This window comes from Anolis sagrei, chromosome 9, assembly GCF_037176765.1.
Source record: "Anolis sagrei isolate rAnoSag1 chromosome 9, rAnoSag1.mat, whole genome shotgun sequence".
Taxonomy (NCBI): Eukaryota; Metazoa; Chordata; class Lepidosauria; order Squamata; family Dactyloidae; genus Anolis; species Anolis sagrei.
In genome coordinates, this window is record NC_090029.1 from 32605973 (window position 1) to 32750151 (window position 144179).

Genomic DNA, 144179 nt, shown 5'->3' on the forward strand with positions numbered 1-144179 from the left:
AATATGCAAATGCAGTGTCCCAAAGCCATGATTTTACCAGCTTTCTGAAAGTCAGGAGGGAAGAGGCAGATCTAATCCCCATCGGGAGGGAGTTCCAGAGCCGAGGGGCCACCACCGAGAAGGCCCTGTCCCTCGTTCCCACCAAGCGCGATTGCGAAAGAGGTGGAACTGAGAGCAGGGCCCCTCCAGAAGATCTTAACAACCTTGATGGTTCATAGGAGAGAATCCGTTTGGACAGGTAAATTGGGCCGGAACTGTTTAGGGATTTATATGTCAACACCAGCACTTCGAATTGTGCTCGGAAACTGATTGGCAGCCAGCGGAGCTGACGCAACAGAGGAGTCGTATGCTCCCTGTACCCTGCTCCTGTTAGTAGTCTGGCTGCCGCTCGTTGGACTAGTTGTAGCTTCCGGGAAGTCTTCAGAGGCAACCTCACGTAGAGAGCGTTGCAGTAGTCTATACGGGATGTAACCAGAGTGTGGACCACCGCGGCCAAGTCAGACTTCCCAAGGTACGGGCGCAGCTGGCGCACAAGTTTTATTTATTTATTTATTTATTTACAGTTCTTATATTCCGCCCTTCTCACCCCGCAGGGGACTCAGGGCGGATTACAGTAAACACATATATGGCAAACATTCAATGCCAGTTTGACAGACAACAAATACAGACAAATATACCAAGGCTATTTAACTTTTTTCTGGCCGCCAGGGGAGCTGCTGCTTTTCATCGTCCATCAACGACACCGATGAAGTTCTTCCGCATTCCACATTCCCCGGAGTCTTTTTCTTTATGGCCTCATAAATTAGTTAAATTCAGCCTCCCACACAAGGTGGTGCCTTATTTTCCTACTTGACAGATGCAACTGTCTTTCGGGTTGCAAAGGTCGACAACGGGCTACACAATGGCTGGACACCCACTCCAGCCCGGGCTGGCCTCGAACTCATGACCTTTTGGTCAGAGTGATCTTAATGCAGCTGACACTCAGCCAGCTGAGCCACAATCCCGGTGCTTTTAATTTTAATTGTGCAAAAGCTCCCCTGACCACCGCCGAGACCTGGGGTTCCAGGTTTGGTGATGAGTCCAGGATCACTCCCAAGAATCCCACCAATACAGACAGTGGCCATGGCAACAACTGCTATTGCTGGCTGAAGAACTTGGTAGATTGTCTAAAAAAGGCTTTAAAAAATATTGTGAATTATTGAATACATAAAAAGTGGTGGAACAATTGGGTAGGGATAGGACTACACTAAAAAAGGGGGCTTTTCACCATAAAGATCTCCAGTGATGTTTTTGAGCAGCGAGATGAGATCTCAATCAGGAGACCCTTTACTCAAATATTTCTTCCTTCAATCTGAAAATAACCTTTATAAACCTTTTTACTGTTATATTGATCAGGATGTCAACCCCCAAAGACAGATGTCTCTTTGGGTGTACAGAAGGGATTATTAGATGCGTGCGTTCTCCAAATCGCTCTAATAGGATTTTCCATCCCACAAACTGTCTGTCCATATGTATAGAGGCCATGGGGTCTTAACCAGTATTATGACTTGCTTGCTTATTTATTGTATTTCCATCAACACTTGAGGGGAAAACATTCCAACAATATTCCACTTTGAGTCCCGTTCAGAAGAAATGTAGGATATATATCTGGCTAGCCATCCCCTGCCATGCCTTGCTGTGGCCCAGTCTGTGTATATGTGTACATATGTGCGTATATGTGTATTTGCATATATATATGTGTGTGTGTGTGTGTGTGTGTTTGGTTTTATTTATATTCCATCCCTTGAAAGGGACTCAGGGTGGAGCACAACATATATACGGCAGACATTCAATGCCGGGGCACGAATTCATATGCACGTGTTGTAATGTATTTTTTTTTAATTTTTGGCTTTTTAAGTTCCTTCCTCTGTGTTTTTCAGTGTTTTTATGAATGATGGTCACTCATTGGCCTGATAGTGTCCAAATTTTGTGTCAATTCATCCAGTCGTTTTTGAGTTATGCTAATCCCACAAACGAACATTATATTTTTATTTATATAGACTAGCTGTCCCCTGCCACACATTGCTGTGGCCCAGTCTGTGTGGTTTTTTGTGTGTATATGTGTTTATATGTGTGTTTGCATATATGTGTGTGTGTGTGTGTGGTTTTGCGCATGTGTTGTAATTTTTGTTTTTTGGCTTTTTAAGTCTCTTCCGCTGTGTTTTTCAGTTTTTATGATGGTCACTCATTGACCTGATAGGTGTCTTGTGTCCAAATTTGGTGTCAATTCGTCCAGTGGTTTTTGAGTTATTCTAATCCCACAAACGGACATTACATTTTTATTTATATAGACTAGCTGTCCCCTGCCACACATTGCTGTGGCCCAGTCTATGCATATGTGTTTTTGTGTGTATATGTGTGTGTTTTTGGAGCCCCCGGTGGCGCAGTGGGTTAAAGCACTGAGCTGCTGAGCTTGTTGATCGAAAGGTCGCAGGTTCGATTCCGGGGAGTGGCGTGAGCTTCCGCTGTCAGCCCTAGCTTCTGCCAACCTAGCAGTTCGAAAACATGCAAATGTGAGTAGATCAATAGGTACCGCTCTGATGGGAAGGTAAGGTAACGGCGCTCCATGCAGTCATGCCGGCCACATGACCTTGGAGGTGTCTACGGACAACGCTGGCTCTTCGGCTTAGAAATGGAGATGAGCACCACACCCCAGAGTCAGACATGACTGGACTTAATGTCAGGGGACAACCTTTACCTTTTTATATGTGTGTTTGCATTTGTGTGTGTGTGTGTGTGTGTGGTTTTGCGCATATGTTGTGATGTAATTTTTGTTTTGTGGCTTTTTAAGTCTCTTCTGCTGTGTTTTTCTGTGTTTTTATGGTCACTTGTTGGCCTGTTAGGTGTATTGTGTCCAAATTTGGTGTCAATTCATCCAGTGGTTTTTGAGTTATGCTAATCCCACAAACAATTTTTTATTTATATAGATAAACAGAGAGATAGAGAGATGATCTGCAGAACATTTCCAGTTTACCAAAAGGAAGCAATTAAGGTTCTTGCTTACTAAAATAGGGGGGGGGGGTTACACAAGCGATATATTTCCATTAATATCGTCACTGGCAATGGAATTCAAGGATAGCATTCTCTCCATCACAGATCCCCTCTTTCTTGTCCTGACACAAGTATTTCAGCTGTCAGGAGACGTTTAAATGTGCTCTGATCATGTACTTTGCGACAATCCCCTTGGTAGGACACAGACACAGTGACATCTCGCAAATGCTGTAAAATGACTTCCAATGAGGCAACCAGGATTGCAATGAGCTCAGAGAACTGAGAGCGGTGGAGAATTCTATAAAACCTAATTTAAACTCAGCAGGGTTTTCATGGCCTGTTTTTTTTTTTAAGGGTACGGATACATCCACGTCTCTTGCTGCTCTAAATATCTGTCTCTGTAGGGGACTCAAAACAGCTACCTTGCTCTTCTCATCAGGCTCAAGAAATACAAGCCCTGAAGGATATGTCCTACTTCCAGTGTGGCCTTGAATCTCTTAGCAGCATAGTAAAATAAAACAAAACTGCAGGCTAGTCGTTTTTGCAGGCTGATTTAGAAGGTTGCCTTAAACAGAGATGGGTCTCTGCACAGGCAAAAACACCACCACCTCAACATCCTCTTATGTTACATAAAGCAAGCCATTCTGACATTTGTCCTGTGGAGAAAGTGTTGTTTTCCCCACTGCTTACAAGCAATCCAAACGACACTGGCATTGAACACTGAAGACCCATTGTGTTCAAGAGCAATGCAGCAGAGCAGATGCTTTAATGAGGAAGCCACTATAAAGCTACTATAAGAAGCAGGAAAATACTGCAAATATCTTGGGAAGACAAGTGGACAAACGTCAGCGTGCTGGAAGAAGCAAAGACCACCAGCATTGAAGCGATGGTCCTCTGCCATCAACTCCGCTGGGCCGGCCACGTTGTCCGGATGCCTGACCACCGTCTCCCAAAGCAGTTGCTCTACTCTGAACTTAAGAACAGAAACTTAAGAACTTAAGAACACCAAGAACTTAAGAACACCAAAGTCAACATTGACGCCGAAATACAACACCGCCTGAGCTCTGCAAGTGCAGCATTTTCCAGAATGAAGCAGAGAGTGTTTGAGGACCGGGACATCCGTAGGGAGACCAAGGTGCTTGTCTATAAAGCTATTGTCCTCCCAACCCTGCTCTATGCCTGTGAGACGTAGACTGTCTACAGACGTCACATGCAACTCCTGGAACGATTCCATCAGCGCTGCCTCCGGAAAATCCTGCAAATCTCCTGGGAAGACAAGCGGACAAACGTCAGTGTGCTGGAAGAAGCAAAGACCACCAGCATTGAAGCGATGGTCCTCTGCCATCAACTCCGCTGGGCCGGCCACGTTGTCCGGATGCCTGACCACCGTCTCCCGAAGCAGTTGCTCTACTCTGAACTTAAGAACAGAAAACAGAATGTTGGTGGACAGGAAAAGAGATTTAAAGATGGCCTCAAAGCCAACCTTAAAAACTCTGGCATAGACACTGAAAACTGGGAAGCCCTGGCCCTTGAGTGCTCCAGCTGGAGGTCAGCTGTGACCAGCAGTGCTGCAGAATTCGAGGAGGCACAAGTGGAGGGTGAAAGAGAGAAACGTGCCAGGAGGAAGGCGCGTCAAGCCAACCCCGGCCGGGACCGCCTTCCACCTGGAAACCAATGCCTTCACTGTGGGAAAAGATGCGGGTCAAGCATAGGGCTCCACAGCCACCTACAAACCCACAAAAATAGTCATCAAGGAAGACCATCTTACTCGTCCAACGAGGGATCGCCTAAGTAAGTAAGTACAATAAGAAGCAGCCAGCAAATGAGCCTAGGGAAATTGCCCAAGACACAGGGGCGGCTCAACCCATTACGCAAAGTAAGCATTTGCAGTATAGTTGATTTTGCCCATGGGCGCTCTTGGGGAAAAATAGACCTTGACATATGCGAGTTGTAGTTACTGGGATGTATAGTTCACCTACAATCAAAGAGCATTCTGAACTCCACCAATGATGGAATTGAACCAAATATGGCACACAGAGCTCCCACGACGAACAGAAAATATATATCAGTGATTGGTTGGGGGGGGGGGGGCAAAATACTGTTTGCTTACCGTTGAAAATTACCTAGGGCTTAAAGTAAACCCAACAAAGTTCTTTATTGATGAAAACAAACAGGTACTTTCAAGCTTTCTTAACAGTCTATTGGCTCTTTCAATCTTGTTCACTGGGAACAGGCACTATCTTCTTAACTGTAATTAACTAATGGGGAAATCCTTAACTTCTAATCTGGGCAGTCTGTCTTTGCCTCTGTTGGCGTGGAGCCCCTGCACCAGGTACCAACTGCGTCTGGCTTCCGCAAGAGACCCTTACCAAGCAGAGCTTTGTAGACTTCCAGGGGGAAAGGAGTTCAGGTTTCTGTGATGGCTGGCTCAGCAAAGTCCCTCAGCAAAGGAGCGGTAAGGCTGTATAACTCCAGTCAGGCTGTATATCTCCCCGGCTAAGCCGTAGAAGACGAAGCTTTCTACAGGAGCTACTTTGTTTTATGTCCTGTGCGAAAGGCTTCTCTGTGGGAACTGACTCCAAAAGGCTCCTATTCCCTCCAAAACTCAAAAAGGGGCGGGACCAGGGAACCTAACGATAATTGACAGGTGGCTTGCCCTATGATTGCAAACTATAGCAGGAAGCCATCCTGCTGCAAAATCCCAAACCTGGGATTGCAAACAAACATTTAATGCAAAGCAAACAGAAATTGAGCTCTGTTAGCCATTTGGGATATAAAAGGGTGTCCTATTGAGGAAGAGGGGGAAAACGGACTTTCAGCTGCTCTAGTGACCGGGCCACAAGGGAGCAATGGTGTCAAATGGCAGGGATTCGACTGAAAAGATTAGGAAGAACTTCCTGAGAGGAAGAGCTGTTGGAGAGTGGCAAAGGCTGTCTCAGAGTGTGGTGGAGTCTCCTTCTCTGGAGGCTTTCCCGCAGAGGCTGTCTATTGGGAGTCCTTTCTTGCATGGCAATGGGTTGGACTGGATGGCCCTTGGGGGTCTCTTCCAACTCTAGGATTCTAGGATTATATATCAGGAGTAAGCAATATGGGGTCTCATGGATACACTTTTTTTCTCCCATCCATCATCTCATCCTGACCAAGGCCAACCCTTTTGGGAGCCAAAAGTTTCCCATCTTTCCTTCACTTTCTGCCCCTGAAAGAGAAGAGGAAGGGGAGTAAAGAGCAGTGAGGGGATTCAGGGACAACCCCCTCTCTCCCGGCCCACCCACCCCGCTCCGGCCTGCCATGTGGCCCCCAAGTTAGAAAGTTTGCCCATGCCTGGTCTAGACTTTTTTAAAGCACCCTTGAGCTTGAAATTAGCTTCACTGGGGTAGTAACCCAATTTGAGCAGCAAGATGATTTGGCCTAGAGTGGAGCATCCCAATTAAATGTAGAAACTAGCTGAATCAAATGGACTGAACAAGCCCCATGTGATGCACAACCGCTGATGCCTTTCACTGAGCAGCAGGCACAGTAATGGATTTCTAGAGGAAAATGAAAGAGTTGCAAGTTATCAAGGTCAGGATGATGCTGTTCTTGTGTGTGCATTAAGGACCATCAAGGAAAAGCCTTTGGGACAGAAAAGCCTTCTGGCAGCTTTGCTTACCATTCCCCTTGAGCAGTGGTTCTCAACCTTCCTACTGCCGTGACCCCTTAATACAGTTCCTCATGTGGTGGTGACCCCCAAACATCATATTATTTTTGTTGCTACTTCAGAACTGTAATTTTGCTATTTATGAATCTTAATGTAAATATTTAATATGCAGGATGTATTTTCATTCACCGGATCAAATTTGGCACAAATACACCCAAATGTGAATACTTGTGGGGCTGGATTGGGGGGTGTGGGGGTGTGACTGTGCTGGTACGGCTGTACCAGGAGCTCCAACTTTATTTTCTTTCTGTTATCTGTTTTGCAGTCATAGGACAGGCCTCCTGTTCATCATAATTAAGCTTTGGTTCCGCCTCTTGTTCTGGGCTCTGGGAGGGAAAGGAGCCATTTTTTGGGCAGTCTCTCATAAGCTAAACTATAGGACGTAGACCAGTTCGTCCCGTAGAAAAGCTTTGTTTCTCAAGAACATCCGGGGAGACAAAAACGGAAATTCCAGGAGAAAGGACCCAAAAGCTCTGGCTGAGAGTTCACAGCTTCTCAGCCTCACAGCAATCAGAGGGAAAACAGCCCTGAAGTTTCTAAGAATTCTCAAAGGGAGAACAGCACTACAGATCCACGGAACTCCAGCTGAAACATCTTCAAGCCTCGGCTGGTAGGTCTACTCAATACCCAGACGCATTTGGAATCTGTAACAGCACTCACACCGATGAGGCATAGATAATAGACAGCCTGGGGAAGGTTAAATAGGGTTTTTCCTACAGAGAAGGTTCAGTTAATCAAAGTCAGGTACCAGTCCATTGAGGACTAGACTAAGAAAGCCTTGAAGTGTTGTTTGAACCATTGAAGGTTTGTTGTTTGTTCCATAATAAAGACTTTGTTGTATCATTAAAGACTCTAAAGACCACCACTTCAGAAAAATCCCCGAGAACCTCTTTTTGAGGCGCCCTGGCTTCCCGCTGGGCTTAAAGTATACGTCCTATAGAAAAGACAGCTGTTATAGGCCCAGCACACGACAGAACAGTGACTTTGTCATTTAGGGGTTGTAGGTGCTGGGATTTACAGTTCACTTACAATCAAAGAGTATTCTAAACTCCACCAGAACTCTCATGATCAACAGAAAATACTGGAAGGGTTTGGTGGGCACTGAACTTGAATTTTGGAGTGTAGTTTACCTACATCCAGAGAGCACTGTGGACTCAAACAATGATGGATCTGGACCAAACTTGGCACAAATACTCAATATGCCCAAACGTGAACATTGGTGGATTTTGGGGAAAACATACCTTGACATTTGGGAGTTGTAGTTAATGGGATTTAAAGCTCACCTACAATTAAAGAGCATTCTGAACCCCACCAATGATAGAATTGGGCCAAACTTCCCACACAGATCCCCCATGACCAACAGAAAAAACGGTGTCTTCTGGTGACCCCTCTGACACCACCTCGTGACCTCTTCAGGCAGGCCCGTAGCCAGGATTTTGTTTCGGGGGGGGGGGGGGTGTCTGAGTCTGAGTGAAAGAGGGTCTACCCTAGCAAACCTTTTGTATCGTTACCCCAATACCCCCATGCATATGGGATATATTGAGCATGGTGATCAGATCATGATATGAATAAACATAACAGTTTCAATAATGTACCAGTAAGGCCTTCTCGTGGACCACCATGAGAATACATACCTGCCCTCAGGGGTCCCGACCCCCAGGTTGAGAAATGCTGCCCTTGAGCATCTTGTGCTGCTAAGACCTGGAATATACTTGGGACTCTGAGCTGTCAGAAGCATTCGAAGCAGCAAAAGTGCACTCTGTTAAAGGGCAAATGCTGCAAGGCATCATAACAGCCCATACCTGTTCTAAATAGCAAGACAAGTCGGGCTCCTGGTTATAAGAGATATGACAAAAGCCCTTGCAAAATATGCACAATGCTAGGAAATATGCACAATGCTGCAGTGAAAGAAAGGTTTTCATGGCTGGAATCACTGGGTTGTTGTAGGTTTTTCGGGCTATATGGCCATGTTCTAGAAGCATTCTCTCCTGCATCTAAGGCAAGCATCCTCTGAGGATGCTTACAGTAGATGTTCTGTCGCCGCTGGGCTTAAAATGAAGTGCTTTTAAGACAGGATGTGCAACTTGAGCCCAACGGGAAGCCAGGGGGCCTGAAGAGAAGCTTTTAGAGATTTCCCCCCATAAACAGTCTTTAGAGGGCTTTAGCTTAAATACAACAAAGTCTTTTATTGATGAACAATCAAACAGGAACTTCTTTTGTCTTCAAAGGTCAAACAAATGCTTCCAGGCTTCAAGCAACTGGTGGCTTCTGACTGTTTCTTTGCTTTACTTCAAAGGAAAATCCCTTTCTAGCTCCTCCCAGGCTGTGAACCTAAACCTAACTGATGTGGCTCCACTACCGGGCTGAACTGCGTCTCAAAACCGAGTGGACCTACCAGTAGGCCTGTAGTCACTTAGCTGGAGTTCTTGATGTTTAAAGCTGTTATTCCCTCTGAAATTCCTCAGGGCTGTAAGGCTGTTTCCCTGGAACCTTTGGGAATCTTTAGATGCTCTTAAGACTGTTCTCCCCCGGGAAGTCTTAACGGTTGAAGCTTTTGCACAGGGGAACCTGGACACATCCTGTACATTACCTATTATTGCAGAGACTGACTAAAAATGGCTCCCTTCCCTTCTCTAAACCCAAAAAGGGGGTGGGACTAGAGAACCTAATGATAATGAACAGGTAGCCTGCCCTATAACTGCAAACTTTAACAGGAAGCCACCCTGCTGCAGAATACCAAGCCTAGGATTGCAAGCAAACATTTAATACAAAGCAAATAAAGTGGAAGCTTCTGGTACAGCTGTACCAGCACAGTAGGTGCAGTCAAAACGTCAGGAGAGAATGCTTCTAGAACATGGCCATATAGCCCGAAAAACCTACAACAACCCACAAAGAAAGGTTGTTGGAATGGAGTTGTTAGGAAAAATACCGTATATGAAGCCATTTTTATTTCAATAGATAAAAGTAGCTTTTGAGTCCCAGTCTCTTGAAGATATTCTTAAATGTCATTATGGCATTTATACCTTGCTTTGCGATATGCCGGAATCCACATCTTTAGTGGTGCATAAAATCAATCTTTGCAGCTGTCTACAGAAATACAGGTTTTCTGCCATATTTTTTTCTGTATTCCTGTGTAACACCCTCATTTTTCTTTACTCCCGGTAAAAAGGTTTGCTAAGACTTTTCTCATTTATTTTGCTTCAACTTCTTTTCTCAGTTTCTGTAAAACTTCCTCGGGTGTCAACGATGCCAGAATCTTCACTATTTTTTCTCGAGATCTGCCACCCTGTATCAAGAGAGAAGAGGATTTTTACTATCAAGATGTCCTGATAATGGGTATTTCTGAAAACATATTATTTGTGACAGGACTGTAGTTGGATCAGACTTTATGTATATATTATTTATTTATTTACGCCATCTCTATGCCGCCATTCTCACCCCGAAGGGGACTCAGAGCGGCTTACAAGATATATATACATACAATATATTACATTATTAGCATAGTACAATATCAGTATTGTATATTATTATATTGTACTACACCATTATATTGTAATATTATTATGTAGTAGTGGTTAGAACATTGACACAAGGCAACCGAGACCTATGTTCATAAAAGGTGACCTTATGGCAGTCTCTGCTCTTCTGACTAACTGAGGCCCCATCTACACTGCCATATAAAATCCAGATTATCTGAATTGGATTATATTGCAGTGTAGACTCGTATAATCCAGTTCAAAGCTGATTTATCTATTTATTTATTTACTTGCTGTACTTATACCCCACCCATCTCATTCCCAAAGGGTGACTCAGGGCGGCTTACAAACGATGGCAATAATTCAATGCCAGATTCAGACAATAACAATATCAGTAAAACACAATATTATAAAACTGTAAAAAGAATATATACATATCAATTAAAATAGTATTTATTTATTTATTTATTTATTAATGCACTTGTATACCGCTAATATCTCAGCCTAAATTGGCGACTCATTGCGGTTTACAACATTTAAAAAACAATATTCAGTTAAAAGCATAAAACACATATACAGTACAAATTATTGGGCCACCAATAACAATCCTATGCATCTCATAACTGGAATCGTAATCCAAAATTCATCGTCCGTGTATAACCAATCCTTAGTCATCACAATTCGTTACAACGGATTAACCGAATGCTTGTTTAAACATCAATGTCTTCAATCTTTTCCGAAACACCATCAGCGAAGGGGCTGATCGTACTTCTATGGGGAGGGTGTTCCAAAGCCGGGGGGCCACCACAGAAAAGGCCCTATCTCTCGTCCCCGCCAGCCGAGCTTGAGAAGCAGGCGGGATCGAAAGCAGGGTCTCCCCGGAAGATCTCAAACTCCTCGTGGGTTCATAGGCAGAGATGCAGTCAGATAGGTAGCTTGGGCCGGAACCGTTTAGGGCTTTAAAGGCCAATGCCAGCACTTTGAATTCAGCCCGGTAGCAGATCGGTAGCCAGTGGAGTTGGCGCAACAGGGGGGTTGTATGCTCCCTGCGCTCCGCTCCTGTTAAAATCATGGCTGCCGAGCGTTGGACTAGTTGGAGCTTCCGAGCTGTCTTCAAAGGCAACCCCACGTAGAGAGCGTTGCAGTAGTCTAAACGGGATGTAACCAGAGCATGGACTACCGTGGCCAAGTCAGACTTCCCAAGGTATGGGCGCAGCTGGCGCACAAGCTTTAGCTGTGCAAATGCTCCCCTGGTCACCGCCGAAACCTGGGGTTCCAGGCTCAGCGATGAGTCCAGGATCACACCCAAGCTGCGAACCTGCATCTTCAGGGGGAGTGTGGCCCCATCCAACACAGGCTGTAACCCTATGCCCTGTTCGGCCTTGCGACTGACCAGGAGTACCTCTGTCTTGTCTGGATTCAATTTCAATTTGTTCGCCCTCATCCAGACCGACACAGCGGCCAGGCACCGGTTCAGGACCTGGACAGCCTCCTTAGTAGCAGGTGGAAAGGAGTGACAGAGTTGGACATCATCCACGTACAGATGACACCGTACCCCGAAACTCCGGATGATCTCCCCCAGCGGCTTCATGTAGATGTTAAACAACATGGGAGACAATATTGAGCCCTGAGGAACCCCACAAGACAATGGTTGTGGGGTTGAACAGGTGTCCCCCAACAACACCTTCTGAGATCGACCCTCCAGGAATGACCGGAGCCACTGCAAAACAGTACCTCCAAGACCCATCCCTGCGAGGCGTCCCAGAAGGATACCGTGGTCGACGGTATCGAAGGCCGCTGAGAGGTCGAGCAGCACCAACAGGGACACACTCCCCCTGTCGAGCTCCCGGCGCAGATCATCCACTAAGGCGACCAAGGCTGTCTCGGTACCATGTCCCGGCCTAAAGCCAGACTGTGCCGGGTCTAGATAATCCGTGTCTACCAAGAATACCTGGAGTTGTGAGGCCACCACACGTTCCAAGACTTTGCCCAAGAAGGGGAGATTGGAAACTGGCCGATAGTTGTTGAATTTAGTGGGGTCCAGTGATGGTTTCTTCAACAGCGGTTTTATTATAGCTTGTTTTAAGCTCGCTGGAAACTTGCCTTCCCGAAGGGAAGCATTAACCACCACCTTAACCCACTCAGCCAATCCCCTTCTGGCCTCCTTTAGAAGCCAGGATGGGCAGGGGTCCAGGATGCATGTGGTTGGCCTCATTCCTCCAAGTATCTTGTCCACATCCTCGGGTTTCACCAATTGAAATGAATCCATCAAAACTGGACAAGCAGGTGCTCGTGTTACATCCTCAGAGACTGCCATTAACATGGTATCCAGACCAGAATGGATCAAAGCGACTTTGTCTGTAAAGAACTGAGCAAAAGCTTCACAGCGAGAAGTCGAATCGTCAGGGTTCCCACCTTGAGTGGTGGGATTTAAAAGGCCTCTGACAATTCGGAACAGCTCAGCCGGACGGTTGTTTGCAGACGCAATAGTGGCCGCAAAGAAGGCCTTCTTTGCGGCTTTTATTGCCGCGGCATATGCCCTTAAAAAGGACACAAACCGTGTTCGATTTGGCTCACTCGGATCTGAACGCCACACACTCTCTAGTTCCCTCTTCCTTCGCTTCATCACTGCCAGCTCCTCGGTGAACCAGGGAGCTGGTTTAGCTCGGCTACTTGAGAGGGGACGTTCCGGAGCGATCGTGTCAATTGCCCTAGTCATCTCCCCATTCCAGAGAGTGACCAGGGCCTCGACAGGATCACCTACCGAGGCGGCGGGAAACTTCCCAAGAGCCATCAGGAATCCATCCGGATCCATAAGCCTCCTGGCTTATTGTTTGATATGTTTCAAACAATTAAAACATATCAAAAGTCTAGCACCAACTGAGCTTTGTAAACATTGGATCAATTTATTGTCGAAGGCTTTCATGGCCCGAATCACTGGGTTGTTGTAGGTTTTTCTGGGCTATATGGCCATGTTCTGGAGAAAATGCCTCCAGAACATGGCCATATAGCCCGGAAAAACCTACAACAACCCATTGGATCAATGGCTTTGCCATTCTTCTGTCAGATATTGTGGATTAACTGCTGTTATAATCTGGATTATATGGCAGTGTAGAAGGGGACTGAGATTAACTCTCTGACTGACACTCTCCTTCCATTCCCAACTTTAGACAGGAATTGGGGTCTCATATTGTGAGAAGAGGGAAAAAAATCAAGTCAAATCAATCAATCAAATTAAATATAAACTATCTGTAAGACAAATGAATAAGATTCTTCTAATTAAATGTTGTTGTTGTTCATTCGTTCAGTCGTCTCCGACTCTTCATGACCTCATGGACTAGCCCACGCCTGAGCTCCCTGTCAGCCGTCACCACCCCCAGCTCCTTCAAGGTCAGTCCAGTCACTTCAAGGATGCCATCCATCCATCTTGCCCTTGGTCGGCCCCTCTTCCTCTTGCCTTCCACTTTCCCCAGCATCATTGTCTTCTCTAGGCTTTGCTGTCTCCTCATGATGTGGCCAAAGGACTTCCACTTTGTCTCTAGTCTCCTTCCCTCCAATGAGCAGCCGGGCTTTATTTCCTGGAGGATGGACTGGTTGGATCTTCTCGTAGTCCAAGGCACTCTCAGCACTTTCCTCCAGCACCACAGCTCAAAAGCATCTCTCTTCCTTGGCTCAGCCTTCTCTAAGGTCCAGCTCTCACATCCGTAGGTGACTACAGGGAAGACCATGGCTTTGACTAGGCAATGGATCTTTGTTGCCAGTCTGATGTCTCTACTCTTTACTATTTTATCGAGACTGGACATTGCTCTCCTCCCAAGAAGGAAACGTCTTCTGATTTCCTGGCCACAGTCTGCATCTGCAGTCATCTTTGCACCTAGAAATACAAAGCCTGTCACGGCCTCCACGTTTTCTCCCTCTATTTTCCAGTTGTCAATCATTCTTGTTGCCATAATCTTGGTTTTTTTGATGTTTAGCTGCAACCCGGCTTTTGCGCTTTCTTCTTTCACCTTGATTAGAAGGCTCCTCAGCTCCTCCTTGCTTTCGGCCATCAGAGTGGTGTCATCTGCATATCTGAGGTTGTTAATGCTTCTTCCAGCAATCTTAATCCCAGTCTTGCTATATTGTACTATACCATTATATTGTAATACTATTAGTAATATTACATGTAATATAAAAAATATAATTAAAATATCATATTATTAGTATTATATTGTATTACATTATAATAGAATAATTATTATATGTATATACAATATATTACATTACATTATATGATATTATCTGCTTTGATAATCTGGCAGTGTAGAAGGGGACTGAGATTAACTCTCTGACTGACACTCTCCTTCCATTCCCAACTTTAGACAGGAATTGGGGTCTCATATTGTAGGAAGAGGGGAAAAAATCAAGTCAAATCAATCAATCAAATTAAATATAATTTAATTTGTCTGTAAGACAAATAATTGTCTGTAAGACAAATGAATAAGACTCTTCTAATTAAATACAGCTGGGTAAAATGTATATTGCTACCTGAGCTAGCGGGGGTGGTCTCGAGCCTGGCATTGGAGTCTCAACGGCTTCTTGTGCTGGGGGACTTCAATGTACATGCCGAGACTACCCTAGGAGGAGCGGCTCAGGACTTCATGTCATCCATGGCAACCATGGGGCTGTCCCAACGAGTATCTGGCCCACCCACTGTGCGGGACACACAATGGATCTGGTTTTCTGTCAGGGATGGGAGCAAGGTGGCGGTGTCGAGGAGTTATCCACCTCTCCGTTGCCATGGACCGACCACTATCTGGTCAGATTTAGACTCACCACACCTCCCAACCTCTGCAGAGGTGGGGGACCCATTAAGATGGTCCGCCCTAGGAGGCTTATGGATCCGAATGGATTCCTGACGGCTCTTGGGGATTTTCCTGCCACCTCGGTTGGTGATCCTGTTGAAGCCCTGGTATCTCTCTGGAACGGGGAGATGACTAGGGCCATAAACACGATTGCTCCGGAACGTCCCCTCTCAAGTAGCCGAGCTAAACCAGCACCTTGGTTCAACGAGGAGCTGGCAGCGATGAAGCGAAGGAAGAGGAGACTAGAGCGCGTGTGGCGTTCGGACCCGAGCGAGTTAAATCGAACACGGTTTGTTGCCCTACTAAGGGCATACGCCGTGGCAATAAAGGCGGCAAAGAAAGCCTTCTTTGCAGCCAATATTGCGTCCGCAAAGAACCGTCCGGCGGAGCTGTTCCGAGTTGTCAGAGGGCTATTGAACCCCACCATTCCGGATGGGAACCCTGACAACTCGACGGCCCGCTGTGAAGCATTTGCTCGGTTCTTTGCGGACAAAGTCGCTTTGATCCGCTCTGACCTGGATACCATGTTAACGGCAGTCTCTGAGGATGTAACACGAGCATCTGCTTGTCCGATTTTGATGGATTCATTTCAATTGGTGAAACCCGAGGATGTGGACAAGATACTTGGAGGAATGAGAGCTACCACATGCATCCTAGACCCCTGCCCATCGTGGCTTCTAAAGGAGGCCAGAGGGGGATTGGCCGAGTGGGTGGAAGTGGTGGTTAATGCCTCCCTTCGGGAAGGCAAAATTCCAGCCAGCTTAAAACAAGCTGTAATAAAACCGCTGTTGAAAAAACCATCACTGGACCCCACTCAATTCGTCAACTATCGGCCTGTTTCCAATCTCCCCTTCTTGGGCAAAATCCTGGAACGTGTGGTGGCCTCACAACTCCAGGTATTCTTGGTAGACACGGATTATCTGGATCCGGCACAGTCTGGCTTTAGGCCGGGACATGGTACCGAGACAGCCTTGGTCGCCTTAGTGGATGATCTGCGCAGGGAGCTAGACAGGGGGAGTGTGTCCCTGTTAGTTCTGCTGGACCTCTCAGCGGCCTTCGATACCGTCGACCACGGTATCCTTCTGGGACGCCTCGCGGGAATGGGCCTTGGTGGCACTGTTTTGCAGTGGCTCAGGTCCTTCCTAGAGGATCGTACCCAGAAGGTGTTGCTGGGGGACAACTGCTCGACCTCACAACCATTGTCTTGTGGGGTCCCGCAGGGTTCTATACTGTCCCCCATGTTGTTTAACATCTACATGAAGCCGTTGGGAGAGATCATCCGGAGTTTCGGGGTGCGGTGTTATCTGTACGCAGATGATGTCCAACTCTGTCACTCCTTCCCACCTGCTACTAAGGAGGCTGTTCAGGTCCTGAACCGGTGCTTGGCTGCTGTGTCGGACTGGATGAGGGTGAACAAATTGAAATTGAATCCAGACAAGACAGAGGCACTCCTGGTCAGTCGAAAGGCCGAACGGGGTATAGGGTTACAGCCTGTGTTGGACGGGGTTACACTCCCCCTGAAGACGCAGGTTCGCAGCTTGGGTGTGATCCTGGATTCACCGCTGAGCCTGGAGCCTCAGGTCTCGGCGGTGGCCAGGGGAGCATTTGCACAGCTCCGGCTCGTGCGCCAGCTGCACCCGTACCTCGGGAAGTCTGACTTGGCCACGGTAGTCCACACTCTGGTCACATCCCGTATAGATTACTGCAACGCGCTCTACGTGGGGCTGCCCTTGAAGACTGCCCGGAAGCTTCAGATGGTCCAGCGCTCGGCAGCCAGGTTGCTAACAGGAGCAGCTCTCAGGGAGCACACCACTCCTCTGTTGAGCCAGCTCCACTGGCTGCCAATTTGCTACCGGGCACAATTCAAGGTGCTGGCGCTAGCCTACAAAGCCCTAAACGGTTCCGGCCCCACTTACCTCTCCGAACACATCTCCACCTATGAACCGACACGGACATTAAGATCGTCCGGGGAGGCCCTGCTCTCGGTTCCGCCTGCATCACAGGCACGGTTGGCGGGAACGAGAGATAGGGCCTTCTCGGTGGTGGCCCCTCGGCTATGGAATGCCCTACCCATTGACATCAGACAGGCCCCTTCGCTACTGGCGTTCCGGAATAAGCTCAAAACCTGGCTCTTTGAGCAAGCGTTTGGCTAATCAGCGCAATCAAACATAGGATGACGGTAAACTGAACATAGGAATGGCACAAGGATTATGAGACTGGATTTCGTTTGTGATCGAGGCATTATGTATGATTGTTGTGTGTTTGCTACTGTGTATGATGTGTTTTAACTGTTATTGCTATGTTAATTAATATTGTGTAAACCGCATTGAGTCACCTAATTTAGGTTGAGAAACGCGGTATAGAAATAAAGCAAATAAATAAATAAATAATTCATACTGGTATTCTGGAAGGTGTCAAACTGACCCTCTCCATTGATCGGCAGGGGAAAAAATATCAAAAATGTATGACAGAGTTTACCAACAACAAACCATGCTATCAACACTGTACCTTCTCTAATACAACCTCACTCTTCTTCACTTCAAGGACCTTTGAGAGGTAGCGACACAGCTCTGCGTTGGCCTTTCCGTCAGAAGGAGGTGCAGCAATGGCTATGCCCACTGCCTCTGCACTCAGATCTGCAACAAATATACAATATCAGTATTAAATATTACTATATTGTACTATACTATTATATTGTAATATTATTAGTAATATTACATGTAATATAAATATATAATTATAGTATCATATTATTATTATTATTAGTATATTGCATTACATAACTTCAAGTGCATTATTTATTTATTTAGAGTATTTCTATACCGCTTTTCTCTCCCCTAGGGTGAGAAAAGCATGCTCCAGTAACATCTCTCTACAGCTTATGAAACGTAAAGTGACATTCTCAGCAAATGCTCTGCTCTGGGACCTTCTATCAGATACAGTTTTGATTTTTTTTCATGTAAGGAGTGACTTGAGAAACTGCAAGTCATTTCTGGTGTGAGAGAATTAGCTGTCTGCAAGGACATTGCCCAGGGGATGCCCGGATGTTTGAAGTTTTACCATCCTTGTGGGAGGCTTCTCTCATGTCCCCGCATGGGGAGCTGCAGCTGACAGAGGGAGCTCAACCCGCTCTCCTCACATTTGAACAGCTGACTTTTCGGTCAGCAGTCCTGCCGGCACAAGGGTTTAACCACCGGGGCTCCACAGTTCCAATTGAGAGTGTTAGGATCATTCTGGTCTGAAGCAAAGGTCTTCTCATTATGCTGAAACTATATTAAATTTTAATTCTAGTTCATGTTCTATAGCTTTATAATGATTTTAAGGACCAAATGTTTTAATATACATTTGTGATGTGGAAGTTATTGTACAAAAAGCAGTGCTTCTATCAGCAGCCCCCAGTGACGCAGTGGGTTAAATGCCCTGTGCCGGCAGGACTGAAGGCCGACAGTCAAAGGTTCAAATCCGGGGAGAGTGTGGGTGAGCTCCCTCTGTTAGCACTAGCTCTTCATGCAGGGACATAAGAGAAACCTCCCACAAGGATGGCAAAACATCAAAACATCCGGGCGCCCCCTGGGCAACGTCCTTGCAGATGGCCAATTATCACTCAAGGATAGAGATGGATGAGCTGAGTGTAACATATGGGCAGTACCTGCTGTAGTAGTACTAGTAGTAGTAGTAATCATCATCATCATCATCTTTATTTGTACCCTTTCACCATCTCCCCAAAGGAGACTCGGGGTGGCTAACATGAGGCCAAGGCCAAAGATACAATACAGCAAAATAAAATACAAAATGTAGGCAACAAAATTTCATCAGAAAACAAATACATAAAATACATAAAGTAGCAAAATAAAATAAACAAAGGAGATTTACACACACACACATATATATAGTATTACTAAATTAGCTCTGTAAATAAGCCCTAAAACATACTAGACTGCATTTTTACTAGCTTTACAAAAAAAATTGTGGTCTGCATGTCTAACATGATCACAGAGCAGAAGCCCCCTCTTCTGCAAGAAGCGTGGAAATGCACACTAGCCTCCCTCAGACACAGAACAAAGCTGAATGAAGGTCCTTCCTTTCCTCTGCAAGAAACAAAGAAAGCAAGAGGAATAGTGAATAGAAATGAAAAGATCCCTTTCTTCTCCTTGCTTGTCCACTCATTCTTGACTACTATCAAAACCAGTTAGTCAGCAGTGGTTTTCAACCTGTATGTCCCCAGATGTGTTGGCCTTGAACTTCCAGAAATTCTAACAGTTGGTAAACTGGCTGGGATTTCTGGGAGTTGTAGGCCAAAACACCCACAGGTTGAGATCCACTGAATTAATAGTTAAATAAAAGTGTGCAGGTACAGCTGTACCAGGAGCTACAATTTTGTTTGCTTTGCCTTGAATGTTTGTTGTAGTCCTAAGTTTCAGGGACTCTGCAGATAGGTGGCTTCTTTTGGCTGCAATCATAGGGCAAGCCACCTGTCAATTATCGTTAGGTTCCCTGGTCCCGCTCCTTTTTGGGTTTTTGGAGGGAATAGGAGCCAGTTTGTGTTCAGTCCACACAGAGAAGCTTTCCATGCAGGACATAATACCAAGAGCTCCTGTAGAAAGCTTTGTCTTCTATAGCTTGGCCGGGCTTATACAGCCCACAGCTTGGCCGAGGATCATACAGCCTTACAGCTCCTTTGCTGAGGGATTTCAGTCAGCCATCACTGAAACCTGAACTCCTTTTCCCCTGGAAGTCTACAAAGCTCAGCTTGGTAAGGGTCACTCGCGGAAGCCAGAAGCAGTTGGTACTGGGTGTAGGGGCTCCACGCCAACAGAGGCAAAGACAAACTGCCCAGATTAGAAGTTAAGGACTTCCCCATTAGTTACAGTTATGAAGATAGTGCCTGTTCCCTGTGGACAAGATTGAGAGAGAGCCAATAGACTGTTAAGAAAGCCTTCAAGTACTTGTTTGTTTTCATTAATAAAGAACATTGTTGAACTTTTAAGCATTCTAGAGACTGTGTTTTAAGGAAATCCAAGGGCCTTTAATCTGAGGCAGCCTTGGCGTCCCATTGGGCACACAGAATTTATGTCCTGTCTACAGTCTGATGCACAGGCCCAGCGTGCAACAGCACAAAAAGGCTGTTGTTGTTTTTTAACCACCTCAATTTAGGAAGAGGCAGCTAATTCTGAGAACCTAGTAATCAAACAAACACACTTCAGTATTTCAAAAATATCTCTCGGTGCAGCATATTTCCAACATACCTGTCACAGCATTTTGTTTAGATCCTGGTTTGGCATGGACAGCAATAGTAACAGAACCACTTTTATCGCTTGCCACGGGGCCTGAAGGAACAGAAGGGCTTGCAATGTCCTTATTCTGTGCCTTACCCTTAAAGGAAAAACAGAAATCAGTGTTATCACTCCAATAAGGAGAGGCAACTGAACAGAAGCTTTAAAAAGCCACACCACTGATTTCAGGCTCAAAATTTGTCTTGCCCACACTGTATTTGGTACTAGTGTATGTGGATGGCATCTATCATTGATTTACAACTTTGGGACTACATCAGCACAAAATTCCTGTGAAAGACTCAGTCTAATGATACTCAAAGTGTGGCAGACCTGAGGAGTCCGTTCCACCCACTATGCTCTGCTCCATGGGAAGAAGAGAGATAGTGAACCTATGGATAGTGGCAGATTTGCACGGGAGCAGTCTGGTCACTTCGGAGTTTTTTTCTCAAGGGAAGAGGAAGAAGAGCACATATGGAGTCTTGGATTTTGTGCAGGGAGTCAGGTTCTGCTGTATGGAAAACAGAAACCTGGTCCTTGGCATTGTGCTTAGGAAAGAAGTTTTGGCATTTCGGCGTTTTGAAGTTTTGACGGTTTGGAACTATACATTGGCAGTCTGCAGGGAAGCAGGGTCTGGCCTAACAGGTGCTTCTCCAAGGAGGGAGAAAATGATATGGTAATATTTGAATGCCTGAGGATGAATGCATATACATGTGGTGTGAATGTTGAGTGAAAATGTAATTCCCCTTTGTTTGTTTGTTAGTCATGTAATTGTAAATACAATGTAGTTGCATAGAATCTGTAGTTCCAATATCATTCTTTGTCTAAATGTTTTCTGTAATCTGTTGTACCCTTTCACACTGAAAATTGCAATAAAAAGAACTTATGATTGAAAGTTACTGAAAAGTCATTCATGACACATGGGCCAACCAAGCTAATCAACTCCCAACAAAGGATTCCCCCAAGAAGTAAGAAGTCACAGTAAAAAGTTGTTGTTGTTGTTGTTGTTGTTATTTGAAACACAACAAGATGAGTCCACAGCAGACACTCTGCTGGCTGTTGAATTGGATCACACGCTGGACACTTCTCAAGTAGAATCATAGAATCATAGAATCAAAGAGTTGGAAGAGACCTCATGGGCCATCCAGTCCAACCCCATTCTGACAAGAAGCAGGAATATTGCATTCAAATCACCCCTGACAGATGGCCATCCAGCCTCTGTTTAAAAGCTTCCAAAGAAGTAGCCTCCACCACACTCCGGGGCAGAGAGTTCCACTGCTGAACGGCTCTCACAGTCAGGAAGTTCTTCCTCATGTTCAGATGGAATCTCCTCTCTTGTAGTTTGAAGCCATTGTTCCGCGTCCTAGTCTCCAGGGAAGCAGAAAACAAGCTTGCACCCTCCTCCCTGTGGCTTCCTGTCACATATTTATACATGGCTATCCTATCTCCTCTCAGCCTTCTCTTCTTCAGGCTAAACATGCCCAGCTTCTTAAGCCGCTCCTCATAGGGCTTGTTCTCCAGACCTTTTATCATTTTAGTCGCCCTCCTCTGGACACATTCCAGCTTGTCAATATCTCTCTTGAATTGTGGTGCCCAGAATTGGACACAATATTCCAGGTGTGGTCTAACCAAAGCAGAAAAGAGCATGGGGAGCATTACTTCCCTAGATCTAGGACTGTGTGATGTATCGGTGAATAATGCGTTCAGATCCCAGTAAGGTGGCCTTTTGCAGCTGGCAGATGGTAATTTTGTCAACACCGACTGTGTTTAAGTGCAGGCCAAGATCTTTAGGCACTGCACCCAGTGTGCCGATCACCACTGGGACCACCTTGACAGGCTTGTGCCAGAGTCTTTGCAGTTCGGTCTTTAAATCCTCATATTGTGTCATCTTTTCCAGTTGTTTCTCTTCAATTCTGCCTTTTTATTATAATATATTTATTAAATTATTAATATTTAATAATTATTAAAATATTAAATAATTATATAATAACTAAATGATGATGATAATATGGCAGTGTAGATCTGGCCCATTTCTGTCGAAAAGGGACTTCACTCCCCGAGTGCATAAGAGGGGTGTCCTTTCCCTTGAGTTGCTTGAAAGAAAGAGGCCAACAAAAGTAGGACATTTGCCCTCCGGATAAGAGTTCTCCCCCTTCCCTGAAAATTTCAGTGTGTCCCCAATTTTGAACAGCGTGAGACTCTGAAAACAGCTCATATCAAGGACACTTCTATTTACTGGGTTCATATTTCCTCGGTCCTTTGCCTTCCTCCTTGACTTTGGATGTCTTGGCTCTATTTGTAAATTCTCTATCATTGCTACAACGCTGAAAAATATATTGTTTGGGAAGACAGAAGACAGATAACTGGCAAATAGAGGGAGAAAACGTGGAGGCAGTGAGAGACTTTGTATTTCTAGATGCAAAGATTACTGCAGATGCAGACTGTAGCCAGGAAATCAGAAGACGCTTCCTTCTTGGGAGGAGAGCAATGTCCCAATCTTGATAAAATAATGAAGAGGAGAGACGTCAGACTGGCAACGAAGATCCGTATAGTCAAAGCAATGGTATTCCCTGTAGTAACTTACGGATGTGAGAGCTGGACCATAAAGAAGGCTGAGCGAAGGAAGATAGACGCTTTTGAACTGTGGTGTTGGAGGAAAGTGCTGAGAGTGCCTTGGACTGCGAGAAGATCCCACCAGTCCATCCTCCAGGAAATAATGCCCGACTGCTCATTGGAGGAAAGGATATTAGAGGCAAAGATGAAGTACTTTGGCCACATCATGAGAAGACAGGAAAGCTTAGAGAAGACAAAGATGCTGGGGAAAATGGAAGTAAAAAGGAAGAGGGCCGACCAAGGGCAAGATGGATGGAGGGTATCCTTGAAGTGACTGGCTTGACCTTGAAGAAGCTGGGGGTGGTGACGGCCGACAGGGAGCTCTGGCGTGGGATGGTCCATGAGGTCACCTAGAGAAGACAATGATGCTCAGAAAAATGGAAGGAAAAATGAAGAGGGGCTGACCAAGGGCAAGATGGATGGATGGCATCCTTGAAGTGACTGGACTGACCTTGAAGGAGCTGGGGGTGGTGACGGCCGACAGGGAGCTCTGGCGTGGGCTGGTCCATGAGGTCACAAAGAGTCGGAAGCGACTGAACGAATAAACAAGGTGGTCCATGCCTTAGTCACCTCTAGATTGGATTACTGCAATGAACTCTACGTGGGGCTGCCCTTGAAAACGGCCCAGAAATTTCAGATGATTCAATGGGCGGCAGCCAGGTTGTTAACTGGGGCTCCTTACAGGCAACGGTCATCCCTCCTGTTCAAGGAGCTCCACTGGCTGCCATTCATCTACCGGACCCAATTCAAGGTGCAGGTTCTTACCTACAAAGCCCTGAATGGTTTGGGACCCAACTACCTGCATGATCACATCTCTGTATACGAACCCACATGATCCCTTCGATCATCCGGAAAGGCCCTGCTCTCGATCCCTCCAGTCTCGCAGGCGCGATTGCTGGGGACGAGAGAGGGCCTTTTCGGTGGTGGCCCCTCGACTCTGGAACTCACTTCCTAAAGACATCAGACAGGCCCCAACTCTGGCAGTCTTCAGGAGGAGCTTGAAGATGTGGCTGTTTCAGTGTGCCTTCCCGGAATAATGACCCCATAGCACTTTGTCCTCCAAAGCACATTTCTTTAGGTCTGCTCGTATGCCCTTCCACAAACACCAGTATCACCTTTCGTTCATGTCCCAGCATCACTTCCAATTTTAACTCTACATTTGGCCTTCCCACTGTTTTTAATTATGTGTTGTTTTAATGATAATGTTGTGTATTTATTGTCTATGTTTTTAATTGCTTGTATTGTGATTATTGCTTGTATTGTTGTGTTTGGGCTCGGCCTCAAGTATGCCGCACGGAGTCCCTTGGGGAGATGGTAGCGGGGGTACAAATAAAGTGTTATTACAACAACATGCTTGAAAGCTATTGAAAAGTCATTCATGACACATGGGCTAACCTGGGCCCTCCAGGTGTTTTGGACTCCAACTCCCACCATTCCTAAAAACCTCAGGCCTTCCTTTCCCCTCTAAGCCACTTAAGCAGTTCAGTATAACCAGATGTGAATGTAGACTCAGTAATCCTCAGACTGAAGCCTCTCTCACACTGAGGGCTCTCTCAAATTGAGTGAGGTATCACCCTGAGAGAGCCCTCAGTGGGAGAAATGCCTCAGTATGAAAAGGAAAGGGCCTGAAGCTGTTAAGAATGGTGGTTTGCCCATGCCTGATTGAGAGTCAATGTTGTTATAGTGATAACAATAATGGCACATTGACAGATTCCACTTCAAAATATGCAGAATGGCAAGCTGCTGCAGGGACCTCCCTTCCTGCCTCCCTCCCGCCCAGGACTGACCTTCCGGGGCATCACTACCGCCGAATGACAACAACGACGGAAAGCAGGAAGGGCCAAACTAAGCATCTAAACTCCTTCTCTCCTAGAGGGAGACAACTCCAGAGATCCCGCGAGGTTACAGGCCCCCGTTTCCCTTAGCCAGGCGCTATTTGCATTCGGCGCCGTCATTGGTCGGCTTCTTGGTGGGCGTGGCCAAACACAAAGCCAGGCTTATTGAGTGCAAAGTTATCTGGGCCCTTCTTAAAGCTATATTACCCAGAATATCAAGGCAGATGATGCACAATATCTGCTTTGAACTGGGTTATCTGAGTCCACACTGCCATATATATGAAATATATATGGTATTATAATTATATATTTATATAATATTACAATATTACAGTAGTATATTATGAAATATATATATTATAATTATATATTTATATTACATGTAATATTACTAACAATATTAAAATAGTTTATTATGAAATATATATATTACAATTATATATTTATATTACATATATTACTAATCATATTACAATATTACAATGGTATATTATGAAATATATATGATATAATTATATATTTATATTATGTGTAATATTACTAATCATATTACAATATTACAATAGTATATTATGAAATATATATGATATTATAATTATATATTTATATTACATGTAATATTACTAACAATATTACAATAATATATTATGAAATATATATATTACAATTATATATTTATATTACATGTAATTTTACTAATCATATTACAATATTACAATAGTATATTATGAAATATATATGATATTACAATTATATATTTATATTACATGTAATATTACAAATCATATTGCAATATTACAATATTATATAATGAAATATATATATTACAACTATATATTTATATTTCATGTAATATTACTAATCATATTGCAATATTACAATAGTATATTATGAAATATATATGATATTACAATTATATATTTATATTACATGTAATATTACTAATCATATTACAATATTATTATATTATGTAATATTATTAATAATATTACAATACTATGAGAAAGGTGGCATATAAATGTCGTAAATAAATAAATAAATAGTATAATATAGTAATATTTAATATTGATATTGTACTACGCTAATCTATATAAATAAAAATGCAATGTTCATTTGTGGGATTAACACCACTGGACAAATTGCCACCAAACTTGGCCACAAGACACCAAGGACTGACCATCACTCAAAAGAAAATTGATTTTGTCATTTGGGAGTTGTAGTTGCTGGGATTTATAGTTAACCTACAATCAAAGAGCATTCTGAACTCCACCAATGATGGAATCGAACCAAACGTGGCACACAGGACTCCCATGACCAACAGAAAACACTAGGAGGGTTTGGTGGGCATTGACCTTTAGTTTGGGAGTTGTAATTCATCTACATCCTGAGAGCACTGTGGACTCAAACAATGATAGACCGGGATCAAACTTGGAATGAATACTCAATATGCCCAAATATGAACACAGATGGAGTTTGGGGGGAATATACCTTGACATTTGAGAGTTGTAGTTACTGGGATTTATAGATTACCTACAATCAAAGAGCATTCTGAACCTCACAAATGACAGAATTGGGGGAAACTTCCCACATTCCCACATGACCAACAGAAAATACCCGAGGTCATCCAGTCCAACTCCCTTCACCAGGGCAAGAAAACGTAATCAAAGCCCTCCTGACAAAGAGCCATCCAGCCATAGATATAGATAAATATGATTCACTCAGACAGATATAGTATCATAGATTTGAAAGGGACCCCTAAAGAAGGACAATGCTATGTTGCATGTTCCAGAGTAGGCAAACCAAACAATTTCGACATGAGCACTGACAAGGAAACAGCAAGAAATACTGTTGACGCACAAGCATAAAGAAATTACATATATTAGAAATCAACACTTTGTAATTCCTTCATTTTCCAGATCACCAGACTGGGCCACAACAATGCGTGGTAGGGGACAGTTAGCATAACAGTAAAAATGTGTATAAAGGTTATCTGCAGATTGAAGGAAGGCGACAAGAAACATGTGAGTAAAGGGTTTCCTGATTTAGATGTCATTGGCTGCTCAAAAAATCACTGGAGATCTTTATGCTGAAAAGCCCCCTTTTTAAGACCACCTACCAAGTCCTTCGGCCAGCATAGCCATTGCTGCCATGGCCACTGGGGAAGGTCAGTAACAGTAATTGTATGTATATATATCTTGTAAGCCACTCTGAGTCCCCTTCAGGGTGAGAATGGTGGCATATAAATGTCGTACATATATATATATATATATATATATATATATATATATATATATATTCCAGTTCAAAGAAGATAACGTGGGATTTTATTCAGCTCTGTGGAAAGGGTCTTTGCCATTTGAAAGAGAAGACTCAAGACCATGATAACGATCACTTCCATGAATCCATAGCCTTGAGCCATGGCAGCTAAAGTGGAATCGTATTTCATTAATTCTAGTGTAGATGTGCCCTAAGTCCTGGGATTTGCAGTTTGATGAGGTACCTGCACTCGGGCAGAGAAGGCCACAGACCTTGTAAAACAACAACTTCCATGGTTCCATAGTATTGAGCCATAGTATTGGCCTTTTTTTGTTATGTCAGGAGCAACTTGAGAAACTGCAAGTCGCTTCTGGTGTGAGAGATTTAGCTGTCTGCAAGTATGTTGCCAGGGGACGCCCGGATGTTTTATCATCCTTGTGGGAGGCTTCTCTCATGTCGCCGCATGGGGAGCTGGAGCTAATAGAGGGAGCTCATCTGTGCTCTCCTCAGATTCGAATCTATGACCTGTCAGTCTTCAGTCCTGCCAGCACAGGGGTTGGACTGAAGCTGCATCAATTCCACAGTGTAGATGAACCATGATACGGCAATACTAGCTTGCTGTGGGTGAAGCCACATTTATTTTGGACCCATTATTCATTGAGACTTGATCAAAATCCCCAATTAGCAAAAAGGCTACTGTAAACATTAGTCCCAACGAGTGTTCTTCCATTCTCCTCATACTACAATGCAATCGTACGCCATGATAAATACAAATAAGGATGGGAATGGGTTGCTGTGAGTTTTCCTGGCCCAAAATGGAACTGTAGAGGAGAGTCTACTGAACAAGCCAGTACCTGCCGCATACCAGTACTCCCATTTGTTGAGGAGTTACGAAGGTGGAGGCATTACTTTGTATTCAACCCTCGTATATTAGGTTTTGAGTTGCTGTGAGTTTTCTGGGCTGTATGGCCATGTTCCAGAAGCATTTTTTTCTGACGTTTCACCCACATCTATGGCAGGCACCCTCAGAGGTTATGAGGTCTGTTGGAAACTAGGCAAGTGGTATTTATGTATTTGTGGAATGCCCAGGGTGGGAGATTCCACAGACAATCATCATCATCATCTTTATTTATACCCTGCCACCATCTCCCCAAAGGAGACTCGGGGTGGCTAACATGAGGCCAAGCGCAAAGGTACAACACAGCAAAATAAAATAAAGAATGCAAACAACAAAAATTACATCACGATACATACAGGAACAAAATAAAATAAATAAAGCAAATTAACACAGATATAAATGTGGACATTTAATGGATAGATACATAAACCCCACTTGCTTGGTTTCCAACAGACCTCACAACCTTTGAGGATGCCTGCCATAGATGCGGGTGAAACGTCAGGAGAGAATGCTTCTGGAACATGGCCATACAGCCCGGAAAACTCAGAGCAATCCAATGGTTCCGGCTAAGAAAGCCTTCAACAACAAAAGGATGGGAATGATGTGTCCTTTGGGCTTTTTGAATCTCTGCCCTCGAATCTTGACTCACACACCAAAATCTCTATAAACCTCGGCAGATCTTTTGACCCAGTTGAGTTATATATTGTTGAAGGCTTTTATGGCTGGAATCACTGGGTTGTTGTCAGCACGTCAACGACTTAAATCAAGACATAGTTTTCTAAGATCTACAGAGACACTCCCTGGAACACCTCAGCAAGCCAGAGTCCAAAAGTGGCAGGCTCAAACACAGAACCTCAACCAATGGCTGATACCAAAGGAGAGACTCCCCCCTGGGCACACAGAAGACTGGGCGACTTGGAAGGCGCTGTACAGACTGTGCTCTGGCACCACAAGATGCAGAGTCAATCTTAAGAAATGGGGCTACAAAGTAGAATCCACAACATGCGAGTGTGGAGAAGAGCCAACCACTGACCATCTCCTGCAATGCAACCTGAGCCCTGCCACATGCACAATAGAGAACCTTCTTATAGTAACACCAGAGGCATTCCAAGTGGCCAGATACTGGTCAAAGGACATTTAATCCACTACCAAGCTTGCAAACTTTGTGTTTTGTCTGTTTGTTTGTTTGTTTTGTTCTGTTAGAAATGTAATAGAATTGTCTGGTTGCCCCTAACACGATAAATAAAACTAAAATACTGGGTTGTTGTGATTTTTCCGGGCTGTATGGCCATGTTCCTGAAGGATTTTCTCCTGACGTTTCTCCTGCATCTACTGCAGGAATCCTCTCACAACCTCTGAGGATGCCTGCCATAGATGCAGGTGAAACGTCAGAAGAGAATGCTTCGGGAACATGGCCATAAGTACGGAAAACTCACAGCAACCCAGTTGAATTATAGTATTTCAGATCGGTTTTTTACTACAGCACCCAGAAGTCAGCAATAGTTCTTCCACTCTTCACTTTATATTTCAAGAATAGCTTCATACAGTTTCTTTCCAAGTAACATTTTTTCCAGTACACAACAAAACTGGTTAGGTTTATGTACACTGTATCAAGTACAATTACAGATGTAATTCGTATCCATCTTAAGTCTGCTTGTCTTCATAATTTCATTGTAAATTTAGTGTTTTGTTTAAAAAAAAGAAAAGGAAATGCATGTTTACCAGTACACAGTCATTCTAATCCACAGATGACATACCATCTGCAGCAAGGATATTTCAGGGAGGAAAAGACAAATGCTCCCTTCCATCTTCCAAGTCAAGGGTAGTACATTTAAAGTGATCAAGTAAATATCTATGTACAGATAAGAATAGTTTGGCTGCATCCTGCAACTGGAAAAGTGAATACTTTTTTTAGTACCATCCACATACAATACTTTAGTTTCGATAGCACATCTGAGATCATTGTATTTACAAGATTCACAGCATTCCGCTTCTCCCATTGGTCCTTTCTTATCAAAGTCAATTCATCTCTTTCTTTATTTCAGTTACTGAAAATTACGTATAAAATATTATTTCTGGTATCTGTCCATCTTCTATCGATGTACCGTTGTTGTTACCCGGCGAACTAAAAAAGAAAAAGCAGGTTTTGCTTGAAGCAGGAGATTCGTGGATTACTTTCTTTAGTCCTTTGGTGCCATAATGAGAATCTGGGCCCTAAACACAAACAGTAGAAATTAAGTTATTTGGAGTGAATGACAGTATTTGTTGCTGAAGTATAAAAACATCAGTAATACCGTTGCTGAAGTATAAAAATATCAATTAATCCTAGTCTGAGACAGTAATACAGTGGTTCTTAACCTGTGGATCCCCAGTGTTTTGGCCTACAACTCCTAAAAATCCCAGCCAATTTACCAACTCTTAGGATTTCTGGGAATTAAGGCCAAAACATCTGGGGACCCACAGGTTGAGAACCACTGCCGTACTAAAATTCATTCACATCCATTAACCCATGTTCTTTAAATAGTCTGTTAAAAAAACACATAAAAATAAAAACATAACAGCAACAGAATTAAACAGTACTAAAGCAGACTATAAAATCAAAATAAAAGTGGTAGATTAAATATTGAAAACTGCAGCACATACTTCCAATTACTTTGCATAAGAATGAGCAAACTTTGAGTGATCTCTAGCTGTAGCACAGTGTTTCTCAACCTGTGGGTCAAGACCCCTGTGGGGGTTGCGAGGGGGTGTCAGAGGGGTCGCCAAAGACCATCAGAAAAAACATGGTCATGGGAAGTGTGGAACGTTTGGCCCAATTCTGTTGTTGGTGGGGATCAGAATGCTCTTTGATAGATCCCAACACGTACAACTCCCAAATGTCAAGGTCTGTACCCCCAAACTACACATTTCACATTTGGGCATGTTGAGTATTCCATGCCAAGTTTGGTCCATATCCATCATTGCTTGATTCTACAGTGCTCTCTGAACGTAGGTGAACTACAACTCCAAAACTCAGGGTCAATGCCCACCAAACTCTTCCAATATTCTGTGTGCCAAGTTTGGTTCAAGTCCATTGTCGGTGGAGTTCAAAATGCTCTTTAATTGTAGGTTAACTACACATCCCAGCAACTACAACGCCCAAATGACAAAATCACCCTCCCCCAACCCTACCAGTATTCAAATTTGGCCGTATTTGTGCTAAATTTGGTCCAATGAATGAAAATACATCCTTCATATCAGATATTGACATTACAATTCATAACAATAGCAAAATTACAGTTATGAAGTAACAACAAAATAATTTTATGGTTAGGGCAGGGGTGACCACAACATGAGGAACCGTATTAAGGGGTCGTGGCATTAGGAAGGTTGAGAAACACTGCTGTAGCACATCTACAGCAACAACTTATCAGTTAGAAATATATACAGCAGACATATCTTGATATCAGTAATACCGTTGCTGAAGTATAAATATACTTTTACACAGAAATCAAATGAAAATGGCTCACTTTTAAAGTTGCACACGCAGTATAGCACACGGTGGGCAGAATCTCAATGGGTTCTTTGAACATAACCCTGAAAGTATTGGCTGTACCATCACAACTAAATCCAGTGTCATTTTGTCCTAGTGTTTGGTTTTTCTCGTATTCAATGATCTGCAGTGAAAGACAAAACATCACATGACACCTGCAATTTGTCTTTTAAGAAACTGTTTCCTAAGTATTTTATTAAGAGGCTCCTAGGTTTAATATTCCTGCTTCAGCTCTTTGAGTTCTTGACACATATTAAAACCCAATCCCAAGGCAACAAACAGCAAAACTTTCATAACTCAATTTTTAAATGTAAGAGCTTCGGAAGTGACTGAATGAATAAACAACAAAAGAGTTTGAACTCATCTCTTGTTAAGTGTTAAGACTGTCTTACCAGTTCTATTTTTTTTTTCAGAACACAATACAAAAATTCTCAAGGTTCTTCTCTACCGCCACATGTTAAGCAGATGAAAAGACTTTGCTGTGGCTGGCCAATTTTTTTGGAATACTTTTATACCTACATCACTGTCTCTATAACACTTGAACAATCAGGGTCTATATCCCAGGATATGTTCCCAGGTTTTCTGCTTTAAACTGGATTATATGAGTCCCCACTGCCAGATAATCTGGGATAAACAGAAAACCTGAGATCGGATCCTGGGATATAGGGCCTGTCTGGAAGAGCCCACAGAGACTAAAAAGTATTTCAGATACTAAATTTGACTGGAAAGGCCTGCTGGAAGAGATCGGTTTTGCAGCAGAGGAGAGAGAGAAATGATGTTCAGAATTGAGAAAAGTTTATAATATCCAGCACAGGAAATTGAGGGTATCTATGAGGGCGCCATAATTCATAGTCACACAGAAGGGTCTGGAGGAACTCCTTCCATTGTTGGACGAAGTGGGGATAAAAGAAAGCCCTCACTCTTGGTGTAAGTGAGCTTTGTAGAGGTCCTCAAGTTTAGAGACAGTGCACCTCACATCTGGGGGCCCTCTTGTGACACAGTGGGTTGAACCGCTGAGCTGCTGAACTTGAAGACCGAAAGGTCGGCGGTTTGAATCTGGGGAGTAGGGTGAGCTCCCACTGTTAGCCTCAGTTCGAAAACATGCAAATGTGAATAGATCAATAGGTACATCTTGTCTCCTGCATATGTCATCAGTTGGGGACCCCTCCCCCAGCACCAACTGCCACTCTGGACCAGAGTGAAGGGGGACAGGGGACAGTTCCATCTTGTTTTCTGCATATGTCATCAGTTGGGGACCCCTCCCCCCGGCACCAACTGCCACTCTGGGCCAGAGTGAAGGGGGGGGGGGACAGGGGACAGTTCCACCTTGTCTCCTGTTCTATGCTAATAATATAATATATTGTATATACATATAATATTTATATTATAATGTAATACAATATAATACTACTACTACTACTAATAATATGGTATTATAATTATATATTTTATATTACATATAATATTACTAATAATATTACAATATAGTAATATATATTATAGATATTGTACTATGCTAATAATATAATGTACTGTATGTATATATATCTTGCTGGTTTTCATCTACAAAACCCTATACGGTTCCAGTCCAGCGTATCTGTCTGAACGTATCTTCCTCTACGTCCCACCCCGGAGTTTGAGATCATCTGGGGGGGCCCTGCTCTCGACCCCACCGCTATCACAAGTGAGGCTGGTGGGGACGAGGAGCAGGGCCTTCTCAGTGGTGGCCCCTCACCTGTGGAACTCACTCCTGGGGGAAATTAGGTCATCAACATCCCTCCTCTCCTTCAGGAGGAAATTAAAGACGTGGTTGTGGGACCAGGCCTTTGGGCAATCTGACAACTAGATAAGGACAATCAGACGACTAGGACTGACAGGACTGACAAAGTGGAATTGGAAATTGGACCATGAGATGGCGAACGCTGACCGTTAATTAGGTGTAAGTGGTTTTTATTGGTTTTATTGTTGTAATGCAGAAACTGTTGCTAACTCTTAATTGCTGCTATGTTGTTTTATACTACTGTTATGTGATGCCGGCATCGAATTGTGCCTTTGTAAGCCGCCCTGAGTCCCCTTTGGGATGAGAAGGGCGGGGTAGAAGTAACTGAAATAAAAAAAAAAATTGTAAGCCACTCTGAGTCCCGTTCAGGATGAGAAGGGCGGCATATAAATGTCGTAAATAAATAATACTGCTTCTGTGGTCATGCCGGTCACATGACCACGGAAGTGTCTACAGACGTCGGCTCTTCGGTTTAGGCATGGAGATGAGCACCACCGCTCAGTCAGACATGATTGGACTTAATGTCAGGGGACGCCTTTACCTTTACCTACCTCACATCTGGTAGAAAAGTAGTGAAATAAAGGTGGAAAGGCCCCACCCAGCTTAATATGTTACAGAATCTGAGGACTGGCAATCCTGACTGAAACACCTGTTCCACAGAACGATGACAGAAGAAGACCAGCCTCAGCATCCATTTCTAAATTATGGACACTGAGCAGAATATCCTTGGACAAGTCAGTTAAATGAAATGTGCCACTCATTAAATCCTTAGAAAGCAGTGTTACCTGGATATTAACTTGGTAATCGGTGGGTCCATGAATAGACCCATATAATCCAAATCCCACAATTGAAATTCTTCTATTGACTGTGAACCTTGAAAGAAGGAAGAGAACAGAACTGAGTACATTCTTTTGAAAAGAAAACGGTGAACAATTTTCTTAAAAGAAACCTATCCTTCTTTAATCTATAATTTGTTTCTTTACATTCTTATGAGAATATATACCAAAATGTTGTCAAGTGGAATTTATCCAGGGGAATATCTTCTCACCAGCTTCAAACAATACAAGATTTCCAGAAGAAGGCTGTGCCCTAACTTATCTTTATTTGAGGGACAAACACAATAATAATGTTTTGTTATTTTGGTTTTATTTTGTTGTAATGTACTGTTGCACTTCGCCTCATGTAAGCTGCCCTGAGTCCCCTTTGGGGAGATGGTGGCAGGCTATAAATAAAGTTTATTATTATTATTGTTGTTGTTGTTATTATTATTAAAGATCTATAATTTTTAGATTATAGTGGCACGTCTCCTAATGTTAGCCCAGCTCCTGCCAACCTAGCAGTTCGGAAACATGCAAATGTGAGTAGATCAATAGGTACCACTTCTGCGTGAAGGTAATGGTGCTTCATGCAGTCATGGTGGCCACCTGACCTTGGAGGTGTCTATGGACAATGCCGGCTCTTTGGCTTAGAATGGAAGATGAGCACCACTGCCCAGAATCGGACTGGACTAGACTTAATGTCAAGGGGAAACCTTTTATCTTTACTTTATAATCTTTAAATTTTGTTTCACACTTGGTCCTATGTAAGACAAAAAAAAAAAATCCGTACGAGATAGGATGCTCGGGATGCCAACCTTAACATTATTATCAAGATTGAGCCAATGCTGTTCACAAAAATGCATTTTAGAGGAAAGCAAAACAAAACACAGCACCCCAAGTTGTTGAGAGGTTCAGGCTAAAATGTATTGCACTCTTTTTTGTGTGTATGGGTCACACTAGAAATCACACCAAATTTTATGACTGTGATAAAGCAGATGGAGTTATATAGAAAAAAGACATACCAATCCTTTAAATGACAAGATGATCTTGTCTTTAGCATGGGCACTGTCTTTATCGTGACTACTTTAAATGTATGCACATTTTAATAAGTTTATGGTGGAACATAAACTTACCTGATCCGGTCACTCGTTCCACTGTAACCCCAGCGACTCTCCACTTGTTGGAATCTATTGATGCTGCATTCCTTTCCGCGAAGACAGCATCTTGGTCGGTCAATATAGTCAACTCTAGGCTTAGGGTTGACTGTAAAATGCAGAAAGAGATTTACTACTTCCCGATCTGACAAAATTCCAGACTGAGCAGGACCTGGAAAGAAAGGCAACGCAACTGAGCTGAGCGTATTCTGTACTATGCAGCCAACTGAGAAATGTTTCTGAAGTAACTGTTAGTTACAGGCCTACTCACGTCCATTCACACCACTGCTAGACTGCAGTTGTTCAATTAATTACCCTGGATAGTAAAAAAGGACAAAACCCTACAACCTTCAAGAGAAAACCATTAAGAAATCATGTTTTAAATGGTTATAAATTTCAATGCTCCAAGACAAGTAGTTTGAAGATTACATTTACTGTTAATTTATGTTAACAAGCAGTATTTTTTAAAGCACTGAATCAAATAAGTTTCATGTCAAGGCTGGGCTATTTACAGGTTTGCTTAGCAAATTTATAACAGACCACATAGATTAGATCTGAGAACTACTAACACTACTGGCAACTAGGATTTTATCTTTTCGGATGATGTGTTTTTCATACTATATCATCCATAAATGATGATATAGTAGTTTATCCTTGGAAAAGGATTGAACAAGATGAAAAAACAACAATTGTACTGGTTTAACAAGATTGCATAATGCGCCCATAGACATACAATGCCATTTAACAAATTGAACTATCAAATACATTAAACCAGTTCAGTTTTACAGATTTTTATATGTGGTTCTCAACTAGAATACGGCACATTAAATGTGGAATGTCAAGACACAACATATAGAATGAAATGAATATAAACTAACATACAATAAAATATAAACTTTATTTTAAAAACCCATATACTTAAACAGCTAAGCCTTGTTATTAAACATAAACAGCGTAAGTGAGAATCACAGTAAACTTGAAGTCAGTTGCTTTTTGTTGTTGAAGGCTTTCATGGCCGGAATCACTGGGTTGCTGTGAGTTTTCCAGGCCTGTATGGCCATGTTCCAGAAGCATTCTCTCCTAATGTTTCACCCACATCTATGGCAGATACCCTCAGAGGTTGAAGTGTCTGTTGGGATCTAGGTAAGTGTGATTTATATATCCTTGGAATGTCCAGGGTGGGAGAAATAACTCTTGTTTGCTTGGGGCATGTGTGAATGTTGCAAATGGCCACCTTGATTAGCATTTAATGGCCTTGCGTCTTCAAAGCCAGGTTGATTGGTGCCTGTGGGATCCTTTGTTGGGAGTATTGTTCTTTATTTCTGTTTCTAGAGGTTTTTTTTAATACTGGTTGATTCTTGTCTGTAATTCCCCTGCTTTTTGGGTGTTGCTCTTTATTTACTCTCCTGATTTAATACTGGTAGCCAGATTTTGTTCATTTTCATGGTGTCCTCCTTTTTGTTGAAATTGTCTACATGCTTGTGGATGTCAATGGCTTCTCTGTGTAGTCTGACAAGGTAGTGGTTAGAGTGGTCCAGCGTTTCTATACAGGAAACCATGAAAATGAACAAAATCTGGCTACCAGTATTAAAAAACTCTAAAGAGCAACACTCAAAAAAGTAGGGGAATTCCAGACAAGAATCAATCAGAGCCAGGTAATGCCTCCCAACAAAGGATTCCCCAAAGCAGCAACCAGCCAAAAGTCCTTTCTTCCACCCTGGACATTCCACGAATATATAAACCTCACTTGCCTAGTTTACAACAGATCTCACAACCTGAGGATGCCTGCCATAGAAGTGGGCAAACATCAGGAGAGAATGCTTCTGGAACATGGCCAGACAGCCCGGAAAATTCACAGAAACCTCAGCTGCTTTACTTCTCCAGTTTTTAATCCATGACATGACTAAATTCTTCAGTGCAATCCACTCAGAACCAAGCCAGATTTAAATGGTACTTTAGTGTATGATAGTAATCATATTGAATTAAACAACCCACTCCCTAGATTTTTTTATTTATCGTGTCAGGAGCAACCAGACAGTTGTATTACATGGTGTTTTGTGTATTACTTCATTTTTTTCTGTTTGTTTGTTTTGTTAAAAATGTAATACTCCCTAGATAATGCCTTAGATCTTCTCTGGTAAGTTATCTGACATGTCAATACTTACTGTAGGAGAAAATCTTTTATTGTAAGCAATCATACAAGAAGCCATATCTTCTCATTTTCGATGGCAAACAAGGTATGAGTTAAAAAAGACAAGTGTTTGTAAAAGTATGGGGATGCTTCTCATTATTGATAAATGGATAAATGTGCTATAGTAATATTCCCAACCTGGTGCCTTCCTGATGTTTAAGGCTATGAATGGGAATTGTAGCTCCATAAATCCCAATGGTACCTGACTGGGGAAGAGTACTGTGGTGAATTTTAAAAACCACAGAGCTAAATCCACTATTTTATTTGCCATCAACGTAACACACAGCAATGGTGAATCTTACACAAACATGCTAGAACCAGTGAACTCTATTTCCAACTAAACATGCACAAATAAGATCAGGCTGCAAGAACACTGTAGTACTGAAGAAAGGCCAGGCTCTTTTAGAAAGACTCAAAAGTGCTGCCATTATATTGTGTCTTCTTAAACGCCATCAATGAACTTAATGCTAAACAAATACATTGGTTACATCTAATAAACAGCTTTCTTTTCCACACTCTGGCCATTGTGTCTGAGAGTGATGCGCAAACTTTCAATTTTTTAACACCAATAATGCAAATCTTCTGCTCACCTGCTGCAAATTCTTCAATTGTCATCAGCGGAAAACGGATTAAGGACAGGGCTTTGCCAAGAACTTTCTGCTTATTTGTAGATGTGACTGCTAACTGCTGTCTTTGGCATTCGGCTTCAGCCCAGCGAACAACTGCTCCAAAAAGTCTGCTCTCGCGTATACTGAGTGTGTCTCTTTCTAATACTGCACACAAAGTATCTGAAAGGGGAAAAACCCAATGCAGTAACTTGCAATTTAAAGGATTTTTAAAATTTCTCCATAAGTTTACTATGTGTCTGACCCAAAGATTCCAGTTGAACCAGGTTTAACTTCTTTTCCTTTCACTACACAGGCAGATTCTGCACTATTTATCAGTAAAATAATATTTGCTGTTGTTACATGTGAAGCAGTAACTAAGAACTGCTGTTTTAGTTATTACTCTCTTATTCAGAACTACTTTTGTACTAATTACCCTTTGTTAACTGAGTTTGAAATTCGCTGGAGACTTATACACAGATTTACCTAGTGTTCAGTTCAATGAAAACAATTCCCACTGACTGAATAATATATGCATTTGCATATTATGCATAATAACCTATGAATAATTACTTACTTAGCTAACTTGTTAATTGAAACGTGTTAGAGCAATTCCTACAAATGGGCTTTACATGTGAAAATGTGTACCATTTTTGCCAATAGGCTGAGAAAGGCAGTATACAAATACAGTAAACAAACAAACAAACAAATAAATAAAATCTACAAGGACAACTGAAAGAAGTAATATTAGTCAAACATTCAGTTAAATCCAGGATGGTAAATCCATTGTTATCTAGATGTTATCCGATTCCCAACTTCCTTCCATCCCAACCAGCATGTCCAATGGTGAAGAAAGGACATATAGACCAGCAATATAGACTCATAGAGTCGTAGAGTTCGACGAGACCACATGGGCCATCTGACCCAACCCCCTTCTGACCTGCAGGCAAAGCATAACCAAAGTACCCCCAACAAATACCTATCCACTGTTTATTTCATTTTCTGTACTGTATTGCACTTATTGTGTTATTTATGTTGTAAGCTGCCCTGAGTCCCATTGGGAGAGGGGGCGGGATATAAATAAACTTTATCATCATCATCACCCACCCTCTGTTTATAAGTCTCCAAGGTAGGAGCTTCCACTAGACTTCGAGGCAAAGAGTTCCATTGTTGAATAGCTTTCATGGTAAGGAAGTTCTTCCAAATATTCAGGTGGAATCTCCTTTCCTGTAATTTGAACTCATGGCTCCATTAAGTCCTAGTCCCAGGGCAGCAGAAAACAACCCTGCTCCTCCCTTTCCTATGACAGCCTTTCAAATATTTAAACATGATGATCATGCCTCCTCTCAACATCTGGAAGGCCACAGCTTCCCAATCCCTGCATTTGCCCCTCAAAAGGAATAGTAATATGGGCTACTTACCTATATCTATATCTGTGAAACCTTCTGCACTTATTGCATCTATTGTACTTTTGTCTATTGTGTCAAGACAGAGACTAGCCAGCTGTGGTTCATCAAATAAACGAGCCTATAAAAATATATTAAAAATTGATGGGATAATTCAGTATTGTACAGTGTAGGCCTGACAGCTAATAAAAGCCTATTTCAACAACCATAATGAATAATGAACATTGGTTTCACTGATATAAGATCAAGTTCATGCCAGTTATTTTAACATGAAGAAATTCTGCACATAAAAAATTCCTCCACGAATGCTCTTTAACCGTTATTCATGTTGGCAGCATTGCTATTCAAGGTTCCCATTTAACCCAAAGTTTGAATATGAATTTACAAGCTTTTTTTCAGAAATGTGACACGTGGTTATTTTAGATAGGCTTAGCTCCAGTTAATACTGATCCTTCTGAGGATACCTGGCCATTCTTAAGGCAGAAAAAAAATATGTTACTGGGCAAGGAAAGATCACCAAATCCAACAGCATGCTACCTAACTCTTCACGAAAATAAATGGTACATCTTTATAATCACTGGACTGTAAGAACACTTGCTAAGAAGAAATCCCCACAAAGTCTAATGGAGCTTATTGACTTGTGCAACTTGACTTTCCAGGCCCTCCCACACAGCCACATAACCCAGAATATTAAGGCAAATAATCCCACAATAACTGCTTTGAACTGGGTTAGGAGTCCACACTGTTATATACAGCATTCCCTCCCTTATGTCGGGTGTTACATTCCAGGACCACCAGTGAAAAGTGAAAATCCGTGAAGTAGGGACGCTATATTAATTTTATTATTTATATATTATTTTAGTAGTTATACACTATTTTAAGTCTTTATAAACTTTATAGGAGCCGCCGATGGTGCAGTGGGTTAAAGCACTGAGCTTGTTGACCGAAAGGTCACAGGTTTGAATCCGGGGAGCGGTGTGAGCTTCCGCTGTCAGCCTCAGCTTCTGCCAACCTAGCAGTTTGAAAACATGCAAACGTGAGTAGAACAATAGGTGGGATGGGCACGCCATGCAGTCATGCAGGCCATGTGACTTTGGAGTTGTCTATGGACAACGCCGGCTCTTCAGCTTAGAAATGGAGATGAGCACCACACCCCAGAGTCGGACACGACTGGACTTCAAGTGAGGGGAAAACCTTTACCTTAAACTCTCCCCACACACTTATACACTACATAACCCCCCTTGAACGTGTTGTTCATGTAATCCTCGGCTCCGGCTTTATCCGCAGAGGAAGCCTCTCCATACAGATAAATGCTCTTAAGTTCACAGCGCTTCTGAAATTTATCAAACCAGCCCTTGCTGGCAGTGAATTTGCCTGATTAGATGGAAGAACCAATCAATGTTGATAGTCGTGCTTCATAATGAAAAACCGCGAAACAGTGAGTCCGCAAAAAGCTAACTGCGAAGTAGCGAGGGACCACTATATTCCAGTTCAAAGCAGATAATATGGGATTTTATTCAGCTAAGTAGAAGGGACCTCAGTTAATCATCTCAAAAACATCCAATATTAGGATCATATAAATTTCTAAACAAGTTTACTGATACAAATACAAAGTTTACTATACAGTATGGCAGTGGTTCTCAACCTGGGGTTCCCAGATGTTTTTGGCCTACAACTCCCAGAAATCCCAGCCAGTTTACCAGCTGTTAGGATCTCTGGGAGTTGAAGGCCAAAAACATCTGGGGACCCCAAGTTGAGAACCAATGCTCTAGGTGTTTTGGGCCCTCCAGTGTTTTGGACTGTGATATTTTCAATTTTCCTGGCATTATCTACAATTTCTCTGTTATATTTTTGTATTAAACTTCTGCCGGCTGTACTCTAAATTAGTTGGCCAAGGACACCTCTGTATCTGTAACAAGTCAGCACAAAGGCAATTACCTGAGTAAGTAGCATAAAAGCATTATCTGCCCGGAGGTGCTTAGTGAGAAATTCTACACAGTGGGCTTCTAGAGCTGGGACAGCATACTTCTTAGCGGTATACAGAGTGGTCATCACTGTTTCAGGACCAATCTGAACTTCGTCTGAGTACAAAAACCTAGAAATCAAAGAAGGCCAAGTTAGGAAGGTTATCAGATCGTGACAACACTGTTTTCACTTAAATAGCAAAACTGGATGGGCTGAGCACTTCCCTCCCACAAAGAGCATTCCTCTTCATTTAAGTCAACAATCCACTAATAGTTTCAGGTTCCTTTTGGTAAATACCTCTCATTCATGAAACTTCTGTAGAAGAAGCAAATCAACCCTGAGAACAAGCTCTGCTAAACCTCCTTCTGATTCAACACAAATAGCACTCACTTTCAAGACTCCCGGTATCTTTTGTTCTTGAGAAATGCCAATTCTCAAGATGCGCGACAAGCCTACTGCAGATGTTAAGCGATTTTGAGGATGCACAAAAAGCCTGCTCTTTTTGAACATGAAAAGGTCAGGTCCTGTATTTAAGTGAAGAAGCAAACAGGAAATGCTACATTTCCACAAATCTTGTTCAGAGCAACTTCACTAGCACAGATGCAAATTTCAGAACAGTTAACAAAACAGATATGTTCCTAAGGAAAAATCAAAGGCAACAACCAACATGGAAACAATATGGATCGGTTCCTACACCACACACAAACACACACACACACAGCACTTTTAAAATCAAAAACTATCAATATGAAATATTTGGGTAACAGGTGGAATATAATTATATTAACGTATGTACTGTTGTACAAGTTGCTTATATGAATCAATTAACAGCTTTGGCTACATCTACGCTATAAAATTAATGCAGATTGATACACTTTAACTACCATGGGCTCAATGCTATGGAATCATGAGCGTTGTAGTTTTATAAGGTCTTTTGCCTTCTCTTGCCAAAGAGTGCTGATGCTTAACCAAATCACAAATCCCAGCATTCCATACCAGTCTCCACTGAAGCTTTATCGTCAATCCTTGTTTCCACAAGAAGCCACATTTTTCAAAACCCAATTCTCAGTGGGACAGAAAGTGAGGAGAAATGTTCTGAACAGGGGCACAGACAGCAAAATGAACTCCATAAGGGTATTAACCCTTCCCTATGGCATCCAAAGATAGAGAGATAGATAAATATGGCTGGAGTTACACTTAAAAATATACCTGTTCCAATTTACATACAAATTCAACTGAAGATCAAACCTACAAAACCAATCTTGTTCATAATTTGGGGACTGTCTCTGTGTGTATCTATATAAATAAAAATGTAATGTTCATATGTGGGATTAACATAACTCAAAAACCACTGGGCAAATTGACACCAAATTTGGACACAATAAACCTATCAGGCCAATGAGTGACCACCACTCATAAAAACACTGAAAAGCACAGCAGAAGAGACTTAAAAATGCCAAAACCCAACAAAATACATTACAACACATGCGCAAAACCTCATATATATACATATATACAAATATATACATACACAAAAAACATATTCACAGACTGGGGCAAAGCAATGCATGGCAGGAGACATCTAGTGTATATACATGTGTGTGTGTGTGTTATATACACATATACATACAGATATATAGGATATATATTAATAGATATGGATAGATGTAGATAGATATTGATAGATGTAACTGGGGTCCTCCAGGTGTTTTGGACTTCAACTCCCACAATCTATATATCTATACCAGAGCGACTTGAGAAACTGCAGGTTGCTTCTGGTGTGAGATAATTGGCCGTCTGCAAGGACGCTGCCCAGGGGATGCCAGGATGTTTTGATGTTTTACCATTCTTGTGGGAGACTTCTCTCATGTCCCTGCATGGGGAGCTGGAGCTGACAAGAGGGAGCTCATCTGCGCTCTCCCCAGATTTGAACCTGTGACCTGTAAGTCTTCAGTCCTGCTGGCACAAGGGTTTAACCCACTGTGCCACTGGGGGCTTCTATAGATACATTGATGGTGATATATTGATTGATAAATATATCAATAGACATATATATTAGGGATGGGCGGTTTCGTTTCGTAATTCGTTAAAAATTTGTTATTTTTTTTGATAACGAAGCAATAACGAACCATCCAGGAGCAACTAAAAAACGAAACGAATTTTTAAATTAGTTTCGTAATTGTTTCGAATTCGGTTTGTATTCGTTTTGTTATCGTTTTGAAATCGTTTCGTTATTATTTCTGCATGTCTGGGGCAAGTTTTATAGTTGTTGTTTGTTTAATCAGTGAAAAAAATTATAAATATCACACCAACAGTCAACAACAGAGGGAGAGGGAAGCTTCAGAAGTTCCCCCTGTCCCATTTGGAGGTTTTTTAGCGTATTGCGCGGTCGCGTCCGCCATTAACGAATCAATTCGTTATTGTTTCGTATTTGTTTCGTATTGTTTTGTAATTTACGAAGTTTTGTAAATATCGAACTTTTTAAAAGAAAAATTTCGGAATTCTTTTAAAAATCGAAACACAAAACCCCCCAAAAAACGAATCGATTTTAGAAACAAATTTTTCCGTGGTTGCCCAGCCCTAATATATGTGTGTGTGTGTATAGAGAGAGAGACAGGTATAGATATTGACAAAAATATAGATATATAGATATATTGATTTAGATATAAACAGGTAGATATTGATATATTGATACATACCGCTATCAATATATAAAGGACCAAAGAATAAGAGTTGGAAGAGACCACATGGGCCATCTAGTCCAACCTCCTGCAATGCAGGAAAAGCACAATCAAAGTATCCCTGACAGATGGTCACACACACGTAGGGTGGCCCTTTGATCGATATACTAGTGTGTGTACACACACACACACACACACACAAGCTGTTCCCTTCCACAACTTGCTGTGGCCCAGTCTGTGAATATGTGTTTTGTGTGTGTATATATATTTGTATGTGTGTGTATGTATGTATGTATGTGTGTGTGTATATATATACATATACATACACACACACCTACCTCTGTGTGTGTGTGTGTGTGAGAGAGAGAGAGAGAGAGAGAGAGGGAAAGAGAGAGGGGGGGGAGAGAGATTTAGCCTCTGAACTGGGAATAGTGGTCTCCTTTCCCAAACCACTGATTCTTGTAGCAGGCCTGGGCAAACTTTGGCCCTCCAGGGATTTGGGACTTCAACTCCCACAATTCCTAGCAGCCTATCGGCTGCTAGGAATTGTGGGAGTTGAAGTCCCAAACCCCTGGAGGGAGGGAGGGAGCGAGGGAGGGCGGTCCCTGCCTGACCTGAGGAGGGCGAGGAAGGCGGCGGGCTCGACGTCGGGCAGCTCGATCTCGGCGGAGGTGGTGGCCATCCCCCCGTTGAACATGGCGTCGAAGACGGCGCTGCCGGCGGCCAGGACGAAGCGGTGTGCGGGGATGCGCTGCTGGGCCGGGCCGGGCGCCCCCCCTGCCCCTCCTCCGCGCGGCCCGGCCTTGCCCACCACGAAGCGCACGTCGCTCAGCAGCTCGTTGGCGAAGAGGAAGGCGAAGCGCTCCCGCAGAGACCGCTTCGTGGCCTGCCAGTTGTACACCGGCTCCCGCTGCACCACCACCGGCGGAGACGACGAGGACGACGAAGCAGCTCCCGCTTCAGGCTCCGCCGCTGTGGTTTTCGCCCCCGCCGACGAAGACGACGCCTCAGGGCCGCCCGCGGCCGCCATTTTGGTTCCCCCTCCCCTTCAACACTGGCGCATGCGCACTAGGCGGCCACTGGCTCGCAAGGGGCGGGCGCTTCCCGCAGGACGCATCTGCGCACGCGCCACCAGCTCTGTTGGAGTTGAGCGTGAACAAAGATCTAAAAATGGATAGAGGAGCCCGCCCACCCACTCAGGCTCTTTTTTGGAGTTCAGCGTGACCAAAGATCTAAAAATGTATAGAGGAGCCCACCCACCCACCCAGGCACTAACAAGCCACACCAAACAACAGCCAGGCCATCACATGCTAATCAAAGTGGTCAGTTGAAACATTCGCACCTAGCTCCAGCAGACAAGAGTCCTTTGTCCCACCCTGGTCTTTCCACAGATAGATAAACCTTTTTGCCTAGTTCCAACAGACCTCACTACCTCTGAGGATGCTTGCCATAGATGCAGGCAAAATGTCAGGAGAAATGCCTCTAGAACATGGCCATATAGCCCGGAAAAACTTACAAGAACCTATAGAGGAGCCTACCCACCCACACTCTTTTTGTGAGTTCAGCGTGACCAAAGATCTAAAAATGTATAGAGGAGCCCACCCACCCAGGCACTAACAAGCCACACCAAACAACAGCTAGGCCATCACATGCTAATCAAGGTGGTCAGTTGAAACATTCCCACCTAGCTCCAGCAGACAAGAGTCCTTTGTCCCACCCACCCAGGCACTAACAAGCCACACCAAACAACAGCTAGGCCATCACATGCTAATCAAGGTGGTCAGTTGAAACATTCGCACCTAGCTCCAGCAGACAAGAGTCCTTTGTCCCACCCTGGTCTTTCCACAGATAGATAAACCCTTTTGCCTAGTTCCGACAGACCTCACTACCTCTGAGGATGCTTGCCATAGATCAGTGGTTCTCAACCTTCCTAATGCCGCAACCCCTTAGTACAGGTCCTCATGTTGTGGTGACCCCCAACCATAATATTATTTTCGTCGCTACTTCACAACTGTAATTTTGCTCCTATTATGAATGGTAATCTAAATATCTGATATGCAGGATGTATTTTCAGTCACTGGACCAAATTTGGCACAAATACCCAATACTTCCAAATTTGAATACTGTAGACGTTGGGGGTGATTGATTTTGTCATTTGGTAATGCTGGAGTTGCTGGGATTTATAGTTCACCTAAAATCAAAGAGCCTTCTGAACTCCGCCAATGATGGAATTGAATCAAACTGGGCACACAGAATTCCCATGACCAAGAGAAAATACTGGGAAGGTCTGGTGGACATCGACCTTGAGTGTTTTGGAGTTGTAGTTCACCTACATCCAGAGAACACTGTGGACTCAAGCAATGATGGATCTGGATCAAACTTGGCACAAATACTCAATATGCCCAAATGTGAACACTGGCAGAGTTTGGAGAAAATAGGCCTTGCCATTTGGGAGTTGTAATTGTTGGGATTTATAGTTCACCTGCAATAAAATAGCATTCTGAACCCCATCGACAGAACTGGACCACACTTTCCACACAGAATCCCCATGACCAATGTTTTCTGATGGTCTTTGGCGACCCCTCTGACACCCCCGTGGAGGCTGTGACAGACTTTGTATTTCTAGGTGCAAAGATTACTGCAGATGCAGACTGTGGCCAGGAAATCAGAAGACGCTTCCTTCTTGGGAGGAGAGCAATGTCCAGTCTCGATAAAATAGTGAAGAGCAGAGACATCAGACTTGCAACAAAGACATGGTATTCCCTGTAGTAACCTACGGATGTGAGAGCTGGACCTTAGGGAAGGCTGAGCGAAGGAAGAGAGAGGCTTTTGAGCTGTGGTGTTGGAGGAAAGTGCTGAGAGTGCCTTGGACTGCGAGAAGATCCAACCAGTCCATCCTCCAGGAAATAAAGCCCGGCTGCTCATTGGAGGGAAGGAGACGAGAGACAAAGTTGAAGTCCTTTGAATGCCACATCATGAGGAGACAGCAAAGCCTAGAGAAGGGAATGATGCTGGGGAAAGTGGAAGGCAAAAGGAAGAGGGGCCGACCAAGGGCAAGATGGATGGATGGCATCCTTGAAGTGACTGGACTGACCTTGAAGGAGCTGGGGATGGTGACGGCCGACAGGGAGCTCTGGCGTGGGCTTGTCCATGAGGTCACGAAGAGTCGGAGATGACTGAACGAATGAACAACAACAACTGACACCCCCTCGCGACCCCCATGGGGGTCCCGACCCCCAGGTTGAGAAACACTGCTATAGATGCAGGCGAAACGTCAGGAGAGAATGCCTCCAGACCAGGGGTCCTCAAACTAAGGCCCGAGGGCCGGATGTGGCCCTCCAAGGTCATTTACCCGACCCTTGCTCAGGGTCAACCTAAGTCTGAAATGACTTGAAAGCGCACAACAATAACAACAACAACAACAATCCTATCTCATCAGCCAAAAGCAGGCCCACACTTCCCATTGAAATACCAGTAAGTGTATATTTGTTAAAATTGTTCTTCGTTTTAATTATTTTATTGTTTTTAAGTGTTTTTTGAATTCAGCGTGACCAAAGATCTAAAAATGTATAGAGGAGCCCACCCAGGCACTAACAAGCCACACCAAACAACACCCAGGCCATCAAATGCTAATCAAGGTGGTCAGTTGAAACATTCACACCTAGCTCCAGCAGACAATAGTCTTTTGCCCCACCCTGGTCATTCCACAGATATATAAACCCACTTCCCTAGCCCCAACAGACCTCACTACCTCTGAGGATGCTTGCCATAGATGCAGGCGAAATGTCAGGAGAGAATGCCTCTAGAACATGACCATATAGCCCAAAAAAAACCCTACAACAACCCAGCCCACCTATTGTTATTAAGCCACTAGTTCAGGCATGGGCCAACTTGGGCCCTCCAGGTCTTTTGGACTTCAACTTGATGCATGAAAACCACCTGGGCAAGATTATTATTTGTTCCCTTCGTGCCTGCAGCAGAGAGTTCCAAAGACTGCAGACACTTAAAGTGTACTTGAAGCCCACCTATTATTGTTATTAAGCCACTAGTCCAACTTGGACCCTCCAGGTGTTTTGGACTTCAACTTGATGCATGAAGCCCACCTTTGCAAAATTATTACTTCTTCCCTTCGTGCCTGCAGCAGAGAGTTCCAAAGGCTGCAGACACTTAAAGTGTAATTGGAGCCCACCCATTGTTATTAAGCCACTATTTCAGGCATTGGCCATCTTGGGCCCTCCAGGTGTTTTGGACTTCAGCTTGATGCATGAAGCCAACCTTTGCAAAATTATTATTTGTTCCCTTAGTTCCTGCAGTAGAGAGTTCCAAAGGCTCCAAGTGTACTTGGAGCCCAACCATTGTTATCAATGAGGAGCCCACCTATTGTTATTAAGCCACTAGTTCATGGGCCAACTTGGGCCCTCCAGGTGTTTTGGACTTCAAGTTGATGCATGAAACCCACCTGGGCAAAATTATTATTTGTTCCCTTTGTGCCTGCAGCAGAGAGTTCCAAAGGCTGCAGGCACTTAAAGTGTACTTGGAGCCCGCTCATTGTTATCAATGAGGAGCCCACCCATTGTTATTAAGCCACTAGTTCAGGCAAGGGCCAACTTTGGCCCTCCAGGTGTTTTGGACTTCAACTTGATGCATGAAGCCCACCTTTGCAAAATTATTATTTGTTCCTTTCGTGTCTGCAGCAGAGAGTTCCAAAGGCTGCAGACACTTAAAGTGCACTTGGAGCCCACCCATTGTTATCAATGAGGAGCCCACCCATTGTTATTAAGCCACTAGTTCAGGCATGGGCCAACTTTGGCCCTCCAGGTGTTTTGGATTTCAACTTATTCTGGCTGCTCTTGAGTTTGCTTCTTATTCAGATGTGAAAAGGAACCTTGTGTTTTCTGTCAACCTAGCAGTTTGAAAGCATGCAAATATGAGTAGATCAATAGGTACCACTCCAGTGGGAAGGTAACAGCGCTCCATGCAGTCATGCCGGCCACATGACCTTGGAAATTTCTATGGACAGCAGCGCCTCATAGAAATGGTGATGAGCACCAATCCCCAGAGGTACAGGTAAAGGGAAAACTTTGACCTTACCTGTACTAAATACATAAATAAAATGCCGGCCGCTTGACCTAGGAGGTGTCTACGGACAACGCCGGGTCTTTGGCTTAGAAATGGAGATGAGCACTAACCCCCAGAGTCGGACGCAACTGGACTTAATGTCAGGGGAAAACCTTGACCGTACCTTTAGTAAATACATAAATAAAATGCCAGCCACATGACCTAGGAGGCGTCTATGGACAACGCCGGCTCTTCAACTTAGAAATAGAGACGAGCACGACCCCTCAGAGTCGGACAATGCTGTGGAGTACAAGGCAACCTCTCAAAACCAATAGCAGTAAATAGGGGGGTGCGCCAGGGGTGCATCCTGGCCCCTATTCTGTTTAACTTATATCTGAATGACCTGGCCACCCATGTTTCACTACCAAATGGACATCCCCCTAAAATCTCATCCACCAATATACCCCTATTGTTGTATGCAGATGATGCTGCCCTCATATCCTACACCAAGGCAGGACTCAAGCGAGTGCTGAGTGCATTCTACCAATACTGTGAGAAAAACCAGCTAAAAATAAACTATAGTAAAACCAAAATCATGGTATTCTCAAAAAAGCAAGCCAGGCGTAACTGGTACATAGGAAATAACTTAATTGAACAAGTTTCCAGTTTTAAATATCTAGGGGTTACCTTCCAAGCCTCAGGTACCTGGGGATGCCACCAAAAAGTGGCAGTACAAAATGCCCTATCCAGTAGTAAAGCAATAATTCGCTTTTTTTACACCAAAGGCGGCCAGTATATACCAGCTGCAACAAAGGTCTTCCAAGCAAAGGTAACAGCCCAATTATTATACGCAATTCCAGTATGGATCACAGGCTTCACATCTAAAGTAGAACAAATTTAATCAGGGTTTCTCAGAAACTGTTTGCTGTAAATAAAATGCTGGCCACATGACCTTGGAGATGTCTATGGACAACGCTGGCTCTTAGAAATGGCCCCTATTGACCACCATCCCCCAAAGACGGACACGGCTGGACTTAATGTCAGGGGAATACCTTGACTGTACCTTTACTAAATATATAAATAAAATGCCGGCCACATGACCTAGGAGGCGTCTACAGACAGCGCCAGCTCTTAGAAATGGAGATGACCACTATCCCCCAGAGTCGGACACGACTAGACTTAATGTCAAAGGGAAACTTTTACCTTTACCTATGGCCATATTCAATCTGAAACATAGCTATACAGCCCGAAAACCTCACAGCAACCCAGTGATTCCGGCCATGAAAGCCTTGGACAACACATTAACTAAATTGACTTTCAACAGGAACTTTTTTATTTCGTATCAAAAGCATTGCATAAATTAGCATAAAACTGACCAAAAAAAAGGCAGCTAAATATCTTTCGACCAAAAACGGGCAACAGCATCGGCATTGTCTGTAGCCTCCAATAATTCCTCCACTTGGCAGACCATGCAAAAAGAATCTGCGAAGCCCACCTCCTCCAAGATGAACTGAACCACCTCAACTGGGCTCTCCAGGCCAATGGAGACTCCACCTCAGGCATCAGAAGAGCTGCAAGACAACCGAGAAGGAGCCACGAGAGTCAAGACAAAGACCCACCCAGAGGAAAAGGGTTCTTGCCATCCATCAAGGGAATCACTGACTGCATAGGGAAGCAGATGAGGAAACTCAACATACAAACTATCTCCAGACCCACCAAGAAAATCCAACAAATGCTACGTTCAGCAAAGGACAAGAGGGATCCTCTCACCTCTGCAGGAGTCTACCGTGTACCTTGCAGCTGTGGACAAGTCTACAGAGGGACCACCAAACGCAGCAGCATTGCCCAAACACGAATTAAGGAACGTGAAAGGCACTGCAGACTAATTCAACCAGAGAAATCAGCCATAGTAGAGCACCTGATGAACCAACCTGGACACAGCATTTTATTTGAGAACACAGAAATGATGGACCACTCTCACAACCACCATGTCAGACTACACAGAGAAGCCACTGAAATACACAAGCATGTGGACAATTTCAACAGAAAGGAGGAGACCATGAAAATGAACTAAATCTGGCTACCAGTATTAAAAAACTAAAATTGCAATATCACAACAACAGAGAGGAAACAAACAAGGACATCTAATCACCTCTCAACAAAAGTTTGCTCCAGGCACTGCCAGGCAATCAAATGCTAATCAAGGTGGTCAGTTGAAACATTCACACCTAGCTCCAGCAGACAAGAGTCCTTTGCCCCACCCTGGTCATTCCACAGATACATAAACCCTTTTTCCTAGTTCCAACAGACCTCACTACCTCTGAGGATGCTTGCCATAGATACAGGCGAAACGTCAGGAGAGAATGCCTCTAGAACATGGCCATATAGCCCGAAAAAACCCACAAGAACCTATTTTCCTTTAGGTTTTGACATGCAGTGTATTTCATTCTTCTCTTCCATGTCTTTTCCCACTGGGACATTTTTATCTCTTGGCCTATATTTTGGGCCCATCTAACCATAGAATCTTTTACTATTTCCTCTTCCGTGTGCCAGGTCAATAATTTTTTGTATATATATGATATAAGACCACATTAACTTTCAACAGGAACTTTTTATTTCGTATCAAAAGCATTGCATAAATTAGCATAAAACTGACAAAAAATAGAAGGGGTGCAGGCGGCGAAATATCTTTCGACCAAAAACGGGCAACAGCACCGGCATTGTCTGTAGCCTCCAGCAATTCCTCCTCTGTGTGGATCATAATAAATTGTGGCAAGTTCTTGGTGGGATGGGCATCCCAAGCCCCCTTCCCTCTCTCCTGAGGAATCTGTACAAGGACCAAGTAGCAACAGTCAGAACTGACCACGGAACAACAGACAGGTTCAAGATTGGGAAAGGCGTCCGGCAAGGCTGCATCCTCTCACCCAACCTTTTTAACTTGTATGCAGAACACATCATGCGATGTGCGGGGCTTGATGAATGCAAAGCTGGGGTGAAAATTTCTGGAAGGAACATTAACAACCTCAGATATGCAGATGACACCACTCTGATGGCCGAAAGCGAGGAGGAGCTGAGGAGCCTTCTAATCAAAGTGAAAGAAGAAAGCACAAAAGCCGGGTTGCAGCTAAACATCAAAAAAACCAAGATTATGGCAACAAGAATGATTGACAACTGGGAAATAGAGGGAGAAAATGTGGAGGCCGTGACAGACTTTGTATTTCTAGGCGCAAAGATGAGTGCAGATGCAGACTGTGGCCAGGAAATCAGAAGACGCTTACTTCTTGAGAGGAGAGCAATGTCCAGTCTCGATAAAATAGTGAAGAGTAGGGACATCAGACTGGCAACAAAGATCCATTGCCTAGTCAAAGCCATGGTCTTCCCTGTAGTAGTCACCTACGGATGTGAGAGCTGGACCTTAGGGAAGGCTAAGCGAAGGAAGAGAGATGCTTTTGAGCTGTGGTGTTGGAGGAAAGTGCTGAGAGTGCCTTGGACTGCGAGAAGATCCAACCAGTCCATCCTCCAGGAAATAAATCCCGGCTGCTCACTGGAGGGAAGGAGACTAGAGACAAAGTTGAAGTCCTTTGAATGCCACATCATGAGGAGACAGGAAAGCCTAGAGAAGGGAATGATGCTGGGGAAAGTGGAAGGCAAAAGGAAGAGGGGCCGACCAAGGGCAAGATGGATGGATGGCATTCTTGAAGTGACTGGACTGACCTTGAAGGAGCTGGGGGTGGTGACGGCCGACAGGGAGCTTTGGCGTGGTCTGGTCCATGAGGTCACGAAGAGCCGGAGACGACTGAACGAATGAACAACAACAACACATGAGACAGAGCACGATGGACAAGAATACAGATGCAGAGGTGTCTTGTTCTGCTCCACAGTCACACAAGGTGTGGGATTCTTTCAGGTTTGAATGCATGCAGGCTTTGAAACAGGAACTGACTGTGCTCCACTTGAACAGAAAGAGCAGGGGGGGGGGCAGCTCTCTCCCTCGCCCCTCCCTCCTAACTAGAGAGAGAGGGAGAGGGAGGAAAGGAGAGAAGGAGCCCGAGAGCTGCTAGGATGAGCGCCTCGGCGGCTACCGGGGTCTTCGTCTTGTCCCTCTCTGCCATCCCGGTCACTTACCTTTTCAACACCTTGGCAGCCAGCGGCAGGTAAGGAAGGATCCCCACTCAGTCCACAAAAGAAGAGAGGAAAGGGAGAAGAGAAGAAAGGGCTGGGTGGGAAGAGAGCTGCTGGGGGCACCATCACCATCCTCAGGATTGATGAGAAGCAGGCATGGGCAAACTGGAGCCCTCCAGGTGTTTTGAACTTCAACTCCCACAATTCCTAGCAGCCTACCGGCTGCTAGGAATTGTGGGAGTTGAAGTCCAAAACACCTGGAGGGCTCCAGTTTGCCCATACCTGGTTGAGACTCTATAAGACATTCTTTGAGCAAAATGTGTTGTAGGCTGTTCCTCCCTCAAAAACAAAGTTTTGGAAGTTTTATCAACTTTTTCCCCATGTGTTTATGATTTTATGAGCCAACTAGCTGACCCCCCCTGCTGTGGCCAATTTTCCCTCCCTCTTTCTCTTCTTTCTTTCTCTCCTTCCTTCTTTCTCTTCCTCTTCCCTTCCTTCCCCTCTTTTCTTTCCCTTCCTCTTTTCCCACTTTCATAGAATCACAGAGTTGGAAGAGACCTCATGGGTCATCCAGTCCAACCCCTTTCTGCCAAGAAGCAGGAAAATTGCATTCAAAGCACCCCTGACAGATGGCCATCCAGCCTCTGTTTAAAAGCTTCCAAAGAAGGAGTCTCTGCCACACTCCGAGGCAGAGAGTTCCACTGCTGAACGGCTCTCACAGTTAGGAAGTTCATCCTGGAGTTGGAAGAGACCTCATGGGCCATCCAGTCCAACCCCTTTCTGCCAAGAAGCAGGAAAATTGCACTCAAAGCACCCCCAACAGATGGCCATCCAGCCTCTTGTTTAAAAGCTTCCAAAGAAGGAGCCTCTGCCACACTCCGAGGCAGAGAGTTCCACTGCTGAACAGTTCTCACAGTCAGGAAGTTCATCCTGGAGTTGGAAGAGACCTCATAGGTCATCCAGTCCAACCCCATTCTGCCAAGAAGCAGGAAAATTGCGCTCAAAGCACCCCCGACAGATGGCCATCCAGCCTCTATTTAAAAGCTTTCAAAGAAGGAGCCTCTACCACACTCCCAGGGCAGAGAGTTCCACTGCTGAACAGCTCTCACAGTTAGGAAGTTCATCCTGGAGTTGGAAGAGACCTCATGGGCCATCCAGTCCAACCCCTTTCTGCCAAGACTCAGGAAAATTGCACTCAAAACACCTCCGACAGATGGCCATCCAGCCTCTGTTTAAAAGCTTCCAAAGAAGGAGCCTCTGCCACACTCTGGGGCAGAGAGTTCCACTGCTGAATAACTCTCACAGTCAGGAAGTTCGTCCTGGAGTTGGAAGAGACCTCATGAGCCATCCAGTCCAACTCCCTGCCAAGACGCAGGAAAATTGCACTCGAAGCACACCCGACAGATGGCCATCCAGCCTCTGTTTAAAAGCTTCCAAAGAAGGAGCCTCTACTACACTCCGGGGCAGAGAGTTCCACTGCTGAACGGCTATAAAATTGGCTACAATGTATAAGAATTTGGACAATAACTGTTGGAAGTGTAAATTCCATGAAGGTTCATTTTACCACATGTGGTGATCTTGCAGTAAAACAAAGGAATATTAGAAAATGATACATACAGAATGTGGGGAAAAAATGAATATAAAATTCCCCATGCACCCAGAACTTTATTTGCTAGAAATGTTTGATGCAGAGATATTTAGAATCATAGAATCAAAGAGTTGGAAGAGACCTCATGGGACATCCAGTCCAACCCCATTCTGCCAAGAAGCAGAAAAAATTGCATTCAAAGCACCCCTGACAGATGGCCATCCAGCCTCTGTTTAAAAGCTTCCAAAGAAGGAGCCTCCACCACACTCCGGGGCAGAGAGTTCCACTGCTGAACAGCTCTCACAGTCAGGAAGTTCATCCTGGAGTTGGAAGAGACCTCATGGGCCATCCAGTCCAACCCCCTGCCAAGACGCAGGAAAATTGCACTCAAAGCACTCCCGACAGATGGCCATCCAGCCTCTGTTTAAAAGCTTCCAAAGAAGGAGCCTCTACCACACTCCGGGGCAGAGAGTTCCACTGCTGAACAGCTCTCACAGTCAGGAAGTTCTTCCTAATGTTCAAATGGAATCTCCTCTCTTGTAGTTTGAAGCCATTGTTCCGCAACCTAGACTCCAGGGCAGCAGAAAACTAGTTCGCTCCCTCCTCCCTATGACTTCCTCTCACATACTTATACATGGCTATCATGTCTCTTCTCAGCCTTCTCTTCTTCAGGCAAAACATGCCCAGCTCTTTAAGCCGCTCCTCATAGGGCTTGTTCTCCAGACCGTTGATTTGCTCCCTCCTCCCTATGACTTCCTCTCATGTATTTATACATGGCTATCATGTCTCTTCTCAGCCTTCTCTTCTTCAGGCAAAACATGCCCGGCTCTTTAAGCCACTCCTCATAGGGCTTGTTCTCCAGACCCTTGATTTGCTCCCTCCTCCCTCTGACTTCCTCTCACGTATTTATACATAGCTATCATGTCTCTTCTCAGCCTTCTCTTCTTCAGGATAAACATGCCCAGCTCTTTAAGCTGCTCCTCATAGGGCTTGTTCTCCAGACCCTTGATCATTTTAGTCGCCCTCCTCTGGACACATTCCAGCTTGTCAGTATCTCTCATCAATTGTGGTGCCCAGAATATTCCAGGTGTTCTGGAATATTTTTCCATTCTCTATCTATTCTTGGACTGCAACTCCCAGCAGTCCTCCTGATTGATCTGCCTACCTACATATCTATCACTGTCTAATCTATCTATCTGGATGATTGCTGGGAGTTGCAGTCCAGGAATAGGAAATTGGAAATACACAGGGATTGGGATGCTGTCAAAGAAGTCCAAGGAGAAGAACGCTTGTAGCTTGGAAACAGTATTTTTATGAGTGATGGTCACTTGTTGGCCTTATAAGTGTCTTGTGTCCAAATTTGGTGTCAATTTGTCCAGTGGTTTTTGAGTTATGTTAATCGCACAAATGAACATTACATTTTTATTTATGTAGATTTTTTTGTCGTGTCAAGAGTGACCTGAGAAAGTGCAAGTTGCTTCTGGTGTGAGAGAATTGGCCGTCTGCAAGGACGTTGCCCAGGGGACGCCCGGATGATTTGATGTTTTATCATCCCTGTGGGAGGCTTCTCTTATGTCCCCGCATGAGGAGCTGGAGCTGATAGAGGGAGCTCATCCGCCTCTCCCCGGATTCGAACCTGCGACCTGTCGGTCTTCAGTCCTGCCGGCACAGGGGTTGAACCCACTGCACCACTCTGGGCTCCATATATAGATCATTTGTTGTTATTTGTTTATCATGTCAGAAGCGAATTGAGGATACAGTTATAATGTATTTAGAAACACAAACAAAGTTAAAAATTTGGTGTTATATTAGGTTTGCTTTTACTAGAAGCTGGTCACTTGGAGTGCCTCTGGTTTCACTGTAAGAAGGTCCTCCATGGTGCATGTGGCAGGGCTCAGGTCGCATTGCAGCAGGTGGTCAGTGGTGTGCTCCTCTCCACACTCGCATGTCGTGGACTCCACTTTGTGGCCCCATTTCTGAAGGTTGGCTCTGCATCTCGTGGTGCCAGAGCACAGTCTGTTCAGCGCCTTCCAAGTCTCCCAGTTTTCTGTGTGCCCAGGGGGGAGTCTCTCATTTGGTATCAGCCATTGGTTGAGGTTCTGGGTTTTAGCCTGCCACTTTTGGACTCTTGCTTGCTGAGGTGTTCCTGCGAGTATCTCTGTAGTCCTTAGGAAGATATTTCTTGATATAAGGCATTGGCTTGCTGGATGATATCCAAACAGAGGATGGGCTGGAAATGTCACTGCCTTGGTCCTTTCATTACTGGCTGCTACTTCCCAACAGATGTCGGGTGGTGCAACACCAGCTAAACAGTGTAATTTCTCCAGTGGTGTAGGGCGCAGAAAAGCCTCCCTGCAAGATTGCAACATATCTGGGCATCCCCTGAGCAACGTCTTTGTAGACGGCTGATTCACTCACACCAGAAGTGACTAAAAGCGACTTGCAGCAGAGCCAAGTATGAAGTGACATATAATCCAGGAACAAAAGTCAGGTCATGTACAAAAGTCAGGTCATGTACTCCCGCTTGCTGAGGTTATGTTATAATATTTAATTATATTATTATAATAATTATATTAATAATTATAATAATATAATTATATAATAATATTTATTTATTTATTTATTTATTTGCTTTATTTCTATACCGCATATTTCAGCCCAGACAGGCGACTCTATGCGGTTTACATGATACAAATTATTAACAGTGTCAGTGCAATTAAAACGCAACACGTGCGACAAACAGGATCAACAACATCAATCCACAACAGTTAACAAAACAGAACAGGACAGTCAACACACACAACATAACGCCTCAGTGAAATCAGATCCGTTCTCATAATCCTTGTGCCATTCCTATGTTCCATTTACCGTCTTCCTTGATTGATTGCACTGTTCAACCAAACGCCTGTTCATAAAGCCAGGTCTTAACCTTTTTCCTAAACGCCAGCAACGAAGGTGCCTGTCTGATGTCTGCCGGCAAGGCATTCCATAGCCGAGGGGCCACCACTGAGAAGGCCCTGTCTCTCGTCCCTGCCAAGCGCGCCTGTGATGCATCATCATCATCATCATCATCATCATCATCATCATCTTTATTTATACCCTGCCACCATCTCCCCGTAGGAGCCCCCGGTGGCGCACTGGGTTCAATCCCTGTGCCGGCAGGACTGAAGACCGACAGGTCGCAGGTTCAAATCCGGGGAGAGGCGGATGAGCTCCCTCCATCAGCTCCAGCTCCTCATGCGGGGACATGAGAGAAGCCTCCCACAAGGATGATAAAAACATCAAATCATCCAGGCGTCCCCTGGGCAGCGTCCTTGCAGATGGCCAATTCTCTCATACCAGAAGCAACTTGCAGTTTCTCAAGTTGCTCCTGACACGATAAAAAAAATAAATCTCCCCGTAGTGTTATTACAAATTAGTCTGGGCAAAATCCTGTGATCTGGAGCTGAATTATGTTCCTGGTGTGGCTCCAGCCTCGGTCATGCTGAAACTGACTGAGTTTAATGGGAAAAAGTATACAGATGGACAAGAATAACTAGGAATGAGTAGAACCCCAGGTTTGCCTTTTGTGTGTGTGTGTCAGGAGTGACTTGAGAAATTGCAAGTCGCTTCTGGTATGAGAGAATTGGCCATCTGCATGGATGTTGCCCAGGGGACACCTGGATGTTTTGATGTTTTACCATCCTTCTCTTATGTCCTCTCATGGGGACATGGAGCTGACAGAGCATTCATTCAAGTTATCATTGGGGACACTTTTGGATGCCTAAATTTTACAGGATTTCCAGTCCCATTATCCACACAGTGTAAGTGAAACCCACGAGTGGAGAAGACTATGGCATTGAAACAAAATCAATAATGAATGTTGTTGTTCATTTGTTCAGTCGTTTCTGACTCTTCGTGACCTCATGGAGCAGCCCATGCCAGAGCTCCCTGTCGACCGTCACCACCCCCAACTCCTTCAAGGTCAAACCAGTAACTTCAAGGACACCATCCATCCATCTTGCCCTTGGTTGGCCCCTCTCCCGTTTTCCTTAATAAAAATAATAATAATAAACTTTTATTTATACCCCGCTACCATCTCCCGCAGGACTTGGTGCAGCTTACAAGAGGCTGAGCCCAAAATACATCAGAACAAAAAACATAACCACAACATAACCTTCCCTTTTCCCCAACATAATTGTCTTCTCTAAGCTTTCCTTTCTTCTCATGATGTGGGCAAAGTACTTCATCTTGGCCTCTCAATAATGAATACATCTGGACAGATTAGAGAGATGGGCCAAAACTAACAAAATGAAGTTCAACAGTGACAAATGCAAGATACTCCACTTTGGCAGGAAAAACGAAATGCAAAGATACAGAATGGGGGACGATGCCTGGCTCGAGAGCAGTACGTGTGAAAAAGATCTTGGAGTCCTCATGGGGAGGAAGGTGAACATGAGCCAGGAATGTGATGCGGCGGCAAAAAAAGCCAATGGGATTTTGGCCTGCATCAATAGGAGCATAGTGTCTAGGTCCAGGGAAGTCATGCTCCCCGTGCTCTATTCCGCTTTGGTTAGACCACACCTGGAATATTATGTCCAATTCTGGGCACCACAATTCAAGAGAGATATTGACAAGCTGGAATGTGTCCAGAGGAGGGCGACTAAAATGATCAAGGGTCTGGAGAACAAGCCCTATGAGGAGCGGCTTAAGGAGCTAGGCATGTTTAGCCTGAAGAAGAGAAGGCTGAGAGGAGAGATGATGAGAGCCATGTATAAATATGTGAGAGGAAGCCACAGGGAGGAGGAGGGAGCAAGCTTGTTTTCTGCTTCCCTGGAGTCTAGGACGCAATGGGACAATGGCTTCAAACTACAAGAAAGGAGATTCCACCTGAACACGAGGAACATCTTCCTGACTGTGAGAGCCATTCAGCAGTGGAACTCTCTGCCCCGGAGTGTGGTGGAGGTTCCTTCTTTGGAAGCCTTTAAACAGAGGCTGGATGGCCATCTGTCAGGGGTGCTTTGAATGCAATATTCCTGCTTCTTGGCAGAATGGGGTTGGACTGGATGATTGCCCAGGAGGTCTCTTCCAACTCTTTGATTCTATGATTCTATGATTCTACATCTGTTTTTTCCTGCCTCTTGCTCCTGTATTTGGGACTTAAGTGTTGCATTTTAAGTTCTGTAGATGCGGGAAATGCCAGCCACCCTTTTTTCTGATGCCATGTGTGGACACCGCCTCTGGGGAAACTCTGAGCAAATAGTGGAGAGAGAGAAGGCACAGTTCTTTGGGCTGCTTGCATAAGTTGAGGTCGTATTTTTAGAAGCTGTTCTCTCCCTGCCTGCGAGGGACATTATGTGGAGAGAAGAACAACAATAGCTAACAGCTGCTTTCTACAGAGGAAGTGCCAGGGCATTCATCTATCAAAGACAAGTGCCAGGGGCCTGGCTGGTTTAGAAGAAGTCATATGCCTTCTGACCTGGAAACCGATATGCTTTAACACAAGCGGGTTGGCTGCCAGGTCCCTGTCAAGGGTGGGCATCACGGGGCTCCTTGCAGGACCTGTCCTCAATACTCTGTGGCTGATTTCAATGCATCTCTCCAAACCTGTTAGCAGTTCGAAAAAATGCAAATGTGACTAAGATCAATAGGTACCGCTCTGGCAGGAAGGTAACAGGGCTCCATGCAGCCATGCTGGCCACATGACCTTGGAGGTGTCTATGGACAACGTCGGCTCTTTACCTTTCTGTGTATTTCGTTATTTCAAGGCATTTAATGTTTGCCTTTGTGTTTGTGTATGCTGGAATCATCCCAGAGTCCCCTCGGGGAAATAGGGCGGAATACAATTATTATTATTATTATCATCATCATCATCATCATCATCACCATCATCATCATCATCATCATCATATCAGTTCAAAAACATGCAAATATGAGTAGATCAATAGGTACTGCTCTGGCAGGAAGGTAACAGGGCTCCATGCAGCCATGCCGGCCACATGACCTTGGAGGTGTCTATGGACAACGTCGGCTCTTTACCTTTCTGTGTATTTCGTTATTTCAAGGCATTTAATGTTTGCCTTTGTGTTTGTGTATGCTGGAATCATCCCAGAGTCCCCTCGGGGAAATAGGGCGGAATACAATTTTTATTATTATTATTATCATCATCATCATCATCATCATCATCATCATCATCACCATCATCATCATCATCATCATATCAGTTCAAAAACATGCAAATATGAGTAGATCAATAGGTACTGCTCTGGCAGGAAGGTAACAGGGCTCCATGCAGCCATGCCGGCCACATGATCTTGGAGGTGTCTATGGACAACGTCGGCTCTTTACCTTTCTGTGTATTTCGTTATTTCAAGGCATTTAATGTTTGCCTTTGTGTTTGTGTATGCTGGAATCATCCCAGAGTCCCCTCGGGGAAATAGGGCGGAATACAATTTTTATTATTATTATTATCATCATCATCATCATCACCATCATCATCATCATCATATCAGTTCAAAAACATGCAAATATGAGTAGATCAATAGTATTTCCCCTCGGGGAAATAGGGCGGAATACAAATGTATTATTATTATTATTATTATTATTATTATTATTATCATCATATCAGTTCAAAAACATGCAAATATGAGTAGATCAATAGGTACCGCTCTGGCAGGAAGGTAGCAGGGCTTCATGCAGCCATGCCAGCCACATGATCTTGGAGGTGTCTATGGACAATGTCGGCTCTTCGGTTTGGAAATGGAGATGAGCACCAACCTCCAGAGTCGGACACGACTGGGCTTAATGTTAGGGGAAAACCTTTACCTATTATTATTATTATTATTATTATTATTATTATTCTGACACAAAAACACAGTATGTCACAACAAATGAGATCGATATGCTGGATTTCGTATTATTATTATTATTATTATTATTATTATTATTATTATTATTATAAACACAACAAGATGAGTCCACAGTAGACACTCTTCTGGCTGTTGTATTGGATCACACGTCGGACCCTTCCCAAGTGTCTAGGACTGTGTGATGTATTGGCAAATAATGTGTGCAGATCCCAGTAAGGTGGCCTTCTGCAGCTGGCCGATGGTAATTTTGTCAGCACGGATTTTTGTGTTTAAGTGCAGGCCAAGGTCTTTAGGCACTACACCCAGTGTGCCGATCACCACTGGGACCACTTTTACAAGCTTGTGCCAGAGTCTTTGCAGTTCGATCTTTAAATCCTCATAATGTGTCAGCTTTTCCAGTTGTTTGTCTTCAATCCATGCAGTCATGCCGGCCACATGACCTTGGAGGTGTGTATGGACAACGCCGGCTCTTCGGCTTAGAATTGGAGATGAGCACCAGTCTCCAGAGTCAGACACGACTGGGCTTAATGTCAGGGAAAACCTATTATTATTATTATTATTATTATTAGAAACACCACAAGATGAGTCCACAGTAGGCACTCTTCTGGCTGTTGTATTGGATCACACGTCGGACACTTCTCAAGTGTCTAGGACTGTGTGATGTATCGGCAAAAAATGCGTGCAGATCCCAGTAAGGTGGCCTTTTGCAGCTGGCCGATGGTGATTTTGTCAGCACAGATTTTTGTGTTTAAGTGCAGGCCAAGGTCTTTAGGCACTGCACCCAGTGTGCCGATCACCACTGGGACCACCTTGACTGGCTTGTGCCAGAGTTTTTGCAGTTCGATCTTTAAATCCTCATATCGTGTCAGTTTTTCCAGTTGTTTGTCTTCAATCCATGCAGTCATGCCGGCCACATGACCTTGGAGGTGTCTATGGACAACGCTGGCTCTTCGGCTTAGAAATGGAGATGAGCACCAACCCCCAGAGTCAGACACGACTGGATTTAACATCAGGGAAAACCTTTACCTTAAACCTGTTCCTCTTCCTCTTTGTTGCTGCTGCCTGCTCGCACACTCTCTCCAGTCATATGAGCAGCAGCTGGAGCAGGAAAGAAGAAGGATATTGCATCAGTTTCCATTTCCCTTTCTTCCTTATTCTGGATTTGGACTGTGGTATTGCTTGGTATATAGAGGGAGAAGAGCTTGTAAAGAATGACATGCCAGATAGAATCGTCAAATTGGTATAGACTGCTGGAGCCACCCAGTTCAAACCCATTCTGCCATGCAAAGATGCATAGTGTACTTACTTATTACTTACTTACTCAAGCGATCCCTCATTGTCTGAGTTGGATTGTCTTCCAAGATTGGTGTCTTGGCGGTGGGTCTGTAGGCGACTGTGGAGCCCTATTCTTGACCTGCATGTTCTCCCGCAGTGAGGGCATCGGTTTCCAGGTGGAAGGTGGTCCCGGTTGGGGTTGGCTTGACGAGCCTTCCTCTTGGCACATTTCTCTCTTTCACCCTCCATTCGTGCCTCTTCAAATGCTACAGCATTGCTGGTCACAGCTGACCTCCAGCTGGAGCACTCAAGGGCCAGGGCTTCCCAGTTCTCAGTGTCTATGCCAGAGTTTTTAAGGTTGGCTTTGAGCCCATCTTTCAATCTCTTTTCCTGCCCACCAACATTCCGTTTTTCATTCTTAAGTTCGGAGAAGAGCAACTGCTTTGGGAGACGGTGGTCGGGCATCCGAACAATGTGGCCGGTCCAGCAGAGTTGATGGCGGAGGACCATCACATCAGTGCTGGTGGTCTTTGCTTCTTCCAGCACGATGACATTTGTCCGCTTGTCTTCCCAAGAGAGTTGTAGGATTTTTCAGAGGCAACGCTGATGGAGCCACCCAGTCCAAACCCCTTCTGCCGTGCAAAGATGCACAGTGTATGCCACTGCTGAACATCTCCTTGCACCAGGAAGTTTTCCCTGATGTTTATCTTTTTCCCCCTGCAGTTTGAATCCATTACTTCATGTGCTAGTATCTGGAGCAGCAGGAAGCAAGCTTGCTCCCTCTTCAAGGTGACATCCTTTCCAATACTTAAACGTGGCTATCGTGCCGCCTCTTAGGTCCCTTCCACATAATAATAATAATAATAATAATAATAATAATAATAATAATAATAATTCAGTTCTTGTGGGTTTTTTTGGGATATATGGCCATGTTCTAGAGGCATTTCTCCTGACGTTTCGCCTGCATCTATGGCAGGCTTCCTCAGACCTCTGAGGAAGCCTGCCATAGATGCAGGCGAAACGTCAGGAGAAATGCCTCTAGAACATGGCCATATATCCCAAAAAAACCCACAAGAACTGAGTGATTCCGGCCATGAAAGCCTTCGACAATACAATAATAATAATAATATTGTCGAAGACTTTCATGGCCGGGATCACTGGGTTGTTGTAGGTTTTTCCAGGCTATATGGCCAGGTTCTGGAGGCAATTTTTCTCCTGACGTTTCGCCTGCATCTGTGGCAAGCATCCTCAGAGTTAATGAGGTCTGTTGGAAGTAGGAAAAATGGGTTTATATATCTGTGGCGCTTCCAGACCATTGAATGCAAATCAAGGTGATCAGCTGAAACATTACCCTGGTCATTCCACAGATATATAAACCCATTTTTCCTACTTCCAACAGACCTCATTACCTCTGAGGATGCTTGCCACAGATGCAGGCGAAATGTCAGGAGAAAAATTGCCTCCAGAACATGGCCATATAGACCGGAAAAACCTACAACAACCCAATAATAATAATCTTTATTTATACCCCGCCACCATCTCCCCAAAGGGGAATTGGAAGTGGCTTACACGAGGCCAAGCCCAAGCTGGAATGTGTCCAGAGGAGGGCGACTAAAATGATCAAGGGTCTGGAGAACAAGCCCTATGAGGAGCGGCTTAGGGAACTGGGCATGTTTAGCCTGAAGAAGAGAAGGCTGAGAGGGGATATGATAGCCATGTATAAATATGTCAGAGGAAGCCACAGGGGAGGAGGAGGGAACAAGCTTGTTTTCTGCTTCCTCAGAGAGTAGGACACGGAACAATGGCTTCAAACTACAAGAGAGGAGATTCCATCTGAACATGAGGAAGAACTTCCTGACTGTGAGAGCCGTTCAGCCGTGGAACTCTCTGCCCCGGAGTGTGGTGGAGGCTCCTTCTTTGGAAGCTTTTAAGCAGAGGCTGGATGGCCATCTGTCAGGGGTGATTTGAATGCAATATTCCTGCTTCTTGGCAGAATGGGGCTGGACTGGATGGCCCAGGAGGTCTCTTCCAACTCTTTGATTCTAGGATTCTATGATACATTACAGCAAAATAAAATATAAATAACAAAAATAACATCACAATAACATAAATAAACCATTCAATTTAAATAAATAATGGAAAATAACATAATGGAAAATCAAACACAGTGCATGACACAAAATGATAAAATGATAAAATGATAAAACACAACTGAATAAAATCCCACATTATTTGCTTTGAACTGGAATATATGGCAGCCTGGACTCAGATAACTTAGGGGCCTTCCACACAGCCCTATATCCCAGAATATTGAGGCAGAAAATTCCACAATATCTGCTTTGAACTGGGGGCCCTTCCACACAGCTCTGTACCCTAGAATATCAAGGCAGGAAATCCCACATTATCTGAGTGTGGACAAAGTTGTAGTTGTTGTTCATTCGTTCAGTCGCCTCCGACTCTTCGTGACCTCATGGACCAGTCCACGCCAGAGCTCCCTGTCGGCTGTCACCACCCCCAGTTCCTTCAAGGTCAGTCCAGTCACTTCAAGGATGCCATCCATCCCTCTTGCCCTTGGTCGGCCCCTCTTCCTTTTGCCTTCCACTTTCCCCAGCATCATTGTCTTCTCTAGGCTTTGCTGTCTCCTCATGATGTGGCCAAAGGACTTCAACTTTGTCTCTAGTCTCCTTCCCTCCAGTGAGCAGTCGGGCTTTATTTCCTGGAGGATGGACTGGTTGGATCTTCTCGCAGTCCAAGGCACTCTCAGAACTTTCCTCCAACACCATAGTTCAAAAGCATCGATCTTCCTTCGCTCAGACTTCCCAAAGATAACCCAGTTCAAAGCAGATATTGTGGGATTTTCTGCCTTAATATTCTGAGATATAGGGCTGTGGGATATAGGGCATTGTGTAAGGGCCCAAACCTTCTCTTGTCACAGACTTTTGAGGCAAAGACCTAAAAACAACGCACAATCGCAAAACAATTCCCAAAACTTTGAGAAGCAAGCCGGTGCTTCATTTTCTGGTTTGTACAACTCAAAAAATCTTATTTTCCCCATCTTTTTTCCTCTGTTTTGTTTTTAATGCAGTTCCTGGCTGATTGTAACGTTCGGATCGTTGATTCTGCTCTTAGTAGGTGTAGCAGCTCGGTTTTTGGTGAAAAGAAAGCCACCACGAGACCCACTATTTTATGGTATGTATATGATACAAGTGAAAATAGGAGCAGCTTACAAAGAGCTATTGTATGAGAGTATTCTGTGACTCAGCTTACTGGAAAAACTTATGACTGAACTATATTGCTAGCTTTTACTAGACCAGGCATGGGCAAACTTGGGCCTTCCAGGTGTTTTGGACTTCAACTCCCACAATTCCTAACAGCCTCAGGCTGTTAGGAATTGTGGGAGTTGAAGTCCAAAACACCTGGAAGGCCCAAGTTTGCTCATGCCTTCTGTAGCTCATGGTTATGTTTGCTTTATTTCTGTCTAGTCTGTCAGAACTGTAAAAGAGGAAAGGAAGGAAAGTTAGAAAAGGAAGGAAGGAGAGAAGGAAAGAAAAAAGGGAAAGAAGGAAGGAAAGAGGGAGCGAAGGAAGGGGGGAGATGTAGAGAAAGAGGGAGGGAAAGAGGGAAAGCGAGAAGGAAGAAAAGAGAAACAGCAGAAGAGAAAGAAAAGGGGGAAAGAAGGAAAGAGATAGAGAAGGAAGAAAGAAGAGAAGGAAAGACAGGAAGGAAGGAAAGAGGGAGTGAAGGAAGGAGGGAAAGAAGGAGAGAAAGAGGGAAGGTTGGCCACAGCAACGCATGGCGGGTACAGCTAGTATATCTATATAAATAAAAATGTAATGTTCGTTAGTGGGATTAACAGAACTCAAAAACCGCTGGATGAATTGACACCAAATTTGGACACAAGTCACCTAACAACCCAATGTATGTCCTTCACTCAAAAAAATTGATCTTGTCATTTGGGAGTTGTAGTTGCTGGGATTTATAGTTCACCTACAATTAAAGTGCATTCTGAACACCACCAACTATGGAATTGAACCAAACTTGGCACACAGTTCTCCCATGACCAACAGAAGGGTTTGGTGGGCAGTGTCCTTTGGTTTTGGAGTTGTAGTTCACCTACATCCAGAGATTACTGTGGACTCAAACAATGATGGATCTGGATGAAACTCTACATGAATACTCAATATGGCCAAAATGTGAACTGGTGGAGTTTGGGGGAAATAGAATGTTGACATTTGGGAGTTGTAGTTGCTGGGATTTATAGTTCACCTACAATCAAAGTGCATTCTGAACACCACCAACTATGGAATGGAACCAAACTTGGCACACAGTTTTCCCATGACCAACAGAAGGGTTTGGTGGGCAGTTTCCTTTGGTTTTGGAGTTGTAGTTCACCTACATCCAGAGATTACTGTGGACTCGAACAATGATGGTTCTGGACTAAACTCTACAGGAATACTCAATATGCCCAAATGTGAACACTGGTGGAGTTTGGGGAAAATAGAATCTTGGCATTTGGGAGTTGTAGTTGCTGGGATTTATAGTTCACCTACAATCACAGAGCATTCTGAACCCCATCAATGATAGAATTGGGCCAAACCTCCCATACAGAATCCCCATGTGGGCCACAGCAATACGTGGCAGGGGATGGCTAGTAAAGACTTAAAATAGTGTATAGCTACTAAAATAATGTATAAATATTAAAATAAATATAGCATCCTTACTTTGCGGATTTTCATTTTTCGCCGGGTAGTCCTGGAACGTAACACCAGCGATATGGACTACTGACCCAAAGGTCATGAGTTCGAAGCCAGCCCGGGTCAGAGTGAGCTCCTGACCAAAATGTGTAGCTTGTTGTCGACCTTTGCAGCCTGAAAGACAGTTGCATCTGTCAAGTAGGAAATTTAGGTACCACTTATGTGGGGAGGCTAATTTAACTGATTTTCGAGGCCATAAAAATCTCCAGGAAGTATGCAAAGAATGAGGAAAGTATTTCATCAGTGTCACAAACGGAGGGTGAAGCAACAGATCCCATGATGGCCAGAAGCTGGAATGTTAAATAGCCTCTGAGTGTCTGTCTATATATGTTGTGTGTCTATGGCATTGAATGTTTGCCATATATATGTACATGTAATCCGCCCTGAGTCCCCTGCGGGGTGAGAAGGGTGGAATATAAATACTGTAAATAAATAAATAAGTGAGGGAACACTGTATATGGAATTCAACGTGTCAATAAAGTGTCCTAATACCTTTTTTTCTTTCCTTATTGCTGCAGTCTATGCCGTGTTTGCTTTCACCAGCATTGTGAACTTGATCATTGGCCTTGAACATGATGGAATAATAGATGGATTCATGACACATTACTTGAAAGAGGTATGTGGCCGTGCAACCTGACGATTATGGATCTCAGATAACAGGTCTTTTTGCAAACTGTAATGTGCCAAAAAAAAAAAAGAAAGAAAGAAAGAACTCTTCTTATATTTGTATCTTATGGATGTTGTTAGGTTTCTTCCTTCCTTCGAAGGTTGTTTTCATTCAGTCCTTCATCCCTGAAATAATCTCATTTGTTGCTTGGCATGTGCCGATTTTCCACAGGGCGAACCTTATCTGAACACTGCTTATGGCCACATGATCTGCTTTTGGGATGGCTCCGTTCATTATCTGATGTATCTCTTGATGGTGGCAGCGATTGCATGGGAGTAAGCCGGTTTTCTTTTCCTAGCCTTTTAGCTTTCGGGATATTTGTTTCTCTTCCATGCTTTACAATATCAACTCCAACTAAAGGAAAATAAAATAACCTTCCACTTTGGTTTTGCTTAGTTTTGTTTTTATTGGAGGGATAAAGCCTTGAAGGCGCAGGTTCGCAGCTTGGGTGTGACCCTGGACTCATCGTTGAGCCTGGATCCCCAGGTTTCAGCGGTGACCAGGGGAGCATTTGCACAGCTCAGGCTTGTGCGCCAGCTGCGCCCGTATCTCGGGAAGTCTGACTTGGCCACGGTGGTACACGCTCTGGTCACATCCTGCCTTGACTACTGCAACGCTCTCTACGTGGGGCTGCCCTTGAAGACGGCCCGGAAGCTTCAGCTGGTTCAGCGCGCGGCAGCCATGTTACTAACTGGAGCGGGATGCAGGGAGCACACAGCGCCCTTGTTGTCCCAGCTCCACTGGCTGCCGATTTGCTACCGGACCCAATTTAAGGTGCTGGTTTTGGCTTACAAAGCCCTAAACGGCTCCGGCCCAAAATACCTTTCGGACCGCATCTTGGCCTACGAGCCCACGAGGACCTTGAGATCGTCTGGGGAGGCCCTTCTCTCGATCCCGCCCGCCTCACAGGCACGTCTGGCGGGGACGAGGGAGAGGGCCTTCTCGGTGGTGGCCCCCCAGCTGTGGAACACTCTCCCTGCAGACATCAGACAGGCGCCCTCCCTCATGTCCTTCCGAAAAAGCCTTAAGACATGGCTGTTCGAGAAGGCATTTAATTAAGTGCTATAACAATGTGGTAAAGATGACTGGAATGGAACAAGGAATATGAGATTGGTTATGATTCCACTATGAGACGAAGCGGATTATTTAGTGTAACTTGTAATTGTTGTATAGTTAATATGTTGTTTGTAATTGCCTTTTTGTAAATTGCCTTTTATATGTGTTGTACACCGCCATGAGTCGCCCTAAAGGGCTGAGAATGGCAGTTAATAAATGCATCAAATAAATAAATAAATAATAAATAAATAAATAAATAAATAAAGGCTTGATGTATTTATCTGTCCCTTGTTTGAATTAAGGAGCTCCCAGTGGCGCAGTGGGTTAAACCGCTGAGCTGCTGAACTTGCTGATTTGAATCCGGGGAGTGGCATGAGCTCCTGCTGTTTATTTATTTATTTATTTATTTATCTATTTAGCAGTTTTGTATACCGGTCTTCTCACCTCCATCGAGGGACTCAGGCCGGTTTCCAACATCAATATTACAAACAATCATTAAAAACATCATTAAAAAGACATTAAAAGCAAAGTACAGTCATATAATTACAATCGTCAGTCGTCATCATAAATCATTGTTCGTCGACATCCACCCATATCACAGGAACTTGACTCATTCTTCAAATGCCAGTTTCCAGAGCCAATTTTTCACCTGTTTTCTGAACGTCAAGATAGAGGGGGCAGTTCTGATCTCCAGTGGAAGGGAGTTCCAGAGTCGAGGGGCCACCACCGAGAAGGCCCTGTCCCTCGTCCCCACCAGACGTGCTTGTGAGGCCGGTGGGACCGAGAGCAGGACCCCTCCAGACGATCTTAGCAGTCTTGATGGTTCATAGGGCCAGGTAAACTGGGCCGGAGTCGTTTAGGGCTTTATAGGTTAACACCAGCACTTTGAATTGTGCTCGGAAGCTAAATGGCAGCCAGTGGAGCTGGCGCAACAGAGGAGTAGTATGCTCCCTGTACCCCGCTCCTGTTAGCAATCTGGCTGCCGCACGTTGGACTAGTTGAAGCTTCCAGGCAGTCTTCAGAGGCAACCCCACGTAGAGAGCGTTGTAGTAGTCTATACGGGATGTAACCAGAGCGTGGACCACTGTGGCCAAGTCAGACTTCTCAAGGTACGGGCGCAGCTGTCACACAAGTTTTAATTGTGCAAAAGCTCCCCTGACCACTTCTGAAACCTGGGGCTCCAGGCTCAGCGATGAGACCAGGATCACTCCCAAGCTGAGAACCTGCACCTTCAGGGGAGTGTAACCCTGTCAAGCACAGGCTGTAACCCTATGCCCTGTTAGCTCCAGCTCTTGCCAACTTAGCAGTTTGAAAGCATGCAAATGTGGGAAGGTAACAGCGATCCATGCAGTCATCCCGGCCACATGACCTTGGAGGTGTCTATGGACAACGCCAGCTCTTTGGCTTAGAAATGGAGATGATCACCAACCTCCAGAGTCGGACACAACTGGGCTTAATGTTAGGGGAAAACCTTTAACTATTATTATTGTTGTTGTTGTTGTTGTTGTTATTATTATTATTATTAGAAATGGAGATGAGCACCAACCCCCAGAGTCGGCCGCGACTGGTCTTAATGTCAGGAGAAAACCTTCACCTTACCTGTTTGAATTAAAGCAATAATGTCCCATAAATTTTGACCAGTATCTTTGAATTTACATAGTATGCACCGCTTTTAGCAAAATGCTCAAATATTCATAATCTGATTGCCTGGGTTATATGTTTCTGTGCAATTACATTCTATTAGTGCAATTATGCTTTATTTAAGTAGCAGTATGTCATATCAACCTTAATTATTTTCTGGTAATGAGGTTACTACTGTTCATTTTGCATTTCTGATGTTGTGTGATTTTAAATTATGGCATTGAATGTTTACCTTTTTATATGTATGTAAACCACCCTGAGTTCCCTTTGAGGAGAGCGGGCAGTCTAGGAATAAATTATTATTAGTATTATTATTATATACACTAATGGTACATGACATTTGGATTCTTCCGTCGCAGGCAGAATTACCGGACGATTGGCCTCTATTGGCTGGGATCCATCATGATGAGTATCATGGTCTTTGTGCCAGGAAATGTTGTGGGTAAGGGAACATCACTTCATTGACTTTGCTTAGTGGTCTTATTTTCAGGATCTTTCCTTAGATCTGATTATGAGGATGGTCATTTGTGTAGATGTTGAACATGGATGGAGCAAGCACGCTCCCCTGAGGCAGGCCATTCTTCTGTTTCCGCCATCTGCTTCTCTGGCCCTGGAACTCAACAAAGAAGCTCCTGTTTTGTAGCAGGTTTCCTATGAGGCGGGTGAGGTGGTCGTCCTTTGTGATATTATACATTTTTCTCAGGAGGAGGCGGTGGTTCACAGTATCATAGGCTGCTGACAGGTCTATGAAGACAGCTCCTGTGATCTGCTGCCTTTCAAAGCCATCTTCTATGTGCTGAGTCAGGTTCAGCACTTGCGATGTGCAGCTTTTGCCTTTTCTGAAGCTAGCTTGCTGTGGGATCAGACAAGGGTCTATTTTTTCCGTAATTCTATGCAAAATAAGTCTCTCCAGAACTTTGTAGAGGTGGCACAACAGGGAGATTGGTCTGTAGCTTTTTGGGTCATTACGGTCTTTGCCTGGCTTCAAGATGGCGATAACTTTTGCTTTCCTCCAGATTTTGGGGATCTGACAGGATGCAGTGCAGTTGTTCATCAGCTCCAGCAGCCAGCGCCTTGCTTTTGGGCCAAAGTTCTTGATTTGTTCCATCCGTAGATCATCCAAGCCAGCTGCTTTGCCATTTTTACATTTATTGAGAGCCATGTCCAATTCAGTAGATGTAAAGAGTTCATGAAGGTTGTTGTTCTCAATCTCTGGTTGTCTGGCTATTGGTTTCTTTCCTACTTTGGTGGCAAAGTTGGGTTTCCCATTCTTCAAGAGTTGGTGTGCTATCTGGTCTGCCTTTATGTTGGCATGGGTATTAGTTTGTGAGGGGTCGTTATGAGGATGAGCACTATAATTCTTTAACTTTTTGATCAGGGCATGTCTATCCTATTGAATATAATAGGAGCTCAATTCCAAGAAAGTGTTTATAAGACTAAATCCTTGGACTTACTTTTTGCTGCCCATGGATTCAGGAAATTCAGGCATACTTCTGAGTAGACACGTGTCATTGTCACTGTGTGTTGCTTCATGCCGTAGTTCAAAACATATGACCTGCTGTTCATATGTTTTGTTGCCAAACAGGAAAATATGGGACAAGAGTTTGTGCTGCGTCTTTGTTAAGCATCCCGCACATTTGCCTCCCGATATGGGCTGGATTCAATATCTATAATCAACCTCCAGCAACGGGGGACTCATCGGCCAAGGTACTTTATTCCTTTTTATTTTAATTACATGTAAAGAAAATGTAGAGGGAAATTTAGAATGAAGTAAGAGCTGTGATAAGCTGCTGAACGGCTCTCACAGTCAGGAAGTTCTTCCTAATGTTCAGATGGAATCTCCTTCAAACTACAAGAGAGGAGATTCCATCTGAACATTAGGAAGAACTTCCTGACTGTGAGAGCCGTTCAGCAGTGGAACTCTCTGCCCCGGAGTGTGGTGGAGGCTCCTTCTTTGGAAGCTTTTAAGCAGAGGCTGGATGGCCATCTGTCAGGGGTGATTTGAATGCAATATTCCTGCTTCTTGGCAGGGGGTTGGACTGGATGGCCCATGAGGTCTCTTCCAACTCTTTGATTCTATGATTCTATGACTGAAAAAGTATTTGATGGAGAAAGTAATAAGTCATTCCCTCGGTTGTTGTAGGTTTTTCGGGCAATATGGCCATGTTCCAGAAGCATTCTCTCCTGACATTTTGCCTGCATCTATGGCAAGCATCCTCAGGGTTGTGAGGTTCCTCACAACCTCACAACCTCTGAGGATCCTTGCCATAGATGCAGACGAAATGTCAGGAGAGAAGTTAATGTCATAACAAAACAATGCAACAACAAATCTGTATTTTTTTTGGAAGGTGTCACAAAGCTGCTTGATGTTGTTTTTTTGGGGCAACACAATGTTTTTGTTCAGGATGTTACAAGCAACACAGTTCTGAAAACACTTAGGCCCCTTCTTCACTGACATATATACCCCTCTATTCTGCTTTGGTTAGACCACATCTGGAATATTGTTTCCAATTCTGGGCACCACAATTCAAGAGAGATATTAACAAGCTGGAATGTGTCCAGAGGAGGGCGACTAAAATGATCAAGGGTCTGGAGAACAAGCCCTATGAGGAGCGGCTTAGGGAACTGGGCATGTTTAGCCTGAAGAAGAGAAGGCTGAGAGGAGATATGATAGCCATGTATAAATATGTGAGAGGAAGCCACAGGGAGGAGGAGGGAGCAAGCTTGTTTTCTGCTTCCCTGGAGACTAGGACGCGATGGAACAATGGCTTCAAACTACAAGAGAGGAGATTCCATCTGAACATGAGGAAGAACTTCCTGACTGTGAGAGCCGTTCAGCAGTGGAACTCTCTTCCCCGGAGTGTGGTGGAGGCTCCTTCTTTGGAAGCTTTTAAGCAGAGGCTGGATGGCCATCTATCAGGGGTGATTTGAATGCAATATTCCTGCTTCTTGGCAGAATGGGGTTGGACTGGATGGCCCAGGAGGTCTCTTCCAACTCTTTGATTCTTTGATTCTATGATTCTATATAGCAGTGTGGAGTCATATAATCCAGTTCAAAGGAGATGTGGATTATCTGCTTTGATAATATGGAATATATGGCAGTGTAGAAAGGGCATTTGTTGCATTCTGCTGCCAATGTTATGAAGCACTTCTTAAAAGGGAGCATAATTTGATGTGAAAAGGTCTATGATGGGAGGAGGTACGTGTTTATAGTGACGGTGTTCCTTTGGCATGGTTTTTGCGTCCTGTTGTTGTTAGAGCTTTCCTATGCTGGCAGTGTGAAATATCCTGCCTTGGTTTGATTCCAGCCATTCTATTCAGCAGACCCAAACAGATAGCTATTTCCTGTTTATCAAGAGGCAAACATTTTTGGAAGTTATAAAGTGGAAAATTTCAACAGAAAGGAGGAAAGCATAAAAATGAACAAAATCTAACCACCAGAGTGTCGACTTCTTCCGTGATGGTTTCAGAAAACGTGTTCATCGTTGGCAGAAATGTATCCAATTGTCTGGTGGTTATGTGGAAAAGTGAATAGTGGTATTTAAAGAGCACATTCTAAGGATTATTTCTGCGTTTGATTTATTAAAAATATTCCCATCCAAACCCAAGTAACGAAGGTGGAGGCATTACTTTTCATTCAACCCTCGTAACATGCTATAAGACTCTTTCTCTAGTAGCGGACTAATCCAGCTACCACTCTGGAAATTGTATTTCAGGCAATTCAAAAAGCGCAGCAAAAGAGACTTTGGAGAAGACCTTTAGACCTACTGTTGGCGGTCTACTTTGTTTTGGCGACGGGTTTTTGCCTGTTCAGAGGCATGGTAAGTTTTGTTTTTAACAGACCTTAATGACATCAAATGTTTAGTTTCAAAGCAGCGGGAATGTATTGAAAAGGTGTGGTCTTCCTGTTGCTTTCGAATTGTAATACTCACCATCCCCAATTGCTTGCAAAGACAGATGGGAGTTGCTGTCATGAAAGATCTGGAGGTCAGCAAGTGACCAGAGAGTCAGGCTCGATTTACACCGCCATATAATCCAATTTCTGAATCCAGATGCTTTGAACTTGATTATATCAGTCTACACCAGTGTTTCTCAACCTGGGGGTCGGGACCCCTGGGGGGGTCGCAAGAGGGTGTCCAAGGGGTCGCCAAAGACCATCAGAAAACACAGTATTTTCTCTTGGTCATCTGGGTTACGTGTGGAAAGTTAGGTCCAATTCTTTGTTGGTTGGGTTCAGAATGCTCTTTGATTGTAGGTGAACTATAAATCCCAGCAATGACAACTCCCAAATGTTAAGGTCTATTTCCTCCAAACTCTACCAGTGTTCACATTTGGGCATATTGAGTATTCGTGCCAAGATTGGTCCTGATCCATCATTGTTTGAATCCACAGTGCTCTCTGGATGTAGGTGAACTACAACTCCAAAACTCAAGGTCAGTGCCCACCTAGCCCTTCCAGTATTTTCTGTTAGTCATGGGAGTTCTGTATGCCAAGTTTGGTTCAATCGTTGGTGGAGTTCTGAATGCTCTTTGATTGGAGGTGAACTATAAATCCCAGCAAGTACAACTCCCAAATGCCAAGGTCTATTTCCCCCAAACGCCACTACTTTTCACATTTGGGAATATTGAGTATTTGTGCCAAATTTGGTCCTGATCCATCATTGTTTGAGTCCACAGATGTAGGTGAACTACAACTCCCTTACTCAAGATCCATGCCCACCAAACCCTGCTAGTGTTTTCTGTTGGTCATGGGAGTTCTGTGTGCCAAGATTGGTTCAGTTCTATCATTGGTGGAGATCAGAATGCTCTCTGATTGTAGATGAACTATAAATCCCAGCAAGTACACATCTCAAATGATAAAACCAGTCCCTCTCCCCAACCCCACTAGTATTCAAATTTGGGCATATTGCGTATTTGTGCCAAATTTGGTCCAGTGAATGAAAATACATCCTGCATATTGGATATTTACATTACGATTCATAACAGTAGCAAAATTACATTTATTTATTTATTTATTTATTTGCTTTACTTGTATACCGCTGTTTCTCAGCCTAACAGGCGACTCAACGCGGTTTACAACAAGAATAAAAATCAACAACGATATACAATATAAAACCACAAGAGCATAATATACAATATTAACACAACAATAGATAACACAATTTATGAAGTAACAATGAAAATAATTTTATGTTTGGGGGTCACCACAACACGAGGAACTGTATTAAGGGGTCGCGGCATTAGGAAGGTTGAGAAACACTGGTCTACACTGTCATATGATCCATTTCAAAGCACATCATCTGGATTCAGAAACTGAATTATATGTCAGTGTGGATGGGGCCTCAGAGGCCGAACCCCACCTTTCTTCCTACAAGCTGAGATAATTGATTCATTTGCTTCCCTTTCAAATCCAGGAATCCCTTGGGCAGGGTTTCTCAACCTTCCTAATACAGTTCCTCATGGTATGGTGACCCCTCAACCATAAAATTATTTTCGTTGCGACTTCAGAACTGTCATTTTGCCCCTGTTATGAATTGTAATGTAAATATCTGATATGCAGGATGTATTTTCATTCACTGGACCACATTTGGCACATATACCCAATACGCCCAAGTTTGAATACTGGTGGGGTTGGGGTGGGGATTGATGTTGTCATTTGAGAGTCGCTAGGATTTATAGTTCCCCTACCATCAAAGAGCACTCTGAACTCCACCAACGATGGAAATGAACCAAACCTGGCACACAGAACTCCCATGACCAACAGAAAATACTGGAAGGGTTTGGTTGACCTTGAGTTTTGGAGTTGTGGTTCACCTACATTCAGAGAGCACTGTGGACTCTAAGAATGATGGATCTGGACCAAACTTGGCACAAATACTCAATATGCTCAAATGTGAACACTGTGTGGAGTTTGGGGAAAATAGACCTTGACATTTGGGAGTTGTAGTTACTGGGATTTATAGTTCACTTAAAATCAAAGAACATTCTGAACCCCACCAACAATAAAATTGGGCCAAACTTCCCACACAGAACCCCCATGACCAACAGAAAATACTGTGTTTTCTGATGGTCTTTGGCAACCCACCTGACACCTCCTCATGACCCCTGCAGGGGTCCCGACCCCCAGGTTGAGAAACACTGCCCTTGGGGGAAGAGTAGCGTACAAACAAGGCAAATGTCATACACTTCTACAGAAACTGTCACATTACTCTGCAGAGATAAACATAACACAGCACCATCCTGTACTTTAAAAACCTAATATATTGTCGAACGTTTTCACAGCCGGAATCACTGGGTTGCTGTGAGTTTTCTAGGCTTTATGGCCATGTTCCAGAAGCATTATCTCCTGATGTTTTGCCCACATCTATGGCAGGCATCCTCAGAGGTTGTGAGGTCTGTTGGAAACTCGGAAAGTGGGGTTTTAGCATATCTGTGCAATGTCCAAGGTAGGAGAAAAAAAACTTTTGTATGTTAGAGGCAAATGTGAATATTGCGACTGGTCAGCTTGATTAGCATTTAATGGCCTTGCAGCTGCAAATCCTGGCTGCTCCCAGCCTGGGGGAATCCTTTGTTGGGAGATGTTAGCTGGCCCTGGTTTTTTCATATCTGGAATTCCCCTGTTTTTTGAGTGTTGCTCTCTACTTACTGTCCTGATTTTAGAATTTTTTAATACTGGTAGCCAGATTTTGTTCATTTTCGTGGTTTCTTCCTTTCTGTTGAAATTGTCCACCTGCTTGTGGATTTTAATGGCTTCTCTGTGTAGCCTGACATGGTGGTTGTTAGAGTGGTCCAACACTTTTGTGTTGTCATATAATATGCTGTGTCCAAGTTGGTTCATTAGGTGTTCTGCTATGGCTGACTTCCCTGGTTGAATTAATTTGCAGTGCCTTTCATGTTCCTTGATTCGTGTCTGGGCAATGCTGCTGCATTTGGAGGTCCCTATGGAGACTTATCCACAGCTGCATGGTATACAGTAGACTCCTGCAGAGGTGAGAGGATCCCTCTTGTCCTTGTATTTGTTGGATTTTCTTAGTGGGTCTGTAGATAGTTTGTAGGTTGTGTTTCTTCATCAGCTTCCCTATGTGGTCAGTGATTCCCTTGATGTATGGTAAGAACACTTTTCCTCTGGGTGAGTCTTTGTCTTGACTCTCATGTCTTGCTCATGGACTTGCAGCTCTTTTGATGTCTGTGGTGGAGTCTCCATTGGCCTGGAGAGCCCCGTTTAGGTGGTTCCCTGGACATTCCACAGATATATAAACTCCACTTGCTTAGTTTCCAACAGACCTCACAACCTCTGAGAGTGCCATAGATGTGGGCAAAACATCAGGAGAGAATGCTTCTGGAACATGGCCGTACAGCCCAGAAAACCCAAAACCTAATATACAAGGGTTGAATAAAAAGTAATGCCTTCACCTTCATAACTCCTCAACAAATGGCAGTACTAGTATGTGGCAGGCACTGGCTTGTTCAGTAGACTCTCCTCTGCAGTTCCATTTTGGTGGAAGCCTTAGCATTGAATGGTTGTGTTGTTAAAGTGCGATGTATGGAACCCTGCACATACGGTCGGTCAATGTGACTTAAGCAACGTGCAGTCGTTGAATTCTTGACAGCAGAAGGTGTCACCTTAACATTTTTAAACTTACTTGCCCAACGACGCAGAGTACTCACATCAACACAATCACCATAAACAGCTTGCATTCTCTGATTAATCTCTTTTGGGGTGACACCTTCTACTGTCAAGAATTCAATGACTGCACGTTGCTTAAGTCGCATTGACTGACTGTCTGTGCAGGGTTCCATACTTCGCACTTTAACAACACAACCATTCAATGCTAAGGCTTCCCACCAAAATGGAACTGTAGAGGAGAGTCTACTGAACAAGCCAGTACCTGCCGCATACCATCTGTTGAAGAGTTACGAAGGTGGAGGCGTTACTTTTCATTCAACCCTCGTAGTTATCATGATATGAGATATAGCTATATCTAGTCCCATGTCTGGATTATGGTACTTGTTAAGTAAACAGATGCCACCTTTTCTCTTCTCTTTCACTGCTCTTTGTTTGCAAGGTTGTCTGAATCAACATTAGGGCTTCATGGCGATGACTCGAATCGGTGGCTTCTAGATGCTTGCGTTACATCAACTATCAGCCTAAATCCAACCTGATTTCCCTTTAGATTGCCTTGGACTGCCCTGCTGAGCTGTGCCGACTTTACAGCCAGCATCATGAGCCATATATCAGAGATCCTTCTGCTTATCCCAAACTTCAGGTAAGAAGAGCAAAAAGTTAAATATTGTGTCTTGGCACAAAAATTAGGAGAGGAAGCATGGGTACGTTCACACTTTTCCATGCTGTTGTTAGCTAAATTTTAAAGTCAGCCTTCTTGGGGATCATTCCAAATATACATGGAACTGGGAGGAAGATTTTTGGAGGTGCAAGGGAAATGGGCTGGGAAACAGTCTGGATCCCCTTTCCATCAATATCCCATGCATATAGAAAGCTATTCAGCACGGGATCTTCGCTAACGTCTTTTCTAATGTGTAGATGCTGATTTATATGTTCTATTCGGTACCATGCTACATGATCTCACTTTACGGCCTGCTTGTGCCCGGATGCTCCTGGATGCCTGACTTAAGCCTTATACATGCTGGAGCATTAGCCCAGGTATTGCCAAAGGCTTTTTCTTTATTACTAGCTTGAATACCCAGCGTTGCTTGAGTTATTTGAAAAAGTCATTTTTAAATCGTACAAAATGCATAAGATTGTGGGTGAACTACAACTGACATCATACCAGGTTAACCCTGAGAAACTCCATCAGTACTTAAAGTTTGTTATGTTGAGCAAGTTTGCTCTAGATCCATGATGGTGAACCTATGACACGCGTGTCAGCACTGACACGCATGGCTATTTTTGATGACACGCGGCCACATGCGGCTGCATACAGAGAAATACACCTTATAAGAACCAATCTAATTCCATCCTTAAATTTGTAAAAGACTCTACAAATTTAACATCTGCACATTTGAGCATTGTTCACTCCATATCTCAGCATGGATTATACATTTTTCTTATTTAAACTATAAATATTGTAAAATTATGGTTTTTTCTCTCGAAGTGACACCCCACCCAAGTTATGCTCAGGTTTTTGGCAAATTTTGACACACCAAACTCAAAAGGTTGCCCATCACTGCTCTAGATGCATCATTGGTGGGGTTCAGCATTGTAGTCTATCAACATCAGGCAAATCACACTATTCTCATCCCTGATCCTATTCATATCTATTCAAGTTCTGTTGTGTTCCATGGGACTTACTCTCAGGTTAATCTCAGTTTGCTGTGTTTATTTTATTTATAATGGTTGTGGGTGAACGACAACTCACACCATGTCAGTTTAACCCCGGAAACTCAATCAGCACTTAAAGTTTGTTATGTTGGGCAAGTTTGCTGTAGATGCATCATCGGTGGGGTTCAGTGTGCTCTCAGGCTGTACAACTCCCACTATGGTGAGTGGGTCCCCTCAAATCTCTCCAGTAAATTGAGTTAGTCAATGGGGGTTGTGTGCCAGGTGTGGTCCAGGTCCATCATCAGTGGAGGTCACAGATTCTTTGGTTATGGGTGAACTACAATTCCCAGAAAGGAAGGTCAGTTCCCTCCAAATCCCTCCAGTACTCAAATTTTGACATATTGAGTATATGTTCCAAGTTTGGTCCAGATCCATCGGTGTTTGGGTTCACAGTGCTGTCTGGATGTAGATGAACTCCAACTTCCCTAAATCAAGATGAATTTTCCCCAAATATGTCTGGTATTTTTTGCTGGTCATGGGAGCTCTGTGTGCCAAGTTTGGTCCAATTCCATCTTTGGTGGAGTTCTGAGTGCTCATTGATTGCAGGTGAACTATAAATCCCAGTACCTACAACTCCAAAATGTCCAAGCCAATTCTTCTCAAAACCCACCAGTATTCAAATTTGGGCATATCAGGTATGCATGCCAACTTTGGTCCAGATCCATCATTGTTTGGGTCCATAGTGCGCTATGGATGTAGGCGAACTACAACTCCTATAAATCCCTCCAAAGGCCTCCAGTATTTTTTGTTGGCCATGGGGGTTCTGTGTGCCGTTAGTTCCAGGTCCATCGTTGGTGGAGTTCACAGTGCTCTTAAACTGCAGCTGAACTATACATCCCAGTACCTACAACTCCTATAAATCAGGATGATTCTCCCCAAACCTCTCTAGTATGTTCAGTTGCTGATCAATACCTCTGATTGCTGTGTGCCATAGAAAATAATAGGAACGGGTTAAGGGATGTAGGCGAACTACAACTCCTATCAATCCCTTCAAAGACCTCCAGTATTTTTTTGTTGACCATGGGGGTTCTGTGTGCCGTTAGTTCCAGGTCCATCGTTGGTGGAGTTCACAGTGCTCTTAAATTGCAGGTGAACTATACATCCCAGTACCTACAACTCTTATAAATCAGGGTGAATTCTCCCCAAACCTCTGTAGTATGTTCAGTTGCTGATCAATACCTCTGATTGCTGTGTGCCATAGAAAATAATAGGAAAAGGTTAAGGGAAAGACAGTGAGTGGGGTCATGCAAATTCCATACTAATGGAGAGAGTAAGAAACACTGGGATGCCTGTGGTGGAGGAAACACATAAAATCTAGGATGGAATTGTCCCTGTATGAAAGAAAACCTTCACTTGGGTGGGAGGCAAGATGGTGTTTGTGGAGGACAGCCGATAGGCTGTTAGGGATTGTGGGAGTTGAAGTCCAAAACAACTGGTGGGCCAAAGTTTGCCCATGTCTGTATGCTAATTCTGTAAACAATTCTGTAAACAAGTTTGCCCATGCCTGAGACTGGGCACAAATTGGTTAAATACAAATGCAGTTGAAGCAGAGGATAACAGATGGAGACAAAAAGCCAAGGGACAATCCAGAGTGATCTGCTGTGGCTTCTATCTTTAAATGTTTGTATATGCTAAAAATATTCCTTGGCTCCAGAGTCTTCTCATTGTACATGTCCTTAGATGTCCCAGGGAATGATAATGAGTCCTCCTACCTGCCTTCTATGCAACGAGGGGCAAATATCTCCAACCTTCTCCTTTAGAGAATTAAATAAACACACAACTTCATGTCCATGTTGTAACAACCGTCGGCCAAATCCAAAATACCCTGGAGCCGCTATACAACAGTGTGCTGCCGCTGGATGCCCTAGTGATGATCTATCTTTGTTGTTAATTGTACAACGGCACTGAATGTTTGCCATATATGTATTCTGTAATCCAGTACGAGTCCCCTCAGGGACATAAGAGTGGAATATAAATAAAGTATATTAGTTCAAGGTGCATTATATGGCAGTGTAAATGAGGCCCAACTCTGATGGGCTTTATTATATAGGAGACAATTTGTAGCTAAACTATGGCCAACGTAGACCACATTATATAGTATGTAATATTATCATTATATATTATATTATCTATATAAATAAAAATGTAATGTTGGTTTGTGGGATTAACAGAACTCAAAAACCGCTGGACGAATTGACACCAAATTTGGACACAAGACACCTAACAACCCAATGTATGTCCTTCACTCATAAAAACACTGAATAAAACAGCAGAAGGGACTTAAAAGCTCCAAAAAGTTAAATGATGAAAAGCTAAATGACAATACAAAAAAAGGAAGAAAGGGGGAGGGAAGGGAAGAAAAAAGAAAGAAAAGAAAGAGGGAGGGAAAGAAAGAAAGAAAGAAAGAAAGAAGGAAAGAAAGAAGGAAAGGGAGGAGGAAGCATGGAAGCAAAGAGAGAAGGAAGGAAAGAGGTAGAGAAGGAAAAAAGGAGAAAAAGAGGGGGGGAAGGGGAAAGGAAGGAAGGAGAGAAGGAAAGAAAAAAGGGAAAGAAGGAAGGAAAGAGGGAGCGAAGGAAGGTGGGAAGATGTAGAGGAAGAGGGAGGGAAAGAAGGAAAAAGAGAAGGAAGAAAAGAGAAACAGCAGAAGAGAAAGAAAAGGGGGGAAAGAAGGAAAGAGATAAAGAAGGAAGGAAGAAAGGAAGGAAGAAGAGAAGGAAAAACAGGAAGGAAGGAAAGAGGGAGTGAAGGAAGGAGGGAAAGAAGGAGAGAAAGAGGGAAGGTTGGCCACAGCAACGCATGGCAGGTACAGCTAGTATATCTATATAAATAAAAATGTAATGTTCGTTTGTGGGATTAACAGAACTCAAAAACCACTGGATGAATTGTCACCAAATTTGGACACAATACATCTATCAGCCCAACGAGTGATCATCACTCATAAAAACACTGAGAAACACAGTGGAAGAGACTTAAAAAGCCAAAAAAAACAAAGATACATTACAAAGCATGCGCAAAACACACAAACACACATATATACAAACTGGACCACAGCAATGCGTGGCAGGAGACGGCTAGTAATCTATATAAATAAAAATGTAATGTTTATTTGTGGGAATAACAACACTCAAAAACCACTGGGCAAATTGACACGAAATTTGGACACAAGACACCTCTGAGGCCAATAAGTGACCATCACTCATAAAAACACTGAAAAACACACCGGAAGAGACTTAAAAAGCCAAAAAAAGCAAAATGACACTGCAGTGCATGCGCAAAATGACTCCCCCGGCAAACAAAATACACAATAGCATATCCACACTCTCTTCCAGACTACAGCTCCCAGCATCCCCTAGACCAGGCCCTTTAGGAGAGGAGGATGATCCAAATGCACTGCTTCCAAGCTGCAAGCTTTCTTCTCCTTGGATTTCTTTGAGAGCATCCCAATCCCGGCATATTTCCCATTTCCTATTCCTGGACTGCAACTCCCAGCAATCCTCCAGATAAGATAGACAGATTAGATAGCTATAGATAGGTAGATAGATAGATCAGGAGGACTGCTGGGAGTTGCAGTCCAAGAATAGGTAGAGAAGGACGAAAGGGGAGAAAGAGGAAGGGAAAGAAAGAGGAGGGAAGGAAAGAGGAAGGGAAGGAAGGAAGGAAGGAAGGAAGGAAGGAAGGAAGGAAGGAGAGAATTAAAGAAAAAAGGAAAGGAAGGAAGGAAGGAAGGAAGGAAGGAAGGAAGGAAGGAAAGAAAGAGGGAGGGAAAGTTGACCACAGCAATGCGTGGCGGGTATAGCTATCTATCTATCTATCTACCTACCTACCTACCTACCTACCTATCTATTTATCTACACACACACACACACACACACACACTAGCCGTCCCCTGCCACATGTGGCCCAGTCTGTGTATACGTGTTTTGTGTGGGTATATGTGTGTGTATATTTTTGTGTATATGTGTATATATGTGTGATTGTGTATATATATGTATGTGTGTATATATGGTTTTTTTTTGCTTATTAAGTTTCTTCTGCTGTGTTTTTCAGTGTTTTTATGAGTGATGGTCACTCGTTGGCCTGATACATATATTGTGTCCAAATTTGGTGTCAATCCGTCCAGTGGTTTTTGAGTTGTGTTAATCGCACAAACGAACACACACACACACACAAACTTATATTATATATTATTATATTATATACTAGCCATCCCATGTCATGCATCGCTGTGGCCCAGACTGTGTATATGTGCTTTGTGTGTATATATTTGTGTATATGTGTATTTACGTGTGTTTGCGTATGCATTGTAATGTATTTTATATTTTTTGGGCTTTTTAAGTTTGTTTTATGAGTGATGGTCACTCGTTGCCCTGATAGGTGTATTGTGTCCAAATTTGGTATCAGTTTGTCCAGTGGTTTTTGATGTATGTCAATCCCACAAACGGACATTACATTTTTTAATATAGATTATATATTATTATCATATATTATAGACCATGGCTTAACATTTTATGAAAATGTGGAATCTGTGAGCAAGAATGGAAGTGAGAGCTGGCAATTGGTGTGATATTTCAGAGCATTGTCTCACCTTTACACATCTTCTCCCCCCAAACAGGCCCAGTTTTCACACATCGGTGCTTCCTTACATGCTAGGACACCTTACATCTACAGAGTCCCCGAAGAAGGGAAAATGTGGTTTCTGGCACTCAACGTAACATATGGACTCCTTCCTCAGCTGTTGGCCTATAGGTGTGTTCAGAACCCAGAGTTTTTTGTGAAAGCGAAGCTCGAAGAGAAGGCAGAGTAGGAAGGCCAGATGTGTAAATGGGTGCAACTGGACTACCTGTAAAAAAAACTACCTGGAAGATGTTATTACAGAAGTGATAGTTTGATGTACCAGTGCTGAAAATAAAGACTCCCATCTTTCAGAGCACTTTACAAGACTTGCTTTTGTCACTCTGGAGTTGACCGTTAAGTACATACCTTTCATTGCTTGGACATGCTGCAAATCCCATACTCTGTGCAGATATCAGCCAGCAAGCCAATGCCTTAAATCAAGAAATTAGCTTCCTAAGATCTACAGAGATACTTGCAGGAACACCTCAGCAAGCGAGAGTCCAAAAGTGGCAGGTTAAAACCCAGAACCTCATTCAGTGGCTGAGACTGGATGAGAAACTCCTTCCTGGGCAAACAGAAGACTAGGCGATTTGGAAGGTGCTGAACAGACCACAAGATGCAGAGCCAATCTTCAGAAATGGGGCTACAAAGTGGAGTCCACGACGTGTGAGTGCGGAGAAGAGCAAACCACAGACCACTTACTACAATGCAGCCTGAGCCCTGCCACATGCACAATGGAGGACCTTCTCACAGCGACACCAGAGGCACCCCAAGTGGCCAGCTTCTGATCCAAGGAAATTTAGTATAATGCCAAGTTTTTAACTTTGTTTGTGGTTTTTCTATACATTATAACTGTATCCTCAATTCGCTTCTGACATGATAAATAAATATTGTTTGGACACTAAGTTACACACTCAAATCTTTGTCTTGTTCACCAGTGATGTTGCACATTCCAAAGGTGAGCCTGCTTGTATATAGGTTATCTTTTGAATCTCTTTAGTACAGAGCTGTTGTGCAGCAGTAGCGACATTTGGAAGCCAATTGCTAGGAAAACTATTCTATGGTCCAGTTTCAACAGTGCCTTTCTATCCCTTGGAATCATAGAATCAAAGAGTTGGAAGAGACCTCCTGGGCCATCCAGTCCACCCTCATTCTTCCAAGAAGCAGGAATATTGCATTCAAATCACCCCTGACAGATGGCCATCCAGCCTCTGTTTAAAAGCTTCCAAAGAAGGAGCCTCCACCACACTCCGGGGCAGAGAGTTCCACTGCTGAACATGAGGAAGTTCTTCCTCATGTTCAGATGGAATCTCATGTAGTTTGAAGCCATTGTTTCGTGTCCTAGTCTCCAAGGAAGCAGAAAACAAGCTTGTTCCCTCCTCCTCCCTGTGGCTTCCTCTCACATATGTATACATGGCTATCATATCTCCTCTCAGCCTTCTCTTCTTCAGGCTAAACATGCCCAGCTCCTTAAGCTGCTCCTCATAGGGCTTGTTCTCCAGTCCCTTGATCCTGGGATTTACAGTTTAGCTCTCAACCAGAGATCTAGTTCCTTACTAAAGTACACATCCCAGGATTCTATAGGATGCAGCCATGACAGTTAACGGAGAATCATAGTACTGTGTGAGCTGAGAAAGCCACAGGTTGTAGATATACACATTTCACTGATACAATTGGTTTTGTATCGCAATAAGTGAAGAGAGAGGGGGCCAGGGAACATTTCACCTTGTCTCCTGTGCTATGCTAATAATATAATATAATATAATAATATAATATATTGTATATACATATAATATTTGTATTATATACACACACACACACACACACTATATTATATTAATGCAATATAATAATAATATAATTATATATTTATACTATATGTAATATTACTAATAATATTACAATATAATGGTATAGTACAATATAGTAACATTTAATACTGATATTGTACTATGCTAATAATATAATGTATTTTGTGTGTGTGTGTGTGTGTGTAGCCATGTATAAATATGAGAGAGGAAGCCACAGGGAGGAGGGAGCAAGCTTGTTTTCTGCTTCCCTGGAGACTAGGACTCGGAACAATGGCTTCAAACTACAAGAGAGGCGATTCCATCTGAACACGAGGAAGAACTTCCTGACTGTGAAAGACGTTCAGCAGTGGAACTCTCTGCCCCGGAGTGTGGTGGAGGCTCCTTCTTTGGAAGCTTTTAAACAGAGGCTGGATGGTCATCTGCCAGGGATGATTTGAATGCAATATTCCTGCTTCTTGGCAGAATGGGGTTGGACTGGATGGCCCAGGAGGTCTCTTCCAACTCTTTGATTCTGTGATTCTGTGTGTGTGTGTGTGTGTGTGTAGTAAGTCACGCTGAGTCCCCTTCGGGGTAAAAAGGGCGGCATATAAATGTTGCAAATAAATAAATAAATAAATTTAAAAAACACTTTCTCTTCATTAAAAAGCAACAAAAACAGTCATTTCACTTATTATTGAAAACACATCAATGCTACAACATCACAGCTGCAAAAGGAGTGAAGCTATTACATTATAATACTTACTTACATACTTAGGCGATCCCTCGTTGGCTGAGTAGAATAGTCTTCCAGGATCATTATATGGTCATATAGATCAGGAATGGGCAAACTTTGACCCTCCCGGTGTTTTGGACTACAACTCCCATAATTCCTAACAGCCGGTAGGCTGTTAGGAATTATGGGAGTTGTAGTCCAAAACACCGGGAGGGCCAAAGTTTGCCCATGCCTGGTGTAGACTCATCTAATGCAATTCAATGCAGTTAAATTATTAGTGCCCTGGAATACAGCTATATTATTAAGTATAGTTATACTGAGAGGTGTGTGCGAGTGATTGAAAACAGTTTGGACATGCTCGGAAAAATCATATTCTGCTTCACGTTCTTCTCTTATGAGGGCTCCTAATGGTTTCCTCTCTTGACCACACACTTGCATAAAGTTCAAATTGAGAAAGAATGATCAACCAGGGCTCCTGGACTGTTACTCATTTTGAACAGTGCTTTTCAAGCTGCAGGAGAAGACCTGCAATGGGATGCCAGCAATGTGCCCAAGGTCACCAACCCTTCCCTCCAACTACAACTCCCGGAAAGGAAGGTCAGTCTCCCCGAAACCTCTCCAATAATCCAATTTCGGTATATCAGGTATGTGTGCCAAATTTGGTACAAATGTTCGGGTTCACACATACCTGATATACCGAAATTGGATTATTGGAGAGGTTTCGGGGAGACTGACCTTCCTTTCCGGGAGTTGTAGTTGGAGGGAAGGGTTGGTGACCTTGGGCACATTGCTGGATGTAGGTGAACTACAACTCCTCAAAATCAAGGTGAATTTTCCCCCAAATACCTCCAGTATTTTTTGCTTGTCATGAGGGCTCTGTGTGCCAAGTTTGGTCCAATTCCATTTTTGGTGGAATTCAGCATTCATTGATTGCAGATGAGCTATAAATCCCACTATCTACAACTCCCGAAATATCCAGGCCAATTCCCCTCATAACCCACCAGTATTCGAATTTGGGCATATCGGGTATGCATGCCAAGTTTGGTCCAGATCTATCATTGTTTGGGTTCATAATGCGCTCTGGATGTAGGTGAACTACAACTCCTATAAGTCCCTCCAAAGACCTCCAGTATGGACTGATTGGTCATGAGGGTTCTGAATGCCAAGTTAGTTCCAGGTCCATCATTGGTGGAACTGAGAGTGCTCCAAGATGGCAGGTGAACTATACATCCCAGTACTTACAACTCCAATAAATCATGGTGAATTCTCCCCAAACCTCCCCGGTTTGTGTTCAGTTGCTGATCAATAGAAAAGAATAGGAAAGGGTTAAGAGAGATGCAGTGGGCGGGGTCATGCAAATTCCACACCAATGGAGAGAGTAAGAAATGCTAGGATGCCAGTGGTGGAGGAAAAAAGGAAAAACTAGGATGGAATTGTCCTCGTATGAAAGCTTTCACTTGGGTGGTGGGCAGTATGGCATTTGTGGAAGACAGTGTCAAGGCTCTTGTACATGTTTGTGGTGCTCACTATATCCTGCAATGTCATTGGTGGTAGGCCTTTGTTGTCTCCTGAATAGTGGGAGCTACAGCTGTCTGTGGAGGCAGGAGCTTGTATGTGTTAGTAGACACCCCAGTCACACACGCACATCCATATTTTCACTTTTATTATGTGCATAGATAGATTGTATGAAACTTTTCTGAGAGGTTGGCTTAACCTTCAGATTGCTAGTAAAACTCAATGATCGTGTCACGAAAGGATGCAGGTCTAAAAAGTGTGTCACCAACAAGAAAAGTTTGGAAAACCCTGACCTAGAGATTCCTCAAAATAACGTTTTCATCCAATTGCTCAGCGTTTCTCAACCTGGGGGTCGGGACCCCTGGGGGTGTCACAAGGGGTTGTCAAAGGGGTCGTCAAGCACCATCAGAAAATGCATATTTCGGATAGCCTTAGGAACCTCTTTAGCAGAGGAGGCTGAAGATCTCTCTGCCTGTCCTTCTCTTCCTTTTTGGATGAATTTTCTGTTGGTCACAGGGGTTCTGTGTGGGATGTTTGGCCCAGTTCTATCATTGGAGGAGTTCAGAATACTAATTGGTTGTAGACAAACTATAAATCCCAGAAACTACAACACCCAAATGTCAAGGTCTATTTTCCCCAAGCTCCACCAGTGCTCACATTTGAGCATATTGAGTATTCGTGCCATGTTTGGTCCAGATCCATCATTGTTTGAGTCCACAGTGTTCTCTGGATGTAGGTGAACTACAACTCCAAAACTCAAAGTCAATGCCCACCAAATTCTGTTGGTCATGTGTGCCAAATTTGGTTCAATTCCATCGTTGGTAGAGTTCAGAATGCTCTGATTGTAGGTGAACTATAAATCCCAGCAACTACAATTCCCAAATGACAAAATCAATCCCTGCCCCAACTCCACCAGTATTCAAATTTGGGCGTATCGGATATTTGTGCCAAATTTAGTCCAGTGAATGAAGATACATCCTGTATATCGGATAGTTACATTACCATTCATAACAGTAGCACAATTGCAGTTATGATGTAGCAATGATAATAATGTTATGGTTGGGGGGTCACTACAACATGAAGACCTCTATTAAGGGGTTGCAGCAATAAGAAGGTTGAGAACCACTGCAATACGTGAATAATCAAATCCGTAAAGGTCAAAATTGCAAACATGTGGTGAAGACTGTATTTCTTTACAGAGGGAGCATATCACAAATGAGGAGGGTGGCAGCAACAGGAGCTAAATAGCTCCAATCATATTTTGAGTAGAGTCTTGCTTATCCGACATAAATGGGCTGGCAGAACGTCGGATAAACGGAAATGTTGGATAATATGGAGCCTCCTAGTATTACCTGTTCGACACAGCGCTAGACACCTAGAATACTAACAACAGGGACTCAAAGAGTTAAGGTAAGGCAATGCCTCGGGGCTAGAGGGGCTCAGCAGGAAGTGCCCGGATATGGAAGAGGAGCATGGAAATCACAAAGGGAAGGAGGGAGGATGCTTCCACTTCCAGTCCTGCCTCATTCCCCCCTTTCCTCCCTCATCCTTGTCTAACTTTTTATTTATTTATTTTTTAATTTCGAATATTTGTACCTCGCCCTTCTCAACCCCCTGGGGGGACGGGACACTTAAGGCAGTTTCCAATTGGCAGTAATTCGATGCCTCAATATTGTTATTGTTCATTCGTTTCCGGCTCTTCATAACCTCATGGACCAGCCCACGCCAGAGCTCCCTGTCAGCCATCACCACCCCCAGCTCCTTCAAGGTCAATCCAGTCACTTCAAGGATGCCATCTATCCATCTTGGCCTTGGTTGGCCCCTCTTCTTTTTTCCTTCCATTTTCCCCAGCATTATTGTCTTCTTTAAACTTTCCTGTCTCCTCATGATGTGGCCAAAGTACTTCATCTTGGCCTCTACTATCCTTCCCGCCAATGAGCAGTTGGGCTTTATTTCTTGAAGTATGGACTGGTTGGGTCTTCTCGCAGTCCAAGGCACTCTCGGAACTTTCCTCCAACACCACAGTTCAAAAACATCTCTCTTCCTTCGCTCAGGCTTTCCTATGGTCCAGTTCTCACATCCGTAGGTGACTACAGGGAATACCATTGCCTCAATATATACATAATATATATATACATCCTGCCTTGGAGTTTAAGGTCCTCTGGGGAGGCCCTGCTCTTGGCCCCGCCTCTATCACAAGTGAGATTGGTGGGGACGAGGAGCAGGGCCTTCTCGGTGATGGCCCCTCGCCTGTAGAATTCGCTTCCCAGGGAAATCAGATCATCAACAGCCCTCCTCTCTTTCAGAAGGAAACTAAAAACATGGATATGGGACCAGGCCTTTGGGTAATCTGGCAGATAGACAAAGGACAATGATGGCTAGAATTGATAGGATTTGACATTGTGGAATGAATTGATGGATTCTGAGCTGGCGAACGTTTTATTGATTGTGATATATAATTTGATTGTTTTAATTATTTTATAATTGCTTTTGATACATGTTTTATTTTATTGTTGTTGTTGGCATCGAATTGTGCCTTTTGTAAGCCGCCCTGAGTCCCCCCTCAGGGGTTGAGAAGGGCGGGGTAGAAATGTGCGAAATAAATAATAATGAATAAATATAAATAATAAAAAGAAACAGTCAATAAATATAAATAGTTAAAAACATTAAAACAATGCAATTAAAATCATCTAAGAATTGCCACTCTGGTGGCTATTATTAGCTGAAAACTGTGGTTGGATGCTCCATCAAACTTATCCATTTCCAAGCCATTATCAACATTGTTATTATCATTGTCCACTTAATTACCCAAAGGTCTGGTCCCACATCCAAGTTTTTAACTTTTTTTCTAAAGGTGAGGAAGGATGGAGATGACCTAATTTCCCTGGGGAGTGAGTTCCACAGGCGGGGAGCCACCACTGAGAAAGCCCTGTCCCTCATCCCTACCAAGCACCGGGATTGTGGCGCAGCTGGCTTAGTGTCAGCTGCATTAAGATCACTCTGACCAAAAGATCATGAGTTCAAAGCCAGCCCGGGTTGGAGTGGGTTTCCAACCAATTGTGTAGCCTGTTGTCGACCTTTGCAACCCGAAAGACAGATCTGTCAAGTAGGAAAATTAGGTACCACCTTAAAGTGTGGGGAGGCTAAATTAACTAATTTATGAGGCCATAAAAAAGACTCAAGCAAAAAAGCATACGGGGAATGCAGAAGTACTTCATCATTGTCGCAGATGGACAATGAAAGCGACAGCTCCCCTGGCGGCCAGAAAAAGTTAAATAACCTCTGTGTATGTCTGTATATGTTGTATGTCAAATTGGCATTGAATGTTTGCCATATATGTGTACACTGTAATCCGCCCTGAGTCCCCTGCGAGGTGAGAAGGGCGGAATCTAAAAGCTGTAAATGAATAATAAATAAAATAAGCATGTTTGAGACTAAGGCGAGGCCGAGAGCAAGGCCTTCCCAGAAGATCTTAAACTCCGAGGTGAGATGTGGAAGGAGATATGTTCATAGAATCATAGAATCAAAGAGTTGGAAGAGACCTCATGGGCCATCCAGTCCAACCCCATTCTGCCAAGAAGCAGGAATATTGCATTCAAATCACCCCTGACAAATGGCCATCCAGCCTCTGCTTAAAAGCCTCCAAAGAAGGAGCCTCCACCACACTCCGGGGCAGAGAGTTCCACTGCTGAACGGCTCTCACAGTCAGGAAGTTCTTCCTAATGTTCAGATGGAATCTCCTCTCTTGTAGTTTGAAGCCATTGGTCCGCGTCCTAGTTTCCAAGGAAGCAGAAAACAAGCTTGCTCCCTCCTCCCTGTGGCTTCCTCTCACATATTTATACATGGCTATCATATCTCCTCTCAGCCTTCTCTTCTTCAGGCTAAACATGCCCAGCTCCCCAAGCCGCTCCTCATAGGGCTTGTTCTCCAGACCCTTGATCATTTTAGTCGCCCTCCTCTGGACACATTCCAGCTTGTCAATATCTCTCTTGAATTGTGGTGCCCAGAATTGGACATAATATTCCAGATGTGGTCTAACCAAAGCAGAACAGAGGGGTAGCATTACTTCCTTAGATCTAGACACTATGCTCCTATTGATGCAGGCCAAAATCCCATTGGCTTTTTTTGCCGCCACATCACATTGTTGGCTCATGTTTAACTTGTTGTCCACGAGGACTCCAAGGTCTTTTTCACACGTTCGGACAGGTATGCTGGACCGGAGCTGTATTTTTTCACTTATTGGAAATGGAGAGAGAGTTGGGGAACGCTCCTTTAATTGAAGGGGAAATGGTGGAGGAAAATGAGGGTGTCGGATAAGATGGAATGTCGGATAAGCGAGACTCTACTGAACCTGCAAATATTCGACCCATCTGCTGTTTAGGTCATTTGGAATACTGGTGGTATTATGAGAGACACAACATTGAATGTAATGCGCCTGGCTTGGTTCGGAAGAGCTCTGGATGGAGACACAACATTGAATGTAATGCGCCTGGCTTGGTTCGGAAGAGCTCTGGATGGAACCAGAGAGTTGTGAGTCAGCAAAACAATGGGACGTCAACCACAAAGCTTGTTCCCTCCATCGGTGTTCTATTATAACCAACTCAGTGTTAACAGAATGCTTTGCTTTAATACTCGAGTTACATGAATACCTCACATTATTACACGTATGAAGCCAAATACGACGCTAACTTAGCTGCTTACAACCTCGAACCTTACTCCCAATACACATTCCAATAAATTTATTCTGTAAAAACAATAGTTTTTTTGAGTTTTTTTCCCCTGTTTTTTTTTTTTTGTACAGTAAACTTTTCAACTACAAACCTTGAGTACGCGAAAGATGGTCCAAGGACAAGCATAACAAGGATTGATCAAACCAGACGAAACCCATGTTTTCCACAATAAAAGCTGGCATTAAAAAATAAATAAAATCCTCTATTCTCACAATAGCAACAATAATGTACACAGAAGAAATGGGTTTTGGAATGCTTACTTACTAGTCTAGATCTAGTTTTGCCAGTAGGAAACAAACAAAAACAACAGAAAAAAGGCAGACAGGATCTTTTTCTTTCGTTCTAAGCTTTCCGGGTTCCTTTTTTTCCCTCTCAAATGAATGTTTTGGTATTGTTTCTCATAGGGCAGCATTTCTCAACCTGGGGGTCGGAACCCCGGGGGGGGGGGGTTGCAAAGGGAGTCACCAAAGACCATCAGAAAACACAGTATTTTCTATTAGTCATGGGGGTTCTTGTGTGCGAAGTTTGGCCCAATTCTATCATTGGTAGGGTTCAGAATGCCCTTTTTAGGTGAACTATAAATCCCAGCAACTATAACTCCCTAATGTCAAAGTCTATTTTCCCCAAACTCCACCAGTATTCACATTTGGGCATATTGAGTATCCGCGCCAACTTTGGTCCACGTCCATCATTGTTTGAGTCCATAGTGCTCTCTGGGTGTAGGTGAACTACAACTCCCAAACTCAATGCCCACTAGACCCTTCCAGTATTTACTGTTGGTCATGGGAGTTCTGTGTGCCAAGTTTGGTTCAATTGCATAATTGGTGGAGTTCAGAATGCTCTTTGATTGCAGGTGAAAGGTGTGCAGACATCTCCTACCTGTCCCACTAAACACAGAAGCTTCATCCAGCAGTAACAGGCTTTGTGTAAACAAGCGGAATTTGCAGAACACTGCTTATATCTCCCATTCATTCATCCATACATGTGGTATAGACTTTAGTAGGTTTGTTTATGCATAGGTTTGATTTAAAACTGCATTTCTCACCCTGGGGGTCGGGACCCCTTGGGGAGTTACAGGGGGTGTCAAAGGGGTTGCCAAAGACCATCAGAAAACAGTATTATCTGTTGGTCATAGGAATTCTGTGTGGGAAGTTTGCCCCAATTCTATAGTTGGTGGGGTTCAGAATGCTCTTTGATTGTAGGTGAACTATAAATCCCAGCAACTACAACTCCCAAATGTCAAAGTCTATTTTCCCCAAACTCCACCAGTGTTCACATTTGGGCATATTGAGTATCCGTGCCAATTTTGGTCCAGGTCCATCATTGTTTGAGTCCATAGTGCTCTCTGGATGTAGGTGAACTACAACTCCCAAACTCAATGCCCACTAGACCCTTCCAGTGTTTTCTGTTGGTCATGGGAGTTCTGTGTGCCAAGTTTGGTTCAATTGCATCGTTGGTGGAGTTCAGAATGCTCTTTGATTGTAGGTGAACTATAAATCCCAGCAACTACAGCTCCCAAATGTCAAAATCAACCCCCACAACCCCACCAATACTAAATTTTGGGCATATTGGGTATTTGTGCCAAATTTGGTCCAGTGAATGAAAACACATCCTGCAAATAAATAGATATTTACATTACAATTCATAACAGTAGCAAAATGACAGTTATGAAGTAGCAATGAAAATAATGTTATGGTTGGGCGTCACCACAACATGAAGAACGGAATTAGGAGTCGTGGCATTAGGAAGGTTGAGAAACACTGCCATAGGGCTTCTGTATCACAATTCAGCTTAAAAATGGAAGGCATCCCAAAAACACGTAAAGCTCAAATTCTGTATTGGCATTTGGGAAAAAAAGCTCCTTGTATTCATCTAAAGAAACACAAAAGACTTCCACTAACTCCACATATAGGAACTAAGTCAGAGAAATTTACATTACATCATGGTCTTGAGAAATATTAAAGAGTATAGCTAGCTAGGGACTTTCTAATAGGGAAAGGTTTCTTTTTCTTACAGTACTGGCATTTTGAGCAAGATGGCAACTCAAGTGCCATTGGTCAGTTTTTATAAACCAAGCATGGCCAACTTTCGTTAGTCCAGTGAGGAAATAATTTTAATATCCAGACAGTTATAAAGAGTGAATGGATGTAAGTGGACATCTCCCTATACAGCAGTGGTTTCCAACCTTTTTTGGACCAGGGACTACTTTGACCAGGGACTTTATGGCTTGTGGACCTTAATTTACAATGTTGTTCACTGAAAGGGTTAGAACAGGCAACACTGCATTAATGTGTACACCTTGGGTCTTGTTCCACTTTCAAGTAAGTCAATGGTTCCCAACCTTTTTTTGACCAGGGACCACTTTGACCAGGGACCACTCTCCAACATTAGTACCAAAAGACTGTGTTGTTGTCCATTTGTTCAGTTGCTTTCGACTCTTCGTGACCTCATGAACCAGCCCACACCAGAGCTCCCTGTCAGCCATCACCACTCCCAGCTCCTTCAAGGTCAAGCCGGTCACTTCAAGGATGCCATCCATCCATCTTGCCCTTGGTCGGCCCTTCTTCTTTTTTCCTTCCATTTTCCCCAGCATAATTGTCTTCTCTAAGCTTTCCTGTCTTCTCATGATGTGGCCAAAATACTTCATCTTTGCCTCTAATATCCTTCCCTCCAGCGAGCAAAAAACCAAAAGAGTTACGAATCAGTTTTTGGTCAACTTTAGATTTGGTTTGGTTATTTGGGGTGCCAATTCAGAAAATTGCATTGGATAGACCACATCAGCTCTAGTTTCTGATACAGAACACATGCCATCCAGTAGTCGCCACCTGCTCGCTCACATAAAACCATATTTAATAATCTAGAGCTGATGTGGTAGTAGTAATCTTTTGTCGATAGTCAACCTCTCCCCTCCTGACATCCCTATTGCCTCGGCACTATAAGAGGGTTTCACGAGATGAGTCGTTCTCGTTGCCATATCGTTTCAAGGCAACGGTGTGGTAATGGTGAAGACGCGGACCATATTTTCGTTCTTGTGAACCACTGGTGGTCCACAGACCACAGGTTGGGAACCACTGCTATACAGAAACCTGACCTGCTTAGGAATGGACAGCCTCCGTTACAAAGATGGTGCCAATTTGATTTGGGGGCTTTACAATTATGGAGTTCAGGCGTTGAGTTACATACAAATATGTACATTTATGAGTTGCGTACAAAATCTAAGAGAGAGATGGGGGATACCTTCTACTTCTCACATCTGGAAAATATTTTTTAATTCCCCTAAAATTAAAAGGGTGCGCACATCTTTTTTAATCACACTTACTTGCAATTGTAGGGGGAAAGAGCACGAGGGAACATACGACGTCATGTGGAGAACCAGAACAAAAATACACAAGGAAGAATGGAGCAAGAAGAATTGTCCAAGTCATGGTGTGTAAGTAGAATACAGATTCTTGTTTGTGACTTGTTTCTGAGCGTTGGATCTTTGTTCTTTGACAAAACAAAGGCAAACGTGAAGAAGAACTGGGATTTTTTTTGTCTTTTCTTCAAGGAAAAAAAAGATATCTAAACACGATGCGTTGGCAATGTTGTCGCATGTCGCACTTGCAAGTGAAAATAACATTTTTTTGTGTGTGATTCGACAAAATGACGTTCAGAGAAGGGAAACCTCTGGAGGCTGGCGGCAGGGAAACAATGAAGTTGAAAGTCATTACGGAGGACAGGATGGGTATGGATGTGACTAAATGTGCATACGAACAGATATGCTGATGATGAACACATGTGCTGACTTCTATCAAATCCAAGAATATTAGACAACCAAACATGTAACCTTCTTGTGTCTTCCCTTAACGTGCAGCAGTCAATATGTTGGTTAAGTCTGGGAAGAAACAGAGGGAAAAATTAAATGAGTTTTAGAAAAGGTTCAAGGGACTGAATCAATATTACATCATCAATGAAGTAAAGAAGGTGCCAAATAAAGGCTGGAACAGTATTGGTTAGGATCATCTTGAATAGATCCATTCAATGAGGAGCTGCATTTCCTACCCTCGGCTTATACTCGAGTCAATATGTTTTCCTATTTTTCTGTGGTAAAAATAGGTCCCTCGGCTTATACTCGAGTATATAGGGTAGTTCAATTTATTTATTTGTTTGTTTGTTTATTTGCACCATTTCTACTCCGCCCTTCTCACCCCCGAGGAGGGACTCAGGGGCGGCTAACACAGGCAACAATTCAATGCCAACAGTATCAATAACAACAATATAAACCAACAATATAAAATCCTACTACATAACAATTAAACAGTGATATTAATTAAAATTGCATAATCACATAGAACAAATTACATAATCACAAGTCACATAGCCATTTCCTATTTTCATAACAATCCTATTGTCCGAGTTCAGTGCCTAAAGTGCTGCTGTGCCTGGCTCCAAAATCACGACTTTAGTTTTTTCCTAAAAATAAGGAGGGAGGATGGAGATCTAATCTTGCTGCGAATTTCACAAGCAGGGGGTCACCACGGAGAAGGCCCTGTCCCTCGTCCCCACCAGACGCGTTTGAGACGCTGGTGGGACCGAGAGCAGGGCCTCCCCAGTAGATGTTAAATTACGAGATGGAACATAGAGAGAGATACGTTCGAATAAGAAAGCTGGGCCGGAGCCGTATAGGGTTTTATAGGCCAAGACCAGCACTTTGAATTGTGCTCAGAGGTAGACCGGCAGCCAGTGGAGCTGATGCAGCAGTGGGGTGGTGTGCTCCCTGTATGGCACTCCGGTGAGTAATCTGGCTGCTGCCCGTTGGACTAGTTGAAGTCTCCGAACAGTCTTCAAAGGCAACCCCATGTAGAGTGTGTTGCAGTAATCTATTCGGGATGTAACCAGAGTGTGGACCACCGTGGCCAGGTCAGGCTCCCCAAGGTACGGGCACAACTGGCGCACAAGCCTGGGGTTCCAGGCTCAGCGATGAATCCAGGATCATTCCCAAGCTTCGAACCCTGTCTTCAAGGGGAGTGTAACCCCATCCAACACAGGCTGTAACCCTATGCCCTGTTCGGCCTTTCGACTGACCAGGAGGACCTCTGTCTTGTCTGGATTCAATTTCAATTTGTTAGCCCCAGTCCGACACAGCAGCCAAACACCGGTTCAAGGTCTGAACAGCCTCCTTAGTAACAGGTGGGAAGGAGTGACAGATTTGGACGTACAGATAACACCTTAGTCCGAAACTCCGGATGATCTCCCTCAGCGGCTTCATGTAGATGTTAAATAACATTGGGGACAGTACTGAGCCCTGAGGGACTCCACAAAACAACGGTTGTGGAGCCGAACAGGTGTCACCCAATAACACCTTCTGGGACCGTCCCTCCAGGAAGGACCGGAGCCACTGCAAAGCAGTACCTCCAAGTCCCATTTCAGAAGGATACCGTGGTCAACGGTATCGAAGGCCACTGAGAGGTCCAGCAGAACTAACAGGGACACACTCCCCCTGTCTAGCTCCCTGTCTAGCTCCAAGGCAACCAAGGCAGATATGCAGCATAGACAATACTAAGAGGAATTGTGACTTGTAACTCAGGATCTCCACTTTTCAGCCAAGGTCTTGCAAGTGGCCCAGATCACAAGGGCTTCGTGTCTAGTGAAACTATCCGGAGCCTTACCCCTTCACTAGTTTTCTGCGAGTCTGAAGAGGTGTTTCTCGTGTCATTGCCGGCTTCCCCAGCATCAGAGCTGCTCTTGTTTTCTTCCTCTTTGCAGTCTTTGTCATCTTCATCTCCGGGAGATTTCCGCGACTGCTTAGAAGATTTCTGAGTATATCCCATCAAGGAGGAACAGGAGAGATGAAACAAAAAGCAAATGTTTTCAAAGGATTACAGGCTCCAGACTCCCATCTTTCCAGTCCCACAACAGAACCCCTTTTGCTTCATGGGAATATGGGATTTGAGCAACAAAATGTGCAACTACTTATCTTAAACTAGTAGCTGCGACAGGAGTCTCTTGGATACCCTTGGGTTCCTTCCACACAGCCATATAACCCAGAATATCAAGGCAGAAAATCCCACAATATCTGCTTTGAACTGGGCTATCTGAGTCCACACTGCCATATATTCCAGTTCAAAGCAGACAATGTGGGATTTTATTCAGCAGTATGGAAGGGGCCTCTGAGAGAACCTTTCCTATGATGTTGAAATACAATTTCTAACAGCTGAACAAATAGTTGAAGAAGGAGAATAAAATCTTGAGTATCATACGCATCCAGTCTTAGGGCCTTTAGTAAAGGTTTTCCCCTGATATTAGGTCTAGTTGTGTCCAACTCTGGGGGGTGATGCTCATCTCCATTTTTAAGCCAAAGAGCCAGCGTTGTCCATAGACCCCTCCAAGGTCATGTGGCTGGCATGATTCCATGGAGCGGCATTACCTTCCCGCCGGAGTGGGAAGGTAATGTAATGCATGTTTTCAAACTGCTCGGTTGGCAGAAGCTGGGGCTGACAGCAGAAGCTCATGCCGCTCCCTGGATTCAAACCTGCAACCTTTCGGTCAACAAGCTCAACAGCTCAGCGGTTTAACCCACTGTGCCATCAGAGGCTCCCACACAGCCCTATATACCAGAATATTAAGGTAGAAAATCCCACAATATTTGCTTTGAACCGAGATATCTGAGTCCACACTTCTATATATCCCAGTTCAAAGCAGATAATGTGGGTTTTTATTCAGCTGAGTGGAAAGGCCCTCAGTCTAATTTCCTTGCATTGTGTGTCCAGTGTGAATTGTTTACAAACTGCAACTGTCTCCACCCCAAATCAAAACATCTCCATGTATTATTCGCCGATACATCACACAGTCCTAGACACTTGGGAAGTGTCTGACATGTGATTCAATACAATAGCCAGCAGAGTGATGTTGTTTGCTGTGGACTCATCTTGTTGTGCTTCTAATAATAATAACAACAACAATAATAATACAAAATCCAGCATATCGATCTTATTTGCTGTGACATACTGTGGTTTTGTGTCATAATAATAATAATAATAATAATAATAATAATAATAATGCGACGCTTGGGAAGTGTTCGCCTTGTGATTTTGTGATATGAAATCCAACATAGAGATCTCATTTGCTGTGACATACTGTGGTTTTGTGTCAGTAAAATAATTATAATAATAATACGCTTGGGAAGTGTTCGTCTTGTGATTTTGTGATACGAAATCCAGCATAGAGATCCCATTTGTTGTGACATACTGTGGTTTTGTGTCAGTAAAATAATAATAATAATAATAATAATAATAATAATACGCTTGGGAAGTGTTCGACTTGTGATTTTGTGATATGAAATCCAGCACAGAGATCTCATTTGCTGTGACATACTGTGGTTTTGTGTCAGAATAATAATAATAACAATAATAATAATAATAATAATAATAATAATAATAATATGCTTGGGAAGTGTTCGACTTGTGATTTTGTGATACAAAATCCAGCATAGAGATCTCATTTGTTGTGACATACTGTCGCTTTATGTCAGTATAATAATAATATGCTTGGGAAGTGTTCGACTCGTGATTTTGTGATACAAAATCTAGCACAGAGATCTTGTTTGTTGTGACATACTGTGGTTTTGTGTCAGTAAAATAATAATAATAATAATAGTAATAATAATAATAATAATAATAATAATAAATCACACAGTCCTAGATGCTTGGGAAGTGTTCGACTTGTGATTTTGTGATACGAAATCTGGCATAGAGATCTCATTTGTTGTAACATACTGTGGTTTTGTGTCAGTAAAATAATAATAATAATAATAATAATAATAATAATAATAATAATACGCTTGGGAAGTGTTCGACTTGTGATTTTGTGATCCAAAATCCAGCATAGAGATCTCATTTGCTGTGACATAATGTGGTTTTGTGTCAGTAAAAAAAAAATAATACGCTTGGGAAGTGTTCAACTTGTGATTTTGTGATACGAAATCCAGCATAGAGATCTCGCTTGTTGTGACATACTGTGGTTTTGTGTCAGTAAAATAATAATAATAATAATAATAATAATAATAATACACATGGGAAGTGTTCGACTTGTGATTTTGTGATACAAAATCCAGCATAGAGATCTCATTTGTTGTGACATACTGTGGTTTAGTGTCAGAATAATAATAATAATAATACGCCTGGGAAGTGTTCGACTTGTGATTTTGTGATACGAAATCCAGCATAGAGATCTCATTTGTTGTGACATACTGTTGTTTTGTGTCAGAATAATAATAATAATAATAATAATAATAATACGCTTGGGAAGTGTTCGGCTTGTGATTTTGTGATACGAAATCCAGCATAGAGATCTCATTTGTTGTGACATACTGTGGTTTTGTGTCAGAATAATAATAATAATAATAATAATAATAATAATAATAATACGCCTGGGAAGTGTTCGACTTGTGATTTTGTGATACGAAATCCAGCATAGAGATCTCATTTGTTGTGACATACTGTGGTTTTGTGTCTGTAAAATAATAATAATAATAATAATAATAATAATAATAATAATAATAATACGCTTGGGAAGTGTCCGACGTGTGATTCAATACAATAGCCAGCACAGTGATCTTGTTTGCTGTGGACTCATCTTGTTGTGTTTCTAATAATAATAATAATAATAATAATAATAATAATAATATGAAATCCAGCATAGAGATCTCATTTGCTGTGACATACTGTGGTTTTGTGTCAGTAAAATAATAATAATCTTATTTAAATCCCGCCACCATCTCCCAAAAGGGACTCGGGGCGGCTTACAAAAGCACATGGTAGTGCAATAAAATATACAAATACAGTAAAACACATAATAGTTGTAAACAAAACAATGTTAATAACATAAAACAGATATACTTAAAAACAGTATATAAAACTCCTAATTAAAATACTCAATAAAATGCAGGAATAGCTGTGGGCAAAAAGGTAGTATCCATTTCAGTCATGTTAAGTGCCTGAATCAAACAAAGCGCTTGGTCCTCAGGTTTAACTAATGTTAACCCTGTTTGAAGGCTTGCTTAAAAAGCCGTGAAGTACCTTTGAAGTATAGGATTTTTTCCGTTTTGAGCCTCCCTTTTCATTCTTCCTTTTGCCTTTTCCATCCTCTTCTACTCGTTCGCCTTCCTCCTCGCTGCTGGCGTCTGCTGTATTGCCTCCTTCGCCTTCAGTTTCTGATGAACTCTGCTGCTGAATTGCCTTTGGAATAAAACAAACCATTATAACTTACTTCCGCAGGTTCTGACAAATCCTATATGTGCTGGTACGGCTGTACCAGGAGCTCCAACTTTATTGCTTTGTATTAAATGTTTGTTTGCAGTCCTAGGTTTCAGGGACTCTGCAGATAGGTGGCTTCTTTCGGTTGCAGTCATAGGGCAAGTCACCTGTCCATCATCGTTAAGTTTTGGTTCCGCCCCTTGCTCAGGGCAATTGGGAAGGGAAGGGAGCCATTTTTTAGTCAGTCTCAGCAAGGAAAGCTAATGTACAGGATGTGTGCAAGCTTCCCCTGTACAAAAGCTTCAACACCAAGACTTTTCGGGGGGAAACAGTCTTAAGAGCATCCAAGACTTTCCGGGGGAGAACAGTCTTAAGAGTCTCCAAAGATTTCCAGGAAAATAGCCCTAAAGACCAAAGAACTCCAGCTGGAGAATATCTAAGCCTTTACTGGTAGGTCCACTCAGAGCTTCGAGACGCAGTTCGACCCGGTAGCGGAGCCCACATCAGTAAGGGTTAGATTACAGTCAGCCTGGGAGAAGTTAAAAAGGGGGTTTTCCATTTAAAGTAAAGAAGAAGTTATTGAAGACAGTTGCCTGTCCTTCGTGGGCAAGTTTAGGAAGTTACCAGTTGCGTAAAAGCCTGGAATCATTTGTTTATCTTTACTGAAGACAAGAGAAGTTTCTGTTTGATTGTTCATTAATAAAGGACTTTGTTATACTTCACAAGCCATCTAAAGATCATTTGTGGTGGAAAACCTCTGAGAACTTCTCTTTGGGCTTCCCGCTGGGCAAAGGTTGAACGTCCTGTTCTAAAGGAAATTCTTTACAGGCCCAGCGCGCAACAGAACACTATATTTCAGAGTAAGAAGTGTGTTGTTGAAGGCTTTCATGGCCGGAATTACTGGGGGCCCTTGTACAATGCTATATAATGCAGAATACCAAGGCATATAATCCACATTATCTGCTTTGAACTGGATTATCTGAATCTACACTCCGCCTCCAGAGCCGGAAATGAAAGGGGAAACCTTTGCCTTTGTCTGTGTATTTTTATTTCATTGTGTTTCAAAGGCATTGAGTGTTTGCCTGTGTTCGTATATATGTTGGAATTTGCTCTGAGTCCTTTTGGGGAGACAGGGCAGAATACAAATAAAGTGTTATTGTTGTTGTTGTTATCTGGGTTTTATATAGCTGTGTAGAAGGAGTCTAGGCTGCTGGTTACCAGTATTAAAAAACCAGAATCAAGACAATAAATAAGGAACACCACTCAGAAATGGGACAATCAAGTGCCAGTTAACACCTCCCAAAGAAAGGATGCTTCCAGGTAACAGAGGCCAGGTTACCTTGTGTACAGTTTGCACGAACCAATTGTACATGTGTGGATGATTATGGAGGGAATTAATCTCAGGCCTCAATTGTGTATAAGAATATATGCTATAGTAACTGGAAATGACAACTGGAACGGAATGTAGACTACGAGATTGGTTATGATTCTATGTCAAGACGAAGCGGATTATTTTAGTGTAATTAGATGATAGTGAACTAGTGATAGGTTGTTTTGTTGTTGTAGTTTATTGTGAAATGTGTTTTTACATGTTGTACACCGCCGCGAGTCGCCCTAGGGCTGAGAGCGGCGGTTAACAAATGCAGCAAATAAATAAATAAATAAATAAATAAATAAATTATAGAGGAGGCCAATTATTACTTGTAAAGTAAGGTAACTGCCACCAACGTGAGGTATTTGGGGTACCACCGATGAGATCTGGCTTTACAGACACAGATTAATTGAGATGAGACGGTCTTCAACAAAAGATAACAAGTTTATTGTGTACAAAGCATATGGTTGCAGGCTGTTAAATAACTTATAGAACTTTGAATATCACTTGGTTTGCAATACAGTCCACTCTTCCAAATAACACAGCTCGTGGCTAACTTTTACTGAGGTGAAGCTCTTTAGTGAACAATGTTTCCTACTATGAATAGCCTTCCAATTTGATCTTTCCTTGATCAAATATCTGATCTCTAGTCCTTCCTTGACTAGGGATCTTAACAAGCTTCCTTCAGTCTTCCTTGACTAAAGAAACTGGCCAGGTTTCTCTCTTCAGCCCTTCTAGACTGAAAAACCTCCAGCTGCTCACACACACCTCTCTCCCAGGCTTTTCAAGCCTCCACACTCACACTGCCCCTTTTCCAAAGACGCACATAACTTTTTCTGCTTGGCTCTGCCCACTTCTCACTCTCCTGAGCTAGCCTGCCCGGTCTCCTTGGCAACGCTCACTGTGGATTCAAACCAGATAACTCTAGTTTTTGCTAATGTTACAAACACAAATATATACTCTAACAGTTAAACACATACATAGTATCAATGACTTCTGCACACTGTGTATTTTTATTTCATTCTGTTTCAAAGGCATTGAGTGTTTGCCTGTGTTTGTATATATGCTGGAATTTGCTCTAAGTCCCCTTGGGGAGACAGGGCAGAATACCAATAAAGTGTTATTGTTGTTGTTGTTGTTATCTGGATTTTATATACCTGTGTAGAAGGAGTCTGGGCTGCTGGTTACCAGTATTAAAAAACCAGCATCAAGACAATAAATAAGGAACACCACTCAGAAACAGGACAATCAAGTGCCAGTTAACACCTCCCAAAGAAAGGATGCTTCCAGGCAACAGAGGCCAGGTTACCTCTATGGAGATACCCTTACTGATTGACTTTGCAGCTTCATGGTTAGTCATGCTCTCCAACCTTGCTAACTGCAACATTCACACTTGCTTTAAACAGACAAGGGTCCTTTCTCTCACTCTGAATATTATTATTATTGGGTTGTTGTAGGTTTTTTCGGGCTGTATGGCCATGGTCTAGAGGCATTCTCTCCTGACGTTTCGCCTGCACTTTGGCAAGTATCCTCAGAGGTAGTGAGGCCTGTTGGATGCTTGCCAAAGTGCAGGCGAAACGTCAGGAGAGAATGCCTCTAGACCATGGCCATACAGCCCGAAAAAACCTACAACAACCCAGTGATTCCGGCCATGAAAGCCTTCGACAATTATTGTTGTTGTTGTTATTGTTGTTGTTGTTGTTGTTGTTATTTACCCCATTTATATCCCACCCTTCTTAACCCTGAAGGGGAGTCAGAGAGGCATTACAAAGACAACAATTCAATGCCATATATTAATACATTGGTAAATAAACAAAAACATTAAAACCAAGCTCATTAAAACATAGCATTAAAAACATCAATTAAAATCACATGATCCAAATAATATACATACATACACACACTCACTCACACACACACACTCCACTTGCTTCACTGCTAATGAACCTCTGAAGTTGTCGGCCACAGATGCAGGTGAAACGATAGGAGAGAATGCTACTGGAACATGGCCACACAGCCCGAAAACTCACAGCATCCCAGCTCGCTCCATCCATGTTCAACATCTACACAAATGACCAGCCACTGCTAGAAGGGACAGAGAGTTTCATCTATGCTGATGATCGTGCCATTACCGCTCAAGCAGGGAGCTTTGAGATGGTTGAACAGAACCTCTCCGAAGCTCTAGGTGCTCTAACTGCCTACTACAGGGAAAACCAGCTGGGAAGGAATTACAGGGAAGGAATCCCACTGGAGCATTGCAACACACCCAAATACCTGGGAGTCACTCTGGACCGTGCTCTGTCCTACAAGAAGCACTGCCTGAACATCAAGCAAAAAGTGGGTGCTAGAAACAATATCATACGAAAACTGACTGGCACAACCTGGGGATCACAACCAGATATAGAGGAGACATCTGCCCTTGCGCTATGCTACTCTGCTGCTGAGTACGCATGCCCAGTGTGGAACACATCTCACCACGCTAAAACAGTGGATGTGGCTCTTAATGAGACATGCCGCATTATCACGGTGTGTCTGCGCCCTACACCACTGGAGAAATTACACTGCTTAGCCGGTATTGCACCACCTGACATCCGCCGGGAAGTAGCAGCCAATAGTGAAAGGACCAAGGCAGAGACATCTCCAGTTCATCCCTTGATTGGGTATCAGCCAGCACGTCAATGACTTAAATCAAGAAATAGTTTTCTTAGATCTACAGAGACACTCGCTGGAACACCTCAGCAAGCGAGAGTTCAAAAGTGGCAGGCTCAAACCCAGCACCTCAATCTGTGGGTGATACCAGATGAGAGACTCCCCCCTAGGCACACAGAAGACTGGGCAACTTGGAAGGCGCTGAACAGACTGCGCTCGGGCACCACGAGATGCAGAGCCAACCTTCAGAAATGGGGCCACAAAGTGGAATCCACAACATGCGAGTGTGGAGAAGAGCACACCACTGACCACCTGCTGCAATGCACCCTGAGCTCAGCCACATGCACAAGGGAGGACCTTCTTGCGGCAACACCAGAGGCACTCCAAGTGGCCAGATACTGGTCAAAGGACATTTAATCAGCTACCTAGTTTGCAAAATTTGTGGTTTTTTTTAAATCTGTTTGTTTGTTTTGTTCTGTTAGAAATGTAATACAATGTTCTGGTTGCGGATGACACGATAAATAAATAAGTGAAAAGAAGTGCTAAGCACTCCCTTAATTCTTAACCGGATGGGTATCATCCTCATTGAACATTTTTGGAGAACAGCTGACTTAAGGCCCTTCCACACAACCCTATATCCCAGAATATCAAGGCAGAGAAAACGCACATTATGTAAGAAAAAAGAAAAAGAAAAAGAAAAGAAGAAGCCATTCTTACCTGATATCCAGTAAACTTAACACCAGGGTTGTTTTCTATTTCCCAAAGGCCTTCGTTAAATCCTTTTCGTTTGTTTGACTTCCCAAACTTGTCCTTGTATTCTTTGTAGGGGAAGAGGTCCTTCGGCCCCAAAAATGCACTGCGTTGGAACAGATGCAAAAAGTCAATTGGCAGTTCTAGTTAGGCTCCACTTATGTTCCTTATGGGTTATAACACAATGGGCAAACTTTGGCCCTCCAGGTGTTTTGGACTTCAACTCCCACAATTCCTAACAGCCGGTAGGCTGTTAGGAATTGTGGGAGTTGAAGTCCAAAACACCTGGAGGGCCAAAGTTTGCCTATGACTGGGTTTTGAAAAAATGCAACATTCATTGCTCTGGAGACTGTTATTCTGGATTCCAGGTAAGCTTCACAGAAAATATTCCGGTTCCTGTGCTACTCTATCCTATTTTTACCTCTATAGTTTGGGTGACTGACAGTAATTTTGTGAAATATTAGGGTGAATCTGCCCTCCTGTGGTGAAATCACAGATTTACAGGTGCTTAGTTGCACTTTGTGGCTCATCAGGGGAACATTCAGGATCCCATTGAAAAGGGAGAATAGTGTGTTTCTTGGCCAGGTTGGAATGGGGAATTCTGGGAGTTTTTGTCCCCCCCCCCCCCCCCAAAAGTAACTTTCCAAAACTGCTTCATTTCCTTTCTTTTCGACTTCTGAATATTAGGAATAACTTCCTGACTGTGAGAGCCATTCAGCAGTGGAACTCTCTGCCCCGGAGTGTGGTGGAGGTTCCTTCTTTGGAAGCTTTTAAACAGAGGCTGGATGGCCATCTGTCAGGAGTGCTTTGAATGCAATTTTCCTGCTTCTTGGCAGAATGGGGTTGGACTGGATGGCCCAGGAGGTCTCTTCCAACCCTTTTATTCTGTGATTCTATGATTCATCCTTTTTTTGTGAATGCCACACAAATAAACATGATTCAAAATGTATCTTGGCAAAACACATGCTTCAGGAAAAATACACTTTACGAAAAAGTTATAAATGTTAACAACAAAATGTGTCTAACGGTGTAAGAGTATTGTCGAAGGCTTTCATGGCTGGAATCACTGGGTTGTTGTAGGTTTTTCCGGGCTATATGGCTATGTTCTAGAGGCATGCTCTCCTGACGTTTCGCCTGCATCTAATGGCAAGCATCTTCAGAGGTTGTGAGGTCTGTTGGAACTAGGAAAATTGGGTTTATATATCTGTGGAATGACCAAGGTGGGACAAAGGACTCTTGTCTGCTAGAGCTAGGTGTGAATGTTTCAACTGACCACCTTGATTAGCATTTGATGGCCTGGCAGTTTTTTGGTGTGGCTTGTTAATGCCTGGGGGAATCTTTTGTTGAGAGTTGATTAGCTGTCCCTGATACTTTCCTCTCTGTTATAAACGCAGGGCAATGTATTCTTTGGGTGGAAACATTTCTAGACTCCAACAGAGGAGGGTCTTTGTGAACATAAGCACCTGATGTATCAACTCGAGTTTGAAACTGTTTTCAAGGAATTCAGCATCAAGCTCACTTACGTTTCATGAGTCCCAAAAAAGAAGATAGGGTACTTATTGGCTGGAGGCTTCACGGCTCCCTCGGGGAGTTCATCGATCTGTTGGACAGAAATAGACGTTGGCTCATCACCAAAGGTTGGGCAGGTTTGACAGTAAAATGGGAGTAGCTACAACATTCAAAGGGCACAATGTAGTAGACAATACAGTTGGTCAGCTCTCTTGTGCCTACACATCTATATAACTGTTATATATTACTGTAGTACATATGGTTGGTTACACTGTCATATAATCCAGTTCAAAGCAGATAATTTGGATTTTATATGGCAGTGTAGATCCAGCCTCTGAGTTCCATAATAATAATAATAATAATAATAATAATAATAATAATAATAGGTAAAGGTTTTCCCCTGACATTAAGCTCAATCATGTCTGACTCTGGGGGTTGGTGCTCATCTCCATTTCTAAGCCGAAGAGCCGACGTTGTCCACAGACACCTCCAAGGTCATGTGGCCAGCATGGCTGCATGGAGCACCGTTACTTTCCTGTCGGAGCGGTTTCTATTGATCTACTCACATTTACATGTTTTTGAACTGCTAGGATAATAATAATAATAAAGTTATATATGATCCTAATAATAATAATAATAATAATAACAATAAATGCAAGGAGATTGCACAGACAGACTACAAGCAGAGGCATAACACCATTGCTCTGATGATTCTTTGGAACTTGTGCCACAAATACCATCTGCCAGCAATAAGAAAAGGTGCAATCAAAAGCCTGAAAAAGTTACAGAAAATGAACACGTCAAACTCCTCTGGGACTTCTGAATTCAGACAGAGTTTTGAAGCACAAGACTCCTGCCCTCACAATCGTGTTAAAAACATAGTATGGATCGTCGATGTTGCAATCCCAGGTGATAGCAGGATTGAAGAGAAAACAACTGGAAAAGGTGACATAATATGAGGATTTAAAGATCGAACTGCAAAGATTCTGGCACAAACCAGTCAAGGTGGTCCCAGTGGTGATTGGCAAGCTGGGTGCAGTGTCTGAAGACCTTGGTCTGCACTTAAACACAATCGGCACTGACAAAATTACCATCTGCCAGCTGCAAAAGGCCACTACTGGGATCTGCATGCATTATTCGCCGATACATCACACAGTCCTAGACACTTGGGAAGTGTCTGACATATAATCCAATACAACAGCCAGCAGTGTGATCTTGTCTGCTGTGGACTCACCTTGTTGTTTTTCAAATAATAATAATAATAATAATAATAATAATAATAATAGGTAAAGGTTTTCCCCTGACTGTGATGATGATGATGATGATGATACATTTGTATTCCGCCCTATTTCCCCGAGGGGACTCAGGGATGATTCCAGCATACACAAACGCAAAGGCAAATGTGCTGGTACGGCTGTACCAAAAGCTCAAATTTCCTTTCTTTGCATGGTTAATTATTATTATTATTATTATTATTATTATTATTATTAAACTTTATTTGTACCCCGCTAGCATCTCCCGAAGGATTCGATGCGGCTTGTGTTTGATTTGGCCATGCCTTTTGCAGCTGGGAAGTTCCTTTTAGGCTGCAGTTATGGGGCCTGCCACCTGCCTATCATTATTATGTTCTTTAGTTCCGCCCCTTTCCCCAGGGTTCAGGAAGGAAAGGGTGCCATTTTAGCTCAGTCTTACAGTTGAAAGCTTAGCTACAGGACGTGAATCAGCTTCACCTGTAGAGAAGCTTTGTTTCTTACGAAATTCTGGGGGAAACAGTTCCAAAGGACTCCAGCTGGAGAATCTACAAAGCCTTGGCTGGTAGGTCTATTTGGGACCCATGAAGCAGTTTAGAGCCAGGAGTAGAGCCCACACCAGCAAAGTTTAGAAAGTAGATTTCCCAAGGAGGGGTTAAAAAGGGTTTTCCTTGTTAAAGAAAGAATTAGTTCGCCAAGCAAGGTGCCTGTCCTTTGTAGACAAGTTAAGAAGCATTGGTTTGATTTGTTGAAGATCTGAGAAGTATTTGTTTGTTTTGTTGAAGACCTAAGCAATAATAAAGGACCTTGTTAAATTTTTCAAGCTTCTAAAGACTTTTGTATAGGAAAATCCTTACAGCCTCTCAGCTGTGATATGCTCTGAGCCCCCTTCGGAGTAAGAAGGGCGGAATATAAATACTATAAATAGATAAATAACACCGAGAACTCACCCCATCCCATGGATTTGAACCGCCAACCTTTTGGTCAGCAAGTTCAGCAGCTTAACAGATTCCTAATTGGGGTTCACCGTAGCCCCAATTAGGAAGACAGAACGGATTAAACCAGGGGTCCCCAAACTACAGCCCGGGGGGCGGATACAGCCCTCCAAGGTCATTTACCCGGCCCTCGCTCAGGGTCAACCTAAGTCTGAAACGACTTGAAAACACACAACAACAACAACAACAACAATCCTATCTCATCAGCCAAAAGCAGGCCCACACTTCCCATTGAAATATTAATAAGTTTATATTTGGTAATGTTGTTCTCCATTTTAATTGTTGTATTGTTTTAAATGTTTTTTGCACTACAAATAAGATATGTACAGTGTGCATAGGAATTCATTCATTTTTTAAAAAAAATATAATCTGGCCCTCCAACAGTTTGAGGGACTGTGACCTGGCCCTCTGCTTAAAAGGTTTTGAGGACTCCTGGATTAAACCATCTCTGAGTGCTCCTTGCCGAAGAAAGTACTATGACATATGACTTGGAGGCACGTACACACATTCAAGGTTGCATCTGTTTGTTATTTATTTACCACATTTATAAGTCTAACAATAAGCAGTGAGTGGTTTACAACCGATGCTTTTGCAACACGCAGATATATTTACATTAGATACATTACAAAATGAAAATGTAGCAAAGGTGGAGGAACTGTCCCAATCCCATTGCTGATGTTCTGAAAACAGCCCCGTTTAGTTCTCACGCACCTCTCACATGACTCACAACTGAATAGAAAGTGGGAAAGGACTCTGGAGTGTGTCCTTATGTTTAGACTAGGCATGGGCAAACTTGGGCCCTCCAGGTGTTTTGGACTTCAACTCCCACCATTCCTAACAGCCTCAGGCTGTTAGGAATGGTGGGAGTTGAAGTCCAAAACACCTGGAGGGCCCAAGTTTGCCCATGCCTGGTCTAGAAGTAAAGTCTGCTTCAATTAGATCCTGACTGTGCAGATTTCCAAATCACAGCAAGAGAATTTATGTGCATAAGCTGAGACTATGGATGGTTGTGTGCATGTTGTAGAAAACATTGATCCCCAAAGAATTCAGTTTTCCCAAACGATATTTTTTCAGTCCTTAGTAGCACTGTAGTAATGATGGAGCATTTGCAAACAGAGCCAAGACATCCAAAGTTAAGGAGAGAGGCGAAGGACTGAGGAAATATGAACCCAGTAAATAGACGAGTCCTCGATATGAACCGTTTTCAGAGTCTCACGCTGTTCAAAATTGGGGACACACTGAAAATTTCAGGGAAGGGGGAGAAGTCTTCTCCGGAGGACAAATGTCCTACTTTTGTTGGCCTCCTTCTTTCAAGCAACTCAAGGGAAAGGACACCCCTCTTATGCACTCGGGGAGTGAAGTCCCTTTTCGAGAGAATTAAGCTGGATCTACACTGCTACACATAACAACAACAACAATAATAATGGCAGTCAAGAACCAACATTGAGGGAAGTCAATAGTAGTAAACTGCGTCAAGTGCAAAAGACAAAGAGTGAATAACATAAAAGTACAATCCAGAACAGAAGAGAAAACTGGCAAAAGAAGGCTCTCCATGGACAGTTCCTGGGAATAATTGAGAGCCAAAATGACAAGGAAAAAACATGGCTGTGGCTCACAAATGGGACTCTGAAAAGGGATACAAAGGAGAGCCTGATTCTGGCAGCCCAAGAACAAGCCATTCCAACCAAGGCCATCAAAGCTAGAATTGAAAAGTTGACAACAGATCCCAAGTGTAGACTTTGCAAGGAAGCAGATGAAACAATAGATCACATCCTCAGCTGCTGCAAGAAGATCGCACAGACAGACTACAAGCAGAGGCACAACACCGTTGCTCAGGTGATTCATTGGAACCTGTGCCACAAATACCAACTGCCTGTGACAAAGAACTGGTGGGATCACAAGCCCGAAAAAGTTACAGAGAATGAACACGTCAAGCTATTCTGGGACGTCCGAATTCAGACAGTTCAGCACAATACTCCTGATCTCACAATCGTGTTAAAAAACAAAGTATGGATTGTCAATGTCGCAATCCCAGGTGACAGCAGGATTGAAGAGAAACAACTGGAAAAGCTGACACGATACGAGGATTTAAAGATCGAACTGCAAAGACTCTGGCACAAGCCAGTCAAGGTGGTCCCAGTGGTGATCGGCACACTGGGTGCAGTGCCTAAAGACCTTGGCGTGCACTTAAACACAATCGGCACTGACAAAATTACCACCTGCCAGCTGCATTATTCTGTGTTCTCAAATAATGAACCAGCCTGGACATAGCATATTATTTGAGAACAAAGAAATGCTGGACCACACCAACAACCACCATGTCAGACTACACAGAGAAGCCATTGAAATCCACAAGCATGTGGACAATTTCAACAGAAAGGAAGAGACCATGAAAATGAACAAAATCTGGCTACCAGTATTAAAAAACTCTAAAATTACAACAGCAAAACAACAGAGAGGAAACAACCAGGCACATCTTAACACCTCTCAGCAAGAGATTTTCCCAGGCTCAGGCAGGCCTTCAAATGCTAATGAAGGTGGTCAGTTGAAACATTCACACCTAGCTCCAGCAGACAAGCGTTCTTTGTCCCACCCTGGTCTTTCCACAGATATATAAACCCATTTTCCTAATTCCAACAGACCTCACTACCTCTGAGGATGCTTGCCATAGATGCAGGTGAAACGTCAGGAGAAATGCCTCTAGAACATGGCTCTATAGCCCGAAAAAACCCACAAGAATCTTACTGTGACTTCTTACTGGGGGAATCCTTTGTTGGGAGTTGATTAGTTAGCCTTGATTGTTTCTTGTCTGGAATTCCCCTGTTTTTGAGTGTTGTTTTTTTATTTACTGCTATGATTTTAGAGGGTTTTTTTTAAAATACTGGTAATACTGGAGTAAAATATTATGCAGGAATCTAAATGATCAAAAGATACCCAAATCACTTTCCTTCAAGGTCTGGAAAATGACATTTCATCCTCAGCATGTTTTTCTCCCTGATTCATGTAAAATTTGTTCAGATGGCTTTGGTACCTTTTGGAAACAAAGCTCCAATGTGATGAATGTTGGGCTGTGAGCAAAGCTGAGGGAGACACAATGGCGGTTTCTCTCTCTCTCTCTCTGCTGCGACTGTTCAAATGCATGAGGGAGACTTACTGGTTGGGCCTGAGATGTGCGTGTGTGTTTGTGTGCATGCGCAGTCTGTCCTTTGTTGAGACAGTTGCAATGGGGAGGGGGTAAGACGGCAAAGAACGCACAGCACATGCTCTAAACAAATCCCGCCGGGCCCTGTCTTATCTGGGCACCAATGGCTCCTTATCTCACCAGCTGAATCACCTGACGACAGAGAGACCTGCTGTCATTTTCGCTCTGAACCAGCGAAAGGAGAGCAGCCATTATGGCACACACCCCATTTTCCCAACTGCTGCAAATCAGCATCAACTCCCCCTTCTTTGCTGGCTCCTAACTGAAGCTTTTGTTAAGAATTTCATTCCAAAGCCTGGATTGGCTATTTTGTGCACAGAAAGCCAAACGCACACACTCCACTGATGCTCTGATCCGAGAACAAAAGAGCGATGAGAGCAATCTCTTGTGCTGGTGTGATGACAGAAGACCACACTCCCCTGCCTTTTCTGTTCCTGACGCACTCCTTCCAGGCACGGCGCCCCACGCTGCTCTTCTGAGTTGCTGCTTTCGGAATGAAACGAAGCCATTTCCAAATACAAGACGACAATAATAGCCCACAATCAGCTTGGAGATTTTAGACTAAGTGCCACAACAGCCGTGGTCCCACCTCCGCTGCACTGTGCGCAAGTATAATATCGATGCTGAGAACACAGCAGACGGCCATTTCCATGATGGCTATCTAACCAGATGCAGAAACCAGGATTCGGTAGTTCAGGAGAAGGAAGAGAGGCAAATCTACACACAGAGAACTCAGTCCCACCATTCTGCTTGCTTCACAGCAAGGCGTTTCGATGCCTAAGGCAAATAATATACATGATGCCCTCTGATCTATATAAATAAAAATGTAACGTTCGTTTGTGGGATTAACATAAACCGAAAACCACTGGGCGAATTGATACCAAATTTGGACACAACACACCTATCAAGCCAATGAGTGACCATCTATATCAGTGGTTCTCAACTTTCCAAATGCCGTGACCCTTTAATACAGTTCCTTATGTTGTGGTGACCCCCAACCATAACATTATTTTCATTGCTATTTCAAAACTGTAATTTTTCTCCTGTTAATAATAATAATAATAATAATAATAATAACAACAACAACACTTTATTTGTACCCCGCTACCATCTCCCCAAGGGACTCGGTGCGGCTTACATGAGGCCGAGCCCAAATACAACAATACAAGCAATTAAAATAAAACATGAACATATAACATTATCAGTAAGACAGCATACAATTAAAACTATGGGAAGGCCAAAAGTAAAATTAAAATTGGAAATAGTGCTGAACATGGACGAAAAGGTGATAGTGGCGTTTGTGGAAAGACATATGGGCAGACCTAAAAAATATAAAGTGCTTTAGAGGGAAAAGTGCTATGGGATCGTTACGAATCATCTTGTAAATATCCGATATGCAGGATGTATTTTCATTCATTTGACACAAATACTCGATACACCCAAATTTGAATATTGGTGGGGTTGAGGGAAGAATTGATTTTGTAATTTGGGAGTTATGGTTGCTGGGATTTATAGTTCACCTACAATATCAAATATTTATCAAATCACGATAAAATAGTAAAGAGTAGAGACATCGCACTGGCAGCAAAGATCCATTGCCTAGTCAAAGCCATGGTATTCCCTGTAGTAACCTACGGATGTGAGAGCTGGACCTTAGGGAAGGCTGAGCGAAGGAAGAGAGATGCTTTTGAGCTGTGGTGTTGGAGGAAAGTGCTGAGAGTGCCTTGGACTGCGAGAAAATCCAACCAGTCCATCCTCCAGGAAATAAAGCCCGACTGCTCACTGGAGGGAAGGAGACTAGAGACAAAGTGGAAGTCCTTTGGCCACATCATGAGGAGACAGCAAAGCCTAGAGAAGACAATTATGCTGGGGAAAGTGGAAGGTAAAAGGAAGAGGGGCCGACCAAGGGCAAAATGGATGGATGGCATCCTTGAAGGGACTGGACTGACCGTGAAGGAGCTGGGGGTGGTGACGGCCGACAGGGAGCTCTGGGGTGGGCTGGTCCATGAGGTCACGAAGAGTCGGAGACGACTGAACGAATGAACAACAACACAACATCAAAGAGCATTCTGAACTCCACCAACAATAGAATTGAACCAAACTTGGCACACAGAGCTCCCATGACCAACAGAAAATACTAGAAGGGTTTGGTGGGCACTGACCTTGGGTTTTGGAGTTATAGTTCACCTCCATCCAGACAGCACTGTGGACTCAAAACAATGATGCATCTGGATCAAACTCAGCACAAATACTCAATATGCCCAAATATGGACATGTGGTTTGGGGAAGATAGCCCTTGACATTTGGGAGTTGTGGTTGCTGGGATTTATAGTTCACATACAATCAAAGAGCATTCTGAACTATGACCAACAGAAAATACTGTGTTTTCTAATTGTCTTTGGCGACCCCTCTGACACCCCCTCACGACCCCCCCAGGGATCCTGACCCTCAGGTTGAGAAACACTGATCTATATAAATAAAAATGTAATGTTCATTTGTGGGATTAACATAACTCAAAAACCACTGAATGAATTGACACCAAATTTGGACACAAGACACCTATCAGGCCAATGAGTGACCATCACTCATAAAAACACTGAAAAGCACAGTGGAAGGGATGTAAAAAGCAAAAAAAAAAAAGCCAAAAGACGATATAGCGCATGCGCAAAACGACTCCCCCTGGCAAACAAAACAAACAATAGCATATCCACACTCTCTTCCAGAGTATAGCTCCCAGCATCCCCTAGACCTGGCCCTTTAGGAGAGAAGGATGATCCAAATGCACTGCTTCCAAGATGCAAGCTTTTTTCTCTTTAGATTTCTTTGAGAGCATCCCAATCCCTGCATATTTCCAATTTCCTATTCCTGGATTGCAACTCCCAGAAATCCTCCAGACAGATAGATAAGATAGATAAAGGTCGGTAGATAGATCAGAGCTGCTGAGAGTTGCAGTGCAAGAATACATAGAGAAGGAAGAATGGGGAGAAAGAGGAAGGGAAAGAAAGGGGAGGAGAAGGAAGGAAGGCTAGGAGAGAAGGAAAGGAAAAAAAGGGAGGGAAGGAAGGAAGGAGAGAGAGAGAGAAAGAGGGAGGGAAGGTTGACTACAGCAACACATGGCAGGTACATCTAGTCACTCATAAAAACACTGAAAAACACAGCAGGGGAGATTTAAAAAGCCAAAAAACAAAAATTACATTATAACCCATGCACAAAACCACACACACACACACACATATGCAAACACACATATACACAAATATACACACACATATATACACACACAAAACGCATATACACAGACTGGGCCACAGCAACACGTGGCAGGGGATGGTTAGTATCTATATAAATAAAAATGTCATGTTCGTTTGTGGGATTAACAGAACTCAAAAACCACTGGACGAATTGACACCAAATTTGGACACAAGTTACTTACTAACCCAAGGAGTGATCATCACTAAAAAAAACCCTGATTTTGTCATTTGGGAGTTATAATTACTGGGATTTATAGTTTACTTACAATCAAAGAGCATTCTGAACTCCATCAGTGGTGAACCAAACGTGGCACACAGGACTCCCATGACCAAGAGAAAACACTAGAAGGGTTTGGTGGGCACTGACCTTGAGTTTGGGAGTTGCAGTTCACCTACATCCAGAGAGCACTGTGGACTCAAACAATGAAAGCTCTAGACATGAATACTCCATATTCCCAAATACGAACACAGAAGGAGTTTGGGGGGAATAGACCATGACATTTGGGAGTTATAGTTGCTGGGATTTATAGTTCACCTACAATCAAAAGGCATTCTGAACCCCACCAATGAAAGAATAGGGTCAAACTTCCCACACAGAACCCTCATGACCAACAGAAAATACTGTGTTTTCTGATTATCTTTGGCAACCCCTCACGCCCCCCAGGTTGGGAAATGCTGCCTTAAGGCCATCCAGTCCAACTCCCTTCACCAGGGCAAGAAAACATAATCAAAGCCCTCCTGACAAAGAGCCATCCAGCCATAGATAGAGATAGATAAATATGATTCACACACACACAGATATAGTATCATAGATGTGAAAGGGACCCCTAAAGAAGGACAATTCTATGTTGCATGTTCCAGAGTAGGCAAACCAATCTCTACATCAACAGTGGTAAAGAAACAACAAGAAATACTACTGTTTACCTACAAACATAAACAAATTAGATATATTAGAAACCATTGCTTTATTTTCCAGATCACCAGACTGGGCCACAGCAATGCGTGGCAGGGGACAGTTAGTATACGATATAATTAAATGGCAAATATTTGGTGACATTTACTGATGCTCAAGCTTTCGACTGGGAGTGCAATCCCAACCTCTCTCTACCCAATGACAAGGGAGTCCTTTCCTTTCTAAAGCTGATAGATCACTCTGTTACAAACAGCTCACTCTCGTTGAAAATAAAACCCACATAAAAACAGAAACAGCACGATAAAAACCATCTAAAGACCAGCACTCAGTCAAAAGCAGCAGAGGTGAAAAACAGACCCCTCAGAGACTGCTAAAAATGTCAGAGAAAATACTAATCGAAGGCACAGCCGATCCTGGTGGATCCATTATTAGTGCCAGGCCAAGGTCAGAACTTGCTGAGGTTTGTCAACATTCGAGTTGTACAAATATAATTCCACTTTAACTGTGATAGCTGCGTCTCATGGAATTCTACAGCAGGTATGGGCCAACTTGGGCCCTTCAGGTGTTTTGGACTCCAACTCCCACAATTCCTAACAGCCTACCTGTGCTGTCGCACGCTGCATAAGACTGTAGACAGGACATAAATTCTGTGTGCCCAACAGGACGCTGGGGCTGCCTCAGATTAAAGGCCCTTGGATTCCCCCAAACAGAGTCTTTAGATTGCTTAAAGGTTCAACAATGTTCTTTATTGATGAAAACAAACAGGTACTTTAAGGCTTTCTTAACAGTCTATTGGCTTTTGCAATCTTGTTCACTGGGAACAAGCACTATCTTCTTAACTGTAATTAACTAATGGGGAAATCCTTAACTTCTAATCTGGGCAGTCTGTACTTGACTCTGTTGGCGTGGAGCCCCTGCACCCGGTACCAACTGCGTCCGGCTTCCGCAAGCGCCCCTTACCAAGCAGAGATTTGTAGACTTCCAGGGGAAAAGAAGGAGTTCAGGTTTCCGTGATGGCTGGCTGAAGTCCTTCAGCAAAGGAGCTGTAAGGCTGTATGATCCTCGGCCAAGCTGTGGGGCTATATCTCCCCGGCCAAGCCGTAGAAGATGAAGCTTTCTACAGGAGCTCTTGGTATTATGTCCTGCATGGAAAGCTTCTCTGTGTGGACTGAACTCAAAAAGGCTCCTATTCCCACCAAAAACCCCAAAAGGGGGCGGGACCAGGGAACCTAACTATAATTGACAGGTGGCTTGCCCTATGATTGCAGCCAAAAGAAGCCACCTATCTGCAGAGTCTCTGAAACTTAGGACTGCAACAAACATTAAAAGCAAAGCAAACAAAATTGGAGCTCCTGGTGCAGTTGTACCAGCACACTACCAGCTGTTAGGAATTGTGGGAGTTGAAGTCCAAAATACCTGGAGGGCCAAAGTTTGCCATGCATGTCCCTACTTACTTACTTTTTTACTTACTTAGGCGATCCCTTGTTGTCTGAGTAGGATAGTCTTCCAGGATCTGTGTACTGGTGGATTAGTAGTTGACTGTGGAGCCCTATTCTTGATCTACATTTTCTCCCACAGTGAGGGCATTGGTTTCCAGGTGGAAGGCGGTCCCGGTTTGGGTTGGCTTGACACACCTTCCTCTTGGCCCGTTTCTCTCTTTCGCCCTCCATTCGTGCCTCTTCAAATTCTACAGCACTGCTGGTCACAGCTGATCTCCAGCCAGGGCTTCCCAGTTCTCAGTGCCTATGCCAGAGTTTTTAAGTTTGGCTTTGAGCCCATCTTTCAATCTCTTTTCCTGTCCTCCAACTTTCCGTTTTTCCATTCTTGACTTCGGAGTACAGCAACTGTTTTGGGAGATGGTGGTCGGGCATGTCCTAGACTCTGCCATTTAAGGAGGGCACTAGAATTCTCAGCCAGAGAGATCTAGTGCAATAATTCCCAAGTTCTAGTCTTCCAGGTGTTCTGGACTTCAACTCCCTCTGGGCTTCTAGGATTAGGACTGGATCTATACTGTCTCATGATGCAGTTCAGTGCAGTATATGACTCTACACCAGGCATGGGCTTATATATCCGAATGAATTCTGTTGCCTCTGGGAAATTGATGTTTCTGTTTAATGTTTGTTTTCATAGGATCATAGAGTTTTCATAGGATCATCCAGTCCAGCCCCATTCTGCCAAGAAGCAGGAAAATTGCATTCAAAGCACCCCCGATAGATGGCCATCCAGGCTCTGTTTAAAAGCCTCCAAAGAAGGAGCCTCCACCACACTCTGGGGCAGAGAGTTCCACTGCTGAACAACACTCACAGTCAGAAAGTTCCTCCTAATGTTCAGATGCAATCTCCTCTCTTGTAGTTTGAAGCCATTGTTCCGCGTCTTAGTCTCCAGGGCAGCAGAAAACAAGCTTGCTCCCTCCTCCCTATGACTTCCACTCACATATTTATACATAGTTATCATGTCTCCTCTCAGCCTTGTCTTCTTCAGGCTAAACATGTCCAGCTCTTTAAGCCGCTCCTCATAGGGCTTGTTCTCTGGATCCTTGATCATTTTAGTTGCCCTCCTTTATGTTGATATCATTTATGTGATAGATTATGCCTTATTTTAATTTTAGATGTTAAGTTATAATTTGTTCTTCCATGTGGGGTTATTATTTTTTGCTTCTATGTGTGCATTGGTTCTTGTATTTAGGCATTGAATATTTGCTTTTTTGTGACTGGAATCCACCCCGAGTCCCTTTGGGGAGATAGGGCAGAATGTAAATAAAGTTTTATTATTTTTATTATTATGTGCAAACTTCAGCCCTCCAGGTGTTTTGGACTTCAACTGCCACAATTCCTAACAGCGGATAGGCTGTTAGGAATTGTAGAAGTTGAAGTCCAAAACACCTGGAGGGCTGAAGTTTGCCTATGCCTGGTCTACACTGCATTGCCCCTGATGGCTCAATGGGTTAAACCCTTGTGCCAGCAGGACTGCTGACCAATGTCCATCTGAACATTAGGAAGAACTTCCTGACTGTGAGAGCTGTTCAGCAGTGGAACTCTCTGCCCCGGAGTGTGGTGGAGGCTCCTTCTTTGGAAGCTTTTAAGCAGAGGCTGGATGGCCATCTGCCAGGGCTGATTTGAATGCAATATTCCTGCTTCTTGGCAGGGGGTTGGACTGGATGGCCCATGAGGTCTCTTCCAACTCTTTGATTCTATGATTCTATGATATCTGGGACCGATATCTGGGTGCCAGCAGGACTGCGATTTGAATCTGGGGAGAGTAGGGTGAGCTCCCATCTGTCAGCTCCAGCTTCCCATGCGGGGACATGAGAGATGCCTCCCATAGGATGGTAAAACATCCAGGCATCCCCTGGGCAATGTCCTTGCAGACGGCCAATTCTCTCGCACCAGAAGCAACTTGCAGTTTCTCAAGTCACTCCTGATACACACACAAAAACTGCACTAAATGCCAGTGTTGATCCAGCCTAAGTGGAGGTAGCTCACCGCATATTTTCTATTCAATACCCAGGAGCACTTCTTTTGTGGCTTAGAATAAGGAGGAACAGCAAAACAATACGGCATACCTCCTTTAAGCATATGATGAGCCTGCGTTACTGCTTCAGAGAACACCAGGCCTGGAAGCACAATAGCCAGCAGAAACAGAGGATTAAAAGATCTATTCCTGGCAATGAAAGAATAACACAGGAGGTGCCAGGAGCAACTCTCTAGGGAGAATACTCCTTCAATTGAGGCTACTAGATTGCGTTTCTGGCCTCTGTTGTTCTCCAGATGGGATAAATCCCAGCCAGTTAAGAGACTGGATTATGTACATCTCACCTCCATTCTCAGACTCTTAGAGGTATACTGGAACAACGAAAGTTGTTCCAGTATACCTCTATGTTGTTTTGAAAATGGTGGTGGTGGCCAGAGATGCCAAGAGAAAAACAGTGAGATTATCTCCTCCAAACAATAAAAGTCTAGGAAGTGTTAAGACTTGACTGACATCCCTATAGAACAGTAGTTCTCAACCTTCCGAATGCCACGACCCCTTAATACGGTTCCTCATGTTGTGGTGACCCCCCAACCATAAAATTATTTTTGTTGCTATTTCATAACTGTAATTTTGATACTGTTATGAATCGTAATGTAAATATCTGATCTGTAAGGTGTAATTTCATTCACTGGACCAAATTTGGCACCAATATGCCCAAATTTAAATACTGGTGGGGTTGGGGGGTTGATTTTGTCATTTGGGAGCTGTAGTTGCTGGGATTTATAGTTCACCTACAATCAAAGAGCATTCCTAACTCCACCAATGATGGAATTGAACCAACCCTGGCAAACAAAACTCCCATGAACAACAGAAAATACTGGAAGGGTTTGGTGGACACTGACCTTGAATTTGGAGTTGTATTTCACCTACATCCAGAGAACACTGTGGACTCAAACAATGAAGGATCTGGACCAAACTTGGCACAAATATTTTGCATATACCCAGTTGTGAACACTGGTGGAGATTGGGGAAAATAGACCTTGACACTTGGGAGTTGTCATTGCTGGGATTTATAGTTCACCTACAATCAAAGAGCATTCTGAACCCCAGCAATGGTAGAATTGGGCCAAAATTCCCACACAGAATCCCCATGACTGACAGAAAACGCTGTGTTTTCTGATGGTCTTTGGCGACCCCTCTGAAACCCCCTCGCGACCCCTCTAGGGGTCCCGACCCCCAGGTTGAGAAACACTGCTATAGAAGACCTAAAACAGAAAGGGAGAAGCACTATGGATTCCTAAAGAACTGGAGCGATAAGGTATCAATGAGCCATAGGTTAACCCTAGATGTTTTCCATTCCACCAGACAGAAAAGATGGCAGTATCAGATTCTGCACGGGTTGCCAAAAGCTCAATCAGACCACGTTTAAAGATTGATATCCTTTGTCAAGGACTGCTAGTATGCTGTGAGGGTTGAATGAAAAGTAATGCCTCTACCTTTGTTACTTGGGTTTGGATGGGAATATTTTAATAAACCAATTGCAGAAATAGTCCTTAGAATGTGCTCTTTAACTACCACTATTCACTTTCCCACATAATCACCAGACAATTGGATACATTTCTGCCAACAATGAACAAGTTTTCTGAAGCCGTCACAGAAGAAGTCGACACTCTGTTTCCGCAACCCATCATGCACAGATCTTCCAATAGCCAAGCAAAACAATTTATTTATCGTGTCAGTGCAACCAGTCTATTATATTGCATTTCTAACATAACAAAGCAAAAAAAAAAAAAACCCAGAAAAATACAAAATTTGTGAGTTTGGTAATTGATTAAATGTCCTTTGACCAGTATCTGGCCACTTGGAGTGCTTTGGTGTTGCTGCAAGAAGGTCCTCCCTTGTGCATGTGGCTGGGCTCAGGTTGCATTGCAGCAGGTGGTCTGTGGTTTGCTCTTCTCCACACTCGCATGTCGTGGATTCCACTTTGTAGCCCCATTTCTGAAGGTTGGCTCTGCATCTCGTGGTGCCAGAGTGCAGTCTGTTCAGTGCCTTCCAAGTCACCCAGTCCTCTGTGTGCCCAGGGGGGAGTCCCTCATTTGGTATCAGCCATTGGTTGAGGTTCTGGGTTTGAGCCTGCCACTTTTGGACTCTCGCTTGCTGAGGTGTTCCAACGAGTGTCTCTGTAGATCATAGAAAACTATTTCTAGATTTAAGTCGTTGACGTGCTGGCTGATACCCAAACAGGGGATGAGCTGGAGATGTCACTGCCTTGGTCCTTTCTGTGTTGGCTGCTACTTCCCGGCGGATGTCAGGTGGTGCAATACCGGTTAAGCGGTGTAATTTCTCCAGTGGTGTAGGGCGCAGGCACCCCGTGATAATGCGGCATGTCTCAAAACAATAATGTGACCCACATGTTCTTGTGAAATGCTGATTATGCTTGAAATTTCTCTCTGAGTGATATGACGTTTATCCTGAATCAATCTGTCAACCTTTTGCTTGTGAAACTCAGTGGTTGCTGTCACAGGACGTCCAACTCTTTGTTTGTCACGCAGGTCAGATGTTCCCACCACAACATCTTTAAACTTACTCGCCCAAAGACGCACAGTACTCACATCAACACAATCACCATAAACAGATTGCATTCTCTGATGAATCTCCTTTGGGATGACATCTTCTGCTGTCAAGAATTCAATGACTGCACGTTGCTTAAGTCACATTGACCAACCATTTGCGTAGGGTTCCATACTTCACACTTTGACAAGACAACTGTTCAATGCTTAGGCTTCCTGCCAAAATGGCACTGTAGAGGAGAGTCTACTGAACAAGCCAGTACCTGCCGCATACCAGTACTGCCATCTCTTGAGGAGTTATGAAGGTGGAGGCATTACTTTTCATTCAACCCTTGTAGATAAATGCTGCGGCTAGCTTGGTCAGTTTGGGCTTTTCCATTGGCTACTGGGAGACAAAAATGGACATGATGGTCCAACTGGAAACTTGCAATCAGATTATTGAAATCCAGAAGGAAGAACTAGAGTTAGAAATTTCAAATATCACTGTGCAGTCTGCTCTTCCAAATACTTTTAAAGGGATGTCCCAGTCCAGAAGCTCACGCATCAGTTAAGGAAACTCAGTTTTTGTGTGTGTCAGGTACTACTTGAGAAACTGCAAGTTGCTTCTTGAGTGAGAGAATTGCTCATCTACAAGGATGTTGCCCAAGGGACACTCAGACGTTTGATGTTTTATCATCCTTGTGGGAGGCTTCTCTCATGTCCCTGCATGGGGAGCTGGAGTTGACAGAGGGAGCTCATCTGTGCTCTCCCTGGATTCGAACCTCCAACCTGTCGGTCTTCAGTCCTGCCAGCACAAGGGTTTAAGCCATTGCACCACTGAGGGCTCCTAGAAGACTCAGTATAAACATGCAATAATCACCAGTACCTCATCTCACAAGCTAGTGAAATGATTCCTTTAATTCTAAAATTATAGTTACATAGTTTACATGTCTGAACAATGCCCGTCTTTGCTACTATTGTTTAGTAACAACACAAACACTTTGAGAGTCCTAAAAGGATGATATTTTGTTAATACTTGGTCAGTTATAAAGAAATCATCATCTCAATAACTATTGTAATGGACTACCATAGCCATAAGGTCAACTCTCTTCCGTGCTAAAGCACCCTTGAGGGACGGGTTTAAATCGCCTCTAAATTCTTTGATAGGCTGCTCCACTAGCAAATAATTCATACTAATGGTCGGAGTGAACTCCCGACCATCAATAATCTAGCTTGCTGTCGACCTATGCAGCCCGAAAGACAGTTGCATCTGTCAAGTAGGAAATTTAAGTACTGCTTTAGCGGGAAGGCTAATGTAACTAATTTAAAGGTAAAGGTAGTCCCCTGACATTAAGTCCAGTCGTAACTGGCTCTGGGGTGTGGTGCTCATCTCCATTTCTAAGCCGAAGAGCCAGCGTTGTCCGTAGACACCTCCAAGGTCATGTGGCCGGCATGACTGCATGGAGCGCTGTTACCTTCCCTTCGGAGCGGTACCTATTGATCTACTCACATTTGCATGTTTTCGAACTGCTAGGTTGGCAGAAGCTAGGGCTGACAGCGGAAGCTCACGCCACTCCCAGGAATCGAACCTGTGACCTTTCGATCAACAAGCTGAGCAGCTCAGTGCTTTAACCCACTGCGCCACCGGGGGCTCCAATGTAACTAATTTATGATTCCATAAAACCTTCCAGCAGTGTGTAGAAGAATGAGGAAGTACTCCATGAAAGGATCCAGTGTCACGAGTGGACGGTGAAGCGGCAGCTCCCCCTGTGGCTGGAAATGAGCATACGCTCATGAAGCCAGAAAGCTGGAATGTTAAATTGCCTCTTTGTCTGTCTATATATGTTGTATGTCTAATGACATTGAATGTTTCCCATGTATATGTGCATTGTAATCAGCCCCGAGTCCCCTGCGGGGTGAGAAGGGTGGAATATAAGTACTGTAAAAAATAAATAAATAAATAAATAAATAAATAAATACTATCAGGAAGTTTATCCTAATGTTATGTTAGAATCTCTTTTCTTGTAATTTGAATCCATTGTTTCAGGTTCTACCCATCTTCTGTATAGTAACCATGTCCAGCAGTTGATGGTGGTTGGTAGTTAAACACCTAACGGTTGGTGGTGGTTAGTACACAGAAAGCTAGGCAGGGTCATGACCGGAAGGGGGGTGATGTTGCAAAAGGTATGGAAGGGGCTAATCTTCCTCCTAGTTCTAAAGGGCAGAGTAATCTGTAAGTAAGAGCTTATAGGTGGCAGCGATAAAGGTGAAGGCCTGCAGAGACAAGATGGAGTTGTCATCAGCTGCATAAATAGAACCTAGCAGAGACTGCTCTTTGGGAGGAAAGTATCTGCCATATTTGGCTGTTGGTGGGGTTTTCTCCAAGTTGTGTGGATGGTGATATCCTGACTTGTTTTGTGAACTCTTGGAACTTTGAAGGACCTTGAACCTTGGTGAGAATCCTGTTACTGCTGTATCTTGTGTGGAATCTTGATGTACCTTGAATCCCTGGACTGACTTTTGACTACGTATTTTGGGTCACCTTTCAACTCTCCGATCATCTGGAGAGGCCCTGCTCACGATCCCACCTGCGTCGCAAGCGCGGTTGGTGGGGACGAGGGACAGGGCCTTCTCTGTGGTAGCTCCCTCGATTCTGGAACTCTCTCCCCAAGGACATCAGACAAGCCCCAATGCTGGCAGTCTTCAGGAAGAGCTTGAAGACGTGGCTGTTCTGGTGTGCCTTTCCAGAATAGGAAGCTCCTAGCATCATGTCCCAAATGCACTTTACTAGAGATTTAAGATTGTCTGCACACCGCACCTACCTCTAAAAACCTATAAAAATGCTGGACCTGTCATGTCCAGCATTTTTAAATTTTATTCATTACATTTGGCCCGGCCTGAGTTTTAAATGCGTCCAGGTGGTACTGTTTTTAATGTTTATTGTTATTGCTTTAATTTTTTTTGTTTGCTTTATGAGTTTTATTGTTGTATTTGTTATGTTGTTGTTTTATTGGGGGCCTTGGCCTTTTGTAAGCCACACCGAGTCCTTCGGGAGATGTTAGCGGGGTATAAATAAAGATAATAATAATAACAACAACAACAACAACAACAACAACTCTGGACCTTTGGAGCAACAGCTTTGGTCTCTTGAACCTTGGACAAATCTTGGCATTTGACTCGTGGACTGCAACCTAGACAACGGTGTACTCTTTCTCCTGAACTGGTGTTTGTAGTACTCTCCTTGTTATAAGTCTTTGCTTTATCTATGGCTGTGTGCTATCTTTATGTTCTGAACTTGGACCTTGAAAACAGCCAAATGAGTAAGTGCTGCTTTAAGTAAAATAGTTTTTGGAGACATGTTGGGTGTTGTTTTTGGTTCACCTCTGCCTGCATACTGGCAGAGCCCCAGATCCTGACACTTTCCAGATATTCAACAATTATGTTCCTGTCTTTACGAAGGCTTTCATGGCCGGAATAACTGGGTTGTTGTAGGTTTTTTTTTGAGCTATATGGCCATGTGTTTTGGGCTATATGGCCTCTGAGGATGCTTGCCAGAGATGCAGGCGAAACGTCTGGAAATTATGCCTCTAGAACATGGCCATATAGCCCAAAAAAAAAAAAAAAACCTACAACAACCCAATGTTCCTGTCATCTCTCAAATGTTTTATTTTACAAGTTAAATATGCCCAGCTCCCTAAGACATTCCCCATAGGGAATAATATCCTGACTTTTTACCATCTTGGCTTACTACTTTTGGACACATTCCAGCTAGCTGATACTCTTCTTGACTATACAGAATATTTAATTTGAACTCTGACCAAAGCAAAACAGAACTGTATTATTACTTCCCTCCATCTGGACATACTCCAGTTGATATTGCCTAAAATTATATTAGTTTTTATAATTTATTTAGGGAGGGGGACAAAATCATGTTGAATAGAGTTAAGCTTCTGGTATTTCAAGATCACTATATCTTTTTGACATATGCTGTTATCAAGCCAGGTGTTATTCATTTTATCTTTGGGTTGTTGTAGGTTTTTTAGGTTGTATGGCCATGTTCTAGAAGCATTCTCTCCTGACGTTTCACCTGCATCTTTCGATGCTTGCCACAGATGCAGGTGAAACATCAGGAGGGAATACTTCTAGAACATGGCCATACAACCCGAAAAACCTACAACAAATCAGTGATTCCAGCTATGAAAGCCTTCGACAATACATTCTATCTTTTGATCATCTGATTTTTCTATGTAATTGGCCTGTCAACCAGCTACAAATAGTATTGCCTACCCACATTTTATGAGTTTCCCTGTAAAAATATCATCGGAGAATAATGTCAAAAGCATTATTCAAATGAAGTTATACTATACTGGCAGCATTTCCCTGATCTACTAAGCTTGCAACTCTGTCAAAAATAATACTATTGGTCTCATGTCACTTGTGTTTGAGAAACCCATTCTGGCTCTGTTGAAGCTGTGCCTCCAATATCTTGCTTTTCAGAAACTTCCATCCATTATGAAGTACTTTATCCCACCCTCCCCCCTTTCAGTTTTTTCCTAAGTTTACTGAAGTCAGTTTTGTTAAAGCCTACAGTGCATGTATGACTATGCTTTACATCCCCTTTCTGCTATATAACAAACTCTTCAAGAACATGATCACTCCCAGCTAAGGATCCCACTAAATCCACCCCACTTACTAGGTCAAACACTGTTGGTTGGGATCAGATATAATATAGCTCAGTATTTCTCAGCCTTCCTAATGCCCCAACCCCTTAATACAATTTCTGATGTTGTGGTGACCCCCAACCATAACATTATTTTTGTTGTGACTTCATAACTCTAATTCTGCTACTGTTATGAATCGTAATGTAAATATATAATATGCAGGATGTATTTTCATTAACTGGACCAAATTCGGCACAAATACCTGATATGTCCAAATTTGAATACTGGTGGGGTTGGCGGGGGATTGATTTTGTCATTTGGGAGTTGTAGTTGCTGGGATTTATAGTTCAGCTACTATCAAAGAGCATTCCGAACTCCACCAATGATGGAATTGAACCAAACTTGACACACAGAACTCCCATGACCAACAGAAAACACTGGAAGGGTTTGGTGGGCATTGACCTTGAGTTTTGGAGTTGTAGTTCACCTACATCCAGAGAGCATTGTGGACTCAAACAACGGTGGATCTGGACCAAACTTGGCACGAATACTCAATATGCCCAAATGTGAACACTGGTGGAATTTGGGGAAAATAGACTTTGGCATTTGAAAGTTGTAGTTGCTGGGATTTATAGTTCACTTACAATCAAAGAGCATTCTGAATCCCATCAATGATAGAACTGGGCCAAACATTCCATACAGAATCCTCTTGACCAACAGAAGATACTGTGTTTAATTATGGTCTTTGGCGACCCCTCTGACACCCCTTCACGACCCCCCACAGGGGTCCCAACCCCCAGGTTGAGAAACACTGATATAGCTGATCCCCTGGTTGCCTCTGCCACTTCTGCGCCATAGACAGCAAGAAAACTCAACCTAAACACTTGAAGTCATCATTGTACACTGAAGGATTCCAATGCTTTCACATCCAACAACCGTATGCAAGAGGTCAACAGAGATGCAACTGCTGCATACCCCGTCTCCACTCTCTCTACCCTTGGACAATGGAAACACTAATAGTATCTGGCAAGTGGGAGCAGGACACCAAATCTGGGTAATGGCCTACCCAATAACTGACATGTGTTGTTCACCTGGGCTTACAGTATCACCTTCCTCTAAGCTGAACAGTCGAATATTCCTCATTTTTATCCTGTAGCATGGACTAAAATATGGTGCATGCACCAAGGTTACCCAGTGAGCTGTATGGATTTGTAGACATATATGGACATTATATCACACCCACAGTTACCTATGGCTGAGAACAACATGGAATAAAAGTAAATGAAAGCCACTATAGCAGGCATGGGCAAACTTCAGCCCTCCAGGTGTTTTGGACTTCAACTTCCACAATTCCTAACAGTCTACCAGCGGTTAGGAATTGTGGGAGTTGGAGGCCAAAGCACCTGGAGGTCTGAAGTTTGCCCATGCCTGGACTATAGTAATTTTGGGATTGTCTACACTATCAGAACAATGCATTTTCAATTCATGTTATTCTGCCCTGGAGCTGCCCCAGATTCACCTATCTGTAATATACCTCATTAAAATGGTGTTGATGGCTATATTCCAAATTCCACAATATCTGCTTTGAACTGGGTTATCTGAGTCCCAGCCTGTCTTCTGGGATATAGGGCTATGTGGAAGGGTCCCTGGAGACTAGGGCGCGGAGCAATGGCTTCAAACTACAGGAAAGGAGATTCCGCCTGAACATTAGGAAGAACTTTCTCACTGTGAGAGCTGTTCAGCAGTGGAACTCTCTGCCCTGGAGTGTGGTGGAGGCGCCTTCTTTGGAGTTTTTTAAACAGAAACTGGATGGCCATCTGTCAAGGGTGCTTGGAATGTGATTTTCCTGCTTCTTGGAAGGGGGTTAGACTGGATGGCCCACAAAGTCTCTTCCAAATCTACAAGGGTTGAATGAAAAGTAACGCCTCCACCTTCATAACTCCTCAATAGATGGCAGTACTGGTATACGGCAGGTACTGGCTTGTTCAGTAAACTCTCCTCTACAGTTCCATTTTGGCGGGAAGCCTTAGAATTGAATAATTGTGTTGTTAAAGTGCAAAACATGGAACCCTGTGCAGATGGTCGGTCAATGCAGCTTAAGCAACGTGCAGTCATTGAAGTCTTGACAGCAGAAAGTGTCATCCCAAAGGGGATTCATCAGAGAATGCAAGCTGTTTATGCTGATTGTGTTGATGTGAGTACTATGCGTCATTGGGCAATTCAGTTTAAAGATGTTGAGGTGACACCTTCCGCTGTCAAGAATTCAATGACTGCACGTTGCTTAAGCCGCATTGACCGACCATCTGCACAGGGTTCCATACTTTGCACTTTAACAACACAACTGTTCAATGCTAAGCCTTCCCGCCAAAATGGAACTGTAGAGGAGAGTCTACTGAACAAGCCAGTACCTGCCGCATGCCAGTACTGCCATCTATTGAGGAGTTACGAAGGTGGAGGCATTACTTTTCATTCAACTCTCATAGGATTCTATGATTCCCCAAAGTAATTTGCCATGATTTTCTTTCTGCTTGGATCCATTTCTGCTGCTGCCTTTCCAGGAAAGTGTTTCCCGGCAGAGCCCTGTTAGTGAAATCGCTTGCTCCGATGTCAGAGTGAGGGGCCCAACTACAGGTAGTCCCCAAGTTAGGATTGTTCTGAAGTTGATCAAAGGTGAGGAAAGAGCCAAATCAAACACCTCATTGTTGATCTAATGGCTGAGGACCTTGGTTTATCTATCTATCTATCTATCTATCTATCTATCTATCTATCTATCTATCTATCTACCTACTATATTTGTATAGTAAGCCCTTCTCAGCCCTTAGGCGACTCAGGGTGGTTCAAAATTAAAACATTGTCCCATCTCATCGTCCAGTCGTTCCAATTCCTATGTCTTTTACCTATGCATTTTCAAAAGCTTGCTCAAGCAACCAAATCTTGACTCTCTTCTGAAATGTTAAGAGGGAGGGGGCCGATCTAATGTCCTCAGGAAGAGTGTTCCATAGCCAAGGGGCCACCACTGAGAAGGCCCTGTCTCTCGTCTCCACCAAACGTGTTTGTGACACAGGCGGGATCGAGAGCAGGGCCTCCCCGGACAATCCTAGGAGGTAAAGTCCTAACCCTAATCCTAACTCTTCCCTCACTCTACTATTTTCCACCACAATTATTTCACAATTATTCCGAACAGATGATCTATGCAGTTCTTTCAAAGCCTGTGGCATAAACAACTCACAGCGGAAACTTTTCCCCCTTCGAAACTGTGACTGGGATCAGCTCATGGAGACTCTGATATTCTTTATTTACAAACATGAAAAAGAATCTTAATGGATTAAGAAAACATGAAAAAGAATCTTAATGTGTACAAAATGCACATTACAGTAAGTATTACTGGAAAATTTTTAAAATTTGGATGTTTGCTACCTAACAATCTACCTCAGCTCACTCCCTTAAGGCCACTCAGATCTAGATGGACACATGCAACAAAGCACAGCAAAAGCCTTCAATTTTCCTAGTTATTGCACAAAAAAAGAGGTTTGGTAGGAACAGGAAATAATCCTGCCAAAAGCTTTCCAGACTCAACACCTGTCATTCATTCAAAGTTTTGAAAATGCTCAAGGAAATACATTGGAAAGGAGGACCAATAAAAGCTACTTAAAGTATTTGAAAAACTAGCGCACTATCAGGCATGACCACACAAGAGACAGTTCACACCGAATCTATATAGAACAGTGGTTCTCAATCTTCCTAATGCCGTGGCCCCTTAATACAGTTCCTCATGTCGTGGTGACCCCCAACCATAACATTATTTCCGTTGCTACTTCATAATTGTCATTTTCCTATTGTTGTGAATCATAATGTAAATATCTGAGATGCAGGATGTATTTTCATTCACTAGACCAATTTTGGCACAAATACTCAATACGCCCAAATTTAAATATTGGTGGAGTTGGGGGGAGAATGAGTTTGTCATTTGGGGGTTGTAGTTCCTGGGATTTGTAGTTCACCTATAATCAAAGAGCATTCTGAACTCCACCGAAGATGGAATTGAACCAAACTTGGCAAACAGAACTCCCACGATCAACAGAAAATACTGGAAGGGTTTGGTGGGCATTGACCTTGAGTTTTGGAGTTGTAGTTCACCTACATCCAGAAAGCACTGTGGACCCAAACAGTGATGGATCTGGACACAACTTGGCACAAATACTCAACATGTCAAAATGTGAATGTGACGGCACGTCAGGCCCCACTTATAAAATGTACAGTTGAATTGTTTGGTTATCTATAGCTGTCAATCAATGTTATTTTGCATTGGTTGAATTGCCTCCCCTGCTCAATTGTTTGACTCCACCCGTTCCTGGAGAAGAGGGCAGGGCTTTCTTTTCATTCTACCATCAAACATCTCAGCAGATGGATGTGAGAAAGGCTTAGCTCCAAAAGCCCCCAGTTAAGTCATCTCTCTTCACCAATTCTCAAGTTTGTACTCTTAAGATTCATTCTTCATATCCAGCTCACCTGGACGATGTTGCGGAATCTTAAGCGCCCTCAAACCAGTCCTCTGGCATCAAGAGGAAGACTTTGGCCTTCAATATAGGTCATTGGACTGGGGTTGCGAATGCTCAGGCTTTCGCAGCCATTGAGAAAGAGGGAACTTGGAAAGCTTCTCAGCTGCAAAACTCCTTGGACCCAAGACTCCAAAGACTGTAACGTATGTTTTCTTTACCCCTTTTGAATATCAAGTTTATTTATAGTTCACCTACAATCAAGGAGCATTCGGAACCCCACCAATGATAAAATTAGGCCAAACTTCCCACACAGAACCCCCACGTCTAACAGAAAACATTGTATATTCTGATGGTCTTTGGGGACCCCTCTGACACCCCCTCGCGACCCCCCCCCCGGGTTAAGAAACACTGACTTAGGCAGTGAATTCTTGGAAATAGAGTCCAAAAAGGGACTTTTCTGAAGTCTGATATTTATTGATAAGATTGTGGCTAGATGCAAAAATTTATAATCCTTGAGATAATGCTCCGGGAGAAGAGGCAGAAAGAATTCAAGATCCCTAGAGGTACTATATTGTGAAAATAGGGAGAAGAGTTTCTCAAATTCCCAATGATGGATTGTTTGGCCAGTTAATGCAAAATGCATTGCTTTTCTGGGCCTGAGTCCAGAAAACACTTTTCAAGATCACTCCCACTACTTCATTCTACTACTTTAAGCAGTTGCACTGAACTTCCGTACTATAATAAATTGGATAAGAATAAAATACGGGTTGAGTCTCCCTTTTCCCTGAAATCCAAAAGACTTCAACAACAAAAACTTTTTGCTGATGCCTCTATTTCCACCTTTGAGGAAAGGGGGCTAGTTACACATCCTACTCAAGGAGCTGTCAGTCAACCAGTGACAGAAATTGGAGAGGGAAAAGGGAACCTCTATATATATGGTTTTGCGCATGTGTTGTAATGTATTTTTGGGGGGGGGGGGGTGGTTGGCTTTTTAAGTCAGTGTTTTTATGAGTGATGGTCTCTTGTTGGCCTGATAGGTGTCTTGTGTCCAAATTTGGTGTCAATTCCCCCAGTGGTTTTTGAGTTCTGTTAATCCCACAAATGAACATTACATTTTTATTTAGATAGATTGCTTTACAATGTTATGATCAATATATGTACATACAATATATTTTAATTATTATTATAGTACTGTATTAGTATTATATATTACTATATTGTACTATACCACTATACTGCAATATTATTTATAATATTGATATATATATATATATATATATATATATATATAGTATTATTATTATTATTATTATTATTATTATATTGTATTACATTATAATATTATTATCAATATTATATGTATATACTATACAATATATTGTACAATGTCCTGCTCTCCTTTCCCTAGCCATGTCCTTGAACTGGGGAGATGAAATAACGACCTGTGCATCAAGGCCCTTTATCTTTCTACCCATAGCTTTGTCATCTTGTGTCTACCCATAGCTTTGTCATCTCCTGCAGGCTATGCCTTGCATTGTCCATAGTTCCCACATTGACCAAAAGCAAGGTGAAGTGGTCTGAGGGCTTGACAAGCCTTATCAGTCTGTTACATCACAAAGTTTTGCTCCATGTTGACAGCACACCTGTGAGGTCCACAAACCACTTCTTCCATACCTCTCATCAGAGAATCCTCTATCACCACCACAAGTCCAGGGCACCTGCACACTCCCTGAGGACTATCACTGTTGCACTTCGTGTTGTTCGACATCATCACCAATGCTGGAGAGAACATTTAATTGATTCACAGAACGATTCCTGGTCCTTCTATGTGTCACTTCCCTCCAAGTGTTTGTGAAGTGGTCTCCTCCTCAGAGACATTCCTTAAGTGTTTCTCCTCCAAGACAGTCTACTCTGCAGTGTTCAAGACAACCTCCTCCTCCTACGTTGGAGTCTGTCTACATGAGCCTCAAGCTGATTGACCTTCTCTTCCAAGAGGGTCACCAACTTGCACTTGGTGCAAGTATAGCTATTCTCCACCTTCAGGTGAAAATAAAAAAGCTACTGCAACTGTTGCAGGTAGTCACCTCACCATTTATTTTGACCAGCCTTAGGTAGGAAATGGACCAAAACTATGGGCCTCCGACAAGTACAGAATGATTCCTGGTCCTTCTACTTCTATGTGTGTCACTTCCCTCCAAGTGTTGGTAAAGTGGTCTCCTCCCTAGAGATGTTCCTTGTTTGTTTCTCCTCCAAGACAGTCTACTCTGCAGTGTTCAAGACAACCTCCTCCTCCTACGTTGGAGTCTGGCTACATGGGCCTCAAGCTGATGGACCTTCACTTCCAAGAGGGCCACCAAATTGCACTTGTTGAAAGTATGGATTAGCTAACCAAACACAGAATGATTCCTGGTCATTCTACCTCTATGTGTCACTTCCCGCCAAGTGTTGGCAAAGTGGTCTCCTCCCTAGAGATGTTCCTTGTTTGTTTCTCTTCCAAGACAGTCTACTCTGCAGTGTTCAAGACAACCTCCTCCTCCTACGTTGAAGTCTGGCTACATGGGCCTCAAGCTGATGGACCTTCTCTTCCAAGAGGGTCACTAACTTGCACTTGTTGCACTTGTTATCCTCCACCTTCAGGAGAAAATAAAGAGATACTGCAACTGCTGCAGGTAGTCACCTCACCAGTCTTAGGTAGGAAATGGTCCAAAACTATGGGCCTCCGACACAAACGCTCCTGCTAAACATGCATCAAAAACACCCATGTTGGTCTCGCCTGTCCACCACAACCAAAGTCAGAACTCATTTTGGGTGAAGTTGGAGTCAGTAGAAACATGCCAACTTGCATTCAAGTTTTGAAATCCATGAAAGTCGGAGGAATACTGAGTGGAGAAGGCACTACCCTCCAGATGTTCAGACCTCATAACTTCTGGGGATGCCTGCCATAGATGTGGATGAAATGTCAGGAGAGAATGCTTCTGGAACATGGCCATACAGCCCAGAAAAGTCACAGCAACCCATACCCTTTCCATACAGCTGAATAAAATCCTACATGATCTGTTTTGAAATGGGGATATATGGTAGTGTGGACTCAGGGCCCTTCCACACAGCCCTATATCCCAGAATATCAAAGCAGGAAATCCCACATTATCTGAATGTGGACTCAGATGACCCAGTTCAAAGCAGATATTGTGGGATTTCCTGCCTTAATTGATATAAGACTGTGTGAAAGGGTCCTCAGATAACCCAGGGCCCTTCCACACAGCCCGATATCCCAGAATATCAAGGCAGGAGATCCCACATTATCTCAGTGTGGACTCAGATAACCCTGTTCAAAACAGATATTGTGGGATTGGGTTGTTGTAGGTTTTTTCGGGTTATATGCAGTGATGGGCAACCTTTTGAGCTTGGTGTGTCAAAATTTGCCAAAAACCTGACCATAACTTGGGTGGGGTGTCAACTTCGAGAAAAAATAAACGTAATTTTGCAATATTTATAGTTTAAATAAGAAAAATGTATATTCCATGCTGAGTTATGGAGTGAACAATGCTCAAACGTGCAGGTGTTAAATTTGTAGAGCCTTTTACAAATTTAAGGATGGAATTAGATTGGCTCTTATAAGGTGTATTTCTCTGTGGCCGCGTGTCATCAAAAATAGCCATGTGTGTCAGTGCTGACACGCGTGTCATAGGTTCACCATCACGGTTCTAGAGGCATTCTCTCCTGACGTTTTGCCTGCATCTATGGCAAGCATCCTCTGGCGAAATGTCAGGAGAGAATGCCTCTAGAACATGGCCACATGCACAATGGGGGACCTTCTTGCAGCAACACAAGAGGCACTCCAAGTGGCCAGCTATTTGGTCAAAGGACATTTAATAGATATTTAATACCAAGCCTGCAAACTTTGTGTTTTGTTTGCTTGTTTGTTTTTAATGCACTTCAACTGTTTTGGTCCACTCCTCCAAGCAGGAGGAAGGGAAGAGAGGCCTTTCTCTTAAATTCTGCAAAGGGAGGAAGAGAAGGAAAGGATACCCTCCTATCTTCTTCCAAAGGAAGAGGATGTTGGGAGTAGGAGGAGGAGAAGGAAGAGGAGGATGAGGAAGGGAAGAGGAGGCCTTCTTCCCAAAATCTGCAAAGGGAAGGAGAGAAGGAAGGAAGGGGATGCCCTCTTCTCTTCTTCCAAAGGAGGAGGATAGGAGGAATAGGAAGAAAGGGAGGAAGGAGGATGAGGAGAAGGAAGAGGAAGAAGAGGAAGGGAAGAGGAGGCCTTCCTCCCAAAATCTGCAAAGGGGAGAAGGAAGGAAGGGGATGCCCTCTTCTCTTCTTCCAAAGGAGGAGGATAGGAGGAATAGGAAGAAAGGGACGAAGGAGGATGAGGAGAAGGAAGAGGAAGAAGAGGAAGGGAAGAGGAGGCCTTCTTCCCAAAATCTGCAAAGGGAAGGAGAGAAGGAAGGAAGGAAGGGGATGCCCTCTTCTCTTCTTCCAAAGGAGGAGGATAGGAGGAATAGGAAGAAAGGGATGAAGGAGGATGAGGAGAAGGAAGAGGAAGAAGAGGAAGGGAAGAGGAGGCCTTCCTCCCAAAATCTGCAAAGGGAAGGAGAGAAGGAAGGAAAGGGATGCCCTCTTCTCTTCTTCCAAAGGAGGAGGATAGGAGGAATAGGAAGAAAGGGAGGAAGGAGGATGAGGAGAAGGAAGAGGAAGGGAAGAGGAGGCCTTCCTCCCAAAATCTGCAAAGGGAAGGAGAGAAGGAAGGAAGGGGGTGCCCTCTTCTCTTCTTCCAAAGGAGGAGGATAGGAGGAATAGGAAGAAAGGGAGGAAGGAGGATGAGGAGAAGGAAGAGGAAGAAGAGGAAGGGAAGAGGAGGCCTTCCTCCCAAAATCTGCAAAGGGAAGGAGAGAAGGAAGGGGATGCCCTCTTCTCTTCTTCCAAAGGAGGAGGATAGGAGGAATAGGAAGAAAGGGAGGAAGGAGGATGAGGAGAAGGAAGAGGAAGAAGAGGAAGGGAAGAGGAGGCCTTCCTCCCAAAATCTGCAAAGGGAAGGCGAGAAGGAAGGAGGGGGATGCCCTCTTCTCTTCTTCCAAAGGAGGAGGATAGGAGGAATAGGAAGAAAGGGAGGAAGGAGGATGAGGAGAAGGAAGAGGAAGAAGAGGAAGGGAAGAGGAGGACTTCCTCCCAAAATCTGCAAAGGGAAGGAGAGAAGGAAGGAAGGGGATGCCTTCTTCTCTTCTTCCAAAGGAGGAGGATAGGAGGAATAGGAAGAAAGGGACGAAGGAGGATGAGGAGAAGAGGAAGGGAAGAGGAAGCCTTCCTCCCAAAATCTGCAAAGGGAAGGAGAGAAGGAAGGGGATGCCCTCTTCTCTTCTTCCAAAGGAGGAGGATAGGAGGAATAGGAAGAAAGGGAGGAAGGAGGATGAGGAGAAGGAAGAGGAAGAAGAGGAAGGGAAGAGGAGGCCTTCCTCCCAAAATCTGAAAAGGGAAGGAGAGAAGGAAGGAAGGGGATGCCCTCTTCTCTTCTTCCAAAGGAGGAGGATAGGAGGAATAGGAAGAAAGGGAGGAAGGAAGATGAGGAGAAGGAAGAGGAAGAGAAGAGGCCTTCCTCCCAAAATCTGCAAAGGGAAGGAGAGAAGGAAGGATAAATAAATAAATGGCCATATAGCCCGAAAAAACCTACAACAACCCAGTGATTCCAGCCATGAAAGCCTTTGACAATATATGGTGGGATTTTCTGCCTTGATATTCTGGGATAGAAGGCTGTGTGGAAGGGCCTTGACTCTGCTTAGCTACCAAGATCAATGGAGTCCCTGAGCAAGGGCTTTGCTATCCATAGGCCACAAGCACATCCAGACAGTGGGAGCCTTTCCACAGAATATCAAGGCAGGAAATCCCACAATATCTGCTTTGAATTGGGTTATCTGAGTCCACTCTGCTATATATCCCAGTTCAAAGCAGATCATGTGGGGTTTTGTTCATCTGTGGGGAAGGGGCCTGGGTGATCTGGTTCCACACTCAGATAATGTGGGTTCTCCCTTTTCCTTTCTTCCTTGGGCTCCATTGAGCAGGAGAAAGGGGAAGCAGCTGCCTTGCCTCTGCCCAGCCCCTCCCCCTCCTCCCCCTTTGGTTTTGGGAGGAGGGAAGATGGGGGGGGGGGGCTGAGTTTTCACTGGGGAGGTTCACATCTCTCTCTCTGTGTCTTCCTATTCACCAGCATCATTGTCATGCACAAGCACCCCCTCATTCAGAAGAATAACACTCGAGGTCTTCCCCACCCTCTGTGCCAAAAAGGGGGCGTCAAGAGGAAGAGGGAGGGGGGAATATGAGGAGGTGGGGGCCAGATCCAAGCCAAGGAAGGGCCTTGGCTTGGATCTGGACCAGATGTGCTCCAAATTGGAGTCGGGTGGGGAAAAAGCAAGGGAGAAAGGAGAAGGAAGGAAGGGAGAAGTGGGGGGGGGGGGTGACCTCCCTTTCCTGACCCTCCCCATCCAGGAAAATCAGCCGAGAAGGCCCCTTTTTGGACTCACCCGGGCCGGCCAGTGCGGGTAGCCTTTCATTTTGGCGAAGACGAGATCTCCGGCTTTGTATTCGCGGGGCCTGGGGCGAGCCATGGGGGCGGCGTGGCCCTCCCCGACCCCCGGCAGGGCGGCGAGGAAGAAGGGGAGGAAGAGGAAGGAGAGCGAGAGGAGGAGGCCTTCCTCCCAAACTCTGCAAAGGGAGGGAGAGAAGGAAGGAAGGGGATGCCCTCTTCCCTGCTTCCAAAGGAGGAGGATGCTGGGGATGAGGAAAAGGGAGAAAGGGAGGGAAGAGGAGGAGGAGCAGAAGAAAGAGGAGGAAGAGGAAGGGAAGAGGAGGACTTCCTCCCAAACTGTGCAAAGGGAGGGAGAGAAGGAAAGGAGGAAGGAAGGAAGGGGATGCCCTCTTCCCTGTTTCCAAAGGAGGAGGATGCTGGGGATGAGGAAAAGGGAGAAAGGGAGGGAGGGAAGAGGAGGAGGAGGAGCAGAAGAAAGAGGAGGAAGAGGAAGGGAAGAGGAGGACTTCCTCCCAAACTCAGCAAAGGGAAGGAGAGAAGGAAGGAAAAGGAGACCCTCTTCCCTGTTTCCAAAGGAGGAGGATGCTGGGGATGAGGAATAGGGAGGGAGGGAAGAGGAGGAGCAGAAGAAAGAGGAGGAAGAGGAAGGGAAGAGGAGGACTTCCTCCCAAACTCAGCAAAGGGAGGGAGAGAAGGAAGGAAGAGGAGACCCTCTTCCCTGTTTCCAAAGGAGGAGGATGCTGGTGATGAGGAATAGGGAGGGAAGGAAGAGGAGGAGCAGAAGAAAGAGGAGGAAGAGGAAGGGAAGAGGGGGACTTCCTCCCAAACTCTGCAAAGGGAAGGAGATAAGGAAGGAAGGGGATACTCTCTTCCCTGCTTCCAAAGGAGGATGATGCTGGGGATGAGGAACAGGAAGAAAGGGATGGAGGAGGCGGAAAAGGAAGAGAAGAGGAAGGGAAGAGGAGAAGGAAGAGGAAGGGAAGAGGAGGCCTTCCTCCAAAGGAGGAGGATGGTGAGGAGGAATAGGAAGAAAGGGAGGGAGGAGGAAGAGCAAGGGAAGAGGAGGCCTTCCTCCCAAACTCTGCAAAAGGAGGGAGAAAAGGAAAGAAGGAAGGAAGGGGATACCCTCTGCCCTGCTTCCAAAGGAGGAGGATGCTGGTGATGAGGAATAGGAAGAAAGGGAGGGAGGAGGAGGAGGAGAAGGAAGAGGAAGGGAAGAGGAGGCCTCCCCCCCAAACTCTGCAAAGGGAGGGAGAAAAGGAAAGAAGGAAGTAAGGGGATGCCCTCTTCCCTGTTTCCAAAGGAGGAGGATGCTGGTGATGAGAAATAGGAAGAAAGGGAGGGAGGAGGAGGAGGAGAAGGAAGAGGAAGGGAAGAGAGGCCTTTCTCTCAAACTCTGCTAAGGGAGGGAGAGAAGGAAGGAAGGGGATACCCTCTTCTTCCAAGGGAGGAGAATGCTGGTGATGAGGAATAGGAAGAAGGGGAGGAGGAGGAAGACAAGAGAGGCCTTCCTCCCAAACTCTGGAAAGGGAGGGAGAGAAGGAAGGGATACCCTCTTCTCTTTTTCCAAAGGAGGAGGATGCTAGTGATGAGGAATAGGAAGAAAGGGAGGAAGGAGGAGAAGGAAGAGGAAAAAGAGGAAGGGAAGAGGAGGCTTTCCTCCCAAAATCTGCAAAGGGAGGGAGAGAAGGAAGGAAGTTGATGCCCTCTTCTCTTCTTCCAAAGAAGGAGGATGCTAGTGATGAGGAATAGGAAGAAAGGGAGGGAGGAGAAGAAGGAAGAGGAAGAAGAGGAAGAGGAGACCTTCCTCCTAAAAATGCAAAGGGAGTGAGAGAAGGGAGGAAGGGGATGTCCTCTTCTCTTCTTCCAAAGGAGGAGGATGGTGAGGAGGAATAGGAAGAAAGGGAGGGAGGAGGAAGAGCAAGGGAAGAGGAGGCCTTCCTCCCAAACTCTGCAAAAGGAGGGAGAAAAGGAAAGAAGGAAGGAAGGGGATACCCTCTGCCCTGCTTCCAAAGGAGGAGGATGCTTGTGATGAGGAAAAGGAAGAAAGGGAGGGAGGAGGAGGAGACGGAAGAGAAGGAAGAGGAGGAGGCGGCTTCCAAAAAGGATCAGATCCGCTAGGCGACGCTGAGGAAAGAGATCCCCTTCTTCTCCTCCTTCTTCCCCTTCTTTCTCTTCTCCTCCTCCTCCTCCTTTCCCTTCTTCTTCCCCTCCTTCTTCAGGGACCAAGGAGAAGGCTGGGCTACAAAGCCACCCCCAGCTTGAGAAACATGGAGGCCGCCTCTTCTCGCATCCCAAGCTCCGTTGGAGAAAGGCTCTCTCTTTCTCTCTCTCTCCGGCTCCTCTCGGGTTCCTTCCTTCCTTCCCTCCTTCCTTTCTTTCCTAGGTTGCTTTGAAAGCAGAGCTCAATGCCGGCCGGGAGAACAAGGCTCCGTCTCTCTTTCCTCCTCCTGGTCTCTGCTCCCTCCTCCCTCGCCCCTCTTCCTGCCTCCTGCCTAGAGAGAAGAGGCGGACCGCTTCTCTCGTTCCCACGGCGCGAGGAAGCCGCTTTGGTCGTTGCTCAACCACACCATCCAGGCAGAGGCCCGCTTTGTCCGGAGAGGCGCCCAAGCAAGCCACACACACACCCCTTGGGGACCCCAAGGCCTGCCAAGGAGGGCAATGCGGAGGGAGTGGGGCAGGGGCAGGGGCTGGGCATTCTTCACCGCGAGAGAATCATAGAATCAAAGAGTTGGAAGAGACCTCCTGGGCCATCCAGTCCAACCCCATTCTGCCAAGAAGCAGGAATATTGCATTCAAATCACCCCTGACAGATGGCCATCCAGCCTCTGCTTAAAAGCTTCCAATGAAGGAGCCTCCACCACACTCCGGGGCAGAGAGTTCCACTGCTGAACGGCTCTCACAGTCAGGAAATTCTTCCTCATGTTCAGATGGAATCTCCTCTCTTGTAGTTTGAAGCCATTGTTCCACGTCCTAGTCTCCAAGGAAGCAGAAAACAAGTTTGCTCCCTCCTCCTCCCTGTGGCTTCCTCTCACATATTTATACATGGCTATCATATCTCCTCTCAGCCTTCTCTTCTTCAGGCTAAACATGCCCAGTTCCCTAAGCCGCTCCTCATAGGGCTTGTTCTCTAGACCCTTGATCATTTTAGTCGCCCTCCTCTGGACACATCCCAGCTTGGAGTCAATATCTCTCTTGAATTGTGGTGCCCAGAATTTGACACAATATTCCAGATGTGGTCTAACCAAAGCAGAATAGAGGAGTAGCATTACTTCCTTAGATCTAGACACTATGCTCCTCTTGATGCAGGCCAAAATCCCACTGGCTTTTTTTGCCACCACATCACATTGTTGGCTCATGTTTAACTTCTTGTCCACGAGGACTCCAAGATCTTTTTCACACGTACTGCTCTCGAGCCAGGCGTCACCCATTCTGTATCTTTGCATTTCATTTTTTCTGCCAAAGTGGAGTATCTTACATTTGTCACTGTTGAACTTCATTTTGTTAGTTTTGGCCCATCTCTCTAATCTGTCAAGATCGTTTTGAATTCTTCACCGCGAGAGAAAGATAAGAC

At 43.7% G+C, this 144179-nt stretch overlaps 4 protein-coding genes across 6 annotated transcripts; 1 reads left to right on the plus strand and 3 right to left on the minus strand.

The window, feature by feature from the left end:
* Positions 1-9658: 9658 nt before the first annotated feature.
* C9H15orf40 (chromosome 9 C15orf40 homolog) lies at positions 9659-24826 on the minus strand. The gene is made up of 4 exons (XM_060755219.2): positions 24718-24826; positions 20294-20420; positions 17556-17683; positions 9659-10013 (listed from the first exon to the last, which is right to left on the minus strand). Exons 1-4 carry the CDS (start codon positions 24781-24783, stop codon positions 9918-9920), a joined length of 417 nt encoding a protein of 138 aa, XP_060611202.2. The 5' UTR covers positions 24784-24826; the 3' UTR covers positions 9659-9917.
* A 4596-nt stretch (positions 24827-29422) lies between these two features.
* BTBD1 (BTB domain containing 1) lies at positions 29423-45110 on the minus strand. Its single transcript, XM_060755217.2, has 8 exons — positions 44666-45110; positions 41344-41500; positions 39421-39526; positions 37985-38182; positions 35183-35375; positions 34017-34104; positions 31429-31575; positions 29423-30133 (listed from the first exon to the last, which is right to left on the minus strand). Exons 1-8 carry the CDS (start codon positions 45079-45081, stop codon positions 29975-29977), a joined length of 1464 nt encoding a protein of 487 aa, XP_060611200.2. The 5' UTR covers positions 45082-45110; the 3' UTR covers positions 29423-29974.
* Positions 45111-53125: 8015 nt separating this feature from the next.
* Positions 53126-85918, plus strand: TM6SF1 (transmembrane 6 superfamily member 1). Of its 2 annotated transcripts, XM_060755215.2 has the most exons (10): positions 53126-53263; positions 66028-66131; positions 68215-68312; positions 68535-68638; positions 71420-71502; positions 72646-72767; positions 74777-74881; positions 79234-79326; positions 79602-79721; positions 85012-85918. In XM_060755215.2, exons 1-10 carry the CDS (start codon positions 53172-53174, stop codon positions 85201-85203), a joined length of 1113 nt encoding a protein of 370 aa, XP_060611198.2. In that variant the 5' UTR covers positions 53126-53171; the 3' UTR covers positions 85204-85918. The 2 variants fall into 2 exon arrangements, with proteins under 2 accessions (XP_060611198.2, XP_067327531.1); XM_067471430.1 differs by lacking the exon at positions 66028-66131 and having other exon boundaries at positions 53191-53263.
* An 11648-nt stretch (positions 85919-97566) lies between these two features.
* Positions 97567-140858, minus strand: HDGFL3 (HDGF like 3). Of its 2 annotated transcripts, none has more exons than XM_060755213.2 (6): positions 140601-140858; positions 109309-109385; positions 107753-107891; positions 102838-102996; positions 99430-99576; positions 97567-97655 (listed from the first exon to the last, which is right to left on the minus strand). In XM_060755213.2, the coding sequence occupies exons 1-6, from the start codon at positions 140682-140684 to the stop codon at positions 97650-97652; spliced, it is 612 nt and encodes a 203-aa protein (XP_060611196.1). In that variant the 5' UTR covers positions 140685-140858; the 3' UTR covers positions 97567-97649. The 2 variants fall into 2 exon arrangements, with proteins under 2 accessions (XP_060611196.1, XP_067327532.1); XM_067471431.1 differs by lacking the exon at positions 140601-140858 and adding an exon at positions 114571-114816.
* Positions 140859-144179: the final 3321 nt, after the last annotated feature.

Excerpts from the sequence above, each read along its gene's own strand:
- C9H15orf40 (XM_060755219.2), bottom strand. The coding sequence starts at position 24,783 with ATGCTTAGTTTGGCCCTTCCTGCTTTCCGTCGTTGTTGTCATTCGGCG. Across the intron at positions 17,684-20,293 it reads TAAACAAAATGCTGTGACAG|ATCTGAGTGCAGAGGCAGTG; the intron begins GTATGTTGGAAA and ends TATTTGTTGCAG. Across the intron at positions 10,014-17,555 it reads GTGAGGTTGTATTAGAGAAG|GGTGGCAGATCTCGAGAAAA; the intron begins GTACAGTGTTGA and ends CTCTTGATACAG.
- BTBD1 (XM_060755217.2), bottom strand. The coding sequence starts at position 45,081 with ATGGCGGCCGCGGGCGGCCCTGAGGCGTCGTCTTCGTCGGCGGGGGCG. Across the intron at positions 31,576-34,016 it reads ATTACCAAGTTAATATCCAG|ATCATTGAATACGAGAAAAA; the intron begins GTAACACTGCTT and ends CTTTCACTGCAG. Across the intron at positions 30,134-31,428 it reads CTGCGTGTGCAACTTTAAAA|GGCCCAGATTCTCATTATGG; the intron begins GTGAGCCATTTT and ends GTTTGTGTTTAG.
- TM6SF1 (XM_060755215.2), top strand. The coding sequence starts at position 53,172 with ATGAGCGCCTCGGCGGCTACCGGGGTCTTCGTCTTGTCCCTCTCTGCC. Across the intron at positions 66,132-68,214 it reads ACGAGACCCACTATTTTATG|TCTATGCCGTGTTTGCTTTC; the intron begins GTATGTATATGA and ends TTATTGCTGCAG. Across the intron at positions 72,768-74,776 it reads CGGGGGACTCATCGGCCAAG|GCAATTCAAAAAGCGCAGCA; the intron begins GTACTTTATTCC and ends ATTGTATTTCAG.
- HDGFL3 (XM_067471431.1), bottom strand. The coding sequence starts at position 114,801 with ATGTGCTGTGCGTTCTTTGCCGTCTTACCCCCTCCCCATTGCAACTGT. Across the intron at positions 109,386-114,570 it reads TGGAGCTTTGTTTCCAAAAG|ATCGATGAACTCCCCGAGGG; the intron begins GTACCAAAGCCA and ends TCTGTCCAACAG. Across the intron at positions 107,892-109,308 it reads TTTTTTGGGACTCATGAAAC|TGCATTTTTGGGGCCGAAGG; the intron begins GTAAGTGAGCTT and ends GTTCCAACGCAG.